Here is a 101,293-nt window from a genome sequence, read left to right as displayed (position 1 = left end):
ATCAGCTCAAAACCAGAGTAGAATATTTGAATCGAGGCAACTCTCTTTCCCGTCTGAGGAAGCACAAACGCACCCAGAGAGATGATGAGGATGGTGATGATGACCAGCCAGCAGTAGCTACATGTGCAAGAATCGACAGTTATGGGTGTGTTCGTTGGCAGCCAGCGGACTATCCAGATGGGGAAACATCAGCATCATTAGAGGAAAAGAAGCTTGAGATGATTGATATATTCAGCCGAGAGGGACTAAAGGGCGCTGAGAGAGGAAGGGTAGAAGACCTAATGGCAATCACTTATGCCAAACAGCGGGAATACATCAACGCAAAGCCTTCCCCAAGCATTCTGGATGTGGGTAAAGAGTGGCCATTTCTCTTTTCACAGAAGTTTTTATTGTCACACTTCACCACTCTCACCAATGTTGAACTATACACAAGACTGAATGAAGATATGGAAAAAAAGGGTAAAAGGTAAAAGACTCCTGGATTTCTTCAGTAGTCAGATTACAAAGTGGAGGAAAGAAGTAAGAGCTGTTCTGAAGGAAGCCATAAAGAAGGACCGAGAAGGATCTGATGGCCTAGCAGCGATGCTTGTGATGTTGGCACACTTCAAAGAGCAAGAGGAGTCACTTTTTCTCATTGCTGATGTAAGTTCCTTAATTATTTAAATCTTTTATTTGGAGTTTTCAACAATTAACTGTCACATTTACCTGTACACAATTGTATCTCATTTCCCTGATTAGAGTGAGAATTGTTAATGCAGGTTGACGAACCTCCAGTTTTTCAAGTAAATACAGGTTTGTGTCAGGTTTATGTTATTGGTGGTTGAGCACTTTTTCCTTGATAGACCTCACCTCACAATATAACCCACTGGTGCAAGCTTCTATCTCAATTCCTGGGTAAATGCTGGGTAAAGTCACTGTTGTCCACTGTGAGCACGATATTTTAATTAATATTTTAATTAAGAGAAAATTGATGTAGTGTTGTAATTGATAAAGATATTGTGGTACTTAGTTAATTTTTTGTGTAAACCTTTCACAAACCTTCAGAGCAAAAAAAAGGACCATTGCTCATTGCTTCCTTATCAACAAATTTCAAAAAGCTTTTTCTATCCTAGAGATAATATACAGCCTACCTTGTTTCAAGTAACACTTATCTTTGCTGGCATAGGAGACTACCACTCCCGCAGACGCAGAGGCCCAGCTGTCTCTCCCAGTCACTCCAAGGATCATCATGCTCGGTAAGTTTCACATTCAATGTTAACGAATCCTTTGAATGTATAGGGCACAAGCAAAGCAAAGTTTCTGGAAAACACTAGTGAATGTGTGTTGTGTCATTCTCTGCTTCTGCACCAGTCAGTAACAGCACAGTCACTCCAAAACTTAAGTTATGTGGAGTAATCTCTCATCTTTAGTAGCCACCTATAATGTCGTGATTGCTATTCAGATTGCTTGCTATGCCTGTATCACTCATTGTTTTTCTATCACCAAACCAGTTATTGCTGCTTAAAGGATTAGTTCACCTCAAAATGAAAATTTCCTAATAATTTACTCTCACCCCAATGCCATCCAAGATATCCATGTCTTTCTTTCCTCAGTGGAAGAGAAATTAAGTCTGAGGAAAACATTTCTGGATTTTTCTTTGAATAATGGACTTCAATTGTAACCAACGTTTTGAAGTCCAAATCAATGCAGTTCAATTGTTAGGATTGAGTTGGGAACTAAATCTTCACATCGAAAGGTCGCGCTCCATTTCACCGGCCATCTTTGCGTATTTCCACCGGCGATATCGAGCGCAACCTTTCGACTTGATGTAGTTCCCAGCTCAATCCTAACAATTGTAGTTTAAAAGTATATAAATTATTATTATATTTTTTTAGAAAATGACCAATTATTTCGCTAGATAAGACCCTAATCCTCAGCTGGGATCCTGCACAGCCCGTTGAAGCACTTCAAAGATCTTTGAAACTGCATTGATTTAGACTTCAAAACGTTGGTTACAATTGAAGTCCATTATTTGAAGAAAAATCCAGAAATGTTTTCCTCAGACTTAATTTCTCTTCCACTGAGGAAAGAAAGACATGGATATCTTGGATGGCATTGGGGTGAGTAAATTATTAGGAAATTTTCATTTTGAGGTGAACTAATCCTTTAAAGGGTTAGTTCAGCCAGAAATAAAAATTATGTCATTAATGACTCACCCTCATGTCGTTCCAAACCCGTAAGACCTCTTCGGAACACAGTTTAAGATATTTTAGGTTTAGTCCGAGAGCTTTCTGACCCTCCATTGAAGCTGTGTGTACGGTATACTGTCCACGTCCAGAAAGGTAATAAAAACACATCAAAGTAGTCCATGTGACATCAGAGGGTCAGTTAGAATTTGTTGAAGCATCGAATATACATTTTGCTCCAAAAATTACGACTTTATTCAGCATTTTCTTCTCTTCCGGGTCTGTTGTGAAGCGCATTCACAACACTGCAGTGACGCCCCTGACATACAATGCTGCTGACGTGTTTTTTTTTGTTATTGGTTGCACCAGAAAACACGTCAGCAGCGTCGTACGTCAACCGTCGCGTTCACAACAGACACGGAAGAGAAGACAATCCTGAATAAAGTCGTAATTTTTTTTATTTTTGGAGCAGAATGTATTTTCGATGTTTCAGTAAATTCTAACGGACCCTCTGATGTCACATGGACTACTTTGATGATGTTTTTCTTACCTTTCTGGACATGGACAGTAGACCGTACACACAGCTTCAATGGAGGGACTGAAAGCTCTCGGACTAAATCTAAAATATCTTAAACTGTGTTCCGAAGATAAAAGGAGGTCTTATGGGTTTGGAACGACATGAGGGTGAGTTATTAATGACATAATTTTCATTTTTGGCTGAACTAACCCTTTAATGCACTGCTTCGAAGATATGTATGCTCCCTGCCCTGTTTTTACAATAATTTATGTGGAGAAAATCTTTTATAGAATGTATTGCTATGAAATATAATTTTTGTGATGACTCTTGTCTTTACTAAGGAGAGACAATACTGACTGCAAAAAAATGGATGCTGTCGATCGAGGGGAAGGTCGTAATCCCACCTGGTGCTCACATGGCAGACTTCACCACTGCCTTGGCCGCTCTCTTCGCCTGTTACTATGTATTCAACCTAGAGTATCAGGTGGAAGCCAGCACAACACTGGAGTTTGTTCAGAGGTATTTTTTATCTTAAATAGTTTGATTGCAGTGTAAAAGCAAATTGACAATTGAAAAGCTGTTCAAAATCATCTTCTCCCTTTAAAATTAGGGCTGTGAACTGACACTGGTCTCACGGTTCGGTTCGATTACGATTATCATGTCATCGATTCAGTTCAATTCGATATCACAATGCATCGCGATGCACCGCATTCTCAATTTGACATTTTTCTTCAAAAGTGATGTGTGCGCACGTGTGTGTGCTGGCCTGTTCAAACAGTGACATTCCAGTTGGGAGTAAAGCTTGTTTATGCCATTAAGAAAAGAAAAATCTGTCATATAAATTGTTTTAAAGAAATATTCATTTAAAAGCAGCGTTTATTAATCGGTGTATTATGTTACCATTAAAGATGCACGCATCAACCGTCGCTGAGTCCGCTGTTGAAGGTTACGATCATCCATTTATAATCACGCATAACAACACAGAATAATAGTAATTTGAACATCGGGTCAGACTCTGCCAGGCGTTAACAGCTCGGGGTGAAAACGGCTAACGTGGTTTATCAAGTTAGTGGTATTACCTCCTGCATATTCTATTTGTGCATGGCATGAGCGCACACAGTGCGTCTTCTGCAGGATGTGCTTACCAGGTTGTTCATAAAAGCTGAAATGTGCCCAGATGTAGGCTTTAAAAGTAGTTGGAGCATCTTTAATTACTCGCACTCGCGTCTCGCCTCCCTCTGCCATTGTATGCTACCGCGACAAATGACGTCAGAAAAGTGTCAGTACATTATAATCGATTATGGTCTATTACTGAGCCGATACCGTATCGTCCTCATCTGCATCGTAGAAACGATAAATTTTGACACCCCTATTTAAAATGTTATGGAATTGGGCTGGGCGATATGGCTGAAAACTGTATCACAATATAAGTGTTTCATATTGGTCGATATCGATAATTATTGATATTTTTATGACCTATTTAAAATAAGGAACAGGAGAAAAATATATTACATTTAAAAAAAATTATTTTAAAGTTAAAGGAATAGTTCACCTCAAAATGAAAATTTCTTTCTTTCTTCAGTGGAAAAGAAATTAAGTTTTTTGAGGAAACAATAGCAACCAACTGAGTTATTTGCCATTGAAGTCCATTATATGAAAAAAAAAATCCTGAAATGTTTTCCTCAAAAAACTTATTTTCTATTGAAGAAAGAAAGACGTGGATATCTTGGATGGCATTGGGGTGAGTAAATGATTAGGAAATTTTCATTTTGGGTTGAACTAATCCTTTAACCTTCCCCTGATTCATAGGTGTGATTGGCAAAGGACAAAAAAGCAGGAAAATATAATGCGCACCTATCATGACGCAGTGACAGCACGTGTGATTATTCCAGTAGTTAGGACATCGCACAAGATTTGTGTTAACACAGAACACATTTCATCACTGGATAGTGTTTGTCGTTTATTTAAAGTGTGGTTTATGTCAGCTGAATGTGCTGAACGCTTTTCAGAGAAGATGAGGCAACGTTATTTTAGTACAATTCACACCCAGCGATAATTCAGGGAAAAAAATCTTGCTCGAAATGCTTCACGTGAAACTTCGGTCTTCCGACCTATCATTGTGTCAGTTCTCAATTGATTTTGATGGTAATATCAATTTTAATTGATATGCGCGAAGGGAGAAATAGCAAGACAGTTTGAAGACTGTGAGAGTGTGCGCGCGATGCCGGAGGAGGGGCTCTCTTTCTCTCTCTGCTCGTTCTCTCAGTAACATGCGCTTGCCTGTCAGAATTGGCGCAGCAGTCAGTCATCTTATCTACATCACTCACCGATCAAACAAGGCTTTCCACTTATCACTCCACGTCAGTTCTGTTATTGAAGAATCCAACACGAGACAACGATATGGTGCAACTAAACTGTTACATGATTGGCTGGTAGTGTGTTACTCCCTATGTTGCTAGGTTACCAGAGAGTGAGTGCCTTTGTTCATGCAAAGAAAAAAACAAAATCGAACGTTTTATCGAACGCATTTTTTATTGATATTGAGTACATGTCTATCGCGATACATATTGTTAATGTTTTATGGCCCAGCCCTATTATGTAAAGTATCTGAGTATCTAAATAGTGTAGGTTGAAGCCTCCTAACAACTTGAATGCTTTAGGAGGACTGTTGGGCATGTACACACTATATTTTTTACATAAAACCTTTTGGGAATAATTAAGCTCCTAATTCTTCATTTTTTTTCAGGCCATCTGATGTTGAGAATATATCTTCTGGTTGAAGAATTGTAGCTTGTTCAGGAGGTTCTTTGTTGTTTTCCACGTCTCAGATCTTTAAAGGAGTATGGTGTTAATGCTTGAGTCGAATAGCCGTAGTTTGGTCTTGAGTGTCAAATGCAGCTCTTGCCTTGCCCATTCTTGTGGTTAACCATCAAGCTGGCCAGTGTCTTTCTGTTTGCACTTTGGTCGTTGTGCTAATATGGAGACCTGTCTCAGCTGACTTCTGTTCTACCCCTCTCAGTTTCTCTTACATTTGTTGGTGTTTTTGGGACAGTGATGTGATATAATCTGCAAAGTCTAGGTCATCCAGTTGTGTAAATGGGGTCCATTGGATCCTATTGCGCCTGTTGTCAGTGGCTTGCCGCATGACCTAGTCGGCCGCATGATGTAGTCAACCTTCGAAGAGGAATGGTAATCAAGAAAGTAGACAGCCTTGACTAACTCCTGTTGAGATGTGAAATGCCTCTGTCAGCTGGCCTTTATGTATGATTCTACATTGCTCACTGCACTTACAGTTATTCATTAATGTGCGCATATTGTCCCATCGCCTAATTCCTATACACATGTTCATAGGTTTTTAGTCAGGATTAATCCTGACTCCAACAAGTGCACTGCCAAGGAGCAGATGAGCAAGACGACTGGGAGAGTGGTGAAGCGGAAGACTTCATACATGAACCCCCATGTCATCTCCTTCATCAGGGACTTCACGGAGTTCTATTTGCTAACTGACTAGATACAGGTGAGGTTCTGATAATAGCTTTAATAATAATTATAATACAATTAATAATATAGGTATCTGTGGGTTTAATATAATTAATCATAATTTGATAATAATAATAATAATTATTAGGAATGCACCAATACTGGTATCGATATCGGGCCGATACTAAGCTCAATGTTCTTGTACTCGTAAAAATTTTTTTTTTTACTCCGATACCAACAACCGATACCAGGCGTGTAAATAGTGTTTGTGTTTAGAAAAAGAAACACTGACAACAGAGGGTATAATGGGGATAAAAAAGGCAGTATATGAAGTAAATCTATCTTACTAGTGAAATATTAAAAGAAATATAGTAACACACATTGCTTTGGTGCGCCAGCTGATAAGAGAAAAACGTGCTGTGGCTTGAGCGTGCAGCGGGACAGACGCGTGAGCTAGTCGAGCGCATCCATTTATCCAAACGTCATTGGAAAGTTTGTAGTTCAGTCAGATGTAAATGGCAAAGAAAGTCAAACAAGACAATGTAGCTTATCAACGTTAACTGACGAGAGAGAGAGACTTGTTGATTGCTCTTGATTGACTAAATCATATATGTAAGTAAAACATAAACTGTTACCTTATTTATTAGGGCTGGGTAAAAAAATATGGATTTTTATTTTATTTTAATTGATTCTCATTTTTGCAAAACTGATACTGATTCTTAAACATTTTCATCGAGACATCAGTAGCTATATTACTAATATCAGTGATACACGCCTTCATTCATAAAATATTCCATTAACATATAGGGCTGGGTAGGGGTGGGTACCGAAAGCTGGTATTAAACGGGCCCCGGGGCTGAATTTTGAAAGACCGCTGTATCGATAAGCTCGGACGTTATCGGTTCTGCTGTCGGTACTTGGAAAAATACACGTAATGTTATTATTGCTATAAAGACGTTTTATTTCGCCAACCTTTTCTATATACCATAATATTAAACCGTTTGTCTGTGATGCATTTTTGCTATTCGCAGTCCGAGAGAGAGAGATCTCCACAGTGCGCACATGACAGCCCTAATGAGTGACGTTGGAGGACAGAACTAAACATTCAAACATAGCCTGGTTACACTTCAGATTTTTGATAACTCTAATTTTATTTTAGATTTTGGCTTCCAAAGATTATAATAATAATAATATATTTGAGGTAAAACGATTAAAAACTATAGCTGCATTCTGTATAACGCAACTTAATTCCCTTTGCAGCAGTAGGCTACGCTCTCATTTTTCCCTACAACTTAAACGTAACGACAGAATCAGATTCAGCATTCAGTGATTGTTGTAAAATGCAGTCTAGCTACTGTTGCTAAATTGCGGGACGCTTTTAATAATAAAAAGAGCTATTAATAGCACAAAAATATGCTCATGAGATGCTGTTCCCAAGGCGGCGCACGCAACGAGATGAGCAAATTATACTTTCAGTTTCATGTGCACGTCTAAACTAGCAAATGTACACAAAAATATGTCTAAAATGGACATAGGTATGGAAATAGTTGTCAGAAAATATAGCGCATCAGTCACCTATTAGATCTGCACTCGGTCTTAAAGGGTCAGTGTCTAATAAACATGCTGACGATTGCACCATTACTGTGAATTAAACAAAAAAAAGGCTTAAATGAATAACTTCAGCTTTAATAAGCATTAATCTATCTATGATAAACTATGCAGCGTTATTTTACATTTGATTGCTTTACTAGAATTCTGTTTAGACCATACCTGAACAGTAGTAGACCTTCCTGAAATTAAAGCACTGTGTAGGCCTATATAATGTGTATCTTTGTTAATTGTTTATCTTTTGTTATATATATATATATATATATATATATATATATATATATATATATATATATATATATATATATATATATATATATATATATATATCAAAGAGTACCGACAAGAATACCGTTAAAGTATCGGATCGATCGATCGAAGCCGTATCGGTAAGAGTAGTAATACCATTAAAACCTTAATGATTCAGATGTTCCAATTCGATTTCGATTCGCAAGCTTTCGATTCTTGATTTTAAATTAATAATAAGAAATTAAGAGCCACAAACCTGTATATTAAACTCTTTTTACTTTAGGTACACTTGGGTACATTAAAACAGAACCCAACTCTATATTTCAAATGAATAGAGAGGATTTTTATGCAAGTCAGAACAGTCACTTGCCTTGATCTAACATCATTTACATACATAAAATCTCACAGCATTAGCTGTAACATGGAGGCTGCAAGCCTATGAACAGTGTAGGAAAACTAATACCGGCTTTTGGGTGATAGATAAATATCAGGGCCTGAATTTCTGTGATATTTTTTTTTTAGAATCTGTGTGGATTAATATACTCAACCTACAGGCTAAAGTGAAGCAGTGTTTGCAGGAATTTACCGCATTATAAGTGGGAGACCAACGGGAATGATTAAAATGATGCGCATAATACCACGCCGAAATTAGAGCCCTGAATATGGAAAAAAATCGATTCGTGGTCCCTAATAATCGATTTTGAATCGACCACATTTTAAAAAACGATTAATCGATAATCAAATTTTTTGCCCAGCCCTATTAACATAAAGCCATAAAACTTGAAAATCAGTGTTTCCCACATATAGACTAATTCGTGGTGGTGTGCCACAGAATCAACAACGGCTGCCTGCCACATTGCGTTTCATTATTCATAAAAATAAATAAATAAATAGTGTTGAAAGAAAATGATTAACTCACCCTCCATTTCTCTCAGCCGCCAAAACGAATTTTTGTCCCGCCAAAGCCATTTGAATGGTGTGATGTAGATGACTGCTGCACTTGTGACAGGGCGCATGTTACTGATAGAACGAGCAGAGAGCCCTGGCCGCGCACGCACTCTCACAGTCGTCAAACTGTCTTGCTCTCTCTCGCTCCCTCAGGCATGTTCCTGTGGCTCAGTGTTGTAGAGCATTGCATTAGCAGTGCAAAAGGTTATGGGTTCAATTCCCAGGGGAACACATGTTAGGAAATAAATGTTAGCCTGAATGCACTGCAAGTCGCTTTGGATAAAAGCGTCTGCTAAATGCATAAATGTAAATCTAAATATTAATCAAAATCAATTGAGAATTGACATGATGGTAAAAGATCGGAAGACCGAAGTTCATGTCGAGCATTCAGAGATTTTGTTTCCCCTGAATTACCGCTGGGTGTGAATTGTGCTAAATAAAACGTTGCCTTATGTACTCTGAAAATTGTTCCGCATCAGCTGAAATAAAAACACTTTCAATAAACAAACAAAAAACTATCCAGTGATGAAATGTTGACAAAAATCTTGTGCAATGTCCTAAACTCCCGGGATAAAACGCGTGCCATAGTCCGCTACTGACACGTCTGATTCTCGAACTAATGACTCTTTTGAACTGATTACATTTAATGAATGGTTAAAACAACTGTCCAACACTGAACTCGCGAGTCGTCTGAATCGGTGTATAACAAATTGGTAACACTTTACAATATGGTTCCATTTATTAAACTTGTTAACTACATTAGTTAACATTAACTAATAATAAACTGCACTTCTACAGCATTTATAAATCTTTCTAAATGTTCATTTCACTATTTACTAGTAGCCTACATTATTAAAATAAAAAGTTGTATTTGTTAAAAGAGCACTCTACTTTTTTTGGAAATAGGCTCATTTTACAACTCCCCCAGAGTTAAACAGTTGAGTTTTACCATTTTCGAAACCATTCAGCTGATCTAATGTGTTTTCTTCTTTAATTTCAGGGCTCCAACTAGGATTCTAGGTCTCCAAGGTCAGGGCATGCAAGAGGCCATAGTGGCAGGGGAAGTTTATTTTCCTTTCTGTTTTAAATGTTGATGCAAATGTTAAATATTTAATTTTTTTTTAATGTTCAATATTTTATTTTATTTCAGTATTGCCATAGTGTTATTTATTACTCTTTAGAATGTGGTAATAATCAGTTATTTGCACAGCTTCAAAGTAGTTAAATTTTTTGACCATGTTGTATCAATTTGCGTTATTGTTCTGCCATAGCAACCAGTCATGTGGAACTAGTGAATGAACTAGTAACAGTTTGCTCTGTAACTTTACAAAACTTGTAATGAAATAGCCTCGTTTTGTAAAATTTTCTTAAGTCAGTAATTAAATTTAGCAACAGTAGAATACGCAGATAATAGACTTCACGCCATTAAAAATTACAAACACAGAATGTTCGTTAACTTTGGATGGCATAATGGCATGTTGTCCAATGTCAATTATCCCTTTATGTTGTACCTGTTTTGTCATTCCTGTTCACCAAATGTTTTTAAATAAACAACTGTTAACAATTTTCTTATTGTCTGCAGTTGATTGCAGGGTTTTAGAATATGGGTGATTCTTTTAATGATGGCTAATATTAAATCACAGTGATACAGTATTTAAATTGCACAGTGGGAAACTGAATTTACAGTGATTAACTGTTATCTACTGCTTATAGTACTGTATTGCATACAATACATAAAAACAGTGCTTAACTGTTTTTTTGTATGTAAATACAACTAAAATCAGTGTTTCATTGTTTTTTTTGTATTTTACAGTGAATACACAAACTACTGTAAATGGAAGTACAGTACCCTTACTGTAAAACGTATTCACAGTAACTTACTGGCAACAATTAGCCAGTAAGTTACTGTAAATACAACTAAAATCACAGTATTTAATTGTTTTTGATTTCACAGTGTATACATAAAATACTGTAAATGGAAGTACAGTACCCTTACTGTAAAACATATTCACAGTAACTTACTGGCAACAATTAGCCAGTACGTTACTGTAAATACAACTAAAATCACAGTATTTAATTGTTTTTGATTTCACAGTGTCTACATAAAATACTGTAAATAGAATTACAGTACCCTTACTGTAAAACGTATTCACAGTAACTTACTGGCTAATTGTTGCCAGTAAGTTACTGTAAATTTTACGGTACATTTTTTACAGTGTAGCCATTAGTGCTGCAAAATAGCTCTCTTATCCAGGATACAGCTGTCCTGCAGGTTTGCTCCTGAATAGATCTCTTTGTTTTAAAGAAAAGCTAGCTAAGGGTTAATGTGACCTCTTGGAATACACGTGGCATGATCTGAATTAAAGGTTATAAAGTTCCTTGTTTAAACATCAGGGTGTTGAAATGGTTGTCTAGTGACCTCAGAGGTGATACACTTCTGTCCAGATACTTTTCTCATGCATATGAGAGGAGAGACTTGAGGATATTGGGAGGAGAAAAGGTCAACAGCTTCAACAGTTAAGAGCTACAAAGGTCATTAGTTCTGCACTTTCCAATACTGTTCTTGTCAGTATGTGACTTATAGACATTGCAAAGAACCTGATTACTTGCTCAAAATCTTAATTATCTTTACTTTAGTGCTGAACTTTGAGTTTATCTGAATGGATTATTATTTGCACAATGTAAGGATTCATTAAAAAAGTCAGTTAGTTCGATAATATGTATAAGCATTGTTTTCTTTCTCAATGCCCAAAACATGGGTCTCTACCATGATTTTACAGATGCAAAAACCAATTTAGTATAGCTGTTCAAATCCCCCTTCTCACATATGGGGCTCAACCCCTCATGGATCACCTTGTGAGCGTTTTTTTTTTGTTTGTTTGTTTTTGTTTTGCATTTCATACCGAATTCATTATCCTAACAGTGCCAATACATGTTTTTATCAAGCTGGACTCAATGAACTATAAATATAAAGGATGCCCATCGATGGTCCCATATTAATTTGAAGGAAGGATCTGCCACTAAAATAACTGGATCTTTTGCACAGTGGGTAAGGTTGAGGAAGATCTTGACATACTTGAGCCCACTCGAGCCCTGGATGTCCTACCAGAGTCTGCTCCCACATTTGAATTTTTTTCATATTGAGATACACACAGAACATCTGGTAACACAGAACATCTGGGAAACAAGACGTTGCATCAGTAATTGATACAATGGGGAAAACTCTTTCTCCAGAAATACTGAATGGCACTAATGTCTAGGGCTGCCCCCAAATAGTCGACTAAACGTTAGTCGATATGAAGAGGGCTTGGTCGAATACATTTTCATTAGGTGGTTAGCCGCAAAAAAAAAAAAAAAAAAATCACGTGAAAAATTACGCAATCAGGGGCTTCGCAGTCAGCGTATGACATGACATCAAAGCAACGAGAGTTCAACGAGATCTCGTGCCTCGCGGTATACCAAAGCACACTTTTTAAGTGAAACACATGCTTATGCAACTTGGCAGTTGGCACTTGTACTGTATAAACAACAAAATGGATATGTTCATACTGCAGGCAAATCTGGCCCAAAACTTATTTATTTATTTATTTATTGCTCATATGACTCAGATCTGTTTTTGTCATGAAAGTGTGAACAGCACAAACCATATGGAATCTGATCTTTTCAATTCTGATTTGTGTCACGTCCATATACTGAATCAGATGTTTTCACGGTCAGATGTATTGCAATGTGAACTCAGTGTAAACATTGGCAAAATGTCGGAATTCATGTGACATTTATGTCACTCTAGATTGACATTCGTCATAATTGTGCCCTGTCGGGAGACACTTCAGAGATTTTACATATCCAAAATTATCAAGACAGTTGCAAAAAGTAATCAGTGGAAGTGTGATGTGTCAGAAGAATTCATAAGTTTATCAGTGACAACACTATACACAAGCAAAGCATGAAGGCTCGTATCATAAAAGTTTCAAAACTCTGCTGTCTTTTGTCCCATACTCGTCTTTATTTTCCATATTGCCTTCACATAATTTTGCTTGCTTCTGCAGCAGATCACAAGTCAAGTCAAGTCACCTTTATTTATATAGCGCTTTAAACAAAATACATTGCGTCAAAGCAACTGAACAACATTCATTAGGAAAACAGTGTGTCAATAATGCAAAATGATAGTTAAAGGCAGTTCATCATTTGATTCAGTGATGTCATCTCTGTTCAGTTAAATAGTGTCTGTGCATTTATTTGCAATCAAGTCAACGTTATCGCTGTAGATGAAGTGACCCCAACTAAGCAAGCCAGAGGCGACAGTGGCAAGGAACTGGAACTCCATCGGTGTGTAAGGGAAACAGGTCAATTTAGCTCAAAGGGAATCATTTAAGATTTTAAAGGGAATTTGAACAGAATCACTGTTTCACGGCTGTTCACTGAGATGCCCTGTAATTCAGTGAACTAGCCGTTTAACATCAAATCTGCGCTGGATACTAATATCCAAACTATAGTGAAAACACTATTAATTAGCACAGTAACAAGATCGGCAGTTTAAGACATTAACTTGTAAGCACAAAACACAAGATACTTCTCTTTTCAATATGAATAAGGCATTATTAGATAAATCTAAGACATATAAACTAATCTAACACATAAACGCACGCACTCACACATTCACACAAGTTGCAGGAAGATCGAAAGTTAGGAAAAGATGAGTTTAAGAGAATGGAAATATGGAATCCCACGTTTACAGCAATACGTTAAATTGCATAGACATGAACAACCATCAATCACGTAATTAGCGCTCGCATTGAGTTCCTCAATGGGGTTAAAATTATATTAGATACACCAGCACAACAAATATCTGGGAATACGTTGCCTTCGTTTGCTGTGAAAGGGACTCCCGTTGAAAGGGGTATCCTGGTGTCGCTGATTGTCTGGAAGTTCAGTTGGCTGAAGTGACATCTTGGGGAGCCCGTGCTTGGGCGTTGGCTGAAGCTGGAGTTGTGTGGCTGGTTGGAGTTCAAACGTGCAGACGAGGTCGACGTTACAGAACTTAACTCGGAACACGAAACTCTCAAACGGAAAATAAAAGAAATAATTTTTGACGAGACTAGGTTGTGTTCCTTCTCATCGTGGCATAGTAGCAGCAGGCAGGCACGCTGGAACCGCGCTCAAAGAACAATGATGACTAACCGCATGGCTAGATGCTACAAGCTAAAAGCTAAGAGCAGGCATGACTAATAGCATGACTGATAGCATGAGCAAGGCTGGAACTAAAAGCCAAATTTCATGGTGTCCAAAGTATTTAACCTTCCCTGTTGGCCACCCCTCAAATGTTGCCTTGACCAATCAGATATGGTCTTGGCTCGGGGGTATCATAAATCATTTGTTTATCTTACCAAGCATGTGGTTCCTGCCCCGCAGGGTCTAATTTTGGACATGATTCCTATAACACGATTATGATATATTTTACAAATAAATGATTGTCAGGACAATATCAAGCAAGAAAATTCGATTATATCAATACTAGACATGACTATGTATCCTATAGTTATCAAAAGACATACACAATAAGTGATTATACATGATAGTCAAATGTGTGGGTTACACATAAATGAATAAGGAGTTAAGCAATGGAATGATTCATTTACAAGTCTTTTTGAGTTCATTCTGGTCCATATATAATGTACAAAAAGCAGTTTCTTTGCCATTCTCTGGCAAAGGGACTTTTCTGTGAAGACAAAGGTTTAAAGCCCTTCCCCCTTAGGAATTTCAGTCTGGTTCTGCTGGGTGGGGGAAGTCAATGCAAGTATTTAACTTGATCTCCTGGGTTTACATGTGATGTCCAGCGTTGCATTTCAATCACGAACAATAAATTTGACAAATCTCTTCTTCGAATTAAAATTGTCAATAATTGTTCTATTGGTGTTAATGTTGAAAGCTGTTGTGTGAACAAGTTGGTTGGTTGGTTATCTTGCTTGGTTCTTGTGGCACTAGAACTGATTTATGACTTCCTGAGGAGTTCGGCTCTCGTTTCAATGCACACAGCTCTGATAATTTAATCTGACTCTTTAATTTGTCTGGTTCGACTCATTTCTGCTACATATATCCCCCTTTCGATCGGCGAGGTGTTTAGGTGAAGACATCGTCGATCGCTGGAGAAACAAAGGCAGAAGAAGCAGACAAACACAGCAAACAGCAAGACAACACCTCCATGACAGTTACTGTACTGGTGCAGGCATCAGGTTATTTAGGTACACGTGGTTAAGTTCAATTAGTCAATGTGGTTTAGCACATTGAGGATAGTTTAGATAGTTTTGGAAATTGTTGTTTTATTTTGATTCATCAATCAAATTTGTGGTTAACTTTGTTTGGTTCTTCTAGGTTGTCTTACTTTACACATTTACCGTTAGTTTTCTAGTAATTTCATTTTCAATTCAATGAATTGACCTATCATGCATGGAGCTCTCTGGCTTCCATTCAGTTTAGAGTGGCTGGCGGATATTAGGTGTTGCGAGTCAATCCTAATATCAGACCTTCGACCCTCGCAGGGTGTCTAGGCATTTCACCTACTCAGGAAAGAGGGGAAGGAGAAGGATAGGTAAAAGAAGAACAAAACAAAACAAGGCTGCTGTGGGTTTACAACTACTATTGAACTAGGACGTCAGGTGCAGCTAGTGTGTCATGAACCTTAACTTAGTGTCAGGTTTTCTACCTATTGTGAGGATGGCTGCACGTTTCTTCATGGTGGGTATGTGTAACTTTGTTATACTAAAAGTTGGATATTCTACCTGTGGGAAGAATATGTTTGTTGACTGTGTTATCAGTAGATGTGTTTACCTCTGGGTGTAGGTAATGTTGTGTGTTACTGGTGTAGTGCATGTGTGGTCAAATCTGTTCAAGTCTGTGTTGTCTCCCCCTTTTTCTAGCATGTCACTGAAGACTGGCTCTCTGCATCCTTGGCTTGGATGAGGGCGTGTCCATGGTCTAATGAGGGGTCAGTCCAGCAAGGCAGGAAGTTCTATAGCACGCAGTCAGAGGCAGTTTGGCATGGCTGTGTGAAACTGGGTTGCAAAACTTTGTCTCCTATGTTGCATTCTTCTTGTGATGCCTTCTGGCTGTAGCAGACTTTCTGACCTTCTGTGCTCTGGTGGTTCTTGGAGTTGGAGTTAATTTGACAGTTGTTAGTGACTGTGTTAGGTTTCTGAGGTGATGTCCTTTAGTACCTCAGATTTTTCATCAACAGTTGGCCGTGAAAGACTTGTTCGTTCTGGGTCGTTGTTGAACAGGTGCTTGTCATCTCTGATGTGGTGCACCAGGTGATCACCGGCCTTCCGTTCTGTCGCTGGTCATAGCGAGCATGACTCAAATTTGTGGTCACCTGCATGTAAATTGTCTTGAAGGAACTCTCTTAGTTGTTCCATGACCTGTTCCGTGTCTTCTAATGGTAAGCGGTCATGTTCTTGTGCATACTCAGCACTGTGCATGTCTGAGTGGTGCTGAGGTGGGTTTTGTTGTCGCTTACCCACACGAGTTGCTCTTGGATGAGTCAGCTGATTACCTTTGGATATCTGGTTAGGTTTCCAGATGTTCTTATCCTTTTGGTTTCTTGAGAAGCGTGGCTGGTCCCATGGATTTTTCCAGCAGTTGGGCTGAAAGCGGTCGTGGATATGGGCGTCACGTTCTCTGTGCTCTTGATGGAAGACTCTGGTGTTGTGATGCCACTGGGTGTCGTCCAGTGCAAGGCTTGAGTCTTTGTTGACAGAGTTCAAGAGTGTGGATGTTTTGTTACCTTTCTTTGAGGCCACCTTCTGCTTGTTATAGGCCTTCTGTGTTAGGTCACGCAACTGTTGGATGGTCATGGAGTTCGGACAGGCCATGACACCTAGATGGTGACTGACTCCAGGGTGCAGATTTCTTAGGAAGAGGCTTTTGAAGTTCACATCCTCTTCAAGGTCAGGGCTGTTGTGTGCACCAAAGTAGGCTTGTCGGAGTCGGTTGTAGTAAGCTTGTGGAGTCTCTTGACGACCTTGTTTGGTTTCCAAGGCAGTTAACAGTCCATGTTCAGACTCTGGGTCTGTAAACTCTTTAATCAGGACCTCACGAAGTCGCTGGTAGTTTGACTTTGTTTGACTGGGCTGTCGATCTAGAAAGTTTCGTACCTCGGAGCTGGACGTGGCTCTAAATGAGGTATAACCAGTCTCTGTCAGACACATGAGGTCTCACTTCCAGGTGAAATTCGATATCTCGCAGATAAGCTTGGATGTCGGGGCTCTCTGTGGAGTTCGGGTTGAACCTGCTGATGTTTTTAGACAGCTTGTTGAGGTCTTTGATGGTCATCCCGTGTGCAGCTCCAAGGCCTTGGACGGGAGGTTTTCTTTCGTTGGCAGGAAAGGGTTGTGTGGCGAAGGCAGGTGAGGTTTTGGGTTGTGGCCCTTCGCTCCTTTCATCATATGCCAGTTCTTGGAAGTGGGACTCTGCTCTGCTCAGCAGTGATGAGGCTAAGAGAGGTTTCTCTTTCCTTGGCTCTTGTTTGTGCTTGTAAGCATTTTGGAGTTCTTTTCTGACCATGTAGAGCTCATCGTTGGTATCGTCTAGTTGTTGGGTCAGATTGTCCGTTTCAGTTCTGTACCTTTCAAGGTGGTCTTTCAAAGCACTGATTTCAGAATTCTTGTTTCTGATGTCTATCTTGGCTTTCTCTAGTAGCTGTTCGGCATACTGGAGTCTGTTTACCAGGTCTTTCTGAGCAGCCGTTGCATGTTGCTGGTCGAGCTGAGCTGCTGCCAGGGCTGCTAGGAGCTTCATAACGTCTTCTGTTGTATCCTGCTCCCTCTCGCTGGGTGCTTTGAGTTGATTTTGAACTTTCACTTCCAGCTTGTCTATGCGATGTTGAGCACGTGTCAGCTCCTCTTGAAGGTGGGTGATGTGCTTGTCGCTCAGTTTTAGCTAGGTTGTGAAGGCATAGCTTAGTGAGCTCGTGATCTTGACAAGCTCCTCATGGTTGTTGTTCTGGCTTGAATCTTGTGTCAGGAATCTTCTCAGGATTAGGATTATTATTAAAAATAATAAGAGTTCAAATGTCTTTGGAGTGAGGCTGTCTGTCATGCCTCTCAGGAAAGTGTTCACATCTTCCCCATGGGCAATGGGGTCTGCAGTCTGCGGCATGTTGGCACGCTAGGGAGAAGAGAGACTGACACAGAGTAAAAGCCTATATGTGGTGGGACAACTAAGTGTTGTATCAGTGATTGTGAACCACTAGTGAAATGTGGTGATGACTGTGTTGGTCTCAGGGTGTCTAAGTAGACTAGAGATGCAAAGACTTTGTCACTCTAATGAAGAAGAGGAAAAGAGAGACAGAGGTGAAAAACAAATTCAAACGACAAGCAAAAATTTCTGTTTTTCAAATGAGGAAAATTATTTTTTCCAATTAAATGTTATCAAAAACATAAACAATATTATTAGATTTCTTGCTTTGGACAAAAGAATACAATAATAATTCTGATATCTCTGGTGACAGGATTGACACCGTACACCTTTCAGTTGGACCGCTCACCAGGGAGTCAGCGAAGGCGACAGTTGTTCAACACGTATCTCTATTAAATTGATCTCAACGTTGGATGAGATGCTAAAACTTGGATTGCGTTTCCAAATGTAGGGAGGTTAGGAAGAACAAATGAGAGGATGATTACAATCAAATTCATAAGGATGATTCGTCGTCTTTGGCACGATTGTGTATTTAATTAAATTAGAATTGATTAATGGTTCTTACATGTCCTACAAATGTAAAAAGAGAAGAGGAAAGTAAAGGAGAGAGAGGACGGAGATGGTAAGTCTCAGTAGCGGTTATCTCAACTACAAGGAGAGTGTTGTGTTAGTTGCTGCACAACTAATCAAACAAAATAAACTTTAAGTGAAAGAGAGTTGTCTTTCTAATTTATTTGAACTCGTAGTGAGGGATAACAATGTCTCCTTTTAGGGCTCAGGTTTGTCGTTCCCAGGCTAGGATACACAAAAGAAATGGTAAGAAATAGGAAAATTAAAAAAATTAATAAATGGGCAAAATATGCAAAAATGAAATTAAAAAGAGGAAATCAATAAGTAAAACAATAGTGGTTAAGTGTATAACCAAAATAGGAAGAGGGGTAAAACACATTCAAATAATTAAAGGTCTGAATAGCATATATTCGGATGGGTAATAAATAAATTAGGAAAAATAAGTTTACTTTAACTTCCAAAGTTCAAGGTTTATTCATTCCTAAAATAATTAAGACCAAAAGAGAATACTAGAAATAAAAGATCATATGAAATGATCTGAGAGGGAAATTTTAAATGATTCAAAATAAATTTAATGTTTCAATTAAATTTCAATTTGACAATTAATAATTGTGAGTCAGAATTTCCCTTTCTAGTAAAATGAAAATAAGTGGTCTAGTGAGAAAAGAGAGCGATAAAAAGAAAGAGACTAACAAATGTTAGTTAAGATGATTAAAATGGTTAAATCACGTCAGCGTTGCCCAAACACACACTATTCATCCACTGGATTGTAATGCTAATGGCTAACCTTTGAGGCTAGTGGCTTTAGTATAGACTTCAATGTAAATGCAATGGTTTCGTTAGCTTAGTGACACTGCTGAGTTTGTGCGCTGCGCGTGCACAGTTTATAGTTGCTCCGGAAGTACGTTAAGGCTTCCGGGTCACGGTCGTCACTATGGCAACCAAAACACATTCTAGTGGATTAGCACATGAATCGTTGCATTGTTGCAAATACAGTTAAGCATGTTACATGAAATGTCGGCTCATTTCAACACTGTACAAATAACAACACCGCCTTTCAGTTGGTTTTGCAATGTGGCACTTAAACTCTCAGTTTGTATAGAGTTAAATTTATCTTAATTCAAATAGCAGCTTCCTGCTGTAGTTAAGGGAACACAGTTATATCAATCTCAGCAATTTGAATCTCCGTGCCAGTTTTTCTGGACACAAACATAAAAGTTTTCCTTCGCTGTTGGTACACAGTTAAAATTTACTTGATCAAGCTTTTAAAACACTCCCATTCAAATTACTCTCGGATACACGCATTGTTACGCGAGATTGCATTCACTTTGTGAACGGACACAAACGGGCAAACATTGTTCTCTAATGTTTAACGTTAACTTAGGGGAGTCGAATATCAAATTTGATTCGGCAGTGGAACACGCACCGGCAATCAAACTATATGAAATATGAATACGGGGGCTTTGATAAATAGATTGAGGAACACGCTCAAAACTATTCTTTATTCACCGATTTATATCCCTTTTGAAACACTAACAGTTTAGTTCCGTTCAGCAAACAGTGACTGAGATAGCGTTTGAGACACTGGAACACGCAGTGAAATCAAATCAGCTATAAAACAAGGCATTACACAAATGAGGAACACGCTCAAATTCTACCTTATTGTACGATCTCAGATGTTTACTTTTAAGTTCACTTACTGCTGTTAACATTGAAGAGACGGACTTGAGTTAAAGTCTCCTCTAGCTCCTTTCATTCAAGCGGGGGGGCACGCGCTGCTTACGTCACGGGTCACACAAACACACTCACGTCTCGCTAGCTTCTCATCTTTCATTCCTTTAGCAAAATCAAAGATAAAATAACTTGGTTTATGCTCACAATTTAGATTAAACTGCCCACATTCTCCACCATAATAAATGTAAGGGAAACAGGTCAATTTAGCTCAAAGGGAATCATTTAAGATTTTAAAGGGAATTTGAACAGAATCACTGTTTCACGGCTGTTCACGGAGACGCCCTGCGATTCAGTGAACTAGCCGTTTAACATCAAATCTGCGCTGGATACTAATATCCAAACTATAGTGAAAACACTATTAATTAGCACAGTAACAAGATCGGCAGTTTAAGACATTAACTTGTAAGCACAAAACACAAGATACTTCTCTTTTCAATATGAATAAGGCTTTATTAGATAAATCTAAGACATATAAACTAATCTAACACATAAACGCACACACTCACACATTCACACAAGTTGCAGGAAGATCTAAAGTTAGGAAAAGATGAGTTTAAGAGAATGGAAATATGGAATCCCACGTTTACAGCAATACGTTAAATTGCATAGACATGAACAACCATCAATCACGTAATTAGCGCTCGCATTGAGTTCCTCAATGGGGTTAAAATTATATTAGATACACCAGCACAACAAATATCTGGGAATACGTTGCCTTCGTTTGCTGTGAAAGGGACTCCCGTTGAAAGGGGTATCCTGGTGTCGCTGATTGGCTGGAAGTTCAGTTGGCTGAAGTGACGTCTTGGGGAGACCGTGCTTGGGCGTTGGCTGAAGCTGGAGTTGTGTGGCTGGCTGGAGTTCAAATGCGCAGACGAGGTCGACGTTACAGAACTTAACTCAGAACACGAAACTCTCAAACGGAAAAGAAAAGAAATAAAGTTTGACGAGACTAGGTTGTGTTCCTTCTCATCGTGGCATAGTAGCAGCAGGCAGGCACGCTGGAACCGCGCTCAAAGAACAATGATGACTAACCGCATGGCTAGATGCTACAAGCTAAAGCTAGGTAGCAAAGCTACAAGCTAAAAGCTAAGAGCAGGCATGACTAATAGCATGACTGATAGCACGAGCAAGGCTGGAACTAAAAGCCAAATTTCATGGTGTCCAAAGTATTTAAACTTCCCTGTTGGCCACCCCTCAAATGTTGCCTTGACCAATCAGATATGGTCTTGGCTCGGGGGTATCATAAATCATTTGTTTATCTTACCAAGCATGTGGTTCCTGCCCCGCAGGGTCTAATTTTGGACATGATTCCTATAACACGATTATGATATATTTTACAAATAAATGATTGTCAGGACAATATCAAGCAAGAAAATTCGATTATATCAATACTAGACATGACTATGTATCCTATAGTTATCAAAAGACATACACAATAAGTGATTATACATGATAGTCAAATGTGTGGGTTACACATAAATGAATAAGGAGTTAAGCAATGGAATGATTCATTTACAAGTCTTTTTGAGTTCATTCTGGTCCATATATAATGTACAAAAAGCAGTTTCTTTGCCATTCTCTGGCAAAGGGACTTTTCTGTGAAGACAAAGGTTTAAAGCTCTTCCCCCTTAGGAATTTCAGTCTGGTTCTGCTAGGTGGGGGAAGTCAATGCAAGTATTTAACTTGATCTCCTGGGTTTACATGTGATATCCAGCGTTGCATTTCAATCACGAACAATAAATTTGACAATCTCTTCTTCAAATTAAAATTGTCAATAATTGTTCTATTGGTGTTAATGTTGAAAGCTGTTGTGTGAACAAGTTGGTTGGTTGGTTATCTTGCTTGGTTCTTGTGGCACTAGAACTGATTTATGACTTCCTGAGGAGTTCAGCTCTCGTTTCAATGCACACAGCTCTGATAGACTCTTTAATTTGTCTGGTTCGACTCATTTCTGCTACAGGTGACAGAATGGAGAAAAAAACCTTGGGAACCAGTAGTTTAATTCCAGGCTGCAGCTAAGTCAGATTGTGCAGAAGAATCATCTGTTTCCTGTGGTCTTGTCCTGGTGGTCCTCTGAGACAAGGTCTTTACAGGGGATCTGTATCTGGGGCTCTAGTTGTCCTGGTCTCCGCTGTCTTTAAGGGCAGTATAGGTCCTTTCTAGGTGCTGATCCACCATCTGGTCTGGACACGTACTGGATCCGGGTGACTGCAGTGAGGTGATCCACAGACTGGATCTGGTGGCTACAGTGACCTCGGAATAAGAGAGAAACGGACAAATATTAGCGTAGATGCCATTCTTCTAATGATGTAGCAAGTACATAGGGTGTTTTGGGAAGTGTTTCCGGTTCTGGTTTACCTAATTAATGCAGCCTAAAAATCCTTTAACGGAATTGGATATTAAAAGCATATTAGTATGTTATGTGTAAGCCAGATCACACTATAAATAAACACAAAATCACTTATTGTATGTTGTCCGTGTTTACTTCCGTGTGACAACTGTTTCCAAATCCACAATCTGGCTACTTTTTCCACTGTTACCGAGGGTTGTTTTTCAAATTCGTGGATTGATGTGACCCCACTAACACAATATTTACCCCACAGAACATGGCTGGGCTAGTTTTGGACTAGTTTTAAGAAAAAATTGGGTGGAATTTGTTGAGAAAACCTGGAAACCCTGTTTGTATAATTCTTTTACGCATGCGGGTCAGTTTAGTATTATGATCCGTTCACACTATAAATCTAATATTGGCCACATTTAAAACAACAATGTCAACAGCTATACTAGAAAATCGGATCTAAGAAAAAAATTAAATTCAGCACTCTGGCTTATAATGTAACTGTAGCCAATGATTGGCATGGGGCAATTTACCAGGCTATTGTGCCACGTTTCACATGAACTGGTGAATGCTTAGCAAATGTCAGTTCTACTGCAAAATTCTTAGATTCCCTGGCTTCACCGAGGAGTCCTAGACCTGCATGTAAAAAAAGTTTGTAGTCATGGGAAGAAAGGATGTGGGAACCAGCAAACATTTAAACATAATTGATTGCACAAAATAAACACAAAACTGAAAATAGCACAACAGCCCATTCACAGATGACTGGGCTACAAACAAAACAAAATCAATATAAAATTCAGGCCTGGTCCTTTTTTGTCCTTCACTATAGTTACTCTTCTTTTTATCCTTCCAGAGCTCCCCTGTGGGACTGGAGATCGGTGAGTGGTACAGGTGTTGCTCATTATCACTAACTACACCGTCCTCGCTCCATTCCCACGGCTCTTGGCCCCACCCCACTGTGCCTCGGCCCTTCATCTCTTTAGCTCTACCATGGATTCCCCTTTTCTTTGGCTCCATTATAGTCCTCAATTCCCCTTGATCCACCTTGGTCCTCTGTTCTTGCAACATTGCTCTGGTATTTTATACCACCAGCTTTGTCTCCACACGTGTCAAATTAATCCTATGTTCATAAAACCCTCTGTTTAAATTAATTATTGGTGGCTCCTATCTTAACTCATTTTTGTTTATTTCCAATGTTATTGTTTTTATTTGTGTAATTCAGGCTATAAGCACTTAAGAAGCTCTTTTGCATTGCCCCCCACCCTTTTACATGGTTAAACATTGCCAGTCTCCAACGAATAATCTTGAATCAAGTAGGCTATTGAATCCCTATTTTAGGACATTTAAGAGGTAGAGCAAAAAAACTAAACAAAAAAAAGTTCACTCAGTTCTCATCCCTCATACAATATATTAAATATTTGCCCATATTATGCTAATTTGTGAAATATATGTGACTTATGGGAGCTAAGTGACAAAAGGTATTGTCTGTAGGGTGCTAGACTACACCACCTACCACCTGAAATATCAAAAATACAAACAATTAATGTTTTGATAGATCGGCTTTTTGGGCAGAGGTTGCCTGTCCTAGAAGAGGAATGAGACTAACACACCACCCATGCTGCTGATTCTGTTGCCTTTTCACACAGACATACTCACACACAAGTGCATGGCACAAACACTACAAAAACAATCACTGCAAATAGTGAGGTGCACGTTACCACTGCAAATACTGTGTGTGCAACACGATATAAAAAGAAGAATCAAATCCGGCAGCCTACTCCACAAACTAGCTTCAACACTCTACTTCCCCAAAGAGAAGGAAAATTGAGATTACTATTAAACCTACTGGGGCAGCCAATATTACTCCAGTTACAGCCCACAAATAAAAAAAAAACAAAAAAAAAACAAAAACAAAAACCAAACAAACAATAGAACCAACCACGCTTACGTTTAGGCCAGCTCAAATGGGCAAACAAAATAACAAAAATAAAGAAAACAAAATAAGGCAAAAGCTACAATTACATTAAAAGTACAGGAGGCAAAGCAGCAGTGACAACCATTCTAAAAGGAGAAACAAACACCATTAAAATCCATTATGTATAGTAAATATAACCTAACCATTATCAATCAATGATAGGTAATACAGGTACAATAACCAATATTTCCTTTTACCTCTAGGAATACAGCACCCAACATAAATGGAAATGGGACTCCCTGGTTACTTCCCCAACATACAAACCTACATGAAAATCACACACAGCATAGTTCACATAAAATAGCCCATCATACATCAAGGTCATTGGTTAGTCACATCCCAAGGATTTACAGTGAAACAATCATGTAGTAAATCGACTAACTGTAAACATACACATACAAACACGTTACATGGCGAACACTATTCTATTGCTGTGAGACATTCAGCCAATGTTACCTCAACTCGTATTCCAAGAGGCAATGACAATGCGTATTCCAGCTGAGACCTTCGGTAGATCAACAATATGCTACCCGGAAGTGTCTTTCATGGGCGACAACACAGCAAACACAATATCAGGAGGACATGCAAGCCAAGGGATTACTTCATGTTCCACCCGATGTGCCAGTTTTATACGAAGTGACATTAACCGAACTGACCGAACATTATAAAATATGGGGACTCACCCGTTGACTGATGGATAGCAGTGTTATAACTGAATACCAACTGAGGTAGATACTCAGTCCAACGGCTCTTCTGCTCAGCCGAGAGCGTATGCAACAGATCGTGCATTGTGCGATTAAACCGCTCACACTGGCCATTGCCCTGTGGATGGTAGGGTGTCGTCTGGGGCTTTTGGACCCCATATAGGTTGCAAAGCTGAAAAAAAAACAGCATTCTCGAAACTGTGGCCTTGGTCGGAGTGGAGACGGGGAGGGAGCCAATACCGGAAGAACCACTCCCAGACCAGCACGTTGGCCACTGTTGCTGACTTCTGGTCCCGAGTAGGCACTGTAACGGATATGCAGATCATCGATTCATGTGTTTAATTCAGATTTTCCAAATGAAACTCTTTTTGCACCAAGTGCCTGGCCTGGCGCCAGCCTGGCTGGACTTAAATTATTTACGATGCCCATGCGAGCTTCAAAGAAGAAATGAAAACCCCCAACCACATTCCAGCATACACAAAAGGAAACTTTTCGTAAAGTTCCTTACTTTTAGAGCCACGTTTCTGCAACCCCCATCTTTGCAGGTCGTAAAACTTTACGACCACCCTGGACACTGGAGAGGAGAGAAGCCAAATCTTCTCCCCAATGCATTCTATGGAATGAATTCGTTACCTGTTAGTTTTTATGTTTTATAAATGTATTACGCATTCCCTTTTGGTACATTTAGATGTTTCCCAACATCTGCAGTGTTATCATGTGTTAAGCAAATCTTTAAATATGTGTAATTCTACATTTGAATGTAACTTCATGTTTTGATCACATATACCTATTATGTTTAGTCTTGTTCTAATCGTCATGTTCTGACAGACCCATTTATCTAGAGCAAAGTAATGAAAAATGTATGTAATCTGAATTACAAACTTGCTAGAATAATCCCTGGAATTTGGACAAGCCCTAGATCTCCAGAGGGGTTGTCTCCACAGAGACAAAGGAACTTTTCCCTCCGCTTCAGATCGCGGGCTTTCATTGGCTGTTTACGCGAAAAAGGGGCGTGAACCATTTCAAGCCATAAGAACGACCGAACAAGGTCCGCCCTCCCTCTTCTTCCTCTTCTTCTCATTCTCCGTTCTCGGACACGCTGCTCTCCAACGTTGCTTCCGCGCGGCCATAGGCCGCGCTCATAGCGCAAACCCCCTCAGCACAGGGGCTGAGAGAAAAAGCCATTTTAATGGCTCCTTTGGAAGCTTTCGTTTTCGTTCTTTTCTTTTCTTTTCTTTACTAAGTTTATTCAACTATTCGCCTCTCCACGCAAGGAAGACGAATTTTGGAACATTGTTTGTTGAACCTTTCAAATACCGCGCGAGGACAGAACAAAGGACCACGTGCTCCACGCTCACGCCAAGATCAAGCGCAGCATGCACGCGCGTCACACGGCCTCCGGCACACGGCACATTGGACACTTTGCAAGTATCAGTTTCTCTATGGAGATTTAAATGCTGCTTTAAAGTGTTGTTATGATCTGATTTGTTGTTGGCTTCCAAAAGTTACTGACTATGATTTTCATACCTGAGCTCCTTATGTGGTCTCATTCTATTTTCTCTCCCTCTCTCTCTCTCTCTCTCTTTTATTTGGATTCGTTATGTCTTGTATAAAGCTTACTGTTTGTATTGTTGTACGCATATTTACTCTGTGTGATTTGTAGTTTGATGTATTACTAGTTTAATTATTAAAAACCCATATACTGACGATTGGCTTGGACTCCACCCCACTCACATTACGAGTCACTGAGATGTCTGATCTTTAGCTACAAGCTTTAAATTTAGAAACTAAATTTATCATAAGGATAGGATAATGTTTTCATGGCCAGATAATATTTTTCCTTGAATTATAAGGCGTGATAACTTTATTAAAATTGATAGGTCAACAGTGGTCTGCTGGACAAACCGCTGTTTGATTTGCAGTAATTTACAGTAAGAGCTATCACAACAATTGATATGAAGAATGGAATATTGACATATTAATGAGTAAATTACAATGCCCTGTAATTATTTATTGATATAGGCAAATTGAGCTATTTTTCATAATCAAATTTAATGTAACTGTCATCTGAGATCTAAATTAATCATATTCCTGATTAATTATTCAAATTCCCTATATATCATTTGAGTTAATTATTCTGTAAAACTCATTGTTGCTACAGCACCGCCTGTGTGAATTTAGAAAACACATCAGTTATAATTCAGACCTGTTCTTTACCATCTCTGGAAGGGTCCAGGAAGGTGAATTCCACTGGTAGGATCTGGTTGGGACAAGGTGCTAGCAGGTGTCCCATGGGCGCATAGGGCTTGGGGTGAGTGGACATCTCACACAGTCTAGGCACCAGTGTTTAATGTCGTCCTTCATCCCTGGCCAATAGCACCTCTGTCGCACTAACTCAGAGGTGCGTTCAATGCCCTGATGACTGTGCTCATCGTGGAGCTGCCTCAGTACTTCACCCTTTAAGCATCCTGGCAACCGCCATCAGGCTGGTAAATCCGGCGGTACAACAAACCAGCGGTTTCCACCATACGATCCCAGCGGCAAAATAGCACCTTGGTTGGTCCAGGCAGACACCCCTGGGCTACAGAGCCAGGGGGCTCCCGCCTCCGCCAGAATGGGAGGAAGGCACCGATAGCAGGGTCAGTCTCTTGCAGGGCCCTTAGGTCCTCAGCAGTATAAGAAGGAAAGACAGACATGGTCTCTTGGGTCACCTGGAAACACCTCTCTCGTCAAGCAACTTGTTGCACGTGCACAGGTAGAGCAGTTCCTGCAGCCAATGGCCCTGGAACAGAGTTAAGGCATTCTGCAGGAGGCTGTCTAGACAGAGAGTCTGCATTTTTATTTGAGCGACCAGAACGGTAGCGAATGGTATAATTATAGGCAGACAACTCTGCTATCCATCGCTGCTCGGTTGCGCCCAACTTAGCTGCATCCAGATGGCTCAAAGGGTTGTTATTGGTTCAGACTGTACACTATTGGCCACACAAGTACTCCCGGAACTTCTGTCATTGCCCATTTCATGCCCAAAAACTCCAGCTTCATGGAACTATAGTTCTTCTCAGCAGGGCTAAGACTCTGACTGGCGTAGGCAATTGGGCGAACTTTACCATCCTGTTCTTGCGAGAGCACTGCTCCAAAACCAATATGGCTGGCATCCACCTCAAGGATAAAGGGTAGATAAAGTTAGCAAAGGCCAAGGTAGGTGAATTCATTAACCTCCTCTTCAACTCCTGGAAACTCTGCTCAGAGGAGTCTGTCCAGGCCCCATTTAGCAGTGGTCCGTGGCCTTTCCTCATCTTAGTCCCTGCCAGTTCAGCTACCAGACGATGTAATGGGGCTGCTAGTTGTGAGAATCCCTCAACGAACCGCCTGTAGTAACTTGCAAATCCAAGGAAGGACCTCAACTCCGAGACATTGGTAGGGTGAGGCCAGTTAGCAGCAGCAGACACCTTGGCTGGATCCGTAGACACACCTTCATGGGAGATTAAATGGCCCAGATACTGGACCTCCTTCCTAGAGAAACAACATTTCTCCAGCTTTGCCTTCAATCCTTCTTCCTGGAGTCGACTCAGCACCAGATCTAAACGGGTAATGTGGTCATTCACGCTAGACGCAATAATGCTAAACACAATAATGCCATCCAGGTACAACAAGAGGGACTGACAATTTTGGGCTCCAAACATCCTTTCCATTAACCACTGGTAGGTGCCTGGAGCATTGCATAGCCCAAAAGGCATTCGGTTAAATTCAAATAGCCCAAAAGGGCGTGCAAAAGGCGGTCTTTGGGCAGTCTTTCTCAGTCACTGGTACCTGGTTATAGCCTGTAGCTAGATCAAGCATGGAAAACCACTGTGCCCTAGACAATGCATCTAAGGACTCCTCTATACGAGGAAGTGGAAAGGCATCTCTCCGTGTCTTGTGATTGAGTTGTCGGTAATCCAAACACATACGAAGGCTTCTGTCCTTCTTCCTCACCAGAACAATAGGAGAGGCATATGGGCTACTACTTTGCCGAATGACCTGACTGTCTAGAAGCTGCTGTAAGTGAGCCTTCACAGCCTTATAGTCAGAAGGGGGTAGACGCCCATACCTCAGTCTAACAGGCTGGTCATCTAACAAGGGGATGTCATGTGATAGCAGATTGGTACAGCCAAGATCACCCTCAAAAGCTGAAAAAACGGACTCAAGTTTCAACAGGAAGGCCATCACTCGTTCTTGTTCAAACTCAGAGAGTACGGATAAGTCAATAGCCTGAATCTGCTCTTTCACACTATCAATCTGCCCAGTGTAAACCTTAAGGGTGGCCGTAACAGTTTTAGTTCCCTGAACCACCCCAGTAATACCTGTAGGGAGGCTTGCGACTGTGACATGAGCCACCATGCCTATTACTCTACAAGGGTAAAGTGTAGCACTGGTAAATCCAACATTACCAATGGGGATAAAAGCGGTACCTCGCTCCACCTGAACTAAGGCAGGTGAAACAAGAAGAACAGCAGATGCATTACAAAAGTGGGGAGAGCAGGTGGCAGGCACCAACCTAACAGTACCCCCAGGTATGTGAATGAACATCCATAAAGGTCTTTAAGGATAGATACAATTCGCTCCGGATTTTCCCTCTCTTCCCTAGGCCATAACATATCTCATCCTTTGCTTCACCATCCAAATGATCAAACATAAAATAGGCTTGGTCACGTGAACTCAAATGTCTTGCACGCACACAAGCATTCACTTCTTCCACCCATTCATCAATACAAACACCTGATCTGCCCCTAAACACAGGACATATCCTTTCCCTAGGGAGATACAGCAAGCGCTCCTTGTCCACTTGAAGCTGCCGCACCTGCTTCCTCAGTTCCTGTAACTCTTCAGCCATAGCTGAAACAGAAAGGCTAGGTTTATTCTGGGGTGGCCACAAGAGGGTGCGGTGATGCCTCCAGGTAGAGCTGTAAAGTCCCCCGATGTGCCAACTGCTGGTTTGCCTCTATTACAACAACAAATAAACAAGGAAGAAAGAAAGAAAGAAAGAAAAAAAAACAATTATAATAAATTATATATATATATATATATATATATATATATATATATATATATAGATAGATAGATAGATAGATAGATAGATAGATAGATAGATAGATAGATAGTACAGACCAAAAGTTTGGACAAACCTCATTCAAAGAGTTTTCTTTATTTTCATGACTATGAAAATTGTAGATTCACACTGAAGGCATGAAAACTATGAATTAACTCATGTGGAATTATATATGGAATTATATACATAACAAAAAAAAGTGTGAAACAACTGAAAATATGTCATATTCTAGGTTCTTCAAAGTAGCCACCTTTTGCTTTGATTACTGCTTTGCACTCTCTTGGCATTCTCTTGATGAGCCTCAAGAGGTAGTCACCTGAAATGGTCTTCCATCAGTCTTGAAGGAGTTCCCCCGAGAGATGCTTAGCACTTGTTGGCCCTTTTGCCTTCTGTCTGCGGTCCAGCTCACCCCCAAACCTTCTCAATTGGGTTCAGGTCCGGTGACTGTGGAGGCCAGGTCATCTGGCGCAGCACCCCATCACTCTCCTTCTTGGTCAAATAGCCCTTGATGCCTTCAGTGTGACTCTACAATTTTCATAGTCATGAAAATAAAGAGAAGGTGTGTCCAAACTTTTGGTCTGATTAACGTGTTATTAGCGTGTTAATGCATTAATTGATTAATGTCTGTAATTATTTAATAATAATATTTTTTTATTATTATAAAAGTCCTTTGCTCACTGGCTCTAAATACACATACAGACAAATCATGGGTCACAGAAGGGGATGCTACCAAACAAATTATTTAGGCTAAGCATCGTCATTCACAAACTACTATACACTATTATTTTTAACAGAAAAGAAAGCAACAAGCTCATAATCATGACTTCATAAATTGGAAATAGAAAGTTTCCGATAGCACGTGAAGACAGCAGAGAAGTGCTTGCTCAGCATAGTAGAGTGCATTATTTTGTTAACTGTGTAGTTTATTATTTTGAGTCGCATGGGATGTGGTAACACACAGCCCTCTCACAATTTATTTCTTTACACATCTATCTCTTTTGCCACTCAGAAATATCCACACAATCATGCAGCATGTATAGAAGATCTGCACTCAGGTGTGGTTAGCGCTTACACTCACTGATCTACAGGTGCATCTCAATAAATTAGAATGTCGTGGAAAAGTTTATTTCAGTAATTCAACTCAAATTGTGAAACTCATGTATTAAATAAACTCAGTGCACACAGACTGAAGTAGTTTAAGTTAATTATGATGATTAATTATATTATATTTTAATTATAATGATTTTGGCTCACATTTAACAAAAAAACTCCACAAATTAAAATACTTCATAAAACCACAAAAAAATAAAAGTAAATAAATAATTTAGTGAATTGTTGGCCTTCTATATAGTATGTTAATTTACTGTACATATACTTAATACTTGGTAGGGGCTCATTTTGCTTTAATTACTGCCTAAATTCGGCGTAGCATGGAGGTGATCAGTTTGTTCTACTGCTGAGGTTTTATGGAGGCCCAGGTTTCTTCAACAGTGGCATTCAGCTCATCTGCATTTTTTGGTCTCTTGTTTCTCATTTTCCTCTTGACTAGATTGTCTATGGGGATCAGGTCTGGTGAGTTTGCTGGCCAGTCAAGCAAACCAACACCATGGTCATTTAACCAACTTTTGGTGCTTTTGGCAGTGTGGGTAGGTGCCAAATCCTGCTGGAAAATGAAATCAGCATCTTCAAAAAGCCTGTCAGCAGAAGGAAGCATGAAGAGCTCCAAACTGTGTCTTGGTAAATGGGTGCAGTGACTTTGGTTTTCAAAAAACACAATGGACAAACACCACCAGATGACATTGCACCCCAAATCATCACAGACTGTGGAAACTTAAAGCTGGACTTCAAGCAACTTGAAGTCCAAAAGTTTTCCAAATGAAATACAAAACTTGCTCTCACCTGAAAAGAGGACCTTGACCCCAGCCTCACTCCATTCCTTGTGAAGTTCCCTCAAATTCTTGAATCGATTTTACTTGACAATCCTCATGAGGCAGTAGCTCGATTGTCTGAATGATTGTCTTCTGGATAACTGTTAGATCAGCAGTCTTCCCCATGATTGTGTAGCCTAGTGAACTGAACTGAGAGACCATTTTGAAGGCTCAGGAAACCTTTGCAGGTGTTTTAAGTTGATTAGTTGATTGGCATGTCAAAGTATTCTAATTTGTTGAGATTGGTGGGTTTTTGTTAAATGTGAGCCAAAATCATTGCAATTCAAAGAACCAAAGACATAAACTACTGCAGTCTGTGATCATTGAATTTATTTAATACACAAGTTTCACAATTTGAGTTGAATTACTAAAATAAATGAACTTTTCCACGACATTCAAATTTATTGAGATGCACCTGTATATATAACTGCACCGCGCTCTGGCACACCTCTTCCAACCAAGCCAGGGACTACTAAACGGATTGATCACACTAGTCAAACGAACCAGGGTTTGTGGGTCAAATGCGTTCCGGCATTGTTAAGATTGCATAGTGTGCACACACCCTAATTATTTTCCCGCATCCCGCACACACAAGTATCTACCCGCACATCAAGTGTTGTCTCCTCTGCTGCATTGGGTCACAAGATTGTGCAGGTCTCTAATAGTTCTCACTTAATAGGTCTCACTTTTGTTCATATAGCAGAACTTTTAACTGAAAAAGTGCACAATACACTATACTTTTGAATGCATTATTTGTTTTCTGCATAACAATTTGCAACTTAAACTTTGCCTAGCAATACATACATATATATATATATATATATATATATATATATATATATATATAGATAGATAGATAGATAGATAGATAGATAGATAGATTGATTGATTGATTGTTTGATTATACATTAATCAATTTGTTAGCATGTAAGCTAATATTATTAGTTTCAGTCGGTAATGTTAACCATAATACATAATACAAATACTTAATACTCAAATTTAATCTAATAATCAGATAGCCTAATCTAATAATTAATCGGACTTAATCTTTTAGGCCAATTTAAACTTAAATTTGCTGACAGTACAGCCTTAATCGGAGAAGAAAGGTGCATATTATGCTCGAATCAAGCGTTCTCAATATTTCTACATATGAAGGCAAAATAAATCGATTCATTTGAATATTCATTCGTTATTTTCGAACTATTAAAAAAAGAGCGTACACGCACCCAAAAAAGACGTTCATTAGCATCGAACAGAAATCATGTATACACTTTGAATTTGTGTTAATTTTATTTATTAATTATTGTAATTTTAATAATTATTATTTATCTGCTTATCTCATAGTTTTGTTGCTAGCTTTTCGCTTAATCTTAACCTCGAAAGCTACTATGCTCAGCATCGCTCGGGGATCCGCCCAAGAACCAGCCTACCTTTAAACGAAGTGCAGTGTTCACCCCGTTTAATACGAACAGAGCTTCATACCGACAAGCAGCTCTCGAGGGTGCTCCAATAGAATCGGTAAATATTGATTTATTTTTTATTATAGGGATAAAGGTGAATTTAATTCTTAGGTCTGTGCTCTTCCCCCGAATTCCGCTGATCCCTTTTATTCTCAGGGCATTGCATTTTAATTTATAGATCTCAGGTGTTTTGCAGCATTGGATTATTCTACTAAGTGGTGAGAGGATTGAAAATTGATACACTTCTTCATTTAACCGGACGCTACCTACGTCTAGTTCTCGGACATCTCAAACGAAAGAAAGCGTAGGTTCTACTAATTCAAGGCTGGTGGAATAGGTTCTCTACACAGTACAATGCTGCTAAGTTTGTGTACTCTGATGACATTTGTATGGGGACTACCCGGCTTTTCTGCCTCGTACGTGCCCTGTGAGCCGTGCGATCAGAAGGCTATGTCCATGTGTCCTCCGGTAAGGCTTGGGTGTCAGGTGGTGAAGGAGCCCGGCTGCGGATGCTGCTTGACCTGCGCACTGACCGAGGGGCAGGCGTGTGGAGTCTACACGGGCACTTGTGGACAGGGACTGCGTTGCTTGCCTCGGAACGGGGAGGAAAAGCCGCTGCACGCTCTGCTTTACGGCAAAGGAGTTTGCATGAACGAGAAACTATACAAATCCAGAGGTAATTTTTATTGACATGCAATATGTCAAATATATGCAACAACAAAAATCTATCTATCTATCTATCTGTCTATGTCTGTCTGTCTGTCTGTCTGTCTGTCTGTCGATCTATCTATCTATCTATCTATCTATCTGTCTATCTGTCTGTCTGTCTGTCTGTCTGTCTGTCTGTCTGTCTGTCTGTCTGTCTGTCTATCTATCTATCTATCTATCTATCTATCTATCTATCTATCTATCTATCTATCCTGTATTATATAGGTCAGGCCATAACAGAAAATCTTGTAGGTTTTATTTTATCTGGATGAGTTTTTACATTTATTGAATAGCTACAGGATTGGTATTCAAATCAAATTATTTTCCAGCAACTCCCCACCCACACACCAGCAGATCTATCTTGCTGTCATTCTCTTTATATCACACTCTTGTACCGGCTTTAGCCTCCACTGCCTTTCTTTTTAGCTCCACAAAAATCAGCGATTAACTCGACTGTCAGCACTCTTAAAACTGTGATTATGCGATCTCATCACATTTACTGAAAACAGCTGCTGCAGCTATATCACTCTGAATCTTCATCATCTTGCAAGTCGTTAAAAATTTAGACCAGAATGGGAGGCTTGAGAATGGTTCTGACAGAGAACGAACTGAAAAAATGAGGCAGCATTCTGAATATAAATACAATTTTAAAAATCTAATTTACACACACACACACACACACACACACAAACACACAAACTAACACACACACACACATAAATTGCGGTTGCAATTTAACTAAATTGACATAACAAATTAATAAAACATTTTCACATACTATATTAATAAATTGTGAGAATAATTTCTAAATACGTGGCCACAAGAACTTTTTTCCCCTGCATGTTATTTGAAAGGTTCTGTATCAAACATTTTGTGTAAATACACTTTAGTGCCACCTTTTTACTATAACAATGAGATTTTAGTAATAAAAGGTATGTTAACAGTACTCTGTGTAACAGAAGACATTTAGAAGACAAATCAGGGAGAGAGAATGAGCACACCACCTCTCCCAGGACTGCACAGATCTCAGATTAGCATGCATTCCCAGAACAGTACCCCCAGATTAGGAGACTTGGAACTGCACTTGTCACATTGCTAAAATAAAATGTAATATCCCTAAAAAAATAAAATAAATAAATCAATAGATTAGGAAAGAAGCAGAAGAACAATGTTGATTTATTCAATGATTACCAATCTTTGCTGATGTATTTCTCTGATTTGTCAGTGATGTCATCACAAATGGCTTGAGAGATTTACTCATCCATTGTGACCCTGGCTGCTTAGCATTTCCACAGAAAACACAGAAGCGACAAGTAAGGGGTCAAGCCCTTGAATCTGATTACTCACTGTACAGCTGGGCAAATGCAATGACGTGTGAGAGAGAGAAAAAGAGGATATAGACTTGACAAATTGAAGAAAGCATCTGCCATCTCTGCTTACAATTAAAAGAATAGAGCCGGCGGTTGAGTTTAAACTATTGACCGCTTTTGTCAGGCTTGATTTGATTCTATGAAGTGAAAATGTAACCTCCAAAACTTCCATTATAGGCTTTTACAGACTGTGTATTCAGAAATACCTACCTTTTATGGTTTCCAATTAGGATAACTTTTCTGTAGTTTCTATAATAAGTTCATTGTTATATTGTGAGGAATGCACATTAAATGACATTCTTGACAGAGTTATCTTCGCTAATAAAGTTTGAAGATGACATCTTGAGAAAACCAACAGCTTAAAAAATACCAGAAATCTGTTGATCTCTCTCTTCTCAAGAGTATTGGCTCACTCTCAGATGCTATTAGCCATGCTAAGTCTTCTTTACAATCAGTATTCCAATAATCTGAGCGGCAACATTCTCAGTGTGTGCTGGAAGACCAGTGCTGGAAGATAAAAGTCTTTCTTGTGGATAGTAAATGGCAAGGTGACTATAATCAACTTGAAGCATACCAGTCCGTTGTGGCCTTAAATTGATGGTCTTGGTTGTTTTGTAATTTAAATACAGGCATCTTGACAGTGCAAACAACCCTGGTTTATTTGTTACATGGATCTCAGTTATACCATTGCATTCGACTATTGTACTCTTCTCAGATCACGAGTCACACGAAGACACCCACGTTACAGAGGTAACAGAGGATCTTCTTCCCCAGGCCAAAGTTCCATTATTCCAACGAGACCACATTAACAGCAAGAAGGCTCTGGCCATGCGAAAGGATCAGAAGAGGCAGGAGGCTAAACTCAGGATCAGGGGCAATTCTGAATACCCGCTCTTCAGAAAAGACAAACATCAGTCTGACATTGTAAGTTTGTTCATCAACATTCATCTGATGTTAGTGAAAAAATGTTTTCATGCTGTTTCCATTATTTTAATGTTTATATTAATGCCTAACACCTTTTCCAGACTGTTCTGTTAATGGTATGCCTGCTAATTGCAGGGTCCATGCCGAAGCAAGCTGGATGGAATTATCCAGAGAATGAAGGACAACTCAAGAATCATGGCTCTCTCATTGTACCTGCCTAACTGTGATAAGAAAGGCTTTTTCAAGCGCAAACAGGTTAGTTCTGCACTTCAGCATGTTTATAGATGTCAGCTACAGGCAAGCTTAGTAGTCGGAAAGTTTTCTTTTCTATAAACACAAGCTATTGGCTGAGGGCAGGGTCAAGTTACATTGCTTACTTTGTGATGTCCATTTTTGTTTTTTTGTCACAGTGTAAACCCTCCAGGGGGCGCAAGCGAGGCATCTGCTGGTGTGTAAACAAGCATGGAATTCAGATGCCGGGCACTGACTTTAATGGAGGCAACATCCAATGCAAAGATCTTGAAAGCAACAGCAACAACAACAACGAATGAGACTACTCAAATTTGGGCGCGTTACAATTTCATTGTACACTCAATTTCATCTACCATATCATGTGATTTGCCAGTCATTTCTAATAGTAATAGTAATATATATATATATATATATATATAGCCTATATATATATATATATATATATATATATATATATATATATATATAAACTATTTTAAAGCTAAGCAAATTATATGATCAATACACGCAACAGTTACTGAATCCTGCAATTGATTTTCACATGTCACTTAGGTTGGTGGGATGTATCAAGTATCATTTGGCAAATGTACTAGAGTCATGCATTATTTTCCACAATATCTTATCATGGACATCTTATAAGGTTTTAAGAGCTTAAAGGAACAGTTTACCAAAAAAAAAAAAAATGCAATTCTGTCATTATTTACCCACCCACCCATCCATTTTTTTTTTACCCATATGACACTCCTTCCTCTGTGGAACACAAAATAAGATTTACAACAGTTTTGTCAATATAATTTAAATGAGTTGGGTCTAAAACATTGGATCTTTTGTGTATTCTTTCGTCTTTCACCAAAAAAAAAAAAATGCATACCATTTTGCGATGACAAGGTGAGTGAATGATGGCAGAATTAGCATTTTGGGTGACCTGTCCTCATTTATTAATATAACTGTTTCATATGACTTTGCTTTTGTCCATTGCAGGTGTTTTGTACCACCATTTCCAAAAGTTTCAGCACATTAGCTTACTGTCTAGGCGCATTGTTTTGCCAGCCTGAATGATAAAAGGAAATGTATATTCTAATAACCACTGTTGTGCACTGTGAAAACAAACAAACAAAAGTCCTATGATAAAAAGCAAAGCACAACCTCTCAATAAGCTTAGACACATATATTAGCATGCAGTTTATATGAATCACTACTGAATAAGACTCAACATTTGAATGCACAATGGTGAAAAACAACCAGCCACTCTTCTGTTTTTTCAAACTTTAACAGATCAGGGTCCTTGGGTTCTTATGGAAATCTCAGTGCCTTTTTTTACTCAAATATTTGAATACTGATTTACATCAGAGGCATCAAAGGGGCCAACGAAAGGAAAACACAAACACTCAAAATGCTGACCTTTAGTTTGCAGGAGTGTAGACTCAAAAAAGCAAATTCAGTGTTCCTAAAAGTAGGCAAATTGAGAATATTTGCATTATGAAAATGCCATAGTAGTACAGTACCAAAGGTACTATTAGATGTTGGCCCACAGAATTGAATTTGTGCTACCACATTTTCCATCTAATGGTATCAAAAATATGCTCTTCATGCTTATGAGCTTATTTGCATGGCATTTGTAATTACGTATCAGAAATGAGCCTGACAATAGTTCAGAATTGTTGCCTGTTTGCAGAATTGTAGAAAGCCCTCTGTCATCATCACCTGTAAAACATATTGACTTTACATTTTACTTTACTGATTTTATTTTAGCCATAATTCTCAAAGTTGTGAGAATTCTAAAGGACAATATTCTTCTTGATACTGTTGTATAACATTTAAAGGATTCTGAATTATACCACTCCATGTGGTAGAGGCAGGCTCACTGTTATGAGAAAAAAATACAAAGCAGACCAGTTTGACAAGTTTAGTATAGATTATTTTTCTTTTAATTAAATAGCTTATTTAAGGTGTCCAAATCAAGTTATATGGATGATCAAATTATTTGTATCACGTCTGCAATATGTATTTGCCATGTAATATATGTACTTTTATTTTTGTCTCTTTTGTAAAGATAAAACATTTATTTAATAAATATATGAATATAAAGATATTCAGATATAATAATATTAACTTTTTATTTTGTCTGTATACTGTGCTTTATCAGATACATTTTGAGAAGAGCATATTGCATGAGTAATTTCAAATATTTAATTGGAGCATCATTAATTACATTTGCAGCATGTTTTTTATTTTATTTCTTTTTATTTTATATTTTATAAATTCTAGTTAATGTATTTGTTCTGCCTTCATGAATGATTTGAAGACACCTGTTACTTTTGTCACTTAAAACTGCAAATAATACCTTGAAATACTTCTTTATTTGTGTACATGTAAAACATTGGGTTCAAAATACCATGTGACAAATGACACCTAACTGCAAGGTTGAACTGAGTATAACATTTGCACAAAGTAAATCACAATGCTAAGTTAAAATAGTTAGTGAACGGCTCTATTAAATCTATTTAACACATGTTTATTGACATTTTATGCAGCATTATAATTATGTTTGCTCCTCCTTTGTGTGACCACCAGATGTCAGTAGTTATATGCATTTGGAAAAAGAAGATCAACTGCATTAGGACAAACTGTGTAGTCCTAGTACTATATGGTTGGAATCAGTGGCGGTTCTACATTGAAATACACCCTGGGCGAGACCTCTTTCGAGCGCCCCCGACCCCCCCCCGACCCCCCCCCCCCCACAAACACACACACACAAAAAACTTAGCAAACAAAGTTCTGCACAAACAGCAATATTTTATTATAACAACTGTTTTCATATGATGTCAGATTATTGCATGCACGTTTCCAATTTGCCATTCCTGCACTTGTTAAATTGATGTTCCTCTTGGAAAACAAATTTGCAGCAGAAGCAAAAGAGGCTGTTGTTCTTAATTAAATAAATCAGCCAACTTCTTGCCATCTTTTCACCACTTACTAATGTCTTCTTAAAATATTAGTGGTGGCAACTTCTCCCATTACTCTCATTCCTACGGTAAACAAAGCCAGGTGGCACTTTACTTGGTCCTCTGTGAACCAGCTCAGTCCGAATCCTGTCAGTCAGATGTGAGGGCCAGTGGGGCTCAGTGGGAGTTCAGCTCCAGGCATTTCTATCAGACAGCATATTGGCATATTACTCAAAACACATCGCAGTGAAAAAACACAGTCCTACTCATAAATTATCAGAAATATTAAAATTACATTAAATTGCAGTTGTCTTGTAGCCCACACACACACACACACATACACACACACACAATATGCACACCTGAAAGCTCATGCTGGGTAGAAGTAGAGGCAAAGAGGTCTTCATCCACAATATCAGATATTTGTGGAGACATGTGTAGCGGAGGAGGTGGTTGGCTCATCCTGACCAGTGGCAGAGGATGCTCCAAAATATTTTAGAAGTGCCCCTGAAATTGCAATTTAACTGCATTTGAAATCAAAAGACCATAGGATAATGTTTTATAAAGCTAAAACAGCCTAGGGTCAAATTGACTCAAAACATAATAGAAGGGTTACATAAACATGCTCTTACACACTAAATGTCTGTCATTACACGCTATATCCTCCTAGACCCGGAAAAAAACAAAAACATTTATTTATTTCATTTTTTCCCCCATGTCATCACATTGTTTAGAGTATAGAAACAAATAGTAAAAAAAAAATACGTTGAAAAATTATATTTTATTCACGTTATGCTATGGTCACTGGGACTCAGTTGTTTAAAAAAATAAAATGACTTTAAATTATATGTATAGGCAAAAAAAAAAACTTTTTGGGTTTCAGGATATTTTTCAACCAAAATTTGTATATCAATCTAACTTTCATGGAGGTGCCATTAGGTTACTGACTACTGATTTAGTTATGACTTGTAAAACTATACTTAGGAAACTATACTTAGCATACTGTGTAGCAAATAAAATGCCGTTAGTTATTTACAGGGCCTAATGTTAAACCAACTGATGGAAATGATAACTGAACTTTTAACAGTTTAATTGCAAAGCACAATATTATAAATTAGATCTCGTGATTGAGTTGAAACCAAATTATTGTTGTATAAGCATAGCAAGCATCATAGCAGAAAGGCTAACAAAGAGTTATACCCACCACCAATTAACATTAGCCCTTCATTCATGAAATGGATACTGTAATCATACAGAGACACTAGTTGCATACCTTTATCTTTTGCTCGTTTCTCCTCTTCTTCTTTTCTTTTTTTTCGAAATTGGGCACCTGGCTTTGACCTTTTCTTCTCCATCTCTGTTTATTTGGCACTCGACAATCAACAGATTTCCCATCCCCCCACCTGTCACTCACGACCAGAAGTCAAGACTAAACCAATTCACCTTGATGACCGCATAATCGTTTTGTATTGCCTAGTATCATTTGCAGGAACTATAGGCCTGTATTATAACATTATGAATGAAATGTGCGTTATTTGGAAGAAAGTCGAGGTGTGTGACTGACTTTAGCCTATTATTAATTATATTACTAGTGGATCCCCCGTCCCCGTCCACCCCCGCCCTGTCCGTTCCATTTGAGAGAGACCCAGAGGTGAAATGTCGCACGCGCCTCTCGCCCCACCCCCTTACACTTCTCACAACACAAAGCTTCAGTGGATATTTTCAGCAAGCAGGGGCGCCGGCAGCTGCAGGGAGCGCCAATTTGCCAATTCCACACACAGTGAAATGATATAAATGACGAAAAACCGCTTCGCGACACAGAGGATTTTTTGTTTATCTGCTCGTGCTGCCGCCCCCAATGTGTCACGAAAAAATGACGCCCCGGGCGGCTGCCCGGTTCGCCCGTGCCTAAAACCGCTACTGGTTGGAATTATCCTGATGCATTAACAAAAAATTACTGAAACTTTTGTTAGCATAAATCAAAAGATTTTAAGATTTTATAAGAAATCCCATATCATTTATTTCTGTAAATTTTTTAAGGTAAGGCACTAGCTCACCGATTTACTGTACAATGTAGTACTACACTGTTTAACAAAAGGAACACTGTCCTTTCCAACAACAACAACAACAACAAAAAACATTACTATAGCATTTCCTGCAAAATGTGAGAAGGGGCAACCTATAAAATAAGTGTACTGAAACAAATAGCACCAGTAACGTAATGAGAGAAATACAAAGTGTTAAAGATAAGCTTACAATCCTACAGTCCTAGTTATTTTCCTACAGAAAAGTATTAGTTTGAGCCTGCTAATCTCAGTCCTCTGGTTTTATGTCATCACTTAGCTTGGATTGAATGAATACTATCAGTTAAGTTATATTTGTACTTCAACTGTAACAATACTGTTTCAAACCATCTCAAATCTACAAGCGCAAAAATGTATAAACACACAAGGTATATTGGTAGCTTGTTTAGAGAGTGTAAAATACTGACTCCATTAGGGACAAGGGTGTGGGTATGTAGGCTTGAAGGTCAAGATGGGAAGGGATAGGAATGTTTAGGACATTGTTAGTTTTGAGGGTCCATAGAGGGATCCATGTCCTCAAGGTACTGGCTGCAGTTGGGATCACCCCTTATCAGTGGAGAGGTGGGGATGGGTCTTCCTGTGTGTGGATTAACGCACCAGCACTCGCCACGATATCCATTCACTGACATCTTACACTGAAACACACACAATAGTCAAATCAGCTTTTAGAACTAAATTTAGCATTTAAAATGTAATTGACACATTTGTGGCCATATACTGTAATGGTTACAACAAACACATTTTTAGAAATACTTTTCTTTTTAAAAGCACTGACTGGTACAATGGAAGTGAATGGGAAATACTGAAAATAATGAAGATGTGTAACATTCTTTTTGTTTACATCAAAGTAAACAACATCAACATGATTTTAGTGTGGAAAAATTGCTTACTTTTTCTGTGTGAAATAATATCAATTTTGAAATTTGACAAAAGGAATGCATTAACCCTAAAACCTTAAAATGACTGTTAAAAAAAGAGAACAAATTACAGCTCAAGAATTACAGTTTTAATAAAGGTTTTGACAGGATAATAAAAGTGAATTATAAGCTTTTCAACATTTCTACTTGTAAATTCTTTAAAATGGATTGGCTAAATTCATTTCCATAATAAGAGGAATAAAATAACCTTGATTTTTACCTTTTACCTTATTTTTATGCAATAAATATAGGCCCACAAATTGATTTGAACTTGTATTGAATTTAAACTTTTATAGAATATTCCTTTAAGCCGAATGCATGAGCTAATAAGATGTATGCCTTAAATGCATTGTAATACACTTTATATAAATGTTTCTGTTAAATGCATATATTTCAATGATTTCTTTGAATAAGCAGGATAAGTTCTCCACATAAAATGCATCATAAGTTAAGGTGGATCAGAAACTTTAAGATCCCTCAAACTAAAGCAATTAATAAAGGATCTAAAGAGAGAGAGAGAGAGAGAGAGATTAAGAAAATAAGAGATGAGATGTAGAGGGGGAGAAATGAGAGGGATGAACTGTCAGCCACGTCATGCCGAAAAGGTTGCCAATCCCTGGACTAGACAGTGATGGTGGCACTTTAAATACAACTAACATCCTAGTTTTCCTTATCTACTTTGTACTTTGTGATCAACAAACTATGGCTGCATGATAAATCGGATGTGACTGTCATGCACATCTTGTCAGTAAAGCCGGTTCTGTAGTACTGTAGTACTGTCTGTAGGGTAAATCTCCATCACATGCTTTCAGATAGAAATTATTCAGGTGCATTTAATACACAGAGCCGTAAATCACTGACAATATATTATATTCCCATATAAACTTTAACTGCCAACTTAAAAATATTGATATAGTAAAATTTGCTAATTGACAAGATTAATACATCCTTTATTAAACCGCTTTGTTGAGTTTTATGCATCCTTATGGAGGTGTCAGAATGCTAAATCAATTAAATCACTTCTAACAGCACTTAATGGGAACAGCATCATTCACATAGAGGCCCTTTTAATCCAAAAAGCAAATAATGCTCCCTTCGAACTGGCAAATGCTCCCTTCATCTTTAAAATACAACTATTGTGTAATTCTAGGCTATATGTAATCAGAAGCACATTTAAAACTTTAATATCATTTAATTTAATTCACATGTTTTTCATAATCACTTTATGATTGTACTTTCTGGATTACAATCCACCATCAAAATGATACATTTAATTATTCCAGCTGCTGTGAGAAAAGGCTATAAACGATCCGCCACCTGCAGGATCCTCATATGCGATAACTTCTTTATGTTTACAGACACAACGTAATGACACAGCGCCATGTTTTAATTTCCCATGAAAACCTACCCATACCACTCAAATTAGAAAACATTATTATAAGCTAACCAATGTAAATTGAGCTAAAGTAAGCCCATAGTTTTGAACACTGGCTGGTTATGTACTTGCTCAAATATTGATTTTGGATAATTTTTTTAATTATAAAAAAGTTATGGACTGGAGCTTTAATATTGAAGAATTACCGCAGTTCTTATTAAGATAGGATGGGTTTTGATTCAGATGGATTATATGATTTCCACTTGAGAAACATATAAATGATCCAGAAATTTTTTTATGTCTACCCAGATACTACAAAAATGTCTGTTGCTTTGAACTTCTTGCTGCTGAATAGGGAATTAAATACCTGTTTCAGGTTGTACTGCCCCCTCTTGTCACAGTTGGGTATGTGCATGGAATAAAGGTCCTCCAGGGGGCCCCTGTTATCTCTGAAGGGTATTTTTGCAATCCTTTCCAGGACCTGGTCAAGCTCCTGCTGACATTGGCTCTAAAATATAATAAATAAATGTGTTTGTATTTTTAAATGGTGGTCAGATTGTTATATCCACAACACTGTCATATTTAACATTCATTTCTCAAATCGACTACCAAATGGCTTATCTTCCTCTATGATCTAATGATATGTGTCATGTAATAAATTTGTAATGCAAACACACCATTAAAATCTTACTAATGCATTTGTGTCATGTGTGGGTGTTTATTTAAGAAAATACAACCTGAAAATAAATGTTTTGTATACTGAGCCTGAAAAAAAAAAATTCTTTGCACATTACTTTGCTTCTGAAGTCTACAAACTGAACAGATTTGATAATTGTATTGTGGACAAGGCCCTTAGCCAAGATAAATAAGCTCCAGAGACAATTATTAATCATAAGTCAATTGGAGCAACATGTTTTCTCCAAGTTTGGAACAGCTACTGCAGATTCTGATTTTAGATACAGTTTATAACATTATACTGCAATGAGTAAAAAATATACACTTGTAGACAAATATAAACTTATCTCTGCACTTTCCAAATGAGCAATTCCACACAAAGAACATATCAGAGAGAAGATCAAAACAACTTTATAGATTGTATGTATGATTATATTTATGATCACCTACCTGTTTGGCATGCGGTGCTTTAGGGTCCTCAACTTTATTGTACTTCATCTTGGTCTTCAGCTGCTGACGGTGTTGAAGGACAGCACTCTCCTTCCATGGACTGTCTTTGGTGGGTTTCCTTATGGGAGGAACCTCAGTCAAACCAATGTCCAAAGAGTCCTGTACCTCACCTGATGATAGGACACAAAGATTTTTACAGGTTAAAATTCATCATAAAGTGATATTAATATTGTTATCTTTTATGACTTAATAGACGTTTAACAGGGTATTCATACATATTTCTTTCTTTTAGCCTTTAAATTTAAAATCCATTATTGGTCTACAAAAAATATTTCAGCAGCCATGCCACTAGTATTCATAGTTTTCACACGATGACACACACTTACTGAAGAGCAATTGTTTTTTGCTGTTAATCATTTTCTAGATGCCCTATGGGGGATCACATATCTTGGTTTTTCTTCTTTTGAAAGGTGATCTAAATATCTATGGCTCAAAACATGGAGTTAATAGGTCAAAGTTGCAGTTCTATGAATGATTCATGGTCATTTTTATTTATTTATAATTTTCATTTATTTTTGTCATTCGTTGTTCATTGTGACAACAAACTTTCAGCCCAGTTCTATTCACAGCTGGAGCTACTTTTCTCTGTGCATGGCAGGATTAAAAAATGCCACCCAAGTTCTAGAAAAGGGGGGCAAAACAACAACAATAACACACTAAAATTATTATGGCTGCCACAATTAAAATGAGACCTTTGAATCTGCTCACTCTGCATTGAAGATTTCATTTTATGTGTATTGTTGCAGAGTTGAGCATTGTAACCAATCACACACATGTTTACAAATGCAATGGCCAACAGCCACTAGCCCAGTGATGAAGAAATCTGCTGTTTGGTTTAGTGTGCGTGCTTACTGCAATTCCTTTTTCAATAAATAAATTTTTAAAAACGTAAAATGTATATGTACTTTATACATTACTTAGGCTATTTTAAACATTGTTTTGCCCTTTCTGTTCTTGTGTTCCATTTTTTGGTCATGTTCCTGTCCTCGTTTAGTTTAATTTGTCATTCAGTGCACCTGTTTTTGTTAATTATCCATAGCATTTAAGTTCTGTCAGAACCAAAATTGTCAATATAACTTACGATTAGCATACATTTTAGGTTGGGGGAATGGTTCTGTTCCGGGCAAACACTCCCTGCCCATCCACGCAGCCTAGCCTGTTTGCACCATCGCCCTTTGTGTGGATTTCTCCTCTGTTCCTTGGATTAAAGACTGTTTACATTTCCTTGTGCCTCCTACGTGCTCCTTCCAACTGCAGACCGTGACATGTTGATGCTGAATTTTTTTTATTGCTAGCAGTCTATATTATTCTGATTGATTGAAGTAAATGGTTACATTTCAGTATTCAACATAAAGATATTATTTAACACATTTCTGAATCATGTACATATTTATATTGAAAATTATACTGACTCCATTAAGATTGCCCTCTCTTAGTCTAGTAACTCCATAGAAACAGCCTTGGGTGACACTTTCAATCTGGTATTTATTATGTTTTGAAGAAAAATTGAGCCTGGACTGTTAAATTATTTAAAATTATGCCAGATAAATGAATGTCAGACAAACATATGGTGTGCAGTATTTTTTAAATCTTGATTTATTCCTTACATAATAACCTTAATAAAAGTAACCAATTAAAAGTGTATAAACAGTCAAAGTTTAAAGCTTCTTAGACATCTAGGAGGAGTTTTAGCATTCATGAAAAACAAATCTGAACTAAGGCACAAAATGCATGGTTAAAATTAATCATACCACAGCATTAACAGCAAGACTGAACAGCAGGTAATAACAAAAACACTTTTTGTTAATTTTCCACTTGTCAACACGTTTTAAGAGCTTGCTGCTTAACCTCAGTGGTGATCACTTTGAAGCTATATCCCAGCAGGTTCTACAAAAGTGAAATGAAATCAGGTGTACAGTATGCAAGAGGCTGGCTTTTTCAATCCAGAGATGAAGCATTCCTGTTTTCCCTGAAAAACGTCAGACATGGCCTGTTTTAGAATAAAAGCGGATAAACCAAGCAAAGTGGACCTAGAGTCCCGCACACTGTGTCCTTTCTTATCTAAACACTGAAGATTAGTGTGCAGAGCTGGTGTGTCTGGATGACATAGCAATAATACAATTATTAAAATATAATGTAACAACACTTCACAATAAGGTTAGTTAATATTATTTAAAATGAACTGACAATGAATAATACTTTGTTAACATTTACTAAAATGTTTTTTAAAATGTACTTTGTAACATTATTAAAAATGAATAAATGCTATTACATATTGTTCATTGTTAGTTTGTTAGCTAGTGCAGTAACTGATGAGACATTATTGTTAAGTGAAATATATATATATGATTTTTTGTAAACTCAACTTGAAACATCTTCACTTTGAGCCAAGCCTAGAAACCATGGACCATAATGTTTGTATCGCTTAAATGTTCAAATGTTGCTTGGAGGACATTAATCAATCCCAGAATCTATGTTCAGAAGTCTTATCTTTTTGTTTTCTATGTATTTGTATTCAAAAGCCACCCTTAATAAGCTGCAGTGGACTTTTTGGATGTCTCCACAAGTTCCCCAAGTACAATCATTCAATGGAAAGTGGAAGGTACTGTTTTAATCTGCAGATGTTTTCCAAATCCTTCAGGAAATAGATGAGGGGAAGGGGGTATGGGGGAATGGGGGTTGTTAAGGTTGTTAAGTTGTTTCCATTACCTGTACATCTACCATGAGAAATAACTGATTGGATGCTCAAAATGCATGCTGGTTTGAATGGGTAAAGAACTTGCAGTGCTGGAAGGGATGCCAATATGTTGGCGTAGGGTCATGCCAAAAAGCTTAATCACTACCATCTTATCTGGCATCTTCCAATGCAAATTCTACCCTGAAACTCTGGCATGGTAGTCAGCACTGATGTTACATGGGAACTACATGTTCCTTGCCTTAGTAAAAGATCTTGTCTCCATCTGTTTGGGATCAAAAATCTCTGTTCTACTGTCCACTGAAAGGATGGCAGTGAAAACTAGAAGATATAGATCTGTTACACTGGATCAACACTAATTTAATATCCTATGTTCTTTGCAAGGATAGTTTTCTTTCTTTTCCAATGAGAGAAGAGCAGATAATATATTTCAATTGTTCTTATCAGTAAGCAATTCAGACAGGTTTGTACACAACACTTATGACACAAAATATATCTCAATTGAGAATTTAAATTATTATCAGGATTGCTACTGTAAACTGATGACAAGCCCTGAACCTGTCAGAACCTGTGCCATGGTACAGGAGAACTCAGACATATTCTAAAATAATATATATTAATAATATATTTGAAAATATAATGAATATTACTGTGTTAAACAACATTATTATAGTTTTGCATTTTCAAATGAGTTGTATTTGTATTCTTAGTTTTATTTTTAGATCTCAGGTAACTTTGGTTTAAGTATTTGTCTTGTTTTTAGTTTTAGTAATTATACTTAAGTAATTAACAGAACTTAAAAAATTATATTTAGGCAAACTGTTGTAGTACACTTTTAATTTTATAATTTACATTTAGTACAGCAATTAGAAACACTTTGAATATTTGTATAGTTTACTTAGATTTAGTATACCTTTTTCCCTTTTCAGTGCGATCATAAAATTAATTGAGTGATGAACTTGAGGTCATGAGAAAAATTTAAAGTCTTTGGCAAATAAAGAATATATATAAAATATTAATGTTAATGTCAATAATTTTACTCCGTAGTTAAATGTATAATTACAATGTAACAAGGACACCTTTTAATAAATTGTAACCACAAATACATTATAAAAAGCAAAGGTTTTATCTGTTAATATTATTTAACAGACCTAATGTCACGCTGTCTGGTCTCTGTTTCCCTGAGTCTCCACTAGTGGTCTCACTTCCCCATAAGCACCTCACCGCAGGCACTATAATTCCCACAAAGCATTGTCCCTTCATCACAGTAATTGCACTCCTGTTAATTGCACTCAGGTGTCTTCACTTGAAGGTCATTACCCTGCCTATATTAAACGGTCTGTTTCTGTTTGTTTCATGGAGTCCTTTCTTTCTGTCACCCAGTTTCCTCACCTTCCGAGTTTCTAGTTCCTATTCCTGTTCCTTTCCCTGTTTGTTTGTTTGTTTTGGATGGATTTTTGGTTTTGACCCTCTGCTTGTTGGATTCTGAATTTGGATTTCCCATTAAACTTACAATGCATTTGGATCTCTCGTCTCCTGTGTTTCCCTGGGTTCCTGAGCGTAACACTTCAGCGAACAATGAACAGTTGCATTTATATTACTTAGCATTGGCAAATAAGAATCAATAGTTTAACAAATGTTCTTAGTAAATACATTATTGTCGCTTTTACATTAAGTTTAGTTGGTCTTAGTTTGGACTTTCATGAACTTTTAGATTCCTGTTTTCCCTTGTTCCATTTTCCTGCCATTCATCAGTTGCTATGACAATTCATTCAATCCTCAAACCTGTTAGTTATCACTGTGTATTTAATATCCTCTTGTGTTTCAGTCCATGGTCTGATATTGTACTACCCAGTCCGGTTCTTCTGGTCATAAAGACCATGCGGCCGCTGAATAGAGACAACGGTTATCTGAGGATCACTGTAAGGAATGTTCAGTCGGACCAGCCCATGACAGACCTAGTATCTCATTCGGGGCTGTCAAGATGTCAAACCAGTCCTGAATTAGTCACTTCACAAACTTCCGTTCAAGGGTGCATTCTTTTGTGTGTTCAGCACAAGGATTGGTTTGCATCTATAGACCTAATCGTACTTTCCTGTCTTGATTCTGCCTCGACTCCAGACGTTTCTTCGGTTTGCTTTTGAGGGTTGGGCGTATAAGCAAAGGGGCCTCTCCCCTTCGGGCTGTCCCAGTCTCCCCGCATCTTCATGGTATGTGCTCAACTACTGGAGTGTCTGACAGGCCATTCGTGTCCCCGACTATCTTGATGACTGACTTATTTCATCCATGTTTTACATTGTGGTCCAGTGGTAAGTGTGTGGGCAGGGGGAGCTGGAGGTTGTGGTCAGGGTGTACTACTCTGTAGTAAGCATTGTCCTCTTGACAAAATTGCAATTGGTTGAAATTGCAGTCGGGGGGCACATAGATCGGACAGAAAGGGCACTCTAACGAGGCAGGCCTATACTCTGAAGTGGGGTCTGTTAGTTGATTGGTGTTCTTCTTGTCAAGAGAAAGAACATTTGAAGTGAAGGCTGTCCCCCTCCACTTTGAAAGTGTATGTTGCCGCCATTTCAGTGTATGCAAAATAGTTGGAGAAGCAATGATGGATGACTTAGTTTAGATGAATCTCTTGTAATTTAAGACTAATCTTTCGGTCAAGCTCACATTAATCAAGAGCGTTGGGGACCTCCAGGCATTTTTGGTAAACAAATCGTGCTTTGAGTTTGGGCCCCCTGACTGTCATGTTACCCTGAGACCCGAGCCTGGTTATGTGCCCAAAGTTTTCACTACTCCCTTTTGGGACCAGGTAGTGAACCTGCAAGTGCTGCCCCTGCAGGAAGCAGATCCAGCCCTTGTGTTGCTGTGTCCCATTTATGTGGAATGCACCCAGGGCTTTAGATCCTCTGACCAGCTCTTTGTCTGCTTTGGAGGTTAGCAGAAGGGAAAGGCTATCTCCCAGAAAAGGTTTGTTGCACTGGCTAGTATATGCCATCACCTTAGTGTACCAGACACAAGGAGAGCTGTGCCCCCTGGAGGTGAGAGCACACTCTACTTAAAGTGTTGCCTCCTCCTGGTCGTGGATGCACATGCCTCTTCAGAGTTGCGGGCTGGGCGACACCTTATACCTTTGAAAGATTCGATAATCTCCAAGTGGAGCTGTTCTAACCCCTAACGTCAGTGTTGATGCAACGTTGAACATGACTGACTGACTGAAAATTATGTAACCCTTCTTCACGGAATAAGGCAATTGAGAAGTTACATCCCTCCTGCCACAACCCTAAACAGCACTGAATGCCAGGATGCTTCTCAGCACAAACCTGTCACAGTGTCTGGGTTGTTGTTCCCTGGGGTTCCACTAGATGTCCTCCTTTCTCACAGTGTCTGTCACCAGATCACTTCCTGTTCCCTTATTTGGTCACCTTCCTCCTTGTTGTGTAATTGATTGTCCTCCACCTGTCTCCTGTTCCCTCATTATCCTTCTGTCTATTTATACCCAGTCTGTCTTAGTCTATGTTACGGAGTCCTTGTTTAATGTCGTGTATTATTCAGGTCCGTCAACTCTTGCCTTGCCTTGTCTTGCTTTGCCTTGCTTTGTCTTTGTGTCTTGTTTATGTTGGATTTGGATTATGTTTGGTTTTGACCCCTGCCTGGACTGTTTACCCCTTTGGATTATCCCTAAATAAACGACTTACCCGCAATTGGTTCTCTCGCCGTGTTTCTTGCATCTCGTGTCGTGACAGAAGGACTCCGTCACTGCAAGAGCCAGCGATATGTCGACTTATGTCTCCTCCCCAGCCACAGTGCGGGAGAGGAATGGATTTGAAGGAACTCGCCTGGTGGTTTTCCGGGGAACCAGAGGAGGTTGCCGAGGAGGAAGTGGTCGAGAGGATACTCAGTATCGCTCTCAAGCAGGACCGCCCTTCGACCCGGGGCTCGTGTGGGATGGATAAGAGCCACCGTCTCACCATGGCAGACGGAGAGGTGAGAAGAAGCGCACCCCAGCCATGGTGGCACCACTGCCCATGATGGCCGCTAGATCAGCGCCAAGAGGCAGGATGGACGCCAGCACAGCGCCACAACCCAAGATGGCCGCCAACCCAGCGCCACTGCTGTGCATGGCCACCAACCCAGCACCACGAAGCAAAATGGCCGCCAGCCCAGCGCCACAGCACAAGATGGCCGCCAACCCAGCGCCACTGCGGTGCATGGCCACCAACCCCGCACCACGAGACAGGAAGGAAGCCAGCCTCACACCACAGTACCAGATGGCCACCAGCGCAGCACCGACGCTCAAGATGGCCGCTGACTCATTTTTAGACTATTTCTCCATGCTGCCACTGATCCGAGAAGTTCCCAAGACTGTTCACGTCAAAGCTGCTGAGCCAGCGCCACAACCCAAGATGGCCGCCAATCCAGCACCACAGCACAAGACAACTGTCAGCCCAGCGCCACAGCACAAGAGGGCCGCTAATCCAGCGCCAATGCCCAAATTGGCCACCGGTCCAGCACCACAGTACAAGATGGCCACCAGTCCAGCGCCACAGTACAAGATGGCCGCCAGTCCAGCGCCACAACCCAAGATGGCCACCAGCCTAGCACCACAGCCCAAGATGGCCGCCAGCCTAGCACCACAGCACAAGATGGTCGCCAGCTTAGAGCCACAGCACAAGATGGCCGACTCAACGTCTGAGTTGCCAGTCAAGGTGCCACTGACTCGCCATTGTAGAGGGCGGAGGACGAGGAGACAGGCTTCTACCGTTCCTCAAAGCCTGGAGAACGTTCCCGAGCGGGCCGCTTGCATCCAGGGGGATGTTCCCGAGCGGGCCGCTGCCGTCCAGGAGGATGTTCCCAAGCGGGCCGCTGCCGTCCAGGAGGACATTCCCGAGTGGGCCGCTTCCGTCCCCGAGGCGGTGCCCGAGGTCGTTCCCGATGCAGTGACCGAGGCCGTTCCAGAGGCAGTGCCCGAAGCCGAGGCGCCTCAGGTTTTCACAGACAGTTCAGAGTCGAGTCATGTTCCTGCGAACTCTCCAGAGTCGAGTCAGATTCCGGTGGACTCTCCGGAGTCGAGTCAGGTTCCGGTGGACTCTCCGGAGTCGAGTCAGGTTCCAGTGGACCCTCCGGAGTCAGGGCTAGTCACCGCTGACCCTCCGGAGTCAGGGCTAGTCACCGCTGACCCTCCAGAGTCAGGTCTAGTCACCGCTGACCCTCCAGAGTCAGGTAAAGTCACCGATCTTCTGGAGTCCAGTAAAGACACAGGGGGATTACCGGAGTTTCGTAATCCCGTTGGTCCGGCCACACAGAGGTCAGCTCCGCCTTGGGGGGCTCTCGTCCTGACCACATGGCTGTGGTGGTCTTCTGCTTTGACCTGGGGGGCCCTCGCCCCGACCACATGGCTGTGGTGGTCTTCTGCTCCGCCCTGGTGGACTCCGGCCTCGACCACAAAGATGTGGTGGTCTTCCGCTCCGCTCTGGAGGGCTCTGGCTTCAACCACATGGCTATGGTGGTCTTCCGCTCTGCCCTGGGGGACTCTGGCGGCGACCACGAGGACGTGGTGGTCTTCTGCTCCGCCCTGGAGGGCTCTGGCTTCGACCACATGGCTGTGGTGGTCTTCGGCTCTGCCCTGGTGGGCGCCACATTATGTCCTTCATGGACTTCTGTTTTGTGTTTTTGGTTTTTGTTATGTTTCTGCCTGTTCCCCTCAGTTAGTCTGGCCCTCCGTCCCTCCCCCTGAACCTCCTCCGGCCCTCCTCCCTCCTGGTCTCCCTGTTTTATGGTTACATTTCTGGTGTTTGTTCTCCATGTTTTTCTTTTCTGGCCCTCCGTCCCTCCCCCTGAGCCTCCACCTGTCCGCCTCCCTCCTGGTCTCTGTGTTGTGTCTTGTCATGGAGCGTCTGGGAGCCGCTCCGTAGAGGGGGGGTACTGTCACAGTGTCTGGGTTGTTGTTCCCTGGGGTTCCACTAGATGTCCTCCTTTCTCACGGTGTCTGTCACCAGATCACTTTCTGTTCCTTTATTTGGTCACCTTCCTCCTTGTTGTGTAATTGATTGTCCCCCACCTGTCTCCTGTTCCCTCATTATCCTTCTGTCTATTTATACCCAGTCTGTCTTAGTCTGTGTTACGGAGTCCCTGTTTAATGTCGTGTATTATTCAGGTCCGTCAACTCTTGCCTTGTCTTGCCTTGCTTTGTCTTCGTGTCTTGTTTATGTTGGATTTGGATTATGTTTGGTTTTGACCCCTGCCTGGACTGTTTACCCCTTTGTATTATCCCTAAATAAACGACTTACCCGCAATTGGTTCTCTCGCCATGTTACGCCGCGGATAGCTGAAATATACGCATTTACACGATCAGCAACCGGCCATTTTTTGCCTTATTGCGACTCTCTGTTCTGGAATTGCACAAATGTCATTTATTTGATAATATGAACTCTATTAATGCCCGTTATCACAGGCCAGAGACGCTGAAGATGGACGCACAGAGAAAAACATTGTAGCAGGCAAATCACTCACTGTTCATGATGCACAAACTATTGGAAGTAAATCCTCAATATTGATTTGAGGGTTTACATGAATGTGTTTCTGAGGGAAGCTGACTGTCTTCTAAAAAGTTGGTGTGGTATAATTTCACAAATCTTGTCAGAATATTCTGTTTTTGATTCAAATTGGGTTATTATTCAATCAAGTTATGTGTATGATTATTATTATATAACTAAATTATGTGAAATGATATAAATTATATTTGAATTATATAATTAAAATTAAATAACTGTAATTACAGATTTAGGTTAAAGATGTCAGTCTTTTTGTTTCTTTTTATAAATAAAAGAAGAAAAAAAAACAAGTTTCTAATGTTCTGTATCTTGCTCAAAAACAAAATATATTATGTACAGCGGTTTCCCAGTTATTTAAAAATAACACTTTTCAGAGCTGTAACAATACCGTGATACAGTGATATTTTTGCTTAAGGTTATCATACCGTCAAAATCTCATACCAGTGTTACGAATGCACACAGGAAATGAGAGATCCAATTGCAGTGTTTTAATAGGGTAATCCAAAAGGAAATCCAAAACAGGCAGGAGGTCAAAAACAACGAAAGCATTCCAAAAAACAAAAACACAAGGGACATGAGAAAGCCGGGTGACGGAAAAAAAAAAGGACTCCATGAAACAGATAGAAACAGACCGGTTTATATAGACAGGTGAAAACGATGAAAGTGGAGACAGCTGAGTGCAATTAACAGGGGTGCAATTAACAGTGATAAAAGGGACAAAGGCTTTGTGGGAAATGTAGTGCCTGCAGTGGGGTGAATATGGGCAAGTGAGACCACTAGTGGACACCCAGGGAAACACAGACCAGACACTGTGACAACCAGCCCATGCTTAATAGGGAAGGTCTTGGCATGCAAATTCCACTTGCCAATAGTCATAACAAAACCTAAACATTCTGTTGATCTCTCATCTATGGATTACCTGCATTTGTTTTTTTCTTTTTTGTTAAAATGTATATTTGATATTAGCACCCTTTCTAAAAGTTACAACTATATAATGTTTATATACTTTTTGTTTTCTTTTTATTTATTATATGATAAAAAAAATATTGCTGTGTGTGCTGCATTAAGCTAACTGAACTTGTTATTGCATTGCTCTTTTGTTGATTTTTATTGCTTCCATTGTCATCATTTGTAAGTTGATTTGGATAAAAGTGTCTACTAAATCACTAAATGTAAATATAATGATAACTAATGGGACCTCATAGTAACATGTTCCTATCTTCACATTGCATTGCAACACAGGTCAGATTATTCCGAAATCTGATCTGATGGTTAAGTAATTAAAGCTAAGTTCTAGTTCTTAATTAAAGCTAAGTTCTAAGCGCTAGTTCACCCAAAAATTGTAATTAGGTTGTGTTTTACTCACTCCTGAGGCATGCTAGTTGTATATCAACTCAACTTTATTTATATAGCACCAATAAAAAGCTTTGACTTCATTAAGGTGAAGAAAATTTAGGGACAACCAGGTCTTAACATCAGCTAGACACGACAGCAGAGCATCCAAACCCTTGTTATTAGATTCTAGGGCAAATAGATTTGGGTATCATCTGCGTAAAAATGGAAGGAGACACCATGTTTCCTAAAAATTGACCCCAGAGGAAGTACATACAAAGAGAACAAGACTGGAGCTAGAATAGAGCCTTGAGGGACCCCTCACATAAGAGGAGCTGCACCTGAAGTTAATTCACCAACACTAACATAGAACCTTCTATTGTTAATATAGGAATAAAACCATTTGGGAGCATTACCCTGAATGCCCACCCGGTGCTCTAAATGAGAAAGCAGAGAAACAGAGTGGTCAGTTCTTTCAAATGTCACCTTCAGATCTAACAGCACTAACTTAACCAGACTTTAACCAGTGCTGTTTCTGTATAATGTTTTTTCCTAAAACCAGATTTGAACACTTCAAAAATATTGTTATTACACATAAAGCTCTTTAGTTAGTGAAACACTATTTTCTAAAAAAAAAAATTGACATAAAAGGGAGGTTTGAGACTGGCCTAAAATTAGTCAGATCTAAATTAGGCTTTTTAAGAAGTGGATGTACAATGGTGTGCTTCATGTCTTCTGGAACCATTGCTATTTCAAGGCAGATGTCCATAATCTTAAAAACAGGCCCAATCACCTCAAAAATATGTTTAAAAATATGTTTAATTCAATTCAATTCAAGTTTATTTGTATAGAGCTTTTTACAATATAAATCATTACCAAGCAACTTTACAGAAAATTATGTTTCTACAATATTTAGTAGAAGCTTATGAGTGGTGACTGTCAGTTTGTGTGCATTTGACAGGATTTTTCAGAAAAATCTATACAAGACGTAGTCAACCAGATGATGAACATTATTAACAGCAATTATTTTATGATGCAATCACACTTGCAGCAATATTTGTTAGTTCTGTTTGTTGATACAGGGTTAGCATCATCTGAGGTCCTCTGAGGGGTCAGCATAAATCTCTTCTCAGATGTTTAAAAAATCGAGGAGGAAGATCCAGAGGGTTTAAATTGTCTTAAAATATCAGGCAGAGTTATAGGCTCAAACAGACTCAAGGTGAGTGGAGAGACAAATGGATCTTGACAAGCAATGCAACACCAACTGACTGCAACGTAAAATATCAAAGACAATTTTTTATATAACTCTGTATTCGTCTGAAAGAAGAAAATCATATACACATAGGATGGCTTGGAGGTGAGTAAAATGCAGCATGTTATTTATTTTATTACAGTTATTTTATTTCCATTATTTTATGATAAATTAAGATTATAGTACTTTAGTTTTAGTTTTAATTTCAGTTTTATTTTTAGATAATAAAAAAAAAACTAATGTAAACATCACCTCTAACTAAACAAATAACATTTTATTGAGTTTCAGCAATCTTTTTCCACAAAGAATTCCTCCAAATTAAATTGCATCTATATTTCACTGGACACTTGCAGAGTAACTATACACATAAGATATCAAAAGCAATGATTAGAGACAAATGAGGTTTGCTTTACAGCATGCAGGCAAGACAGTACAAGCTTGACTAAATGGTATTAAGTGACTAACAAGGTTCACTGAATAACCATAATTTGGGCCTTGGGGAAACATTGCTGCCCTACATCCTTACCCCAGACCAACATGTATGAACTATAACTATACCATGAAAACTCCTGAAAAAAAAAAAAAAAAAACACCACCTCCGCAAATTCCAAAGAGGACCTTAGACCGTTGCTTGCTCCCACCCCAAACATGCTCGCCTCAACATTTCTCACATTGTTTGTGTTATCTCCAAGCTGCTGCGGGGAGGTAGAGAGTTTATTCTAGACACAGACACAGTAAGATTCTTGGCATTTGAGTTGCTGAGTCGCCCTAGGGGGGGATGGCAGCCATACCCGCTCTTGCAGAAAACTGGGGGATTAGTTTGCGCTATTTTAGTCCAACGAGTACCGCTTCCCCAGCCCTGTAGGTATAGCTTATAAGCAGTCCGTTTATTTTTGAGTCCATCTGCCAGGTGCTGAGGGCTTTGTGAGGCCTATTTTTTCGGGTCACTGCAAATGGGAAGGGGGTCACCAACCATTTTCCTCTTAGTGAAGATGAGACCAATATATGAAGACCTACTTGCTCTGTGCTGTTAGCACATTTAGTACTTTCCATTATGGCCAAAACTTTACACTGGGGGTTTTCCATGAGCCATGTTCAAATGTATGCAGTCCCACTATTCCACCATTCATGTCATATACTGTATTATACTTCAATATCTCACAGGCATCAAATTATATTCTTATAGAATAACAACACAATTGACTGATTTACTATTTTACTGTTGTTTAAGCATTTTGCAGAACAAGTGCCACATTTTTAAGAGGTTGTATCAATTACAGTATATCAGGTTAGAAAATTCTATTTTAGACTTGGACTTGGATCCTAATGCAAACAGTGGTAGACAGTTTGTTGTTGCTTGCTTCATCTGCACTCAAAATAAGTCCAGTAAGTCCAGTCTGCTATTCCACCAGCTCGGGCTTCCATTCAACTATGTCATCCCACTTGGAGAAAGGCTAGGAAGATGCTTCTCCAAGCTGAAGAAGAGCTGCATATTATTGGGCGTCCAGGTACATTTGTATGCAAAGGCTGCCTCTCTACCAACAGCATGCCAGCAAGCATTTTCAGACTTTTAGATAGTTTTCTTCATCCAGAAACAGGAAACAAAATTTTTAAAAGGTTGCCTTTTCTTAAAGGGGTTTTTGTTGTAACATAATATGTTGACATGCTTTAATGTTCAAAAAACTCATTATTTTATAAATACTGTACATTATTGTAGATCTTCTATGCCCCGCCTCTCTCGAACGCATTGTTTTCTACAAAGTCCCTTCTGACAAGGGCAGCCGGCTCTGATTGGCCAACAGACCCAGTGCATTGTAATTGGCCAAACACCACAAGCACTCATCGGAAATGTAATGCCACTTTCAATAATTGCGAGCTTCATCTTTCAAAATAAATGTAAAGAATGTCCTTAGTTTTACCATCAGTTCAAGCCTGAAATGGGAACAGAGTCCCACGACAGACACAGTGATGAAGCTCTTATGTGTTTGCAGTACAAAAGCCACTGACGATTAAGACAGCTAACTCTAATGTGTGACGCTGTCTCTCTCACTCTCTCTCACACACACATGCGTGTGCACAATGCACAAAACTCCACATTTGAACATTCAATAGCAAATACTTAAACTATTAACAAAACTCAAAAGTGCCAAACTGTCACAAAAGTCATAATTACCTCCTCTCCTAGGTTCATGAAATGGTCGTCTATTAAATGCATTGCTGTTCTGTTGTAAGTAATCTTAAAGATTCCTAGATGCATCTACTGGAATGCCACATAAAGTGTTTTTGCTTTTGCCTATATACATACAGCATCTCCCTGACATGGCTGCTTCAACACTAACTATGGTTACTGAAACCAGGCCTTCTTTCTTTGCATGAACTTTTGGGCGGCATTAAGCAAATATTTCCACTTAGTGATGTAGAGATTGGGGTGTGTTTGAATGTGGTTCAGCATTCAATGTCATCAGTAGAGCCATTCTTAATTTGTTGCTAGTTGATGAGTTCCTTTGCCAAGGTGTACTGTTAGGACTCTGGCCTAGTCTGTGGGTTCTCTCTTATTCTCCTGTTTGTCGAGTGATTGATGTGTTTGCTTTTGATTTCCTTTATTGGTTCCTGGTCATTACATCTGTTCACCTATTCCTCATTTCCTTTCTCCTTTAGACTGTTGTGTTGTGCCATTTTTGCCTCTTGTCTGTACTGTTATCTGTATGTTTGCCAATCAAGCATTTACTATATTAATCTCTGATATATTTCCATCATTCCTCCGTTTTGTTGACTGTTCATGTATCCTCGTTGTTATAGGTTTAATTTGGGTGGCATATTCAAGTATATTCAGTTTGACAGACCAGCAGACTCCAGACCATCAAACTGCAGATAGCTTGAGAGCAAGGGCATGTTGAAAAGTACTTTTTTTTTTTTTCTCCAAATAAATAAATAAATAGCAATATATGTGAGACGACTGATAAATTAGCCACTAGAGGTAAATAACTAGAATGAATAATAAAGTGCAGTAAATAGTCAAACTCTTTGTAAAACACAACAGTGTGTTTATGACTTGTGCCCACAAGTTAAAAATAAGATGGACATTGTGTCTGGAATCTCCATATAAATCTTTTCATGAGCTGAGTAATTCTGATGAATTTTGTGGTATCCAACCATCCATGTATCCATCCATCCATTTTCTAATGTGCAGGGTCATGGGGATGCTGGAGCCTATCACAGGGTTTTGGTTGTATATGATCAAGATCAAGGATGATCTTGTTTAGTATTAATAGTAGTTTTTAATTTAATTAAATTTTCTTGCCCTGTAAATTTATGGTTTGTTTAAAAAGAAAACGACAACAACAAACTTTGCATGTCCTTCTCATCTAATTACATAATTTTCAAGTATACATTCTATATTGCCTTTGCCCCTTCCAATATGATAATGAGACAAACACACCAGTATCAATTATTTCAAAATATTGTTTTTAAATTTGTTATATTTTCTCTTGAATTTCTCTGTCATCTTATAAAAAATCACTAAACTGATGAACCTCTCTCAGTTCCTAAATACTGCTAAATTTAATTAAAATGGTTTTATACCTGTACTTTGGGAGATTAGAGTTCACATATATGGTACTTCATAATCTTTCATAAATCTTTAGACAAATGGAAATAGTTAAATTGTAATATTTATTATGTACAATGGAATATTCATCATGTTGTTTTTTTCAGACATACCTATTTTCATATTTAATATTTTCTAAACTTTAGCTATTCTGTAATTATCTGTTTTTATTCATTATTGTTATTTTTTGTTTGTTTTGTGAAAATCAAGAAATATTTAGTCAAAGGAGAAATGATGGAGTAGTTGGCCTACAGAGAACCTTTTTTAAGCTAGAAAAAATAGGGTGAAAATTAGGATGAGGACTCCTGAAGTCCAAATAAAAATTAATAAAAAAAAAAAAAAATAGAGCAACGACATACCAATTGAATGCTCCCAATCACCCTTCAGACTGTTAAGATTTAAAATACCACCTTATAAACAATTGCTTAGCAGGTCAAAATGTACTTCAATAGCATTTCTGTTGTGTCACAGCAATGTTAAGTGAGGCTGTCTGGTGTTAAAGCTACGCTTGTCTTTCACCAGAAAATATGCCCTCTGCCATAACAGGATTTGGAGAACACTTGTGTAGAGTAGAGCTTCAAAAAACCCAGATCAAATATTGATGTGAATGTTCAAGATTTTAAACAAAAACAATGGATTCCTATTCACACTGAGCACGAATATTTCCACACAGACAGACCAAATTTGTTTGTTTTTAAGAAGACCTTTTGGTCAAGTCAAGTCACCTTTATTTATATAGCGCTTTAAACAAAAAAGATTGTGTCAAAGCAACTGAACAACATTAATTAGGAAAAGAGTGTGTCAATAATGCAAAATGACAGTTAAAGGCAGTTCATCATTGAATTCAGTGATGTCATCATCTCAGTTCAGTTTAAATAGTATCTGTGCAATCATTTGCAATCAAGTCAATGATATTGCTGTAAATTATGTGTTCCCAACTAAGCAAGCAAGAGGCGACAGCGGCAAGGAACCAAAACTCCATCAGTGACAGAATGGAGAAAAAACCTTGGTAGAAACCAGGCTTAGTTAGGGGGCCTGTTCTCCTCTGACCAGACGAAACCAGCAGTTCAATTCCAGGCTGCAGTAATGTCAGATTGTGCAGAGGAATCATCTGTTTCCTGTGGTCTTGTCCCAGTGGTCGTCTGAGACAAGATCACATTTAGCAAGACAGTGCTGCAGCACAATCTAGCATGTTGATGCCACCAAAGCTATTTTGACAACACCAGCGCAGGAGATGAAGAACCCTGCAGTTCATGAACACTACGTACTATATATATAAAATATGATATAAAACATGCCTGTTTTTAAAATCTAAGACTGTAGGCAGGAATTATAGTACATAGTATATTGTTTCAACAGTGCTCTATTTCCAATATCACAAAAAAAACATGGGTTACAGTTGGTCTATTTGATTTTATTTACAGGTGAAAGAAGAAAGAAGAAAAAAATCATACATACTGTACAATATTTTTTTATAAATATAAATTCTACATTTAAACATTTAAACACCTTGCTACGTGTACTGTGTTAAGCTAACTGAGACTTGTTATAGCACTTATATATCATTGCTCTTTTTGTTGTCTTTGATTGCTTCCACTGTCCTCATTTGTAAGTCACTTTGGATAAAAGTGTCTGCTAAATGAATAAATGTAAATGTAAATCCAATATTACATGTATTTTACAAAACTTACTAAGTTTCAGCTAAAAGAAAAATCATTTTCAAAAAGAAAAATCATAAAACAATAGTCATATTAAACAACAATACAATCCATTAAAGACACTGTACTTCTTCCATCACATCCTCTTGACTTTTGCAGACCTTTGGAGGAGCCCTTTAATAGTAGCATCTAAACACATATTCACCTGATGTTTTGCAATCCAATTCAACCAAATTATTTTGCTAATTATTCCAAACTTTGCATTCACTCTAATACCTAATAATAAATATATTTAGGAACTTAGCCAGTGTATTCTAAAAACTTATTTTCTGTTTAGAAGCACTTGGAAGCACTCCGTCTGGCTTCATCATCATGTTCGTGATCAAAAGTGCTAAATTTTTTAAAACCATGGAGCCAAAAACAGACTACTCAACTGAAATGCACCTACTTTATTTTATTAGATGACCAAGCAACAAAAGTGCTAGATCCACCTTCTGCGATGATGATGATGATGATAATAATAATAATAATAATAATAATAATAATTAATATTATTTTCTTTCCTAAAATTGTTTGAGAAACCATAAATCACAGAGACCTGCTAATCCCAAATCTCTCTATTCAGATAGCCTATACAGTATAGCCTAGATCTATACAACACAAGGTGGGGCTATAATGATTAAATGTAACGTTTATCCCCCTACTTAGTAAGTTTGTTATGTGTCTATACGATCTACAGTAGCATATAGAGGCTCCACATTCCTAACCAAATCGATTCACAGACCTAAACATTCATGGGATTCAAACATAGGATTCATAATAAACATCAGCCTATTTACTTAGGTTATTTATGAAATTGCATATGTAGTAGCCTAAGTGATCAATTATTTTTAAGACAACGCAGTTTTTTTTTTTTTTTTTTTTTTTTTTTAATTTGGGTGTACTACCGTATCTAACCTTTTTACTGCACGCATCTGGCTACCAATTAAAATTTCCTTAAGGCGCCACTATTTGTTCTTGGTCGAGACCCGTCCTCCAGTTCTACTTGTTCAGACCCATCCGCTCTCACGCGCGCGCACACACACACACACACAATGATACATTTACTGCAGGAAAGGGTCAAAGCGCAAAATCCGTCTTGCTATCACTGTTGCATTCCATTTACTCCCTATAGTTCTCCAGAAAACGCTTTCCTTTTATTTATTTATTTTCTTTTTTTCACCTTATGTTCACTTTCAGAGAGATAAAACATTTATTCTGCTACAACAGGTGCCTAACAGGCTGTTAAAATATTATTTAGGCCAGAATATGTATTGTTGGCTAAAACAAGAACGACGGATACCGGGCTCCTACCAATTAATCAAGTCTTTTATTGATGACTGCTGATAAGTTACAATATCGGAAAAATTTGGAATAGAAAACTTAACTAGAAAATATACTTTTTTTCATTAATTTTGTCAAGACATACAAATGGTGTTTTATTAAATAGGCTATTTGTACTTTTTCATACAGTGTGTTATTAAAATAAATGCCTTCTGTGTCTATTAGGCTACATAATAATATGTGAAAAAAATAGATAAATACCAAACTCCTGTATAAGTACATATTAGTTCCAATAAATCAACTGTTGTTTTACCATTATTTTAACATGTAGAAGCAAATTATGCAAATCCCATATTTATAACTCTGCTAGGCTACTTTATACAATTGCCTAGGTTACTGCAATATAAATCATGACTTAAATCACTTATAAACAATTTAAATCACTGACCGCTGACTTCTCGAGGCTCTGCGCTTCCAGTGGGCTCAGTATCCACTTTACGTCCGCATCTCCCGAGCCCTTGAACCAGCTGCTCCAGGGGCAACTCCGAATCCGGCTTGGGATAACACCGCAGACCACTGGCGCATCTCGGTGTGTAAACGCCGCACAGCTCGCCCTCTTGCCGGGCACACACTGGACAGCAGCCGCAGCCAGGCTCGCGAACAATCTCTGCGCACGTCTCCATGAGCATCGGACAAGCCGCCTGACGCTCCGCAGTACAGCTCGGACAACGGAACACCATTTCTGTGCGAGCGGCGCCGTGAAAAGTCACCAGTGCCAGCAGCAAGCTGCAACTCCCGTAGAACAGCATCGTGTCCACGATGTAAAAACTCTGCGAATGGGAGCACTAACTTCTGCAGGTAAGAAGGAAAGGTATGTGCGCCGACAGGTGAAGGCTAACTGGGGCAGCTGAGTAAGGTCTCCTATCACTGTTCATATGCCGCTGACATCATAGGAGATGACAGGCGGGCTGCAGATTTGTCAAACAAATCCTCAAAAGGGCTACAGTGCCAGTGCCTTGGGTTTGTGTTTCTGTTAGGCCTAAGTTCTGCTTCAATTTCTGAACAGATATTTTAGAATAAATATTTGAATCATGATGTTTTCATGTGCTTTTTAATTTGCAGTCATTTAATAAAAGTGCTTACAGAGCAGCTGGAGTCATAGGCTACTTAGCTCCAAAAGACTTTGCAAGAATTCCCGAGTTAAGCTAAACCAACAGGGTCTTGGTAAATTAAATGGCTTAATGAAATGAAATTCTTGAAATACAAGTGGAATTTAAGTTATATTTATTTATTTTCAACAGGGGGAGCCTGTCCTCCCACCACAAGGCACCAGCTGCACAAATTGCATGTAGCCTATTATAATTACATGTGCAATACTGGTCATGTTTATTGAATGCATTATGTATAATGCAAATTATTACATTTTAAAGATAATGATTAATTTATCATCTTTAAGTCTGTCCCAAAACAACTGGCGTGAAGGGAGGCAGTGGGCATTGATGCGTCCCTCACTGTCTGTTCAGTCTGGGCTGTGGTAGTAACACTGATATAGTGAATAATCAAATAGGCTAAGCAAACTATTCTGCGTCATTGTAGTCATGGCTACAGGCTCTCTGCGTATATTAAAAGTAAATGTCAGTACTGTGCCTACGTGTACTTAGGACTAGCCTACAAGCTGAATGTTGTTGTAATCTCTCAGTTGCCTATTGATTACAGGGGCCAGGAGTCGAGGTATCATGCTTACCAACCAAACAACCATTAACCCATCTAGAGCAAAGCCCACACACACTTCCCCTCTGAGACTAATCGTTATTTATTTAAGGGAACAGAAATAGCTGCTCCATGTGAGACCTGTATCTGCAGCGGTAGTCGAAGAGATATAAATGAGGATTATTTTTCTTTGTGGGTACCCTCTGTTTTTATGGCATTTTATGTATTTGTGGTTGCAGGCTTCCTTTTCGCCTTGGAGATTTTGATGGAGAAAGGGGAATTTTGAAATGCCAGGTCATGTGGGTGTCGTGATGAAGCAGGAGATTTTATGCGGAACCTCATGTGTCACTTTTTAAAAAAGAACCAGCTGTAGACCCACAGGCTCATAACCCATGCCTTTGTACCCAGAGTTTGTACAGCGTCTGGGTTTCTGTAGAATTTCTAGGGCTGTAAGCCACAGTATCTCCAGTTGGTTAATGCAGATCTCCATCAAGGACATTTCTGAGTAAACAAGTGAGATAAATTACTCTTATGCCCCGAGAAACCTCTATATAGTATGCTCCACTGTGGAAATTAGAGAAAATTTTACATTACTAAGATACAAGCCATATAAAGTCAGTGATAATAATAATAATTATTTATTATTATTATTTATTAGAGAATTAAGTAAGTTGCACAGTTTTGTACAAACATTTATTCTTGTAGTCAGAGTTCAGAAAACAAATCCTTTAATATATAAAACTCTAACATAATATAAAGGATAATGTTTGGCCTTGGTTTCACAAAGAGTGAGATTTTGTGGCTAACAACACAGAGATTTGTGTCTCATAAAATGTATCTAATCAATATTATCTTAATGACGATAATATTCAAATATAGGGTATGCATTTCTTAATATGTGTGACTCCATATTAAAACATATCATATGTATACTCTGTTAAACCATTTACTAAAGTGTGTTCTCTGGAATATTGTTTATTGAGGTGGTTTTTGATTTCCAAGAAAAGCTGCCAATGTGGAAATAAGACAAGAGAGAGGAAACATATTTGCACATGTCCACCATAAAAACAGCAGTTACACAATCAGGTTGGTAATGTAGATTTTGCTGTGTTGCACTTTAAGCTATTGTAAAAATTGACATGTCAAGATAGTGAGATAAGAGTTGTGACTGCAATATCCAGCAGTGAGGGCAAATTAACAAATAAAAAAAATATTATTATTATTTAATAAACAAATAATCACAGTTTAAGTATTATGGGATATATTTATTTAATATTCTCATGCCATTAAACAGATCAACTTCAAAATACAAGTTATTTCTGTTTGTTTGTTTTTTAGTGCTCGTAAAAGACGCAGGAGGGCGCGCTCAGTTAAATATTCGCTTGTTTGGCGTCTTCGGGCCGCCGTACGTTTAAGAAACAAGATCATATGACGGCTATCAGGAAGGATGTCAACAAACGTCAAAGGGAATTAAACTGAGCTAATGCAATAAATCCCAATGCCGGTACAAAACCGGGCATAACGTTTTTTTGGGTTACAGGTCACTTATTTCTTGAAGCATAAGGTATGTTTTAGCGCATTTCGTAAGAACAGACATTGACCAACACAGCTGTTGGAGCGTCAGGAGTTAAGTTGCCAGTGTTTATTTGTTTTTGGTTAACAAATGTAAAATAACAGCGTAGGTACTGTGATTGAAAATTGAAATATCTGGAGCTTGTCTAGATACCTGGATTTTTTTTTTTTTTTTTGTGATCATATCTTTTGTAGTGGTAAATATAATTAATATTGTTTTCTTCACCGTTAGCTTACATATCACAAATAGGGCGAACTGACAGGGCTTGCATTTGTTTACAGTTAAGGAACAGCGTGGGGAATGTTCGGTTCCCACCCTTTTTTTTCTGCTACATGTAGTTTTACATGCCAGTTTTATTACCCACATCAATGCCCTGTCTTCATAACAATGACAAATATAAGCTTAATATATATTCGGATTAGAGTAATTGCTGATATGATATGTTTCACCCTTTTTAGGATGTCATCCACTCAGGCCGGTCAGACAACGGTTGTACACAGGCTTGCCACGTTACTGCGAAATAATGGTATAGAATCAGTATTTAAATTTTCTCATTGTTAAATTCAGCAGTGGGACCAGGCCTAGTTCCAGGCATGCAAAAAATAAAAAACCACACAGCTAAAAATGTAACAAAGACGTTGTCAACGGTCACTCATCTAACTTTTTGCAAGGTTTGGAGTGAGTAGGATTCAAGTTGAGAATTGAATGTTATTATCTTTATGTTGAAGACATGGAGACAAAGCAATGTAATACATATTTATAATTGAAAATTTGGACACTGCTATGCAAGATAATGTTTGCATGTTGACAGAGATAATCAGTTGAATCTGAGAGTGCTTTTGCATGCTGTGCTTCTGAGGATGCTTAGCATGCTGAAGCATTGCATAATGTTCTAATTGGTCTCTCTATAGGTGACTCCGTGCTGGATGGTTCCAGTACTTTCACTCTGCAAGTGGGATGTTTACAGCACCTGACACAACTCTTTGAGCGGCACCTTCTCTCACGAACACATCAGCATGGTTTTCTGGCCCTGCCGTCCCACCCAGCAGACACTGCCTCCCTGCTGGAAGTCCAGTTTCTTTTCGACATGCTGCAGAAGACGATATCACTCAAGGTACTAAAGGTTCTGATGATGCTTTGATGTGTCTATAACATTATGAACTTATTAGGAGTATAGCTTCATTTTGATAGATGGAAGAAAAATGTATTCCATATTAATTATTAGTTCTACATTTTTGTGTAAAGTTACTTCTAAGTGTCTTGTCTTGACTTAAATTTATTACACTGATCCAATACACTGTGCTGTTGTTGCAATTATCTGATCATATGTCTGTGAAACAGCTTGTTAATCCACCTGGTGTGAAACTACAGTATGTTGTGAAAATCTTCCCTTTCAAGTCCCTCAAACACTTAGAGGTATTTCAGAACAAACCAACCAAATTCATTTAGTTATATTTGTTGCTTTATTCTGTAATATTATCCTAAATGGTGCTTTTTGTTTGATTATCTTATTTAGCTCAAGCGTATTCCTCCTCATTGCCTGGAGGGTCTTAGAGGAGTGTATTCTCAGCTGGAAGTCTTCACTTGCTCAAAAAGTGTCAGCTCTCTAGAGGTAATTTTTGCACCAACAAGCATTGGCACAATGGCTATAAATTGAATCATGTTTGCATACAGAATGTAATTGTGTTTGTGTTTAATAGGAGCTTCTCTCTCTGTGTGGAGGCGACCTTAGCTCAGCTTTACCCTGGTTAGAACTTCATACCCTTAATTTCAGTTACAATTCCATTTCCCGTCTTGATGAGTCGCTAGTAAGTATCTCCTGTTTTAAACTTATGACATAGGTAAAATAGAGTAACAGAAATTGGAATCTGCATGTAACAATTTTCTAAATTGTTTTAGAGTCTACTAAATGTCCTAAAGTGGCTTGACTTGAGCCACAACAAAATTCAAGACTGTGCTGAATTTTTGAAGGTAGGTTGCTTTTGTTCTTTCTTTTTTTCATGACTAGTATTAGACTTTTTTTTCACAATTCTTTGTAAATTTTCTTCATGATTTTGAGGGAAAATCAGTGGATGTGTTTGAAAAAATTATGTTAATTTAAAGTTCTACATACCTTGACGGTAACTGAATGTATAATCAAATGAGCCAAAATAATAAACAATCATGCAAGGGGTGGTAGATGTGTAGTCTTTAAAAAGGGCTTAATTGGACAAAATAAGAATAATGAGAATTTATTTCTACAGTATGTCAGTGAAGGGATACCATTGCACACCCAATACAAATTCTAATGCATGATGTTACAATTAGTAACAATTTTCTGTCTCCATCAAGCCTCTTACTGAACTGGAGCATCTGAATTTAGCCTATAATAACCTCCAAAGAACACCAGTGCTGGGTCTCAGTGCCCAAGCCAAACTCACAACCTTGATCCTTAGAAACAATGAACTGGAAACTATCAATGGTAAGTTTTCCATTTTCACTTTCCTCTTTTTCCCAACTTTATCACCCTCAAATGTTGAATTTATTTTAAGCTTTTTAATTGAAACACATGGTGGCTTTTTTACAATTTTGGAGAACAATTTGAAATAAATTACTTGAATCAAAAATGGAAAAATTAAGAGAACGTTAACTGAGTGTCAGCACATCATTTGACAACATATTCTTTATTGTATATTGTTTAAAATGGTATTTTTAAAGGGACACTGAGTAGGAATTACTCCCATCTAGTGGTGAAATTGTATTTTGCATTCAAACTAATTTTGCTCTCCAGCGCCTCGCTTTTTCAAATGCGCGTTGCATCTACGGTAGGCGATATGTACCAAAAAGCTTTGACAGGATGTCTTCTAATAGCACTTCGTCGAGTTTTCCTTCAGGTGAACAGGTGTGTTATTTCAAACAAACTGCAACATGACAACTAACAAACGAATGTTACAGTATGAATTACTGACTGTGGAAAACATGAAATATTGTAATTAGTAGTTATGTCTTCTTTACTCGTTATATTTTCTGAATAATGTGCATTGTTAGATATAAAAAAAATATTGTAATATAGATTGTAACACTGACTTACCTGTCGAGAAGAAAACTGGCCACTTCAGCGTCTCTTTTGAAATCTTTATCCAGCATTAGCTCTTTCCACCTAGAAAAAGCTTCCCCGACATTAACTCTTGTTTTCTGTAATCTACGGTCACGTTTCCTTTTACGTTCTATTTTTGACTGTTTTGGCATATCGCGGCATATGTATGGTCCATAATAAGAATGCAATCCAGACTTTTAAACTTGCCGGTGCAGTTTCAAGCGCCTCTCACTGCTCTGCACCTGCGTTTCTGGCTCTGACCGAAAACGCGCTGTGGAAACGCGTTGGCTTAGTACTTTTTGTCCCTCTCTGCTATTATAGTTTTGCAAGATGGCGGAACTACATGGAAGCCTCCGTCGACCTACCCGTCCCATGTATATAAAGATAATAAATTCTTCATTTACGAGGATTAGTTTAAACATTGGCATAGGTATTTGTACACCATTGAGGGCATATTTATGAATAAAAATATTGATTTTAGATAATAAAATACCTAAAAAGTTACTTATTGTCCCTTTAACAAAAAAATGTAATTGATGCAGTAATTTTTTGTGTGTTTTTGAATAGTGTAACAAACTGTGATTAGTTTGAATAAACCATTTTAGTTTACTAACCTAAATGAATTATCCTGTTATCCTGTATCCTAAAATGCAGGAGTGGAGCAGTTGTCATCACTTCAGTCTCTTGACCTGGCTTATAACCTTCTTATGGAGCATTCTCAGTTGGCGCCTCTGTCCCTCCTTCATAATCTCAGTATAGTAAGATAAACACACCTTATCTAAGTAATGCTTAGCTTAAACTGCTTGTTTCAAGCATATGAAAGTGATTATCCTCAGTCTCAGATTTTATACTTAGCATTTTTATGATGCTACAAATTTGGGTTTGATGAGGATCATAAGTACACATTTGAATACTACGTCTTCTAGCTCAGCCAACTGGATCTTACAATCACAATATGACTATTTTCCTCTGAAGAATGTGACATATTCACTTTTCATTTGCCTTCTACCATGTACCACTTTGACTGTTTTTTTTTGTCTCTTTTCAGTTAACTTTGGAGGGAAACCCTTTATATTTTCAGAAGACACACAGGGTATCGACTATCCACCACCTCTCTCCACGAGCTGCTTGTCAAGGGGTGAGTCTTTCTCTGTTTTCGAACATCTATAAACAGTGCACATCCTCAAAGTTATTATTTTAATAGGTCCCCATGTTAAAGCTTTATTATCAAGTATGGTCAGTCTATATAATGTGGCATACAATAATCTGAAGCAGTCTGTGAATTGCTACAATTAATATTTACATTAGCAAATGTAGTATATCTAAATATACATCATTGATTGTATTCATGTTTACAATGGCAACCACAGGGAGGTGCCATTGCTCCCTTTTTTTCTGATGTCATTCTTAAAGGGTTTGTTCACCTGAGAATGTAAATTAGTCCATCTTCTACTCACCCTCGAAGCATCCTAGTTGTATGTGGCTTTCTTCTTTCAGAATAATCCAGTCAGAGTTATATGAAATATTGTCCTTGCTCTTCCAAACCTTTCAATGGGGTAAGCAGGTGTTTGTTGTCAACAGTTCAGAAGACATGAAATAAAGTGCGCTCAACTGTAATAAAACGTTCCTCACACAGCTCCGGAGGGGTAAATAAAGTCCCCCTGTAGCAAATCCTTGTGTTTTTGTTTTTGTAAGATAAATTTCCAGATTTCAAACGTAATAAACACTTTTTTTCTGTGGGGAACCGGAAGACATACAGGTGGATGTCGTTGTTCTTCAGCGCTGCGTGCTTGTTGATGAGCGTGAGGAGAGAACAAACAAAACGCTGGTCACGAATTAGAAGCACAAAACAAGGATTTGTAAAGAAAAACATTGGATGATTTCCAAATAAGCCTTGCTAAAGTAAGGAAACTTTGTTTCCTTTGCTTCTACATCTCCAAGAGCCAAAATGTTTGTTCCTTTGCTTCTACAGTTCCGCCTGCACATATTCTGCGTCCCACAGTCAGCAGATGTTAGCAAAAAAGTGTTTATTATCAGTGTTTATTGAAATCTGGATATTTATCTTACAAAAATGCATGGATTTGCTACAGTTGGTCTTTATTCACGGCCCGGAGCCGTGTGAGGGACGTTTTATTATAGATGTGCGCACTTTATTTCACGTCTTCAGAACTGTTGACTACAAACACTCGCTTACCCCCATTGAAAGGCTTGGAGGAGCAAGGACAATATTTACATTTACCGTATTTTTCGGACTATAAGTCGCACCTGAGTATAAGTCGCATCAGTCCAAAAATACATTATGATGAGGAAAAAAACATATATAAGTCGCACTGAACTATAAGTCGCATTTATTTAGAACCAAGAACCAAGAGAAAACATTACCATCTACAGCCGCAAGAGGGCGCTCTATGCTGCTCAGTGTAGACTACAGGAACACTGAGCAGCATTTCTGGCAGCATAGAGCGCCCTCTCGCAGCTGTAAACGGTAATGTTTTCTGTTAGTTAATTTCTCACGGTTCATGTCAAATTAATTTTGATAAATAAGTCGCATCTGACTATAAGTCGCAGGACCAGCCAAACTATGAAAAAAAAAGTGTCACTTATAGTCCGGAAAATACGGTAGTCATTTACCAGACGCTTTTATCCAAAGCGACTTACAAATGAGGACAGTGGAAGCAATCAAAAACAACAAAAGAGCAATGATATATAAGTGCTATAACAAGTCTCATTTAGCTTAAACATTGTACACGTAGCAAGGTCTTTTAAATAGTATAATAAATAAAAAAAACAGATAGAATAGAAAAAGAATAGAGCAAGCTAGTGTTAGTATTCTGAAAGAATTAGATTATTGCATATTATTATTATTATTATTATTATTATTATTAATATTAGTTAGATTATTCTGAAAGAAGAAAGTCCCATACACTTAAGATGCTTCGAGGTGAGTAGAAGTTGGACGAATTTTCATTATCTGGTGAACTAACTCTTTCAAAGTAATAGTGAGATGTTTGCTTGTAGATCTTTCTCGCTGTTCTGCAGATGTTTTAGAGTTGTAAACTGATGTTTTAATGTCTTCTTGCATTTCAGCTCCAGTTGGATGGCACCCCTCTGTCGCAGTCTGATTTGCTGGTGGGTATCAAATGTTACTTCATGTGCCTTCTCAGGTCGTTCCACCCTCCTTGTTTCTCATGCTGTATTGTGGGAGGCAAATCTGCTTTTAATCTACAATAGAATAGTGGGCAAAAAAGTGCTTTACTTCCTCTGACCCAATGGAGTTTTTAAACATCAATTGGCAGCAGGCATGGCCCAACAATCACTAAATGACATTTAGTGTTTAGTAAATGTTTGACCGTATGACTGATGTAAAGATTAAAAAAATATTAAATAAATCACGTTTAACAATGAAACAGAAATGTCTAATATGTGAGAATTTAATTTAAAAGACAGACAGACAGACAGACAGACAGACAGACAGATAGATAGACAGACAGACAGATAGATAGACAGATAGATAGACAGACAGATAGATAGATAGATAGATAGATAGATAGATAGATAGACAGACAGACAGACAGATAGACAGACAGATAGATAGATAGACAGATAGATAGATAGATAGATAGATAGATAGATAGATAGATAGATAGATAGATAGATAGATAGATAGATAGATAGAGTGGCATCCGCACTCTCATGACACATTGCTCAAAAAAATCAAATGTGGATGCTTTGTGTGAGAAGTCTTAAATCCGCTGTGCGACTGTTTTCCTCATATATTCATACGTTTACATTTATATTTACATTTACATTTGTTTTTGGACTCTTACGTTGTATACTTACAGTGACACCCAGTGTTCATACAGTATGATGATTTGTTAATAATGATTTGTTAATACAATGATGTTGTCACTTATTTTTATATCTCACAAGATATTCATTGTAATAAACTGTATCAAATAAATGAGAAAACTAATATTGTAAATAATGTAAATAAAAAATAAAAAAAACCTATAAAAATAAATCCTAAAATATTTAGCCGTGTTGGACACATGTCTGTTAGCATAATTACAAGATTTGTTTATTACAAGTAACACCCAAGAGGTAACTTTATTTGTCTCATGGTGGGAAGATATGAATGAACTTCCATTTTCACACAGAAGTATTTGCTATCAGCCAATCTCACCCTTTAACCCTGTCACATAGGTTAAGAAAAAAAATTTGTCTGTTCATATAGATAGATCGATATAATATTATCATTATCATTATTATTATTATTATTATTATTATTATTATTATTATTTTATATATAAGATGTTTCTAAGATTTAATTTATGGTCTGTATTTATTGGTAAAAAAAAAAAAAAACATTTTGTGAACTCTTGTGACATTTTTTTATTTTCATTTATTTAATTTTTCACAGATCTTACCTAAATCTGGAAAGCTGACTCGTCAGATGTCCCGCATTTCTCAACAAGTTTCTATAGAACCTGACCAAGGAGGGCAGGAAGTGTCCAGTGGAGGTGGGGACATGACTGACAGTCTGACTGTAAGCATATCAGGAGTGACCAAAGTTCGGAAGAGGAGAAACAGAGTAAGTACATGTCTAAAATCTGGCCAAAAGTTTTTGTGGTTCCCAGTTAAACTAAATGAACATGATTGTTGATGATGCAAAGCCACCATAAAATTTTATTAAGGTCTGATTGTGTGCCAATTTTTGCCATTTGCAGAACAAGGTAAAGGTGAGGAGAGCCAGTATTTCAGAGCCCAGTGACACAGACCATGAGGTCAGAGTGCAGTCTGCTTTACAAGGTGATGAAAATATGAGTTAAGTCAGCTTGTGTGTTTTAAGCATATGTGTTACGCTTCTCATGTGAAATGTTTGATTCTCTTCAGATATTGTCCTCCCCCATAAGGAGGATATTGAGAGAATGGACAGTTTTCGAGAGCAGTTAGGAGAGGACTGGTTACGCTACCAGCATCACCTTGATGATACTCCAGTGAACCCATCTTTCCCAGTAGTAGACAGTTTAACCTTTAAAGTGAACACCAACGGCCACTGTACACCTGCATCTCTCCTACTTAAAACTAACACACCTCCAACCAGTCTGCAATTGCTCCCCCCTCCACTTCTGTCCTCTGAACTGAAAGAGGAAGAGGACAAAGAAGAGATGGAGAGCACAGACCTGCAGCCTGAGACAGAGTCCACCTTGCAGTGCACAGGCCATAGCCCCCTGAACACTGAATCTACTCTTGAAACAAGTCTAGGAAACACTCAGGCTACAACTGAGGCTTACTCGGACCCAAAACCACCACCAGAGGAAGACGATGATGACAGGGGAGGTTTGTTCTATCCTAGAGATACGTTGATACTGATAACTATACCTTATGTACTGATATTTTAAGTGTGATAGTACCATCATCCACATTATCCGTTTTCTCTAATGAATATGGCTATTTTCAGTGTGGGTTTTCTATTTACATTATATCACTGGATACATTTGATTTATTGATTGATTGATTGATTTTTATGTACACTGCTGTTTAAAGTTTTTTTTGGATTATTATGATATGCAACTTTTTTGAAAGAAGTCTATTACCAAGGCTGCATTTATTTGGTCAAAAATATAGTAAAACAGTAATATTGTAAAAATATTATTTAAATTTGAAATAAGTTTTCTATTTTAATATATAAAAAAAAAAAACAATTTATTCATTTGGCAAAGCTGAATTTCAGCTGCCATTACTCCGGTTTTGAGTATCACATGATCCTTCAGAAATCATTCTTATATGCTGATTTTGTTCTTAACTTAAGTATTATGTTTATTATCAAAGGAGATATTTTTTTTGTGGAAACCTTTTTTTTTCATGATTCTTTAAAAAATGTATCATTGTTTATTTGAAAAAATATTTGTAAAAACATGTTTATAGTATCCTTGCTGAATAAGAGCTTTTAAGAAAAAAAAAAAAAAAAACTACTTATCCAAAACCTTTGAACATTAGTGTATTCAGGCATGTCGTCCTCTTAAAGGGTTAGTTCACCCAAATATTAAAATTATGTCAATAATGACTCACCCTCATGTCATTCCAAACCCGGAAGACCTCATCTTCGGAACACAGTTCAAGATCTTTTATATTTAGTCTGAGAGCTTTCTGTCCCTCCATTGAAAATGTGTGTACGGTATACTGTCCATGTCCAGAAAGGTAATAAAAACATCTTCAAAGTAGTCCATGTGACATCAGAGGGTCAGTTAGAATTTTTTGAAGCATCGAAAATACATTTTGGTCCAAAAATAGCAAAAACTAGGACTTTATTCAGCATTGTCTTCTCTCCCGGGTCTGTTGTGAGCGCGTTCACACACAGCACTACAGTTTAGTGATATCTGGTTCTTTGAGATTGGTTCTTGATATCTCTATCTCTTCATTTATATAAAATCTATTATTTTCATTGTCTCACAACCTGTCTATTTTGTGTCTAGAACTCTATTTCACTTTTGCACTTTTCTTGACAGTGGACCTGTGCAGACCAATGCTGGTGGGGCTGCTCTTAGAGGATGTGGAGAGAGATCAGAAAAGGGCCTCTGAACCGCTTTTCCTACGAGTGCGACAGGGTCACATGCTGGAGGTAGACATGCACCAGGGGTGTGTTAAAACAAGAGTGGAACTAGATAGTCTGCAGGATGTCATCGCCACTGAAGCTACCTGCACAGTGGAGGTCAGATTGCATATTTGATGTTCGTAAGGATCTATAATGTAAATGAGCATCTATGCCTCGATTTCACACTCTGTTTTTACATTTTATAGAAGGTGGAGATGACTCATCCAGCCCTGGAGCTCCACTTCCGGTACATTAGTCGTGAAAGACGTAAACGTTGTTACATAATGTTGGATGACAAGCCACAAGAAGCATTACAGGTCAGAAGGCTCAATCATCATTAGACAATCAGATATGATAAACCATTGCTTGGGATATAATTCTAAAATGACAACCAATATTACACATAGGAGTGCACCGATCCACAAATCTTTAGTATAAATAAAAATTTTGATATCAAGAATTAGCATTTTTTAACTATTAAAAAATGTATAGATGATATGTATAGACGAAGTAAAAATTTGCTTGCAAAGGTGTATTACTGAATCATTCAGAAAATTCTGTGACAGATATCAGTAATAGTTTTTGCCAATAGAAATTAAATATTGGATATCAAGAATTTAATATCAGCTATTTATGTCATTTTTTGAGATATCAGTCAAGACATAATTTGTATTTTTATTAGTGGAAATGCCCCTGATATCAAGAATGCTAGAGACAAAGAAGGATTCACCATCAAGTGCGACATTTGTAGTATAATGACATTAGAAAAAAATTCTAGATTCTATTTTGTGCCAGAATTATCATTATGCATTTGATGTGAATTTAATCGTCATCCTACGACAGTTTGGGGCAAAAGAGGCAGTTTGTGCGCTTATATGCACAATCTCTGTCTTACTCAAATACGCTTTCTCACTCCTCCAATGTTTTTTCCAGATTTTTTTCTTACATTTTATCTACAGAGATACAGTACTGTGCAAAAGTCTTAGGCCTTTTGTATTTTCACCCAAAAAGTTTTTAAACCAGTTATTTCTATCTTTTGCTGTAGTGTGTTAGGAGGAAGTATCAGTTTACATTTACAAACATTCATTTTACCATTAATTGTGATAATCTAGTGAGATTTTTGCATGCCTGACAACAGGCAGTGCTCCACATGGAGATCTGGTCTCACCATCACCGAGTCCATCTGGTATTATTTACATGAAGAAATTCAGAAGGACCAAGGCAACGTCTCCAAAACACATGAAGAAACCTTCCTACATCTGACAGATGTCTCTAAAATGCTAGTTTTACATACATTAAATGATAAACATCTTAAAAACATCTAATATACATCTGACATCTTAGAGGAAATGTCCAATAAATGTATAGACCTATGTTTTAGAAGTAAATGTAGATGTCAAATAGACGTCTCTGTGATGTACGTGTGTTATCAGGTCTGGCTGTTATCACTGGATTATTACAATTACTGCAAAAATACTTTTGCACAGTACTGTATGTTTATAGAGATGTATGGTTGTATACAAAATTATGTGTTATACACAATTTTAATCTTAAAAAACTGCACCATGTTTGGTTAGTTATTGATTAGTGGTAAAAAAAAAAAAAAAAGACACAGACTAAGACAGACAATATATATCTGAATTTATTGTTTTCCACTGCATGTTTTTAACCTGTCTATGCCGCATGTGATATGATTGTATGTACTGATTTCCAGCATGTCAAGACTATTTTTGATTTAATGTTAGTTTTTCCAAATGCTAATTGCATTTATGCAAATGTGCATTGTGTTGCAATATATCGGTGCACCAATAATTACAACCAAATGATTGGTTGTTTCACAGAACCTACTGTATGGAACCCGAGTCTTTGCAGTGTTTGAAAATGATGCACTTACACTTTTAAGCAATGTAATATTACTTAAGATCAGAATTTTGACTCATCAGGTATTATTGGAGGTTCTCTCAAGAGTCGTGGAGGAAAACAAGCTGCAGGTGGATGAGGAGAGACCAGAGACAGTTTGGCTACAGTGCCTAAAGTGTCAGACTGAGTTCTGCCAGCCAGCCACTGAATCCGACAGCAGCCTGAGTCACATGGATGAGCTAAGGAATGACCGTAAGCATATGGCCCTAACAATCAAAAATATCATTATTTTTCTGTCATGAGCAAGGGCCTGGAAGCATAGGCGGACAAAGATTCATGCCTGAACATTCCAGGGAGTGGTACAAATTAGGGCTGTGATGGTGAGGAAATTTTCCCACTGGTTAATCGATGTGTGACAAAATGGGTAATATCGTATCACTGTGGGGGCAGGGGCGTTCCCTCTTTTCCTCACTTTACTTCGCTTTTAAATAGCAGCATGCACATTTTACTTTCACTTTCTAATAGCAGCAATACGGCATTAAGCAATTGTTTGTTTTTAGTAAGTTTAAATTTTCCCTCTTTTCCTCGCTTTCCTTTGCTTTTGAATAGCTTAAAAGTGAATTAGCGGCAGTTCAATGTCAATTGCTTGAATGCAACAACAAAATACATCAAACTCACTTTAGCCTATATATAAAACATAGAACTTTCATTAACAAAACAAAGAAAAATACGCCATGCTTTAGGGCAGGATATGCCTAATATAAAATAAAAAAATAACTTACATAGTTAAAATAGGTATACAAAACTGGTAACGTATAATATATAACCAAATAAATAAGAAACATTGGACATTTATTTGGAAAAAAAAATTAGAAAGCTTGGAGGCACGGCTTAAATATTGATGTCAAATAAAATAAATAAATGGCACAAAGTTTAAAGTCTAAAGTAAAAAATCAGACAAACAATGTGGAACCAATTTAATAAGAAACAGATGTTTCAAAAAACAAAAGTCAACAGGCTTTTCAAAATCCAAGATATTGCCAAACAGGCACTCTTGCATTTTGTTTCGAAACTAAATCATCCGCTATCGTCTTGTCCTGTCTCATCTCACTCTTCTTGTCAGTCAGCTCGACTACTCACTGGATAAATGAAATCTGATCTGTGATGTGACTGTCGTTTGGCACGCTTCATTGGGCAGCCACGTTCAGTTTTTAATTGTAGTTTCTGTTCTTTTACTGAACTAAATGATTTTTATCACTATAAAAAAATCTAAACTACGGTGGGAGTTGGAGCCGTGGTGGACAGGTAACGTAACCAGTGTTGTGGCTTAACACCATCAGCACAGTCTATCGCAGCAAGCTTAGTACAAATACATGTAAATCTCAACACATGGCAATTACAATCATCTGCTCTAGCATGACTCTGGTTGCAGGTCACTTGACTGAAAGCTATGAAAAGCTGGGACTACACAAAGTTGATTAATACTGGTTATTATCATGTCTGCAATGTTTTTTATATCCCAGCTTTCAGCACAAGATAGAGTTAATCAGAAAAGATGAATCAGGCTTACCATGAGTGGGCGATTGTCGTGTTGGAGCATGAGAGGACATGGATAAAAATGTACCACCAAAGAATTTCATGAATATGGAATAATTGCCAAACACTGGGTGTGAGAGCATTTTGTCTTGGAACTCCATCAGGCAGCCTATAATTTTATCATGTGACCTATTTTCAGAGTAACCCACTGTAACATCTTGCAGGCCTATTTCTCTTAAATGAATGGGTTGATATACAATTCATCCTCCTCCTCTGCAGTGCATGCTGCATAGTTTTAAAACGTGCTTTGACACGCAAACCAGAGGTTCTGGGACATTTGTTCAGCTGCTTTCAGTCTGTTTGCTTGGAGTCCTGCAGATCATCTGGGCCAAACACATAGTTGGTTCTGCATGGGGCAGAGATCAATGAGGGTGTTTATTTTAAGAGCATTAACCTCCTTAAAATAAATCTGAAGGAAAGAGTATGTTGAACACTCTGTCCTGTAGTGAGTGTTACCTTGAAAGGCGTAGTGGATGTTTTTGCTTTTCTTTTTTGCTGCCATTTTAACACTTGAACTGTAAAAGATGGTCTTGAATGTCTCAAGAAAGAAGCATTTGTCTTTATAGACCTTTTTATATTTATTTTTTCCAGGTTGTACTGTCATCTGCTCAGAGTGCAATAGTGATCATGTAGTTGAGTTGGCTGCCCAATCAGCTCCTTCCACCAGTACACCATTTGAACAGAATGATGCCAGATACTTCACCTTTGATGACAGGGACAACACAGATCAACTCAAGCACAATGAGGTCTGGGTTTATGCTCTTTTTGACTTGATATTTCCATGACAGTATAATGTTAATGTTCTCTTTTCACTCACTTAACTTGCTTAATTCCTCTAGGCATTGGTCCCAGGACAGTCTTTGCTATCCCGTGGCAGCCCCCTCCGTTCGACTCAGCATTCAGAGGCCTCCACAGAGGAAACCGCAGCTTACTTCCACACAGCCCATAGCTTCCTGTCTAATAGTTTGACTAATCAAAATGAGACATGGGTTGACCAGAGAACCTCTCAACTTATCAACACCACAACTGATGGACGGGGTAGCTTAGAGGGGCTTAAGGAGAAGGTGACTGACAATTCCTTCTACAATGGCTATCAAAAACATCAGGACCAACAATTACCAAAGTGCACAGAAAGCTCCAACAATGGTAGGTTGTCCACTCTCGGGATGAAGATCAGAAGAGTGGTTAGAAAGGGTGACAGTAATGAGAATTTGTTCAAAGAAGAAAAAACTAGTCTGAAAATAATGGATTCAGACTCTGATTGGAAATGGCAAGAAAAACTATGGTTATTGGGCACAGGCCTGCTTTAGGATTGCCAGGCAAATAATGTAGTCTTGAAACACTTTTACCAAACGAATGTAGCCTTGAAAATCATTGACTTGACTGAGTGCTTTGTAAACATGACTAAAAGTATAGGATTATAGAAAGGAAGTTTTCTGTTTTCACCAGTATTTTTAGATGCCACATATTAAATTGGTACCAGAAAATGAAATGTTTGGCAGGCCTTCCTGGCCATAAATCATGTGAACTAATTTTGAAGATATGGATATTTTGGGTACATGTATACTGTTGTAACATCAGTTTGTTTGTATGTTTTTTGGCATAGTAGCTTATACATGTATTTTTTTTATTCCATTGAGGGATTTAAACATAAGCATAATGTTTCATTTCAGCTCAGTTTGACCTGCTGTCAGAGACCGTGGACCATCGGCTTCAGCTGTTCCTGGATGTGGAAGTGTTTGGGGGAGAAGAGGAGCTTCGCTGCTTTTTAAAGGCACGATAACCTGTATAAAATGCCCTCAATAAAATTAGAGACATATTTAAAGAGGATATCTACCTAGACAAAACCAACAATCCATTATGGATCTTTTATTTTTTAAAGTACATTTATGATATTTATTGCTACTATTTTCACTGTTCACTTCAACCATATCATATCAAGTTGGTTTACATAATTTCTTCACTGTTTGGAAAATTAGTTAATGTTTTATTGTTAATTTAACCGTTGAGATCAGTGTAGTTTCATTATTTTACTTTATACTTCGTGTTTGAGAAGCTGGAATTAGTTGTATTAACCTTTTCCTGTTTCACTTGATTTCAGATGTCCATTGTGAAGTTTGGGGATACAGCGGAGTTCCATTCCCTTATGGTTGTGTCGGACCAGTACATCTACATCTTAGAAATAACCTCACAGTCTGAGTAAGCAACTTAAAGTTAAATGCAGGCTTTGAAAGAGCAGCTTTCAGCTGGAAATGGGTAGTCCAGAAAAAAGAAACACTGAAACTTTCTGTAATATTGTGGGTTTAATGTGTCAGCAAGGTAAATGTTCTTGTGCAGTATCTCTAGAATCCACCCATTCACCATACCTGTTGTACATTTTTCATGTTAAATGTAAGCAATATCACATTAATAAGAATGCTGTATTTTCTTTATGTCAGTTGACTCACCATAGTTAAATATGTCACTTGCTCAGGAATTAATCTTCTGCAGTAAATGGTGAATGGGACCTTTATTTTTGTGGTGCTTTACACAATACAGCTTGTGTCGAAGCAGCTTCACAAAGATAGAAAGGTATATCACTGAATCAATTATGGAAACTCATCTAGATGGTTAAGATTCTGCTGTAAAGTAGCTCTAAAAGACAATAGTATAATTATTTAGCTCAAGTCAGTTCAGTGTTGGCTTAGTTCAGATCAATAACAGGGTGAATTTAATCAGTCAGGTATTTATTAGCAGTTTTACAAAAAGCAGCAATGTCATTATTCAGCTTGAGTCAGTTTAGTGTTGATTGAAGTACCAGTGTTGATGTTGCAAGATATGACTCAGCTGTAAAGCACCTCTACAGAAGACAGTAGTGCCATCCAGTATCACAAGCATCATAATAGTCCACAAGTAATCAACATGTTTACAGTCCATCAATTAATTTCTTGTAAAGTGAGAATCTGTGTATTTGTAATAAATTAATCAAAATATTTTTTTTTTTACCTCAAACTATTACTAAGACTTACATAATCCTCTGGCTAAAAAAAGTCCACAAGCAAAAATAGTCCTCTATCCACAATATTGCTTTCTTTAGTGAAGAATTCATTTCTGCTGCATTAAGAGAGAAATATGCACAGATCAAGCATAATTTACAAGCAAAAACTGTTCTAAACAAAATTGTTGATGGATTTTAATATGAGAGAACAATAGAGGCTGGACTTTTTGGATTTTTTGACTGAAGGATGCGTTATTATGAATTAAGGTCTGGCATTTTGATAGCACCTGTTCACTGCAGAGGATTCATTAGCAAGTGATGTAATTACTTTTGTTCTGATGAAGAATTAAACTCATCTACATCTTGGCCTGAGGATGAGTAAATATTCAGCAAATGTATATTTTTGGATGAACAGTTGTTGACCTACATAAAACTTTAAAAGAGGTTGCACATGTCTGGCGGAGGACACAAAGTGTCCTAAAAGTTAAACACATTTGAAATATCACCTGAATTCTGTAAGTAGTAAGCCTATGGTATATTGTTGGTGTAAATCTGCCTTTTATCCACCATGTTAATAAGTAATTTTACACGTGATAAAAACGTGCACTTTATTTGCTATGAAAATAGTTGCGAAAATGGCAGTAGTAGCCCAGCCTAATAATAATGTGTCTATATTAAAAGTATTGCTCTTGACAGACCTGTATGTTTTGTATCACTAGTGCAGTGTCCGTTCTCGGAGCATATAAGCCCTACCCTCCTGAGGCCCTACCCTACCCTACACTGGTCGCAACAGTTGTCATGTCACGCTGTGCCGCAACAGCTAAAGTCTGTCTACACTGGACGTGACAATGCGACCATTAAAAATAATTTGAAATTTCTGTCGTTATGTCATAAATATAATGCAGCAGCAGTTTACTGTCACAGATTTTTCAGCCATGCGCATCGCAGGCTGTGTAGATAGCATAATACATGTAAGTTTTATTGTATTCTGCACCGCTCGCGTCCGGTGTAGACACGATGTTAGAGAGAATATGTTCAAGCCAACCCCCCAGCCTCCAAAACTTCTAATATTCAGTGTTGATTACTACTGAAGCTTAGAAGCTCAAAAAAAATTGTATTTCGGACCAGCCCTACACCCAACTACCACTTATGAGGCTCAAAATCCTTCCACACCACACACATAGTTTTTCTTTAATTTTATTATGGACCGACCATACAGACTTCACACTATAGTAGAATTTGTATTGTGTATAGACTTTTCTTTTTCAAGTTTTGAAAATGTCAGGTCACCTATATTTGAAAAGCACATAATGCAATACACCTTTTTTTTAATGATTTAATAACTGTTCAGAGATCAATTCTGCAGCTCTAACAAAACAATAGTGTCATGTTCAGCTTACGTCAGTTTAGTGTTGATTAGTTTCATTCAATAACTCTGTAAAGATCATAAATTGTAAAAGTACTTCAATTCAGCTATAAAGCTGCCCTGAAAGCAGTGATGTCATCATCTAGTTCTGTTCTGTATTATCCAATGGTTTCTATACAGTCAGTAATATTGCTGCCTGTAAAGTCAACAATTCATAAAGTACAGTACAATACAGTACATCGACCTTGTAATCTTTCAGTTTTTTTTTTTTAATACAGCCAATTTCATACTTACCAACTTGTACATTCTTGAAGTGAACTTTTGCCTGCATGGTAATAGATTAAGTTTTAAAAGCAAATACAGAATGATGCCTGACGTTCAATACTGTGTGTTCGTTGTCACACCCTCAATGTGATGTTACATGTAGCTTTTTGTCCAGTGTGTCACTGGCTTAACAAATCTGGTTAAAGTTTAACCGTAAGAGATTATATCTTTAAGCCATCTCCACAAAATCTCATTGATTATACGCATCCTGAATTTAATGTTTTTAATAGAAACAATTGAAATGGCTAACTTTACTAATGATTTAAAAGCATATCTCTTTACATTTCTCTTAACTTTCTTTTCATGTGTTTTACATTTCCTCACACTGTCTCGCATTTCTGTTGCAGAGGGCAACCCTCAGACTGGCTGCGGAAAAGAGAAAGCCATCGGCTGTGTGAACTCAGCTATCTGGAGGTTGGTCTGGGCTCTCAGAGTATTCACCTAGAGTTTGATGAGGGTGCAGCAGCGTACACACTACTAGTGCGAAACAGTGCCCGCTGCAAAAGGTTCTTCAGCAAGCTTACAGGCAAGACTTCCTTTTGCGTGCTATGTGGTTTAGAAAATTTTAAGAAGGAAATGAGAAATAGCACTTAGTAGACTTGCTAAGAAATTGCATTAAAATGTATGTGAACAATGGCTGGTTGAACACAGACTAAAAAATGTGGGGTTATTTTCAATATTTTTACCCATGTGCTGGGTAAATTTCAGCACTCTAAAAAAAGATGGGGTGTTTTTACCCAAATGCTGTGTTCAGCCTGTTGGCCACAGTGGCACGAAAAAACCCAGCTGCTGGGTTAGTCAGTGCACAAGCTTTTTACGTCCTCTACAGGAGAGAGCGATTTTTAGCGCCTCAGATTTTGTGTACTTCTTAAAAAAAAAAAGGTTTGTATGCATTTTATATAATTTATAGTGTTTACTGTGCTTAAATTAGATTATTTTATGCAACGCAACATAAAGACGAGATGTCAGTCAGCTAAATCTGTCAGCAGCGGTCGTTTCGCTTAATGGAAACATTTTGCCTTGCATAACATAAACGGATTTTATTTGATATACATGTGCATCTCAATAAATTAGAATGTCGTGGAAAAGTTCATTTCAGTAATTCAACTCAAATTGTGAAATTATTAAATAAATTCAATGCACACAGACTGCAGGGGCCGGTTGCACCAGCTAGACGTAAAAAAGCTGGGTGTAAGTCCTGTGCTGGGCTTTGCAATGTCCAGCTTTACTATAAATCTTTACACCTGTTGCACCACGATCAGGCACAACTACGTCCGGCGCAGACAAGGCGCGTCCACGCGACACATTCTCCCACAGTTATAGATCTATCTGAGACAACGTTCACGCCACAATGACTACAGCTACTTATATAGAACTGAATTGCTCAAAACATCATAACAAGTGAAGCCACCGCGCCATGATTTCATTGAGTAAACATTTTAACAAGTCCAAGTTTTTAAATCTGAAGTCTCTCACATTCCCATGACAGATTGAATTAAGGTTAAGTAAAATATAATAAATGTAATACACTCTAGAGTTATTTTTTACAGCTGACTATCAAGTTTATGTACAATGAATGTCTTAAATGTGACTTTACGTGACATTTTGTGTTTTACTGTCGTCTTTCTGTGGCTAAAAACACGTTTATAGTTTGTATTTTGTGAAAATATTTGAAATCAAAATTTTAAAGCTGACCCTTTATTTCTGATTAAAATAAAAATGCACAAAAAGTATTGCAATTATTGGATGGTAGGCACGCTACAAATAATGAATGGAATTAAAGAAATTACATATTACCAATTATTTACACTGTGCAAGATGTCAAATGGTTCAATTTCTTATATATAACATTTTACTGCATAATTATTAGGATACATGATTTACAGAAATATATTTTTTATTCAATTACTGTAGACAGTGTGGTAGGCTACATCAAAGCTTCTCGATTAATATCGCTTGTCCTGCCCAAAAAGACAAGTCCAAAAGCATTACATTCACATCTGTAGTAAGAATAAACTAACAGATGATCCTGAAAACTAATGATGTCCGAGCAAATTACTTTTACTTTTACACCTACCTCTGACTAGGCGTAAGATTTAGCCTCAGACGTAGCACTAAGCAGAGATGGTGCAACGGGTATAAATTCTACAAACGACTTAAAGTGCATTTTACGTCCAGCCTAGTCTTACGACCGGGTGTATGTCCAGCTGGTGCAACCGGCCCCTGAAGTTTAAGTCTTTGGTAATCTCAGTACTGTTTGTTCATGGACAGGTTATGAAGTCAGTTATTGCATCTTTCAGCTATGAGTGAAATGCAAGGTGGTGGTCTGAGGTTCACAGTTGCCTTGGCAAACATCAGCCCATCACTGGCTCAGATTTCGGTGACACACCGGCAACAATAATTAGCACTAATTTGGTGAAAAGAAATGGAGAGAGCGATTGAATACACTTAAATTTAAAAAGCTTCTTTTAATTGTTAAGTGTTTTATTTCTATAATACTTGTTAAACTAGTTTAATTGTATTTAATATTGTAAATTATGCTGTATTCACCCAAATATATTTAATTTGTCATATTTTTGTCCATGGGTTTTCTTGCTTATTAATCAGTGTTCATCTTTTGATTATTGCTGTTGCTTCAAGTAATTCCGTATATTTGATTATTAATTTCCAGCCTATTAATAATAATTTTTAAACAATGGTTGACTTAAATAAAACAACCCAGCAAGTCTGGCAGAAACATTTAACCGTACCAGCTGTTTTTTTTTTTTTTTTAAGTGAACAATATATTTGCTTCTCGGATTAAATTAAAATAATAGTAAAAATATATATAAAATTTGTTTTCAAGAGTCTGTACAGGAAACATCATAAGGTAACTTGGATTCACGGTTTATTGCATAAACCCAATCTTATGGATCCAAAATGCTGTACACATTAATTGAATATTGTTAATTCAAAGTTTAAAAACAACTCTTGAAATCCATTTAACAGATTCACTGTTATCTTTATAGAGGAGCAGACAGGGTATGAACTATCACCGACAATCCACCAGTACACCTAGCTTAGAAAGTAGACTTGTAGAAACAGTAACCTTCTGGCACAGCCACTGTGATCTTAGAAGTTGGCAGATTTCTGACGCACATTGCAGGAACCAGTTGCAACCAGACACAACACAACCTTTGGGTGTATTTGCCTGTCCACCTCAGTGTTCTTGTAATGGGTATTCATTTTCACTACATTATGTGGCAAAACAGAGGATCCTGTCTAAAAAAAAATATTGTTTTACAAAGACCACAATACAGCAGGGGAGAAACTAAACCTTGACCTCATTACAAAAACAGGTCTGCATATTGTCTCTCCTGAACAATGAAACTGACACTTTTTTTTTTTTCTCACAGCAACCCATTTAATCGTTTCTTTTTTGTGGTTATCAATTCACCTGCAGATGTACCTCTGTTCCCCATTAAGAAATTGTCCCTCCAGTTTGTTTTGAAACATACTGACAGACATATATCACTCAAAAAATTGGTTTCTTTGATTTAGATCATTTTCTTTGTGTTGTGGTTGTTCTTCAAAAGCATCAAATTAGTTCATGACCAATATGTTGATGGAGGATGAGTTTATTTCTAAGATGAGTAGATGAGTACAGTTGACCAGTTTGAAGTTACAGTTGAAGTAATATTTTTGAGTAAAGTTATATTTTTGTTGTTATCCATCATTGCTTTTGAATTACATTTTGAAATTGTCTGCATAGCTTAAAGCCACTCTTGTTGTAAAAAACAAAAACCTTACTAAAAAAAAACTAAAACAAGTAGTGTTTCTTTTAAGAGGGGTACTAACCTATATATCAGATGTTTTGGAATGCAGTTCTTTGTCTTTGTAGTATTTTGTCTTTTAAAATGTCCGGGGCGGCAGTGGCTCAGTGGTTCATGTAGGTTGTCTACAAACCGGACTGGCTGGCACCGCAGTCGGTGTGTGAATGAGTGTGTGAATGGGTGAATGTGAGGCAAAATTGTAAAGCGCTTTAGATGGCCATGTGGTCTGTTGAAAGCTCTATATAAATGCAGTCCATTTACCATTTACCATTTAAAACTAGAGTAACCAAGGCTGCATTGTCTTTTATTCATGACTCATTATTGTTGACTTTCTTTAAAAACTGGAGAAAAATTTAAAATACAAGACTGAAGATCACTGTCCCGTGTGTGCTCAGTCACTTGTCAAGGTGTATTGCAAAATCTGAAAAAAAAAAAAATCCCAGAGTACATTTTCTCACAAACTGAAATGTTCATTTTTGACGACAAGCCATCAAACAGACACACATAATGTTCCCTTTCTCTCTGTCATATTTGCGCTGCCTCAGTAGTTGACACTATGTGAACTCCACCCAGTAGAGATGATCTCCGCAGCATGTACAGTATTAACATCAATTAATTGCCAGATGGAGCTCTACAGTAGCACTTGTGCATCTCGACACATATTGCCAAAACCCAGAACGGTTTTATTAAGATTTACAGGGTTTATCTGAGAGCCCAAAATTTTCTCTTCTGTCATTATTCAGTGAAAAACTGAGATGCAGAAGAGATGAACTGAATCAAAATGCTTTTGTTGCAGCTTGTTTTCAGTTTAACTGTACTTTGTCATTATTTTTTTCCGAAAGCTTTTTTTTTCTTTTCTCTCTGCATTTCTTTTCAGCATTGGTGTTCCCCTGCAGCTGTATATTGAGCAAAATGTAGCATTTTACCTTGAGTTGTGAATGTGAGATTGCAGTCTGTATTGAGTATGATTTATTAAAAAGATGGTACACCAAAAAATAATGTAAAAAAACAACAACAAAAAACACACAAAAAATATTTGTTTATTTATATTGTGACTCCCTTTGCAGGCTGATCTCAAAACAACAAACAGTAAAACCAGTGTAGTCTGTTATAGGGAAAAGGACTAATGTGAACCAGTTATTTTCATAAATAGGTCAAGTAGACAAATCACCAGTTTAATCAGTCTGATGAATGATTTGCTGAACTGAATCCACCACGGAATCTAATAAATTAACATCTGGTTCATTTAATCTTTGATTCTTATAAATGGCAAAGGCTTTACTTTAAGTGATGTCCATATCAAAATGTGCCAATACCATTACTGGTTAAAACACCTCCAGGTATCTACACCCAGTTTGACTCAGAAACACTTACAGCTTAGTCTGCATTTTAAAATTGAGTATGTCAATTTGGATTTAAGATTGATCCCATTTACACAGATTCCCACCCATTATATCAAACAATGTGATTCAAGTTGGTCAGTGCTGAGACAAGCTTATTGGCCCTATTATTGTCAAAAAGATTCAGCAGAAATTCTCCAGAAATACAGTCATGTGGGGAAAAAAATCCAGAGACTATCAAGTTAAATCACCTCTATTTATATAGCACTTTATACATTTTTGTCAAAGCAGTTTTACAGTGTTAAACAGTACAAATGTGAGCTAAGACAAGAGGACAGTAGTTCATTTGTCAGTTAAAGTCAGTTCATTGCTGATTCAGTGATGTCATCATCCAGCTCAGTTCAGTATTCTTTATAGTGTCTGTGCAATCAAGTCAACAATATTGCCAGAAATTGTGTCCCCAACTAAGCAAGACAAATGCAACAATTGCCAGGACCCAGAACTCCATCAGTGACAAATGGAGAAAAAAACCTTGGAAGAAATGAGGCACAGTCAGGGGACCAGTTTTCTCTAGCTATGCATTCCATTAGTTTTGCGATTTGGTACGTTTCATCGGGCTGTGAAGAAATATAGAGCTGAGTATCATCAGCATAATAGTGAAAACTAGCACCATGTTTCTGATGATATCTCCCAATGGTAACATGTAAACAGTGAAAAGCAACAGTCCTAGTACTGAGCCTTGCGGTTCTCCGTATTGCACTTGAGAACAAAGTGATACCTCCTCATCCACTGCTATGAATTTATTACGGTCAGATAAGTATGACTTGAACCATGGCAATGCAATTCCACTAATTCCAACACAATTTTCTTGTCTATTCAAAATAATTTTGTAATCAGTAGTGTCAAATGCAGCACTAAGATCCAGTAGCACTAATAGATAGATAGATACAACCGTTATCAGGTGATATGAGCAGGTCATTTGTATCTCTATCTCAACGCTTTGATACGGTCTAAATCCTGACTGGAAATCCTCACAGATACCATTTTTTTCTAAGAAAGAACATAGTTGTGAGGAGACTGTCGTTTCTTTGAGATTGGTCTGTAATTAACTAATTCTCCATGATCAAGTTGTGTTTTTAATGAGAGGCTTAATAACAGCCAGTTTGACATCACTGACTTTGCCGGGGAGAATCTTCTTACCTGCGTCACTGAACTTGCGACAGAAACATTACAGAACCGCTAGATTTCACAGCACAGCCAGCAAAGGAGTGAACACAATTTTTTTAAATGAGTGCACCCTTTTAATAACCCAAAAATTATTGTTTGTTGCCTGTTGAAGAAGTACAGACATTCCTCTCATTGATAGCAGAGGAACGGGGTGACGCAGAATGAAAAAGTTTTTTGAGTCACGGCAGTAGAAGCGGTTCAAATATAACGACATGTGAATAATCCAGCCCACTCTAAAGTGGTACTAAACTGCAGTGGAAACACAAACCAAGCCGAGTCTAGCAGTGCTGTACCGCATTGAGCCGTACCGAGCCAAGTTGTACCACGCAGTGGAAAAGGGCCATTATACACCTAACAAGCTGACATTAGGAGTAACTTCTTAAAGTGGCAAGGCTAATCTGTTCCACATGGGCACATAACCAATCTGTGGGAGCCAGAATTCTGGCTGGTTGGTGGGGGATCAAATACTTATTTCACTCCTTATATATAATGTAATATAATTTCTAACCTTTTATATATAATGTGTTTTCTCTGGATTTTTTGGTTAATATTCTGTCTCTATCCATTAAAATAAACCTACCATAAAAATTACAGATCCTTCATTTCTTTTTCTTTTTTTTTAAGTGAGAAAATTTACAAAATCAGATGGGAATCAAATAAGTATTTTACCTACTGTAAATGCTGATCCCAGTTTATCTTTTTTTTTATCCATGTGGATATGAAAATGTCAAACTATTAAGTCTTTTATCTAAAGCTAGCACTAACTTAGAAAATCAGGACATTTTTTTGATATTTATATGATGCCCTGGTGGTTTGTATACAGTAGCTAGCACAAACATCAGTAGGGATTTATCATTACCACTCATTACAATAGATCATGTTATTAAAGCTTGAAAAAAATGTACCATTACTTGAAAAAAATTAAACTTTAAACTAGACCTTTTAGAAATACTGAAAATATAGCCATAAACTGTAGCAACAGTTTTTTTAAGTGCACAGACAGCAGTGAACACACACCCTCCCTGAGCAGTGGGCGTGTTATTTCTGCAACGAAACCGAATTATGTGTGGAACTTGCTAAGCTAGTTGCATCCAAAGCCGCATCTAAGCCCCTCACATTCTTACTTTACTCAATTAAAGTTTGGATGTGTCTCTAGTCCTGAAATTAACTACCGGTATCTATTAACTACCTAACTATTTCCCTATATTTATTACATGTGAATCCCCCACCAGTGACAAAGAAGGCTGCACTATACTGTACATGTGGCAATCCATGAGACAACCTTTGGACACAGCAGCGATTTGAAAATTAATTTTATGTAGAATAGCTACAGTTGTCTGTCACTGGTTTCTTTAGTTTAAATTAAATAAGTGTTACCTGAAGGAGGACTTTTATGAAGTTTAAGATGAGGAAAAAAACTTCCATCTGGTTTACTGGGCAATTTACATTCCAGGGTATAAACTTATTGGCTGACATTCCTGCCCTCTCTCTACTACCTGGGGCATCATGCAGTTACAGTATCAGGTAGTCAACCATCCCAGCAACTGTCAAACACTATTTCCATGAGTGCTTCCACCGTTACTTTGTGAAATCCACTGTAGAGCACCCAGCAATGTAAAATGTATCAGTTTACGCAATGTATTGGTTTCTAAGTCTATTTAGAAATAAAAAAAATTAGCAAAAACAAAAGGAGAGTCAAAGGAAAATACATAAAATAGGGACTACATTAGAAGTCATAAGACCTAGCATAAGACACTGAACTATTTTTATGTAATTAATCACACCTAATATTAAAATTTGTAATCAAGCATTTGCACATTAAATCAGCAAATTAACGTGGAAACAATTTCAAATTTTATTAACATGTTGATGCTTAGTCTATAATTTCTGCTTGCAGCTTTATTTGGTTTGCTGAAACATTCTCTGTTGTTTTTAATCTTTTTCTTCAAGGGTTTAAATGTTTAATTATACCAATTTATTTAGTTAAAGGCATGGTACAGTCAATGATGTTCAAAAAGCAATTATGTGGACAGAACTATGTGTACTGTACATAATGTGAAAAGCTATTTTAGAGCTTTTTAGATTTAAGAGTTAGTGAAGAAATTGTGTAGATATTCTTCCTCACTTCAGCACTATGTTTTCATGCAGAAATTGCAAGGGAAATGGCCCCAAAGTCTGAGAGCAAACTGAAGGGAATCTCCACCACCCGGCTCAACCCACAGCACCACCTCTGGTAAGCAGGGAAAACAGGCAGGCATTTTTTTCCTCTCCAACACTGTCTGTCTTTATCTCTGTTGCAGGCTTTTCATTTTTCTGCCTGCCTATCCTACCCAAAATGTAATGCATAAAATGTGTGAGAATAGAAATAAAGAATACTCTCATTTGCACAGTTAAAAAAAAGACATTATCCCATAAGTAATTTCTTAACATATTTTAAATCTGTCTGTTCTATAGGCATCTAGTCTGTGAGGATGCCCTGCCATGTGAAGAAGACGACAGCCATCCTCCTTTCCGTTACCTTTTGGCATTCCTTCACCAAGGTTAGTGTCTATGTTCTCCAGGATGAAGATAGCAAGAAATTATACAGTGACTATAGCATGTAATGACTTGCCTGTGACGGGAAAGAGATGCAAATGGTTAGAGTAAGAGAACATGTAGTGGTAGACTGATTTATATTTAAGAAATTACAGAATTAGACATTATTAGACTAAATAAGTATTAACATGGGTGTGATGTTCACCTCCAGGGTATTTATGGTCTGATTTATCACCCAGTGAATGTCCCATTCATCTCAGTTTAAGCGCAGATGTGACTCAGAGATGAAAGAAACAGTTCTTTTAATGATTCATACACACTTTCATCAGATAACTGTGGGAAATAGTACTGCCCAGGTTAACACTAGGACACAAAGGTGTATGTATGAGTGCTTGCTTTTGTTAGTATCCTACTATTATCTTTGGAACCAAACTTTCATGTCTTGGTGGAAGAAAGGAGAGTCACAGAAAACAGATTTATTTGATTCTTCTTGAGAGAGTCTTCCAACTGTGAGCGGCTGCTTCAGCTTTCAAGAGTCCCAGTACCCTGCTGGCAGGCTGACTCTCCTCCAGAACATCCCCCCAATCCCACTACATTGAAAGGGCTCACAGCAGGCTAGACCTGTGGTGTGATAAGCATTTAGCTGGTGAGACCAAACCCAGCCAATCTTACAATGATCTTAAAAAAACAGGAACATCCTGAAACATCGTTCATGTCCCCCAAAAACAAATCTGTTTCATAAAGTCGTTTGTGCTTTCAGTTGTGTGCGCCTGCCAAAATGCTCATTAACATAAAAATACACCGAAGATTTTGATGAATAAACAAGAAGTGCATCTGATATCACAAACAGACATTTTGTTCTCTTTCCTGCAAGATGTTCTTATTTTATCTTTGTGGGTGGTCAGTGCGCGGAAATGTGCTATCATTTGTGCTTGTACTGTTGTTGGTGAAATGCATCTGATATGTCTGTATTTTCCATAAAAGAATGGTGTCTCGCTGTGTCTTGGCAATTGCAGCAACAATATATGCGTGTTGTTAAAAGCAAGTATATTAAATTCACTGTTCAGAACTCTATCCTTGCAATAACTTTAGAGTAAGATTATAGTAATTATTTAGCTAATTTAAGCTCAGATTATTAATATTTGAGTTGTCAGAATTGTTTTTTATTAATTCGCCTTTGCTTGAATACATTATATCTGTGAAAAAAAGAGAAGGATGTCTGACTAGTGCACATTCGCTGCCGTATTTTAGTTCTGACAGCTTGTAGCTACAACTACAAAAGCCTGAATTAAATCGGATGATCATATTCGCTCTGATAAATGCTTATTGGGCTGAGCTGAAGCTCAACTGGCAGGATAACAAAACTGTATTACTCTGCGAGTTACTTTTTATGCTACACGTTTTACACCTCAACTGCTACAGGGCCAAATCTTCAATACTCAAGCTTTTTGTAAGGACATAATTATTTTACAACGTCTTTCTTTTTTTTTTTACAGTGGATGGCTCTTTGGCCTCTGTAAGTGTACTAGCCACCAAAGAAATGCTTTTTCTCCTTGATGAAGACCACCAATGGAGTAAGAGCCAACCTGAGAGTCAAATGAGCAGTGGGAAGGTGAACGTTCAGGAAACTCAGCCAATCAGTTGTGTCAGTTCTATTCATCTGTTTTCATCAAATCCATGCCAGGTGGACCTAAAACTTTATGATGAGGTATGTGGGTACATGTTCACATGTTCTCATGTTTTCAACCAAACCATAGAGAACACTAAAGCAAATGTCTGAATGTAACATACAGCTACTATATGGGTAGAATAAATTTAGTTTTTTGCTGTTTGTTTTTGACAGATGGCCAAGAAAGAAAAGACATGGTCTTTACATGCTGAAGATGAAGAGCTGGTGCAAGACCTGGTGAACTGGATCAAAAATCAGTGGGAAGCCATGTTTGGGGTCAAGCTCACTACTATCAAGCAGTAACCACTAGCCACAGTGTTAAAGAAAAGCACCTACCTTACATTATGAAGATTCCTGCCTAAACCGGTTTTAATCTGTATTACTGTCTTGGTGTACATGTGGACTATTTGTCCTTTTGTCTCCATATGTTCCAAATTCCATTATTATTTTTTCTTGGTTGCGCTCATGTCTCCTCTATATACTAATTGTACAGTAACAAAGCTGCATAGAGTGCCTTTTTGGCTTTGTCACCAACAAACACCAAACGCACCTTAAAATACATACAGTAACTATGCATACACACACAGTTTATTTGCAAATGGGTTCGTGTGAGTAGTATGAATGTGGTAGTGAAGATGTGTTTGTATCTCAGGGGGAAAAGCCTTTCAGTGTGCTCTCAGAAAGGTTCATAATTGGGTTATGCAGATCACAGGAGAATAAAAGGTTTACTTGAGTGTTGGTGGTGTTAATGCAATGTTAGTTAAGACACGTTAATGAGCTAAAATAACCTCTCACTATTTGAAACTTTGTTGAAGGTAGTTATGAACTGTATAGGTACACATGATTCTCTATAATGAACTTGGACTTGAAGTGTTTTGTGTTTATTTGTTTAATTAAAAAAAACAAGCATATATGTGGAGCGTAACTATAGTTGTCCCCCCCCTCCCCCCCCCACAATATTCTGTTCCAGCACTTGTATAGAGAGCACAAAAAGGGAACTAGTGATTACACGTTGAAACTTAATGGTCACGGGCAAAAGAAACCTCAAATAGCTGTGAAGAGGAAATTTAGTACAACCACCTGCAGTTTTGTGCCAAGTCGTTTGTGTCACTCAGATGTTCTGCACTTTCATTTCTTGAAACAATTTAAATGGCTTGAAAATTAGTGAAATGGCTTTGTTTTATAAATAGATGTTGTTAACAAAGTTGAAAGCATATTCTCATTCAATGTAAAATGTATTTAATGTGTATTTATTCATCTTTGTACTGGTCTCCAGTAAGGAAATCATAGTAACTTTTATTTTTGTAATCACAATAAACTCTTTAAACATTACATAGCTTTTTATTATGTCCAATACATGGCAGAGGGAGAGATATATCTGAGAATGATTGTTGCACATAAGTGAGTTGGTCATTATTATTATTATTAATATTTAATTTGAATTATTTCACCATGAAAACAAGCCTTCATTTTCTGCTGGTCACTCATTTCTGTTCAGCACTTTTACCGTTTCCAAGCGCAGGGCCGTCCTTAGCTGACACGAAGCCCGGAGTGAGGTAGGGAGCAGAGCCCCCCTCGTTCTGTGTCTGTTATGGTGAAACTTTCCTTCTTTCTTTCTCTCTATTTATTATTATTTTTATTATATATATATATATATATATATATATATATATATATATATATATATATATATATATATATATAATTTTATTTTTTTTAACAATACTATTATTGTTGATTTGTTTATGTGGATCTAATATATATTTTTTTTTTTCTCTCACTTTTTCTTTCTGTATAGCAGTGTTGCAGCAATTAGTTTTGTGATCTATTCCTATGCTTGGTGACTGTGAAGCATGAAATAAATCATGGCAACACGCTGTGTAAAGTTATGGCAAAAAAGACAAAAACAATATAAACATCTCCGCATTATTAAAGATGTTGCTAAACAGAACACTACTTTGTGTAATGAAATGTGTTTATGCGGTTTAAGGTAAAAATATATATATATATTTTCCAGATACTGTACATTGTTGTTTCTCCTCTATGACCCGCCTTTCTGAAACGGGTCAATTTTAACAAAGCTCATCGTTCTTAAAAGTGAGGTGTGCTCTGATTGGCCAGCTATCCAGTGCGTTGTGCCTACAAACAACAAGCGCTACTCTACACTGCTTAAAACTCGCATTTGAATAGTCCTGGCAAATTCTTTAAATTTGAAAATGTACTTACAGTCTGTGAGTTAGAACAGCCGTCATTGTACTCTATTAGCCCAGGATCAGGAAACAATCCTCCATAAAAAGCGGTACACACATCTGAATATTTGGGTTGAACTGTTCTGGAACAGTGTAATAAATACAATTTGACCACTGATTTCTAGTGGTGTCCACTTTTGGAAGGCCAAACAAAGTTTCCATGACAGGGCAGTGGAGGCAACGATACTAAAGCGAGATTTAAAGTTGCACCTTCTTTGCGTGAACATTTGGGGCATTTTTATGCAAATATTCCCACACAGTGAAGTAGACGTGGGGGCATGTTTAAACGAGGCGTTTTTGGAGGGCATGGACGAGTCTTAACTTTTACAATTACTTAAGAATATCTTTTTGGGTTTGAAACTTTAGTCTTTGCAACTTTAGGGATCTTATCTATTCACGAACAGCTTGTAACACTCCAAAGAGAAAGGAAAACTTGAAATCGCTCAGAATTTGTTCTTCAACATTATTATGGGATGTATCAGATATATGCTAAATAAATAAATGTATATTAAAACACACACATACAACTGGACAGCTGCTGCTGTAGTTCCCATCAGAATGTTAAAGGGACAATAAGTAACTTTTTAGGTATTTTATTATCTAAAATCAATATTTTTATTCATAAATATGCCCTCAATGGTGTACAAATACCTATGCCAATGTTTAAACTAATCCTTGTAAATGAAGAATTTATTATCTTTATATACATGGGACGGTAGGTCGACGGAGGCTTCCATGTAGTTCCGCCATCTTGCAAAACTATAATAGCAGAGAGGGACAAAAAGTACTAAGCAAACGCGTTTCCACAGCGCGTTTTCTGTCAGAGCCAGAAACGCAGGTGCAGAGCAGTGAGAGGCGCTTGAAACTGCACCGGCAAGTTTAAAAGTCTGGATTGCATTCTTATTATGGACCATACATATGCCGCGCCACAGGAGAAGAAAACATAGTCGCCAAAACAGTCAAAAATAGAACGTAAAAGGAAACGTGACCGTAGATTACAGAAAACAAGAGTTAATGTCGGGGAAGCTTTTTCTAGGTGGAAAGAGCTAATGCTGGATAAAGATTTCAAAAGAGTAGCTGAAGAGACTTTTCTTCTCGACAGGTAAGTCAGTGTTACAATCTATATTATAATATATTTTTTTTTATATCTAACAATGCATATAATTCAGAAAATATAACGAATAAAGAAGACATAACTACTAATTACAATATTTCATGTTTTCCACAGTCAGTAATTCATACTGTAACATTCGTTTGTTAGTTGTCATGTTGCAGTTTGTTGGAAATAACACACCTGTTCACCTGAAGGAAAACTCGACGAAGTGCTATTAGAAGACATCCTGTCAAAGCTTTTTGGTACATATCGCCTACCGTAGATGCAACGCGCATTTGAAAAAGCGAGGCGCTGGAGAGCAAAATTAGTTTGAATTAGTGATGGGAAGTTCGATTCTTTTCCGCGAACCGGTTCTTTCAGACGGTTCGATTCATTAAACCGGTTGAAAAAACCGGTTCATCGGTTCTTTCACGCGATGACGTAATGGCGTCACGTCTATCAAACATTCAAATATATAAAGTCAGTAATCATAACTTTAGTCAGTTAAAACCTCATAATCATGAAGTTTACATTTGAGTTTTGCAACAACACCTAAATACAGTAACAGCAATAATGTGCATATGAGGATTTAAGTCTTGAAGATATAAAGTAAATAAATTAGGTGTCATCAGCGCAGAAACCATGATCCACTAACTAAACATAATCCATTGCGATGTATTTGTTATTAAATGAGCTTACGTTTCTCCAGATTGCCCTTCATCCAAGCCCTCGAAATACCCGTGCTCATAACATTACTAGTACAGAATCAGAATCAATCACCAAAAGAATCACTTCGGTTCAGACATGCTGTGATTGCTGAATCGCGCATGCGCAGTATCATCAGTTCATCGGTTCTCAATTCGGACGCGTCCGACAGAAACCATTCTCGGTTGAGTGTACTGATGATCCGAAAACCGATGCAACCGGTTCTTGACTCGAGAACGAGAATCGCTCTAACCGGCACATGCTGCAGTTCAGTGTCAGCTGCTCTACTCGTGTTCATGTTCTACAAACTCAATTTGTGAATGTGTCATCATTAACTACAAATACAGTACAGATATCTCATAAATCATCCCTTATTCCTATTAAACATAAGAGTCTTAAGAATCTTAATTATTGTCCAACTTCCCTGAAAACTCATTTGGCCTATACATTATATACAATATACAGATTGGAAACATTAATCTAAAAAAAATAATAATAAAAAAAAATCAAAATAAAATATAGTTATTTTATCACACTTTCCGATGTTTAACAAAATACTTACAAAATTACACGCATGCGCAGTATCATCAGTTCATCGGTTCTCAATTCGGACGCGTCCGACAGAAACGATTCTCGGTTGAGTGTACTGGTGATCCGAAAACCGAAGCAACCGGTTCTTGACTCGAGAACGAGAATCAGCTCATCGGTTCTCAAATCGGACGCGTCCGACAGAAACGATTCTCGGTTGAGTGTACTGGTGATCCGAAAACCGAAGCAACCGGTTCTTGACTCGAGAACGAGAACTGCTCCAGCAGTGGGCGTGTTTGTTCATTATCTGGCTCGGCTCAGTGTTCATCTTCAGTTCGGTCTTCACAGCATTTCATTCAGTGTACTGTTTGAGTAAATGGATTACCCCGGGATATTGGTTTATTCTGACTCAGAGGGAGTATCAGTCACGTTAAAAAAGTTAACAGCTTAAGTAATTTGTGGATTTATGCTTATTGGAGACGTGAACCGTTTCAAACGATTCAGTTCGATTTGGTGAACTGGTTCAACCGGTTCACTAAGAAGAACCGGTTAAATTGAACGATTCGTTCACGAATCGGCCATCACTAGTTTGAATGCATAATACAATTTCACCACTAGATCGGAGTAATTCCTACTTAGTGTCCCTTTAAGCAATATTTTGTGTCCGTGAGGGAATAGGAATTAAATATCTGAAATATTTAAGTGAAATGAAAGAGGAAAAATCTTTAACATTATGGCTTACATTAAGTTGCAGCTTAGCCCTGTTACATTTGGAGATTGCTTTTCTTGGATGCTGATATGTGACAAGGAACTGAGAATGCCTGCTCCAATTCAATTCCTGAATTTTAATTTAATTTGAAGGAAGCAAACATGATACTGTATATAATTACAATTTGAATTAAAGGAAGTAGAATTAAAAGTGTATT

General features: G+C 37.9%; 4 protein-coding genes across 5 annotated transcripts; 3 read left to right on the top strand and 1 right to left on the bottom strand.

The window, feature by feature from the left end:
- The first annotated feature begins 281 nt into the window (after positions 1 to 281).
- On the top strand, positions 282 to 10,533 carry LOC113105164 (uncharacterized). Its single transcript, XM_026266305.1, has 5 exons — positions 282 to 347; positions 445 to 642; positions 1,166 to 1,235; positions 3,024 to 3,201; positions 9,968 to 10,533. Exons 1-5 carry the CDS (start codon positions 282 to 284, stop codon positions 10,059 to 10,061), a joined length of 606 nt encoding a protein of 201 aa, XP_026122090.1. The 3' UTR covers positions 10,062 to 10,533.
- Positions 10,534 to 33,896: 23,363 nt separating this feature from the next.
- On the top strand, positions 33,897 to 37,598 carry igfbp5a (insulin-like growth factor binding protein 5a). Of its 2 annotated transcripts, XM_026262852.1 has the most exons (5): positions 33,897 to 34,015; positions 34,136 to 34,633; positions 36,751 to 36,959; positions 37,095 to 37,214; positions 37,370 to 37,598. In XM_026262852.1, the coding sequence occupies exons 2-5, from the start codon at positions 34,312 to 34,314 to the stop codon at positions 37,508 to 37,510; spliced, it is 792 nt and encodes a 263-aa protein (XP_026118637.1). In that variant the 5' UTR covers positions 33,897 to 34,015; positions 34,136 to 34,311; the 3' UTR covers positions 37,511 to 37,598. The 2 variants fall into 2 exon arrangements, with proteins under 2 accessions (XP_026118637.1, XP_026118626.1); XM_026262841.1 differs by having other exon boundaries at positions 33,897 to 34,633.
- A 4,553-nt stretch (positions 37,599 to 42,151) lies between these two features.
- igfbp2a (insulin-like growth factor binding protein 2a) lies at positions 42,152 to 65,167 on the bottom strand. Its single transcript, XM_026262829.1, has 4 exons — positions 64,581 to 65,167; positions 45,658 to 45,827; positions 44,900 to 45,040; positions 42,152 to 42,875 (listed from the first exon to the last, which is right to left on the bottom strand). The coding sequence occupies exons 1-4, from the start codon at positions 64,939 to 64,941 to the stop codon at positions 42,723 to 42,725; spliced, it is 825 nt and encodes a 274-aa protein (XP_026118614.1). The 5' UTR covers positions 64,942 to 65,167; the 3' UTR covers positions 42,152 to 42,722.
- A 2,063-nt stretch (positions 65,168 to 67,230) lies between these two features.
- Positions 67,231 to 97,124, top strand: stk11ip (serine/threonine kinase 11 interacting protein). Its single transcript, XM_026262816.1, has 26 exons — positions 67,231 to 67,406; positions 67,874 to 67,941; positions 68,327 to 68,529; positions 68,757 to 68,831; positions 68,932 to 69,027; positions 69,116 to 69,223; positions 69,315 to 69,386; positions 69,747 to 69,876; positions 71,146 to 71,249; positions 71,540 to 71,629; positions 73,579 to 73,620; positions 74,912 to 75,082; positions 75,219 to 75,300; positions 75,385 to 75,831; positions 77,001 to 77,203; positions 77,293 to 77,403; positions 79,030 to 79,198; positions 81,134 to 81,288; positions 81,382 to 81,688; positions 82,216 to 82,316; positions 82,644 to 82,741; positions 85,557 to 85,735; positions 93,737 to 93,821; positions 94,043 to 94,128; positions 95,620 to 95,831; positions 95,967 to 97,124. The coding sequence occupies exons 2-26, from the start codon at positions 67,875 to 67,877 to the stop codon at positions 96,093 to 96,095; spliced, it is 3,522 nt and encodes a 1,173-aa protein (XP_026118601.1). The 5' UTR covers positions 67,231 to 67,406; position 67,874; the 3' UTR covers positions 96,096 to 97,124.
- The last annotated feature ends 4,169 nt before the right edge of the window (positions 97,125 to 101,293 follow it).

The sequence above is a fragment of the Carassius auratus genome, chromosome 6, assembly GCF_003368295.1.
Source record: "Carassius auratus strain Wakin chromosome 6, ASM336829v1, whole genome shotgun sequence".
Lineage (NCBI taxonomy): Eukaryota > Metazoa > Chordata > Actinopteri > Cypriniformes > Cyprinidae > Carassius > Carassius auratus.
The sequence above is the reverse complement of the archived record's forward strand: the minus strand, read 5'-3'. Positions and strand labels throughout refer to the sequence as shown.

Excerpts from the sequence above, each read along its gene's own strand:
- LOC113105164 (XM_026266305.1), top strand. The coding sequence starts at position 282 with ATGGCAATCACTTATGCCAAACAGCGGGAATACATCAACGCAAAGCCT. Across the intron at positions 1,236-3,023 it reads TCCAAGGATCATCATGCTCG|GAGAGACAATACTGACTGCA; the intron begins GTAAGTTTCACA and ends GTCTTTACTAAG. Across the intron at positions 3,202-9,967 it reads ACACTGGAGTTTGTTCAGAG|GGCTCCAACTAGGATTCTAG; the intron begins GTATTTTTTATC and ends CTTTAATTTCAG.
- igfbp5a (XM_026262852.1), top strand. The coding sequence starts at position 34,312 with ATGCTGCTAAGTTTGTGTACTCTGATGACATTTGTATGGGGACTACCC. Across the intron at positions 34,634-36,750 it reads GAAACTATACAAATCCAGAG|ATCACGAGTCACACGAAGAC; the intron begins GTAATTTTTATT and ends TACTCTTCTCAG. Across the intron at positions 36,960-37,094 it reads ACAAACATCAGTCTGACATT|GGTCCATGCCGAAGCAAGCT; the intron begins GTAAGTTTGTTC and ends TGCTAATTGCAG.
- igfbp2a (XM_026262829.1), bottom strand. The coding sequence starts at position 64,941 with ATGCTGTTCTACGGGAGTTGCAGCTTGCTGCTGGCACTGGTGACTTTT. Across the intron at positions 45,828-64,580 it reads AGAGCCTCGAGAAGTCAGCG|GTGAGGTACAGGACTCTTTG; the intron begins GTCAGTGATTTA and ends TCCTATCATCAG. Across the intron at positions 45,041-45,657 it reads AAGCACCGCATGCCAAACAG|AGCCAATGTCAGCAGGAGCT; the intron begins GTAGGTGATCAT and ends ATTATATTTTAG.
- stk11ip (XM_026262816.1), top strand. The coding sequence starts at position 67,875 with ATGTCATCCACTCAGGCCGGTCAGACAACGGTTGTACACAGGCTTGCC. Across the intron at positions 77,404-79,029 it reads AGCCACAAGAAGCATTACAG|GTATTATTGGAGGTTCTCTC; the intron begins GTCAGAAGGCTC and ends TTGACTCATCAG. Across the intron at positions 93,822-94,042 it reads AACCCACAGCACCACCTCTG|GCATCTAGTCTGTGAGGATG; the intron begins GTAAGCAGGGAA and ends TCTGTTCTATAG.